The 144,179-nt window shown below is 30.1% G+C and overlaps 7 protein-coding genes across 7 annotated transcripts in view; 5 read left to right on the top strand and 2 right to left on the bottom strand.

Annotated features, from left to right (window-relative positions):
• Window positions 1-23,187: 23,187 nt before the first annotated feature.
• LOC131842838 (stearoyl-CoA desaturase 5-like) lies at window positions 23,188-42,926 on the bottom strand. Its single transcript, XM_059191406.1, has 7 exons — window positions 42,702-42,926; window positions 41,942-42,261; window positions 37,890-38,020; window positions 28,833-29,044; window positions 27,562-27,747; window positions 26,174-26,343; window positions 23,188-23,505 (listed from the first exon to the last, which is right to left on the bottom strand). The coding sequence occupies exons 2-7, from the start codon at window positions 42,258-42,260 to the stop codon at window positions 23,396-23,398; spliced, it is 1,128 nt and encodes a 375-aa protein (XP_059047389.1). The 5' UTR covers window position 42,261; window positions 42,702-42,926; the 3' UTR covers window positions 23,188-23,395.
• A 17,715-nt stretch (window positions 42,927-60,641) lies between these two features.
• On the top strand, window positions 60,642-68,666 carry LOC131842844 (uncharacterized). Its single transcript, XM_059191412.1, has 2 exons — window positions 60,642-61,403; window positions 68,637-68,666. Exons 1-2 carry the CDS (start codon window positions 60,642-60,644, stop codon window positions 68,664-68,666), a joined length of 792 nt encoding a protein of 263 aa, XP_059047395.1.
• On the top strand, window positions 66,571-96,519 carry LOC131842840 (acyl-CoA Delta-9 desaturase-like). Its single transcript, XM_059191408.1, has 8 exons — window positions 66,571-66,690; window positions 87,429-87,557; window positions 88,169-88,281; window positions 89,115-89,277; window positions 91,221-91,394; window positions 93,423-93,608; window positions 94,911-95,071; window positions 95,551-96,519. Exons 2-8 carry the CDS (start codon window positions 87,439-87,441, stop codon window positions 95,760-95,762), a joined length of 1,128 nt encoding a protein of 375 aa, XP_059047391.1. The 5' UTR covers window positions 66,571-66,690; window positions 87,429-87,438; the 3' UTR covers window positions 95,763-96,519.
• Window positions 96,520-98,878: 2,359 nt separating this feature from the next.
• LOC131842839 (uncharacterized) lies at window positions 98,879-102,847 on the bottom strand. The gene is made up of 2 exons (XM_059191407.1): window positions 102,403-102,847; window positions 98,879-99,479 (listed from the first exon to the last, which is right to left on the bottom strand). The coding sequence occupies exons 1-2, from the start codon at window positions 102,845-102,847 to the stop codon at window positions 98,992-98,994; spliced, it is 933 nt and encodes a 310-aa protein (XP_059047390.1). The 3' UTR covers window positions 98,879-98,991.
• Window positions 102,848-108,008: 5,161 nt separating this feature from the next.
• On the top strand, window positions 108,009-111,542 carry LOC131842842 (protein apnoia). Its single transcript, XM_059191410.1, has 3 exons — window positions 108,009-108,123; window positions 110,444-110,616; window positions 111,378-111,542. The coding sequence occupies exons 1-3, from the start codon at window positions 108,009-108,011 to the stop codon at window positions 111,540-111,542; spliced, it is 453 nt and encodes a 150-aa protein (XP_059047393.1).
• Window positions 111,543-116,101: 4,559 nt separating this feature from the next.
• Window positions 116,102-126,619, top strand: LOC131842841 (uncharacterized). The gene is made up of 2 exons (XM_059191409.1): window positions 116,102-116,312; window positions 126,323-126,619. The coding sequence occupies exons 1-2, from the start codon at window positions 116,102-116,104 to the stop codon at window positions 126,589-126,591; spliced, it is 480 nt and encodes a 159-aa protein (XP_059047392.1). The 3' UTR covers window positions 126,592-126,619.
• A 13,592-nt stretch (window positions 126,620-140,211) lies between these two features.
• The window catches only part of LOC131842832 (glutamyl aminopeptidase-like), an 11,119-nt gene continuing 7,151 nt past the window's right edge, over window positions 140,212-144,179 (top strand). The window contains exons 1-8 of the mRNA XM_059191399.1: window positions 140,212-140,638; window positions 141,017-141,152; window positions 141,341-141,617; window positions 141,879-142,049; window positions 142,572-142,669; window positions 142,777-142,911; window positions 143,470-143,636; window positions 144,131-144,179. The exon at window positions 144,131-144,179 is cut by the window's right edge and continues 95 nt beyond it. Coding sequence (XP_059047382.1) covers window positions 140,262-140,638; window positions 141,017-141,152; window positions 141,341-141,617; window positions 141,879-142,049; window positions 142,572-142,669; window positions 142,777-142,911; window positions 143,470-143,636; window positions 144,131-144,179 — 1,410 coding nt within the window. The 5' untranslated portion in view covers window positions 140,212-140,261. The remainder of the gene's footprint in view (window positions 140,639-141,016; window positions 141,153-141,340; window positions 141,618-141,878; window positions 142,050-142,571; window positions 142,670-142,776; window positions 142,912-143,469; window positions 143,637-144,130) is intronic.

Genomic DNA, 144,179 nt, shown 5'->3' with positions numbered 1-144,179 from the left:
ATTTAGTCTATTTTAAAAATAGAGCACTACTGTTCAATAAGTACAATATGTCATGTATTGTACGGTAATTTTTAGGCAATACAGCAGTAAACAATGGATGGACAAGCTTTAATGATCCATTATTCTGTATCTGATTCTTAAAATACATGCATGCAATGTATAGTATGGAGTTTAGGTGACTTCAATCTAGTTTTCTATATAAATTATTCAATGTTACATAAATATTTTTCTACATTCTAGATAATAAGAATGTTAATTTACTTTATAATTAAAATAGAGATAATTATGACATTAATTTCGTTAAATTCTAGTTTTATGTATCTATAAATACATTGGAACTGTAATTAGTAATTATGTAGATGTTATTTACGTCGTAATGCTTAAATAAATAGATTAAAATTTTTACACTTTATTAAACACTTCTAGAAAGAAAAGTGTGTAGAAAAAACGACTTCTCTATTTAACAACAACGTCACACATCTTTGAAATAAGGTTTGTAATAAAAAATATTGTCTGGTGGAGTAGATACTAAGCAGTTACTTAGCTAATCCAACCGAGCAAAAAAGCACATTAATTCATGACATAACTTTTCGAGGATAAAAATTATTTTCGTGTACCGCTCTTTAGCAATCTCGCGCGTATTTCGCTTGTATATTTTAGGTATTTGAAAGCTGTTTGATAGACATTCCTTCCTCGGTATTTGATACTGATAATTGGACGTCAAAAATGTCTGTGGTTATATTATTTAGGGGGCCAAAACTGGGATACTCGAGCACTAGGTGAGCAATATAGCTGCTAAATTGTTCGCGGCATATTTACGATTTATAAGTTATATGAGTGTTAATACATATTAAAAGCACTAGAATATAATGTATCATAAGTAATAATTGCTCTAATGATTAATAATAGATAGTATAACAATAATATTTCTGTACAATTCACACAGCGCCATCTAGTCCCAAGTTAAAAATATGCAGAACTTGTGTTACGGCAACTGGTGTAAATATATACATAATATAAATAGAGAATACCCAGACTGATACAAATAATTATACTCATGAATACAAATGTTAGGACCATAGGAAGTAAAGCGGTGTGCAAAACCGCTAGATCACAGAAGCGTGAGATTTGTTTATTTATGATCGGTGATTAATACTAGTATCAATATGTATTTGACAGATTTGTTTATCCTTTTATCGAGCATATGGTTACTGTTGACTTCAATTGAGTTATGATAACCATTTGTTGGTGTAAATTTATTTACATATAATTACATAATGAACAATATTATTATAGGAACTGTGTTATTTATACGATAGCTACGAATTACAATATAAATTGCGTACTAGAATTACGTAACTGCATGCATTAAGTAGGAAAAATCGACTTAAAAAGGATGTTCTCGTTTCGACTGTATTTTGTTTTACGAGTGTTCCGTCAACCAATTTTGACGATTTGTCTTTTATTGGTAAGCTGGTACTATAGATGTGGTACCATATTAATTAAATTAAGTGTTATTCAGTAGTTCTTGAGTTATCTTTAATAATGCCCTTGAAGTCTGTTCTTTCGTCCCAACATATAGATATAGATAGATATAATACAATTCGAATGTATTTTGTATCAACTTTAGAGATAGAGAATTTCTTGCATCTTGCATTTATTGTATTTTAGACTGCATTTCAGACTATATGTTTGTCAATATACTATATACCTGATTTTTTAATAAAAGATTTTATTCCCACTTCATGATTAGATCTTTGTTATAAAATGATGCATTTTAAGTTCCCATACGTATTTAAAAAAATATTATATCCACGTATATACCTATATTTCTCGTTACACATTAGCCTATTTTATTTATTTAATATACATATTACGAGCTAAGAGTAACGATTAAATTTTTATAACGTGTTTCTGCTAAGTCATTTGCATTAAAAAAATAATTTGACTTTGATAAATGTTAACAACTGTTTGTCACAATGAAGATGGTTCTTGGTGCAGATGTGTGAAAGAGATGATAATTTTATTTTTTTAATATAGTTTCAACTCACTTTACACTTATTATATGTATGTAGGCTACTCCGGTGAAAAATTTTTCTTTTATTGTTGCTTTGTTTATTTAGTCTATTCACGCAATATCAAGGATTGCAACTGCAAAGAACTGCAAACCTATTTTGGGATTACTTTTAAAATGAAATTATTACTAATACGAGTAGTTTAGGTTTCCAATATATATATATACTAATTTTGTTGTATTCAATTTATTTTATATACAAACATATGATAAAAGTTTTACGTTCCGAATTTAATTATTTATTAGTATGTATGTGCGTCAGTCGTCTTGCAGTTTAACACCCCGCCTTACGTCTGACGGTCGCGGGTTCGATTCCTCGCATGGTACCGATATTTGTAGATATTATTATGAGTATTAATATAGTAGGTCTAAGTGCTTTCTATATATATATATATCATGTTATATACATTAAAAAAAAAACATGTTATCAAGCAACATAAGCTCTGCTTAGCTTGGGACTAGATAGCACTGCGCTGTGTGAATGGTACAGGATTATTAAAATTAATTTCATATAATATACACTTGAATTAATTACTTTATAGAATAGCTTATAACATTTAACAATCACTTTATTTAGAAGTGGTATATTTCCCTGACATAAAGAGGTTCTTTACATGACCGTCACGTGACAGAATTCGCGGGCATTCGTAATTGAAAATAGTCGCGCCGCACACATAAATCGCGTCAGTCTCATTATTATTAATTCCCTTCTCCCTTATTTGTTTATCCATAAACAAACATATATGATCACATGAGCAAATAAAGTAGTTCATCCTAACAAACATTATTATTGTTAGATTTTCTATGGGTATCATATATATATATATAATTTTTCGTACCTACTTTAGGTACGAAAAATTATATATGTGTATAGTTCATTTCAAAACTAGTAAAGACAATTGAGAATATCAATTATCTACAAATATTGTTGCGAAAACACTTGTACGCTCAATGTAATGAACCTTTGTTGGTATAAAGATTTTATTCATTATATTTAAATTCATATTTGCATTTCATAATATATGTATTCGAATAATAAGTACAATGTTTCATGTACTTTATGCATAAAACTCATGGTGACTATTAAAGTAATATCGCGTTATCGTTGGTAATATAATACCTATAATTTAAATTATAATTCAAAAATATTTTTTCTAAGTGAGAATTAAATTATTAAGTTAATTAAAATTAGAAATTAAATTAAATTAATATAGAATTTAATTATTTATATAAAACTCACTTGGATATTTATTATTTTAGAAATATATAATCCTTCTTGTCACTGAATGACTGATGCACTCACGATTATTAGTCACTAGTTATAATTATCATTTCATTCGCCTTAGAAGTTTTAGTGCAATGTCACACCATATAATTTTAGATGCACATGATAATTCACGTAATTCACAATAACATCAAATTACATCAGTTCACATTATTTACATTTAAAGTTAATTCAAGTTTTGATAGACGTTAAAAACGTAAGTGCGGATGGTCGGTGGACGACGCGACCTCGCGGCAAAGCTGTCGCGCAGACGTCCGGCACTCGCGATTTCATCTCGCCGACTATTGAGTTCGGTCCAATACTGATTTAATGATCATGAAAATATTCCATTAAATCACCATTGTATCATCCCTTATATTTTCATGTACTTATAATACATATTTTTAAGCTTTATGTACATTGTATTTTTTATTCGTGTAAGTATTTATACGTGTCGATTGTGGTCGGTAAAGGTTAATGGTCCGATTCCGTGAAATTGCAATAGACAATAATAGTTTTTTATAACCACTTGATATCATATGAAATATGCTGTATACACAACATGCAATTATGACTAATTTTGTTAAATTATTTTATGTCGTGTAATACAATACCTGTTTTTTATTTATTATTAACCGCATATTTCGATACATCGGTTCAAAGTTTTTTTTTGAGACTCGATTGAAATAAAACAGACAGAGAAGTTTAAATGTACCTTACCACAATACATTAGTGAAACTATACCCAAATCGTTTAAGCTGTTTTGTGATTAACACGTATAATTCTATCAAATATAAATTTGGGTCGTATAACTTTGGTAAAGTAAATAGTAGTTTTTCTTGTATAAGTTTTTGATCCGACAGCGACCATTTCATTATATATCTATTTGTAATTATTACGGCTGTATTTATAGAGAGGATAGACTGAAAAAAATGTAGTGCTCATGACATTAGGATATGGTCAAAATAATAAAAATCTTATTTGATTTTTCATTTAATTAATTATCGAGGCCAATTTATTATTTTCTATAATGTATATAGAAAATAATAAATTGGCATGTACATATGTACATATTAGTCTTATTTGACCAAGATCATAGATATTATTGAGAATAGGCGGGGGAAAATGTTAGGGCACTTGATACGACAAGACGAACTAAATAATACCATTATTGAAGGAAAAATAGATGGAAAGAGAGGAAGGGGAAGACCAAGACACAGCTATATCAAAGGACTGATGGAAGATCGTGGAAGGTGGCGGGAGCTCCACCGACAAGAGCACAGCTCTTAAATTATGAATGAATGAACCAAGATATAAAATTGCAGATTACATATACCTATCTAACTATCTATTACCGCACGATTAGGTACATGTAATTTGCTTTGGTGTTTTATGCAACAGGAATGTTAACTGACGGTGAGGAATGGTTGATTTGGTACAAAGTAATCTTTGTCATCATTAGCACGGACATCACAAATTAAACTATCGCAGGGGCAGGGGGAAGGGGATAGTAATGTGGACTAATCACGGCTTTTCTACCGTTGTACCATGTCAGGTTGACCACCCCGCTGTAAACCATAACCATGCTAATAAATTTCGAGAAAGTTTAGGATGGGCTCACTGACTTGACCTGATTCATTATATCGTCCTCTGTTGGTGCTTCGCCAGCATAAACATGTCAACATGTCCTCCGTTAGCGCAGGCGGATATACTAGGTATTAAAAACACTATACTAGTGTCTATGTCAAAGTCGGGTGATAACGTAATTGATTATAATATAATAGCTTTACATACTATCACAGATAACATACTATTGAGAAGGTACTTTCTATTGTTTTTCCAACGAGAGAGGCAAAGACAAATTCTGCCACATATAAGTATCGCCCTCTGTTTCTGTAATTTAGAGGGCGATCGCCCTCTGTATCTGTACAGAGGGCTGTTAATTATCACCTATCATGATCATGTATATCGTGTGCTTTATGCAGGAAAATGTTTTATATAATTAATCTTGAGGTCTAGACTCACATTATCAGTTTAAGGCTGAACGGCCCGTACTGATGACGCCTTTCGAATAGTGCATTTCTAATGAAGGCGTGGCGGGACCAATGAGCTAATCAAACAGCGCCGATACGAGTCGTTTCCCGCGGTTTCATCCGCATCCTAACACATCACCCGCCCGCGCTGTTTTTTCTCTTAGCCTTTTCGTACTATTTTCTTTTTGCTCATTTTCTTTTAGACCATTGTGTGATGTTTTTATCTTCCTTAAGAATTGGGTCAACAAATGCAAAAAAATACAGTCATAACAGTTCCAGGGATTATCGTGCAAAAAACAGACAAAAACTTTTTATGGTTTATTTGTACAGATTAACTTTTTAACCACATTCATACATAATACACATGTAACTTTATTATTTTTATTGTATTCTAAGGTAGAAGAAGAGGCAGCAGGTTTACCTCATTTGTCTAAGTATTGTTAAATTGTATAATTTGTATCCACAGGTTAAAATCTATTAGTACTTTCGCTGTTTCTGACTTGTTGATATCCATACTAATATTACAAATGCGAAAGTAACTCAGTCTGTCTCGCTTTCACGGCAAAACTACTGAACCGACTTAAATGAAATTTGGTACACAGATAGTCCAGACCCTGACAAAGGACATAGGCTACTTTTGAATGGGAAAAAGGGTTGTAAGGGGTTGACAGGGGGGATGAAAGATTATATGGAAGAATCGTCATTTTTAAAGCTAGAAGCTTGAAACTTATTTTTGAGCCTGCTGATTAAATGTAAATAAATATGACATACAAAAATTAAAAAATAGTTAGTAAATTTTTACGTGAATTCGTGATTTTTGAAGCTAGAAACTTGAAACTTATTTTTGAGGCTGATGATTAAATATAAATAAATATGACATACAAAAATTTTACTCTTAAATAAATTAGGTGATAAATTTTTTTATGTTAATTCGTGATTTTTGAAGCTAGAAGCCAGAAACTTATTTTTAGGTAGATGATTGAATATGAATAAATATGACATTCAAAGTTTGTAAAAATTTTACCCTTTAAGGGGTAAAATAAAGTATCAGAGTTTATCTAAATTCATGATTTTTTAAGCTTCATTATGAAACTTTTTTCATTGGCTTTTTTGAGTTAGTTTATTAAATACCCCACTAATATTATAACTGTCTATCTCGCTTACACGTCAAATACATCCATGGGCTGTATAAGCTTGTTTGAGATACTTACGTGGTATAAAAACTACTGAACCGATTTAATGAAATTTGAAACAGATACGTTGATAAATATAAATAAAGAAATATAGGTTGGAAGGAATTTAAAGGAGAGTTAAATGTTTATATGGAAATATTATCATTTTTAAAGCTAGAAGCTTGAAGTTTAATTTTGACCTATTTATTAAATATCAAGAAAAATAGTTATAAGGGGTTAAAAGAGTTATAAAAGATTGTATGGAAGTGCCGTCATTTTTTGAAGGTAAAACAATGAATCCTTTTCATTGGCTTTCTATTGGGTTAGGTTATTAAATATTTTTTTCATTATTTGGTCAAGGTCACTATTTTATGCGGAAAAAGTCGCGGGTATAGCTAGCTTTTTATATGTCTATAACCTTGGGTTTACAACTATTTAAATAAATAAATAAATTATGAAATATAAATAAATAATTTATGAACCATCCAGATTTTATAAACTTAGCAAAATCTACGTAAACTTATGATATTGTAATATTATATAATTTTCATAGCTATAACGTTTATTGATTTTAAAGCAATAATTATTATTTAGTCATGTCTGCTTAATGTTTCAGATTTTAATGAGTACCTACCGTAAAGCAAACGTATAAAATGATAAGTAAATATTATTTATCTGTTATTTTATTTTATTAACATCTGCATAGGCGGGGGTAAGGGTTAGCAGTGTACCAAGTCAGATTGACCTCCATGCGGTTTCTTTCGGAAACCGTCATGTTAAATTCCTGGTGAATTTGCCACGATGTGCTAACAGATTGACCTCATCTTATCACCTTACACTGGTGAACCGCTAGCGCAGGCGAGTGCACCTTTCCTTTAAAATATATATATGTATACCGGTTAGTATGAACAGTTCGTCATTCTGTATAAATTCTTTCACGAATCTCTCCTTCCGTCATCAACACGCCAACCAACCACACAGTAAAGTAAATACATTTATATCGCCTATTTATAATTCTACAGACAATGCTAATATTAGCACTTCATATAAAAAATAGAGCGCCGTTGTTGCGAAGTGCAGCATCCTTTTAATCTATACTTGATTGACAATATCTTTATAGTATGGTTTCCCTAGGTCAGGTTTCCACACAATATACATTGTCTTTAAATTGCAGTATACTGCAATGTATTAATCTACTTTACTGACTGATTATTTATTGAAAGAATAATAAATAACTTTTTGTTGTTAAAAACATTTAATTAGTTAATATTTTTACCAGTGAATATATCAACAATCAAAGTAATGATGAAAAGTGTGATTTTGGGTGGAAATTATGGGATTTATAAAGTTATTTTGTCGCTCCAATAACTTGTTTGTAAACAGGCTTGTTGGTTCCTATTTGAATAGAAACTTCATGTGTAATTTAGGACTTATAGCTACTTTCTTTGTTAGACTTGTCAACGTATCAAATGAACGAAAGTTTCTAAGCGTCCTGGACAATTTAAAATAAGTAAGTATCTACATATTTATTTCAAATTGTGTACGAATGCCCATTATAATAAAATTGTGTTCGGGTTTCGCCTCGGCTCAAATCAACTGCGTATCGCCTAATAGGTAGGTAATTTCGAACCCCACTCCATCATAAAGAGGTTCTCGCAGTAATGGCAATGAAGAGGCTTGATCTGCCTAACCTTGATCTGAACCTATTGTTGGAAAAATCAACACCCTTGACAGAGTCACAATTGATCTATAATTACTATAGACTTGTAAGTGCTTATTCAAAATACAACATTAGAGCACAACAAAAAACTATATACAACATTCTTTGCTGGACTCTAATCAAAATTTTTTGTATAATGATTTGAAATAATATTTATAGAATTTACTGCGGAGTCTTCTCGGTAAAAAACAATATTTATAAACCATTATAAAAAAAGTGACAGCATAAAGTATATTATTTTGTTGTACTATTCATATCTATGACGACGGGTACTCCTTCGAATAAGGTAGACTATCGGCTAAAGCTTACATTCCATTTGCCATTCAATCAATCAAAGGAATAATTTATTTTAATAGATTTGATTGGAGAACAATTCTATTTTGTGGGTTTTCCATTTTTTACTATTTATAAGCATATCTTCACATACAGACATAGACAATAGGTCGACTTTATCGTTGTAAACAAAGAAAGGAAGGTACTAACAGCCTTTTGAAAGTACAATGTGTGTTGAACTGTGGTTCGGAGAGTGTCTTCATCCACTTATAAGGGTATCGTGGAAAATTCAGATGCATTTCTGTTAATGCCAAGTTTTTAAATCTTTTAATGAACATATATTGGTGGTGGTATCAAATGTAAACATTAACACAATTATCTTTATAAGCAGTAATATACATACATATCATTTAATTCTATTTAGTTATTTTCTAAAAAAATAGTCATATAAATATATATCTGGTTCGACGCCCGAGTTGGTCTAACGGTTTAATATGCTCGCACGGTACAAGTCTTTATCCTTGGGAGTATGATTGTTTGTATGGGTCTGGGTGTTATATATGTAGATTGCGTATGTGTTTAAAAATGTATATATGTGATTGTATTAGTTTTCTAATACAATGGGTATTAGACGTCATACAGATACACTTGTGACTAGATGGCGTTGTGTAAATTATTTTGAGATATTATTATTATATTTTTCGAGGATAAATCAAACTGCTTCTGCATTGATTATTCTAGAAAACAAGTCTTTTTATTTTTATTATATTATAAAAGAAAATTAACTCGATACTACAAATATTCTCACACACAAAATGTAATCGCCTAAAGATCACACTTAAATAAAGACTTAAAATGTAAAATATAATTTATTAGTAAAGTAGGTTTATTTAATAAAGTGACTTTGTATTTATTAATAAAGATGGGAGTGACAGCAGTCAAGATTCATCATGAGAGCCTCACAAGCTACTTCTCAGTGAAGTGCACCCTTTATAAGATGAGTGTCTCTAGAAACAGATAATGTAAAATATACGGAATGGAAGTGAATCTAATAAGATCACGTACACAAATTAGTCCCTTCGGGGTAGATTATTCGAAACAGGAACATCTCGTAATATCTCAAAGCCCGCGAAATGTGATAAAGGACCATAAAAAAAATCTTACGAATTTTTTACATAAACGTGTATCCGTTCATGGAAATTGTATAAGGACAAAATTAAAATGACTGCCAATCAGGGAAAATTGACTGCCGGACACAACGATCCGTTTATAAAAGCTATGGCTTTTATAAACGGATCGTTGTGTAACTAACTAATAATTTTTGACAGATTTCTTCGAATAATAAACAGTTTGAACGGGAAAATAATTGAATTCATATCTAAAGAGTCTCGTCGATGAGAAATTAAAAATGTCCGTCGAACGATTATGTGATTAATTAATGCAGATAGTATATATTTATTAAATATGAGTATTATGAAATTAACGCCTTACTTACTTAAATAATTGAAATAGTTTTGCTTTACTGTTATACTTGATAGTTCAATTCACACGGTGATCACGATTTGATTTTGATATTTAAAAGGTTTTGATTTTCATTACTTTTAGGATATTTCATTGTAGAAGTGCAGGTAGTGGATTTACCATTTTATTATGTTACGATGCGATTACTGTGTTAATGCAGTAGTGTAATCTACATATGTGGCTTAATTGAATACTCTGGAAGCATTAATAATAATATCGTGATAATAAGGGACAGATTAAAAAGATCTTTTTCCTAAAAAGTCTTTTTTATTACTTTTTGTTATGACAACTGGCAAATATGACAAATATAACAAGATCAACATTGTTTTTTGAAATTTCCATGCCATGCTGTTGTGTTCCAACTTACAGTTAATATAAAACAGCGCGACAATTGAGTTAGCAATTTATATTATACTATGTACTACTTCTGTATAGTTCAATTGGTTAGAATATATAATAGTAAGATACTAATATAATATATTAGGTATGTGATGAATAATGTATTGACCTTAGTAATTACAATAATTGTTCTCTATTGTGAAAACATAATAACAATACCGTAAAGATTTATACATATGCAGTGTTACCAACAGCCATTTCTTTACACGTAGTCTTTATAATGCGGATAATTCCACTAACACGTAGAAATAGGCATAGCCAGTTTTTTTTAAATAAACAAGTAATTTTGTATGGTTCATGTTTGTCGGATTTAGATACCTAGAACTAAGGTTATGAGAAAGTTCAATGCCAAGCATTATGCTACATTTATTTGGCTAATGGGTTGTAAACCAAGTATGTAGTAATGTTCTTCATATCTAATCGACTTCAAAAAAGGCGTTCGATCCATATTTTTTTATGTAAATGTGACAACGATTCTTCTCATGACTTCTAATCAAAATTTATAATCTTCCCTTTTGTAACAAAAATAGACACGCATTTTTATTAGATAGGGGATGATTATAAATTGCTTCCCTATATACATTATTCTATGTATATTTTTGAAATTTTGTAAAATGGTTTATATATATAAATAAATTGTATTGCGTTTTTCATAATAACACTTAGTAATAGCACAGATAACATAATATTACATAGTAACAGTATGTAATATTATGTTATTTGTGGTAATAGGCTAAGGAAAGTAAAGCTATAGGTACTAATTAAATGTATATCGTTACTACCTGCTAATAGTAACTAAGATAAACCATTAATCATACCATCACGATGTGAGTTATGTATTATGCACTAGATATCTTTTTTTTTATTTTTAACCGTTTTAACCGTTATTTTATATCCGATTTAACCGTTATTTTATATTTTTGAATACCAGCATTAGTCTAAGTTCTACTATGTATGAAGGATGAAAATAAGACGAGGAGTTAGATACAGTGTCTGAATAATTATTAAGATGAGGATTTTAAAATATTGTAGTAGTCTTTTAGCAGAACTCAAAGCTGTTATTACTCTACAGCCATTGGTCTGAGGTATATTTTGAAGAGAACATATAAAAAGCAGCCTTATTGCGCTAGGATTCATATTTTAAACGTAACCATATCAGTCTTGTATGTACGTGTGTACATAAAAGAATTATATTATTACTTTTCGACTACCGGCTTGGCATAGAAACTACTTTGTACAAAGTCTAAATACTTATAGAATTAAGTAACAATATTTTGCGTTTATTTATTTATGGAACAACAAAATACATAGACGTGAAAGTATATCATAAAAAAAAGATGGAATAATGTATTAAATTAAAAAAGATTTTATTGTAGTAAAATGACAACGGGTATGCATCAGTTAGGGATATAATCGAAAATAAAGTCAGAATGCGAATCAACACACGATTATTGCTTTTTTTTATTCCAAAATAAATTCTACGCGCGCTGTACATTAGCGATGATGGGGAATATGGTGTTTTATACTTACCTATTAGTTTACATTTTTTTGGTAGCTGACGATGGAATGGTGATTGTGCACAATCTGTGTCAGGGCTGCCAGCTTTAAAACTAGGTGTTTTCGAAAGAACAAATAAAAAATTAAATAAAATCCTTCTTACATTATATTAGCTCAATTTTTACTTCTAATTTCAACGTATTTCGACCAGTAGGTCAAAATCTCGTACAAATATAAAAGGATGAAAATGTCCTTATATCTAAGACCTAAACTTTTGTATTTCTAAGAGGATCCTCCAGTTAATTTATCTGTTAATTATTGAACTATAGAAATCAACTACGACGACTACTTTTTGCTCTGCGATTTTGTCCGCGTGTACATTTGTAGATTAAATATATTATTTTATTATTAAATTAAGCAACAACAGTGGACGGTATATTTTAAATTATTGACAAAAGAGTATTAATTTATCCCTATAATTTCTTAGATTTTCTTTTTAATATTTCTTTAGATTATATGTTGATGTGATAAATGATACTGACAAAGATATTTGACTCTAATGATAAGTGTGCTTGATTATGCAATGTATGTGTGGTCGTTTTATCGTGTGGTAGTTGAGAATACTATTATCATTTTTATATACAATTGTCATTGCATATTCTTGAACGTATAGTTTGCCTTAGTATGTCCTGAGACTTGTTAATTTGCTGTGAAGTTTAGAAACCTTGTTAGCATTGTACATCTAATTATGAAAAATTATAAATTCAAATTTTACTGCCGCGACATTGTTATATAACTCTTATAGTTTTATACAATACCAGTACTAGTATTTTGCGACATGACCCTCGCAAATTCGGTAAAAAAGTTTTCTATATGTTAATCTGTACCTACATACCATAATAAAAATGTAATTGATCACTGTCAGTATATGCGAGATTTATGAAAAAAACTATTATTATTACTTTATCAACGGAACAGAACTAAAAAATATTTTTTGTCTGTCTCTGCGTCTGTACGCTCATTGTTTCTGAGCCAAACCAAATAGATTTGCTTGCAGTTTTCGCAAATGCTAAGTGGTAAAATGGTATGCTTCACTTAACATATTGTGTTTGTTTTAATCTAATCAGTTTATAACTAAAAAGTTTTGAACAGTTTTTATTCCGAATAGCATAGGAAGGATGAGGCCCAGCTATTGCAGAATATGATTCATCTTTGTTTCAAAGATTTGAGAGCATGAATTTTCATTTGAATCAGTAAAATTGTTTCATTGTGAAAGAGTAACAAATATCCATGACATAACATACAATGGATGGATATTACGATATACATACAATGTAATTTTCCTAATACATATATGTATATTTTGAGTGAATATAGTTATATGACAACCGCATATTTTCTTATATAACTTATTTTCTGTTTCATACTTCAGTGAGTGACAACATTGCATAAAATGAAGAATATGTTTTATCTAGAGGAAATCTAACAAATGAGCCAAGACAAAACGAAACTTTCATAATTCAATTTTTGTTTTCTGATTTCTGCATACATATATTTTTTTATTTTACCCTAAGTAGTTGGCATTGAGATTGTGAAAATATTTGTACTGCATTTGTAATTAATCGGATTTATTTTAGTGACTAACTGATATTATCGTGAAGGAAGGTATGCAGTAGTTGTAGGTATAGAAGTAAATTCAATTTCTTGTTTTTCTTCTATTGCACTGGGGAAATATACTTCGTAGCTCTATTTTCTCATACAACACGTTGGGTTAAAAATAGAGTGATAATGTATACTTATATTACTTATTCCGTCTGTGAATTTATGGCTTTTACATGTTTGTTCTTCTTATTAGCGAGGTATTTATTGGTTGCAAGGATGTATTAATACGACGAGTATAAATGTAGAGTATATTTTAATTTTAATGTCATTTATCGTACAAATTAATATTAGAACTATTTTTAAACTGGCTTCAAAAAAGACAGCTTCTGTGAATATTATATTATTTTCTGTATACAATAAACACTTGCAAAGATATTGGTGGTAATGTAATGTAAATATTAATCCTAGCGTATTGTTTAAAAACCAATTTTTAACCAATTTATTGGCGGTAATGTAATGTAAATTTTAAACCAAGTTTATAAATTACATTAGATTACCGCCCACTAAACATCAGTCGACTCCTAACTTCGCTTTTAAAAGATAACAGATGATACCAATTCGGCGATCTCACCAGGTGATAGACTCATTTATCATTAGAAAATAGAATAATTCTTTTATAATTTTGACATTCAATCCGATACGATTTTTCTCTGTTAAAGTACGGCAAAAAGAGGTGTGATTGATTGCAGCTTAAAGTATTTCCTAGCCGACACGATACTGAAATCTTTTAGAAAAGACTAAATTCCTCCTTAAACGGATGGACGCTCACCTGCAATTCCTTTGATGTTGTGGGTGCTCATGAGCGGTGATAATCACTTATCATGACGAAAAAATGTAAAATTGTATTTACAATATAGATACAAAATAAAAGATTTTGTATCTATATTGTAAATACAATTGTAGTGTTTTGTAGACTCCCGCGATACAGGCTCGCCCAGTTCAGGGTCCAATGTATAATCAACTTAATAGTATTTGTATGTATTAATATAAATAAATAAGCTAACGATCTCCTTTTATACAACTTTGTATACACAACAACAAGTCTTACAAGTAGGCAAAAGGCAGTAACACGTGTTTGATTTAAACCACTTGACCGTTGACGGACTTCATAATAGTTCCTTGCGGGACCTATAATGGATGCAGCGGAAATGCTGTGAATTGACTATAGTGCATACTACGATAAAATATATAGATATTGTGTACCGGCAGTCAGTGTATAATTTAAGTTTACAACCGCGACACGAGGCGTGACATAATCTCTTCTCACTTCAAGTCCACTTGTAGTAATTTTTTAACAGAGTATGTTTTTTTACCTCAACCGAAGTTTTTGTAAGTTTGTGTGATTTGAAGAATTTTTATGTCAAGTTTTAATAGATAATAACTAATTAAATTGAGATGCTACCTGCGATAATAGTATACCATAGGATATCACTACTGAAGATTCAACGTGTGTATTGGAAATCATATCACTTCGAGGTGATGACTATCGTTATTTTCTTGGTAAATGAGGACTGTTAATAATATTTATGGGTGACCTGATCACGATGGTTTCCAGGGTGAACCGCGTGGAGGTCAACCTAACCAATATACCATATATTGGTAGTAATGGGGTCATGAGTCCACATTACTAATAGCACATTTAGGTTTACTGTGCCATTATCATCTACTAAAAACGCAATCTTCTCTCCCTCTCAACATTATTAGTTAGAAATCCTTTATACTAGTAGTCATATTAGCTATATATACCTAACACGGAAACGTACATAAGAATATATTATGTTTCAAATTCTAAATTTATTATCTGATGATGTAGGTACTTGTACATTACAAATAACAGAAAAATCCACGAAATGAATATTTAAATTAGCATATTTATAAACGAAAACATAAATTAAACATTGTAATGTTTTGGTTGGTGAGTTGTTCAGGCAAATAATGTATTTCAACCTAACCTCATTATAATTGTAAGGCATATATTATCTGATGGTATAATAGTATTATAGGCACGAGTATTTAGTTCTGTAATTATTCTATACTACGATGAATAAATAATTAGATAAATAATAATAACACAACAAATACAACATTCAGATTTTCGTTTGTTTTAATTTATCTGCCGACAATAGTAGTAAAAAATATGATAATAATCAGTTTTTTTTATTATGTTCCAATAATACTGCGCTAACGTTATACGGCCACGAGCCTTTGTAGAAATGTAGAATGATAGGTTGAGCAAGAAGGTCCATTAGCCCATCGTGTCCTGATCACCAGGACTTAACAACAATGATTTCCATGATGACCGCGTGGAGGTCGATCTCACAGGGTAAACGGCAACTAGTCGCCATTACGAACATCCACATATCAATTTATATTATTAATTGATCAATGAAGCCTAATTAACAATGAGCTACTTCAGATTTTAATAGAATTGATATTTCTTAGCTTCATTGTTTTTTCCGAATCAAAATTTTAGATGAAAACTCTTATGAAATGTGACAAATATCTCTTACATAAAAAGTGTAATCTCGTATAAAAGGAAGATAATAATGATAATTAAGTCATTACTGAATAAATGATTTGACTTGCCACATAACTAATGTGCTAACATAAACTTTATTTAGATATATCATATACTAACGGTATATGATATATCTAAATAAAGTTAACTACTGTTAGTGTTGTTGGTAAGTGGTCGGAAGGCGCACATTTTGCGGAGGTTCGGTTTGTCATACTCCGAGTCATCATTTTATGAATTTGGTCTAGTACTTACGTAGAGTAAATATAATAATACACAACACAGTTTAACACTGATGTATTATATATATTTGAAAATCCATATTAAATTATTTTATGTAGGCGAAGATTTTTTTATAATTATCAACATCTGGCACTCAGATATTATTGTCTGTCACAATTATTTACTAGACACTACTAATGTTTACTACAATATATAATAAAATTCTTAATAGAAAATACAGTGAAAATATGAAATATAAAACAATGTACCTAGTACGTCAGCAACAGTTATATTATATCCAAACCTTTAAATTTTTAAGTAAGGCTTATACGAGTACATTTGGCAACAATTTGCTGCACTTCGCTGTTTTCTTTGAAAATCGAGCAGGCGCTTAGAGCACTTTAGTGAAAAGTCCTTGACGTTAAATAAATTATGCTTTATTATTTATTTTTTTTGTAAGAATATATTACGTAAAATAACAACAATATATGTATATAAAAAATATAAAAGTTATGAAAATATGAACGTAATCATTAACAACAGTTAGTATGTAATGTAATATTAATTTATAGTATTATTAATAACAAGATTAAAATTTATCATAATTAATTTTTTTTTTTAACATCTTCACGAAAAATTTAGATAAGCCTGTATTACTAAGATTCAGAAATATGTCTGATTATTGCCCAACAACAACTTGTAGAGCAAAGTATAGGGGTAGGTTTAAAAAGGAAAATTGTATAAATAAAACAAAGTACCTATTTTATAATTTTATTACTTTTTATAAATTTGTGTAAGTTCGATTTAATGTTGGACCACCGTGTTTTGTTATCGAATTAATTTACATATGGACGTAATGATTATATTATTACCTTTTTATCATCAGAAATAATAGGTTACATGGTAAGTACAGAATTACATAGTGTCATTTAAAAGATTTATTTTTTAACCTATTCTCATGGAATCTATACAATTATATAAATAAATATTATACGAATGTAACAATGAAACAAAAAAGTTGAAAAGTAAAATTATTAGATAGGACGTTACAAGGATAGAAAAAACACTGCCAATAATATGAAGGACCTACTTGTACATCAAATTATTGGTAGGTTTTCCCTTTTTGTTATTTGTACTTTGTTATAAATTATAACTAAACTAAATCTACAGAAATCTTACATAACTAAGAAGTAATTATATAACATATGAGTACACTCAATATATGTAGACATTGAGATACATACATATGTTAGAGACGTCTGCTCTCTACTATACTGTTTTGTTGTTTCTCATGTAAGTGGTGAAATATTTTTACTTTACATTAATAACTATAACAAAGATGTCAAAGAATAGTTTCTGATTTGAATTTGGCATTATTATGACAATAAAATATGAATGATAACGGTTTCTCAGGTTAGGTAAAAAAAGGTAATAAAGGTATTTCCCAGTTTCGATGTTTTGTCTAGGTTGCAGTAATCGTGGTTATGCAGGTCAGAAACTTTGTCAGCATTTATGATTTATTGTATTCGTAAATGAGCCATCATATCTCACCTCGATTAGGGTTAGAGGTGACCTTTATTTACCATAAGACTCTTCGTGTTAAAATCGCATTAATTACATTAATAATATGTATTATACACCAAAGTTTAAAAATAACTAACAGAATATAAACTTAAGGGAATGGCATATGGCACAAGAAAAAAAAAATTGTACATTTAACTAACGTATTTTTTAATCGTTGCCTGTCATTTCATTATACAATAGTTTTTTTTATTCTAGTACGTTATGCGGATATTTTTCGAGGATGTTAGTTTTTTCTCTTAAGTGGCGTCGAAAATTTAGTTTTTGTGTATAAAAACGTATTTAGGTCGATGACACGATAACTGTATGTATAAGTATAAAAGGTCTGTAATTGTTCTACATTCTTAATATATTTTTAAATTTATGACGTTGATGCATACAAAAAAAAAAGTATGCCCGTATGAGAAATTAAAAGTATCGTACTATCATTATATTGGAACAAGTACGAGTATTTTAAGTAGATTTAAAACAATTGTATTTAAAACATAGTCTTACGTTATATCATAATGCACTTCGTTCTTTATATAAAAAGTTTACTCTTCTATATATATTAAATTTATATAAAAAGTTTACTAGTCTATATATATATATATATATATATATATATATATATATATATATATATATATATATTATATATATATACTCTGTATATATATATTTATCAAAATGGCAATCCACTACAAGTCATTTCATAATATAACTTTTTCCTTGAATGAGTGTAGTGAAATGATGTATTATTACTATTAATTACATGTATACATTAAGATAAATAGTTTTAAAAGTTTTAAAATCGAGTATATATTTAATAAATAGCAAGAATAAAGAATTTCATACAAACATTTATCTAAAATCGACGACTTATCTATATAGTTGTCTCCATTATTATTTAGGGTTATTATTTTAAAGCATATTCAGCTCAGCTCTATAAAATTTACAAATTATGACGTACTATTGAACTTTTTAAACTCCATTAGGGAGATGGAGAAAATCTGAAACAGGGGTGTTTTGCGAAAATCCGAAAACCATGTAGTGAGGAAGTGGCTTCCTATCACTTAAATAAAAAGAGGGAGATAAAACAAGCCACTAACTAGGTACTTAGCGGACAAATGTCCCTAGAGACATGAAGGAGTTGGGTCTGTCTAGAGACAATGCTTACCACCGAAGTTTATGAACTAGCGTTATGGCCTTTATATTTAGAAGACGATAAGGAAGTTTTATCTTTATATAATTTGGTTTTCACAACTAGTAAACCAATATATCATGAACATAAACATGTTCAATTATTCATCTTGTTATACAATAAAAGCAGTAGTTATATCAAGCCACACTATATCCGTTGCGCATTTCATTAAGAACTATACCGACAAATAACTCGTATTATGTGAGTTGCATAGTAACAATTTTATATATAATACGAATTTGGTTTACTCGTAACAACTTCATTGCTTAAGGTTTTGTTCAGCTTGTGTACTTACAAATTTCACAAAGTACTAATAAGGCCGCGTATTGGAAGTTTTCAGAGCAAGACAAATATTCATTTACAATTACAATTACAAATGAGGGATATACATATACGTACATACACATACATTTGTATTACAGGGAAGCCGCTACACTTTTATTTATCATATTTCAATTGTTGGACTTATTAATCAAAACTTTTATATATCGACAAAACAATTGTACCTACCACAGTTTTTCAAAACCCATACGAAGATGACGAAGTGTTTGCTAAGAGGAAACCTTTTAGTAAGTACATAAAATAAAGCTCTTTTAGCGTAGAACTCTAAGCACATCGTAATCTGCATTACAGGTGTAGGCGTATTTGTGATTTCACTGTGATGAATGATTAATTTACAAAGCACCTATTACATATTATAATTGTAAGTATTTCTACAACTTTCCAGATTTCTGAATTCAATATAAAGATTCTTAAGAACATCAAAAAAATAACCAGAGTAGTCACAATTAGAGAGAGTTTAGATTATGAGTAATGCATATTATCCGATTTTGTGGAAAGAAAATTTACATGGAGCAGTTTAAATGTCAATGGGATTTGCGTTCCAAGGCTTAATAGCCGTCGGTGGAAGAATCTGAGATAAAGCCAGAGAGATGGGTTGGAATACAAATCAGGAAATTCCTAGTTGGGCGAAGGCATCGACTGTTGTTGTTCCTATGAAAATAAAATTTGGGTAATGAGATCGTCACGAGAATTTGGAACAATAAAAACAGAATAAAACTAACATAGGTAAGATAGGTGTCATTGACTGCTTTTTAGGATTGGAATACATTTATGTAAAGACTGAAAATAAAGAAAATGAAAACTACCTTTGTATTAGAATTCTTCATTACTTGTACCTACCGATAAAATCTATATTGGACTGACCTATATTATGGCGTATTAGATTCAAGAAATTAAAATTCGGTAATTTTTTAAATATGATAATAGAAAATAATCTGTTAAAATCTGTAGACAGCTTACAAATATATTTAATTATTATGCATGGTTATAGTATAAAATCAGAATTACTTCCAAACAATCTTGAAAATACCGAAATATTTTTAAATAGGTTATTTTAAAAATTCGATATTTTCAAGGTTGTCTGGAAGAAATTGTTTACAATTTGTCGTTGTGGCAGGTGTAGGCTGCTCGATGTCTTATCTACATAATAACTTTTAATTTACTTTTCTGTGTATTTACTGAATAAATTAAAGTAAACAAAAGAAACTAAAGAGGCTGATATTTATCTGTAGAAATTTGCGTAATTGGTAAACGAAAATGCTATAAATGTAATACTAGGAAAGTCGGAGAAAATTCAAATAGATTTATTTGTCGTTTAGAGATGCTAAGCCTGCTACCAGAATAGCGATCTAGTATTATTAGATATACCTACTGAATATACATCTGTATAAATACAAAGCAATAGAAATGTAATATAAATATAACATTTATTTCCACAAATCTTATGCTCTGCATATTTGTGCATTCTTCTTATCATCACACTTTAATTTTGTACTCAATATAATATAAATAATCTTTAAACAATAAAACTTAATATAAAGCAGCTTCCAATAGTCTTATTTTTTGTTTTTCTACCACCACATTGCAAATCACATTTACCGAAGAAGAATGGGCAAGAAACTTAACTAGTGCTTTTTTTTATTTTATTATTAGTATGAACAAACAATAACAAAAAACAAGATATTTAAATACAATTACAATTATTTAACAAAATAAACCCAACTTACTAAAATCAATCTATGATTATGAACATATTCAGGAATAACTTTCATCAAAGAAACGTAAATTCTAGTAGATCCTTGCAACAAAAATGTAGTTATATAGGTAAGCTATAAAAACATCAGCACATTATTTATTACATCATGAATTCTTATAGGAACGTGCACATAAGAATTTATGATATAATGAGGGCATGGCATAATGCACAGGAAATAGGTTCAGTAAAGACGCAGGGCAGACGAGGGAGAATCTCTCTGTATTTTTTTGCTCCAAAATACAACATATCTGTGGTATATACAGATAACATTGCTAACAAAGAATTTTAAAAAAGAACTCCAAATTAGTACTCATTTACAGAGCCTAAATCTCAAAGCGCATATAAAAATATAGTATCAAGTTGTGTATAAGTACATTATATGTAGAATATAGTCGATATTATGTAATCTTCTCTAATCTGTGGTCGATACTAATGAGTGAATATATAAATACTTCCTTGCATAATAGAAAGCTATATATTTTTAATGTACATACTTGCTCGATACATAAATCTAATAAAAATTTGTTATTTTGTACGTTTTCTTAAAGTAATATATTATTTTTCAAATGTGTGTGTAATGTCAAATATAAATACTAAAAGGAATGTAATATTTGTAAGTACTTGACAACAAATTGCAATATCGTTTAGTTTTTGAACATTTCTGTACTGAATGTTTGACCTAATCGAACTTTGTACCGTTAAGTCAAGTAGACTAGTCGACTCTTCTTGACAACAAATGACGTAAAAAGTAATAGCAGGAGGTCTGGCTTATGAAATGTATCTATTATTTAATTATATTAATGTTTATATGTTACATACTATGTTAGGCTAAATACTAATGCTGGGCTAAATGTTAGGCTAAATCACAGAATTAATGAAAGTAATAAAAAACCAAATTAAAGTAAATATCATTTAGCACGATAAAGCCCGGATTTAACCACCAAACCAATGTGAAATTTATAAATATACATATCATTTACCATATAATCATTGTCATTATCTAATATAGGAGGGTATTATATGTACTTGTTATGTTGTATCTTAGACTATGAAAATTCACCTTTTTTGATATGCGATTTTAATACCAAACCAATTTGCTGGCATAACTACATATTTATAAACGTCAATAATCACTGGGTTTTTGTTAACATTTTTTTTATGGAATTACAAGTGTATGTTTAGTTATTATTAATTTAATAATATTTATTTTTAATAAATATATTAATTAATTTAAACCGCGAAGATAGCAAACAGCTTGATGGAAAGACTCTAGTCCCGAAGAAATATAGAAAATGATTGGTATAGAATACCACCTGTTTTGATACATTGGCACGAAGTTCCAGCCATCCAGATATATTCAGCATTGTCCTGTCGTCCTGGTATGGTAGAAATGCAGGCGGTAATTTTAAAGAAGAGCAAGTTCTGGCATCTGATGGAGTCGTATTGGTTTTACCATTTACTGTGGAGACGTTGGGCATACAGAGCCCAGAAGCCAAAAGTTTTTTAACGGATATTGCAGCACGGCTCAGCGAGGTTATGGCGATTCAAATAAGAGAATGCTGCTAGTATCTTGGGAAACACTGGCTCGATGTGCCGCATTGGTTAACAATGAGTGTTTATCTTAATGTAAATTCTTTTTGCAATAAATGAAAAAAAATTCTAAGGGTAAATAATACTATTTTTGAACATGGAAATTATTATTAAATTTCGATGGAATTTATTAAAATACATTTTATGGCTAGTTTAATAATGTACTACTATATGTTAATAAAGACTGTTTTATTACTATAAGTATATTACTGTTCTCAAAGAAATTATTTAAATTAATAAGATGTAACAATATACTTATAGTAATACTATATAATACATATATATAGTCATTATATTATGAATGAATAAAGCTTACTATGCATATGTACCTACATATGCATAAGTACCTACTTATCAACTAAATATATTTGAAAGAACCTTCAATTAGCATATTGATTACAACTACAAATTGGAAATTAAGTCCAAAAACACTCTGAGGTAAGCATTAAATTAAGCTACTCATACTTAATCTTGTATTTAATTAATTAATATCGTATATCGAGAGTTACATTATTAAAGCAACGTTGTAGATTTATGTCGGTTGAAATTATGATACAAATAAATTAGTCTAGTGTTGGGTTATTTGTTTAATTAATGTTTGTACTCAGTTAATTCTGGATGTGGCTCTTCGGTTTCTTCAAAGGTACCATCACCACATCGATTAGCCCTGTTTGATACCATCGAAGGGGAGGCTGCCTTAACTGTAACAAGACATAGGTTTTAGTTAATTTTTAGTTAATTGGTATGGCTATCAGTCCGTTTAATGGAAAGTACGATCGTCGCTGATATACATGAATATCACCATAAACAAATCAACTAATTTTATTGTCTACTAGCTACCCACCTCGGCTTCGCACGGGTATACATGTATTATACATATTATACATTGCTCTTGAATCACTCTACCTATTAAAAACCTCATCAAATTCCGTTGCGTAGTTTTAAAGATTTAAGTATACATAGGGACAGACAGCGACAGCGACTTTGTTTTATACTATATAATATAAAGAAATAATAATGATGAAACAAGTTTTTACATAGACCTTTAACGGCTCTATACTTAGGTATATCTTTTTTATTGGGACGGTTTGGACTATTGTCAAGTGCTAAGACCTGTAATATTGCGATCTGTATAGATTTATTGTGCTCGCTTATTCATAATTCGTTACCTAGACTCGTGAGGGACCGGCATTGAAAGATATTCATAGGAGCAATGATTTTTATATCCTCAGGATAGAGTGTGTACTTTCCAAAAGAGATATTTCGTTTATGCGTGAGTGGGTTAGGTACAGCGTAGGGTAGTGGCGTTTTCTATTCTGCTTGCAAAATCTGCAGATTGATGTTAAGCTAAGGCCTAATTTTGCCATGTTTATTCAGTTTGTGTTGTCCAGTGCGGGCCCTAGTCATGAAATATGAATTTTGTTTTTACCAATGGACAAGTCAACTGTTTTTAATGACTATACAGTTTTTATATAGGTCTTTAACAGCTATATACTTGGAGATATACATTATTATACATGTTAATATAATTGAAAAGCACTACAGACATCTTGAAATGTTATTGCAATATTTGTGATAACCCTTATCCTGAGAAAGTTATGCCTCCGCCAGTAATAATTTCACTGTTATATGTTATTCTTCAAACACAAAATAGAAGTAAGATATGTATATGAATAATTTACTTGAATATGTACTTCAAAACGTAAAAGTAAATGAAAATAGTATTGAGTACTTGTATGAATATACAGAACTAAAATTTGCATCCTGAACAAACTAAAATTCAGAGCGTTATGAAGAAGCTTTTGTTTAAAATCTAGTTACGTTCGAGAATTTGAAATGAGGACATGCGCAGAACAACCGTTCTTGTATAAAACCTCCCAAATACCCCATATTACCTATTTAAACTGAGTGTGACACTTACACTGAGAGTGTTACATATTTTTTTTTTCAAATTAAGAAATTAGGGACAGTATTTAACACTTTACTAAAATATTTTTTTAGACGACTGGTGTGTTATGTATATGGAGGTTAATTAACACAAACACTCAATAGACGCTGTAAAGTAGAAACGAAACATTTACAGTGATTTATTTGAGCTTATACCTACTATATATATATATACATATATAAAGGGAAAGTGTGAATTTTGTGGGTTTATGCGAATGTAAGTAAATATATCCTGAATATATAACCGGGTGAAGTTGGGTTTAAGCCCTATTTTTTATATAAAATACCGTAAATGAATAATGGATAAAGTCGTGATAAATAATCGGTTCTTATTGAGACTTAATATTTCATCAATTCATAATTTGTATACGAATTTATTATGTTATAAAGTATTCGATTCAATCACTCCATTTATATAATTGAATGAAACTCAATTAGTGTTATTACTTTAGTAACGATATCTACTGTTTATATTATGATTACATAACATAATTGTGTTCAGTTATAATTGTGACTTCCTACCAGAAATTTCTCTTTGAAACAAAGTGTTTTATTTATATTGAGATAACGTAGTATTAACAGTCTCTGTTTCTAAGGGAGGAGGCAAATAAATATCTATATGATTGTTTTGCTACGGAATATATACTGATGACAGGTAATTCAATAAAGATAAAAAAGTACGTTTCAGTAATGAATTGTTATGTAAATAGCACCAGTACTCATGTCAATAAAGCAATTTGTAATGCTTAGTTGGTTTTGAGACAAAATTATGTGTCTAAATAATATATGTATGTCAGATGCTATATTATATAGAGATATTACTAGTTGTGTCCGCGGTTTCACCACCGCGTGAAGTTTATAATCTATATGTTATTCGAATGTTTACTGTTTTTGCTTGAAAGAAAATATCCATCATATTAATTATATTAATAATAATTATATACATTTATAGTTTTTAATATACATAATTATAATATATACTATTAAATTCTAAATTTAAATGTTTATATTATAAATCAACAGCCTGGGTGGTCTAGTGGTTTAGCATAGCGCTTTACTATCTGATGGTCGCGGGTTAGCTTGGGACTAGATGGCGTTGTGTGAATTGTCCTGAGATATTATATATTATATTATATTTATAAATATTTAAAACTTTTTTGTTCTATATTAAAAAAAAACTCAAAGTAGAAACATCCAAAATCAAATATTGATTACAATATTATTATCATCCTGTTTATTTATATTTCAATGCTATAAAAAGTAATATATTCGAGGTTCGCTTTTTTGACTAGAATTTATTCGATTCAGTAAACCCACTGTATTTTACATATTACTCCTACGTTTGTCCCAGGGGCCCGACAATGAATGTTTTATTTATTAATCTTGTGTAATAAACGCATTGAATAAATTTTGAAAACTTACGGTCATAGGCCCAGCCAATTTTAGAGAAAATATCTATAAATCTAGTAGACACATTGAATCTGCCAAGCTCTGAAGTGCGATAGTCCCATGGGAATACGTGATGGTAATTGTGCCAACCTTCGCCCAGTGCCGCTAGGCTCACCATTTGATTTTCAACGGACAGTATAAACCTGTAAATAAGTAGGCTATATTAGTAGACACCTAAATTAATAAATATTAGATACCTAATAGCTGTTTCTGTGGTTTCAGCTGCGTGAAATTTATAGCCTACTAACTGGCCCGCGCAATTTTATCATTTATTTGATATTTCTTTTGTGTTATATCTAAACTATATTGCAGTAAAGTTTCGTCAAAATCCGTTTAGTAGTTTTTGCGTGAAAATGTAACAAACATTTATCCATACTTACGAACTTTCGCGCATATAATATTAGTAAGATGTATTGTGTTATTCTATTGTGAAAGCTATTGTAGACTTTCATTAAAATACATTCTGTAATTTTACCATGATAGAATAACAAATATCTGACCATCCACCCACACTCACAAACTTCTTTTTTTATAATATTACTAAGACTATTGCAGATAAGAAAGCGAGTGAATGAGCGACACTTTGATGTTCGAGTCGAAAGCGAGTTGTCTCAAAACACACGTGTTGGAACGCGTATTTTCTATTGAGTGACATAAATATTATTAAAAAACCTGTTATTTTGTATATTAATGTATAATATCGAATAACTTAAAACAATCAAAACATGCCAAATTATAAAAAAATCATATGAAAGATATTATTTTTAATGAAATTTGAATTTTAATAGCCATGGATATTCTGCGTTCCACCTCTAATTCAATTTTGTACTTTTAGAATCGGATTGAACATATTTCATAAAAAGAAATCAATGTCAGATGTCGATAAATAAGTAGTTAGTCGTATGTTGGTTAAATGGTCGGCATTTTTTAACAAGATTGCTGCAAACTATTGAACAGGTTATTTTATTGAAAAATGATAACGATTATTTTATCACGGTAATCCTATTACATGTATACATACATACACATACAACTACGAGAAAGTCACTTCCATTGGAATAAGAAAAAGTTTGATTATTTTTATCGAAGCGTTTGAAGATAGAGACGTTATGTGGATATTACTAATCTATTAAGAACTTAGAAACAAGTTAAACAAGCTTATCTGGAACGTCTAGTGTAGACTTTATAATCTATTTAAAGATATATATCCATTACATAATAGATTACATTTAAATTTAGCGTAATTTGTACAAATAATTTGTATATACTCTAGTTTTGAAAATCGTTATTATTAAAATAGCTTACTGTAGAAGATTATCAAAATAAATAATAATTAAGACGAAACAAATATTGACCCTTACCTATCATAAGGTTTGTTGCCCCACAGGTGGGCGAAGCTATTAACACAGTAAGCGACGTTGAGTGTGATAGTAAATCTGGTTACGAAGCTGATGACGAAACTGATGAGTAGGCTCTCATTCCAGTAGTACCACGGTATCCACACTGGGAGTATTATGTTCAGTAATCCGAATGAAGGAATGAAGATCCTGAAGCGAAGAAATGAAATAATTTAATTAAATAAAATTATTACAGTAATTGCTAATACGGGTCAGTTCCTTCCGCCACCCTCCACTGTTACGTGTTATCAACAATTATATATTTATATGTATATTAAATCTATACACGAGCTCTAATAATGGATTATAATAGAATTTGCTTTTTATAATAAGTACAGTGTTTTATGCCTTTCTTACCGTTTCGAGTATCTATTTCGCTACTAGTATCGTTTATTTCACCGGGTTATACAAATAAATAAATAATTCATGAAAGCCGACGTTTTAGATTTCGTTTTCTTCACAATTAATTCACATTAATTAATTTCCCTTATTTAGTACTATTACATAACTGGATACATTTCTTTATGTAATACACTTTTTATACTGTGTTTTATAACAATAATATATATAAAACGATATTTATCTTTATAACTAATCTGTTTTCGTACTATTTCCTACAGTATACACGGCGTGGTGTTTACATAGTATAGTACTTAGTATCTATCTAATAATACACGGTTTCTTAGCTTAACAGATTCACAGAAAATAAACATTTATTAATTACATACGGACATACTGAATCACTATCAATTTGATCAATTTCGCGATTATTAGTGTGTTGTTGCGATTCGTTTTCGCCTACATCATGCATGAGGCATCTCGATTGGGCCTTGAACGTAATCATGGTAACACTCGACTTTCATATTACTAATTGAAATTCAACGAATAAAATAATTTAGAATACGTGGAAAATGATACATAGGACTGAAGTCAAGTAATACTTTTTAAGAAAATTTACCTTATATATTCCTAATATTAATAAATTAAAGCCATTTTAAATATAATAACATGTTAATCTCTATTGAAGGCTGTAATAATGATAGAGAAAAGATATTCTAGGTTTTAAGATAAAACAAAAGGTTGTGTTTTATATACGAGATTAGATTTTTTCAAACTACGTTAAAATAATTTTTATTGTATTTATATAGCGATATTGCATTATATATTCGTAGCGGTTGTGCCTCATATAGAAACATCATCGTGATATCTAGATAGAATAAAAAAAATATGCTTACATCTTTTGTATTCTCACGACGGGATCAGCCATGAGATCCAGTGATGTCTTTTGTAGCGCTATCCGGCGGTTCTCTACCGCAGGGTGAGGGGTGAGGACTAGCCAACCCACGTGAGCGAACCAAAACCCTCGCCGTACATCGTGAGGATCAGCAACGGTCTCGGAGTATTTGTGATGCACACGGTGATCTAACGCCCATGTGTAGATGTCCCTCTAGAACAAAATGTCATCACATATTATATTGTCAACCATATGCAATTTTTTTATTTCAGCTGTTTTTATATGTGTATGTTTTATATGTGTTACCATCTCACAGGAGTAAAATGTGGAGGACTCAGAGGGCTTAGGGCTCTGTGCCATGTAATTTCACCCCCATATTTCATCATTTAAAAGAAAGTACAGCGCATGTTCCTTGTAAAGCAAGCTGCTTTGAGGCTGAAATATATGAGATAGAGGGGCGATTTTTACCGAGTTTACATGTAAAAAGTAAAGGTAAAGTAAAAATAATTTTAGTCTTATGTAAGAGTCTCGTTTTTATTTATGTATTTTGATGATTTCCTTTAAATTTGAAGGATTGTACTAAATGCAATTTTATTAAGTTTGATATAAAAATAGTTTAATTTGTACTGATATCTCTTATAAATATACACTATGGTCAATCTGTAGAGTATATTATTTTTTTTACAAGTTATGTTTATTCAAGTTATTTTTCTCCAACAAAATATCTTCCGTAAGTTCGTTTTCCTTCCGTCTCGGTGTCACGCTTATTTCTACGTACTCTATCAACTAGCGATATTGACATCTGTCAATATCTATCTAGATATAGCACGAAAAATCGAGTCGATCACAAAAGCAGCCGAATAAGAAACCGTTCATGCAAAAGTAGAAGGTATAGGGCGACCCTCTATACATACTAGATGGACCGATAACTTCAAAAATGTTACTGGGAATAGATTCACGCAAGTGGTCCCAAAAGTTGTACGGAAGGGGTCCATGGGCGAGATTTATGTTTAACACAGTTAAAGTTAAATAGATGTCAGCGAGGGTAAATTATAATAATGTTAAAATAATGTATGTAGAGAAGAAAATAATAAAAATGTTGTGAACCATAATAGTACTACACGTTTTAGTTTATTGCTTAAAGTAGTATTGAATTCTTTTATTAAAGAAATAATAATCATATACTATTACGACTATTATCTCCAATAGGTTAGTCGAAGGTATTGTCAACTGTCGATGTCGTAGTGATCGAAACACTTGACATAACCCTATCATGTTGAATTCGCTTTATTGGAAGCGAGCCTACTCTCGTCCCTCATAATTTGTTTGTTACTGAAGTTTTTACCATCGTATAGTCAGTTGGAATTATAAATTGATATACAAAGTTTATTGGTGTCAGAAGAATTCAAATTAACGGTCTAAAACTGATTGTAAAACACTAGGACTGATTACTATGGTTCAAATTTAATGATTATTGTCTAATATACATATAGTGTAACACTATATATAGAGTTTATGCTATCAATCTGTGTAAAAACTCACTTCCTTCATATGAAGGATATATATCCATACGTGTAGAAATTTTATAATTTAGTTTTGTTAGGTTTTTGTTACGTTTAATTTTTAGATTAAGATATTGGATATTTGGAATGAATTAAATTTTAACTAGAAAAAATGTCTTCAAGTAACATAAAAACAAAGAACTAAGAAGAAAACTCTATAGTAAACTCCATTTTAAGTACAAGTGCTTTTAATTTTTAATTATAATATAATTAAAGTCTTTTACAGTAAGTGCCATTATAAATTTAACTCATAAATCGGAAACTTATCACATTTAAGTTATAAGACCTAAATGAATGGCTAATTAACATCCACTGAATTAATTATTATAAATCCTAAACAGCAAAATGTATAATTAATGTGATCAAAAGCATTAATATGGTATCAAATTTCATACTTATCCAAAATATAATAATTATATTGTGGTAATTAACCTATAGTTAACTTTTAGGAGTATCGGCTTTCAACCTTCATCTAATTTAAATATTTGAGTAACTATCTCCAAAGTCCGAGGTGTAAATCTTATCAAGGCGGCACGCACTTCACTAAATTATAAAGTTTGTTTACAAAGCTTATCATCAAGTGTTTATCATAATATTAAAATATAATAAAATTATAAAGTAGGTCTGGGTTGTGTCTTTATGATTATAAAGATAAATATTTGTAATATTAATGCAGATATAATTTAAATTTTAATCTGGCTGAGCTTTAGACTGTGCTTATTAACGTACCTGTCTCGTTTGTCAGTTAATTCATATGATCAGCTGAAAAGATAAGCATGGATGTGGGAAGGTTGTATTTTCTACAGGTTTCTTGTATATTAGCTTCATTTATGACATCGCTAAGTTTTATATGTTTCAGGTTTTGAAGAGTTTACGACTATAAAGAACAAAATTCTGACCAAGATTCAGACAAAGAAACAAAGTGAAAATATGAAAAATAATGTTGAACTTTCATACTACTTGATCACGTGATCGTTAATTTTATATGTAGACTAGCTGACTCGTTGTTTTGCCATATAAATTAATATCTCTATTAAAAATAGGTGTTGGTGATAGAAGGGTGAAAATTTTTAATCACACACAATAAAAAAATTTATAAAAAATTTTTTGCCCAAAAAATTAAAAAAATAATGTTAGGGGTGGATAACCCTTATACCTTAGGAGTATTAAAAATAGATAGTATCCGTTTCTCAGACCTACTGAATATGCATGTAAAATTTCATAAAAATCTGTCAAGCCTTGGAGGAGTTTCGGAGAAGTATGGTAACTAACATTGTGACACGATAATTTTATATATAAGATTTTTAAAAATAATATTAATTTTCATTGACTTACGACTTACATACCTTTTAGTACTAAAACTCTTCCATCGTCTGAAATAAAATTATTTTACGAACTACTAGTAGAAAATAATTCGTACAATTTTATTACCAATTTTGTCATAGTATTGTTATATGGGTGCTACACCCATAACGGATGGAAAGTTTTATAGAACAGACTACATAAATGTAATAGAGAGATCCAAAGGTCATTGACATTTAATTTCATTTCTGAGTTTTGTGTGTATACTTTTTTGTTTTATGGACAATAAATATTTTCTAATACATTTTATTCTATACTTAAAAAGATTTACAACAAATTATTACAGACATTACTGTAGCATGATTTTTGTTAAAGGAAAATACATGTTATATATATTATGTTATATGAAGTTTCATAAATGGACCTACATTTATGGAACTTCATATAACATAATATATCCCAAAATATACCTGTATAAGATAACCTGAGGGAAAGGGATTGTTAGTCATGTGGACTGTTGAACCCATTGCTAGCTCCACGCGATTTCCCCATCATGAAACCATACTGGAAAATTTGTCATGATGGGCTAACTGATCTCACCACATGTTCATATTATCAGTCATATCAATACTGGTGCCCCGTCAGCGTAAACGAGTTAGGGAGGGGAACCCAGAAACATTCCATTATCATTAATTATAAAAAATGCTAAGCTGATCACTTTCAATTCATTTTAAATAATATTTATAATTGTTATCAATATTTAGAGTATTTTATAATAATTTCAATATTTCCTTTTACTAAACTTATGTTTACTGTTCACTAGATATAATAAAAGTGACCTCGTCAGCAAATGAAGCCAATTGTTCCAGTTAACCCTATGTCGTTTCTTGTGGTGACCTTTTGCAAGATACATTATATCATTTTGTATTGATACGAATTTATGTAAGAATAATATAATATTATTATCCTTCAAGACTATGAGATAGGATAGTCAGAGGCATCTGTTTTAGGCATTAGTATCTGTTATGTACAAAAGTGTAGTGACATGTCCCTCTTTTCCCTGAGAATATTTGATTTAATACAAAAAATATAATAAAACTAATAGATACATACTGCTGAAATAACAATTAACTTTTTATAGGAGCAGATAAAAATGAATGATAACAAAATTATACAGTACATCAACCCATGGCAACAGACAAATTCTTCCTTATTTAGTTACATTATTTATACGCCTGAATAAGTCAGACGTAAATCGATTGAAAACGACATTGAAATTGATCAAAGAGACTGGAATAATATTGTTATAAACTCAATTAATATTGTCATTAATGAATTTCCCATCTAAATTTTAAATAAAGTAGGTGTTATTGAATAAACACGGGGAAGGGAGTAGAAGTTTATAAAATAAACAATACGTCTACAAAGTAAGCAGATATAACAAAACTTGCGACAGTTTTGCAATCACGTCAACATAATAATAATTAAGCATTGACAAATGAAGACAGTGTAGGTAATGTTTTCCATCTCTGATTTCACTACGAATACAAAGTGACATCATGACGGTGTCATCCATACTTATATGTATGTACATGTGTACACAGCAACAGTACAATACCAGAGTATAGAACAGATCCTACGTAGGATGGCTAATGGTATACTATACATTACTTTGATGTAATTATAACACACAATTAGCCATGCTACGGACATATTATATTCCGCAACTTGTTTTATGAGTTGCTGTAAACCACAGTGCCGAATTTGTGAATTAGTAAATAAAGGTAGTCTATATTGTTGTCTAGACAATGCTTTATCTGTATACTACATTTTATTGAGATGGTGATTAACACACATGATTACAATGAATTATAACACAAGTAAAAGAGATTCCCAGCGGTATGAGCGTGTCAATTGCAAATATAAATATGACTTAAGTTATCTGATATTGCAGTTTTGTAGATATTATTACCGATGCCAGGATTAACCACTAGTCTACAAACAACAATGTTTTGCATAAAGATCGATTGCTTTCAATATGGCATAGGGTGTGGTGATATATAGGTGCTTAGTTGAGGTGGTCTGAGGTGGCAACTAGGCTGCGATGGCGTGATACTGCTTGTAAACACGCCAGGCAGCAATCAATAAACCTGAGACCAGTACATCAATATTGCAACCACTAGGTTTAATGTACTGGCGAATTATACATAGTAAAGATTACGTAAACACACATACCTATCTGTAGGTTTAAATATCTTAATATATATATCATAATTTGATGATTATTAAGTACCTTTTAGATGTGCTATCATTCTCATCATCATTCATCGTAGTAATTAATAGCAGTTCCAGTTTTTAGGCTACTATTAAAAGGATTATTTTTCTTTCCTTCATATCGTTTTCTCGATTAATACCACGAGTTTCGGGTCCAAGACAGATATGGTGGCAGGCAGAGGTCATGAACATTATGTTACGAAGAATCTGGCATATATTACGAAAATAATCTTACCTAGACCTGTTTATTGTGAAGTTTTATCGATATAGAAAAGGTCTTTAACGGCTAAATTTGATATGCATTTCTGTTAGTAAAGGTATATTTTATTCTAATACGAATCAAATCAAATGAGAGAAGAAACAACAATAAAATCTTAGAAACTGTAGCAATCATAGATCGTTACTACCCCAGTTCTCTTACAAACAGATTAATGCTGTATACATGATTTCTGTAGGCTAGGAGGAATACTTTGATGGTACTATAGGTAGAGCATAAATTTTAAATAATAATAATAATATTTTTTTTATTTCATCTCCACAAATTACATAATTTTAGTTTTATTATATAAACGCTATCAAATAAAAATCACAAATATAATTTGTGGGAAATCTAGCCCAAACTAAGCCATAGCCTGTAACTTAGACACCAGGTCTCCCCTTCATATAAATTAGTTATACATCTAGTTTTAAGTTTAAACGTGGAGTGCATTGAGCATGTGTGTGTCTGTGTATGTGTGTGTGTGTGTGTGTGTGTGTATGTGTGCGTATGTGCGTATGTGTGTATGTGTGTGAGTGAGTGATCTATGATAAATGAGTACAAAGTTAACTTTTATTTCCTACAGCTACTAATAGATGGCGTTCAAGGTATATTTAATAATTTATTGCGCGCAGACCACACTTAGACTTGAATTTATGATACGAAGATTTATAATACGTCACCTGTGCTCGGCTTTTTTGGTTAATTTAGTACTGATGTAAAGATTATGTTGTTGATAACTGAAGCAAAATCTAATTCGGTTAAATGTAACTTTGCCGAATTAATTACGTCATTATTGGCGTCATAATGGCGAAATCTAACAAATTAACATCGATCCAGTAATTGGATTTTAACAAATTGATTAACGTTCTTCTATATAACTGGCTATTACACCATCGGCTTCATTTCATTATACTAATCACTCTGCGAATTTCGATTATTTCTAGACTTAGAATATATATAGAAAATATTTTGAAAATAAAAGTATCGAGTAATATACGAGTAACATCCTGTTCTTGCTACGTATGAATATCCTTCAATTCTTGTCCCTGACGGGTCTAGGTAGCAAACTCTGAAAAAGGGCAAGCACAATGGATCTATGTAGGTCGCAGGGCTACAGGTGACACCAACTGCTGACAATAGCTTAAACAACCATTAAAGAAAAAAATAATGCTATGAGTTAGAAGATACGAAATGGGACATGATTACCAGCTTGCAAGGTCATTTATTAAAAAATTAAGGAAGAAGAAAGAAACCATGATGGATTGCAATATGGACCTTGTGGAGGTTGATTTGATATGGGGCGCTAGTCTAATAGGGACTATACACCTATATCAGGTTACTGTCTAATAAACATATATATTTTTTATAGGAGCTCAAGAAATGGTGCTATGCATTGCGCTGACAGGTTTCTCCTCCAGTATCAACCAATATTGTCCCGTTGCTGATATTTTTTTTCCGTATTTTCTCTATTCAGTAATACTATCAGTACGCCTTTATTTTTCAGATCTTAGGTATATTTTATAATACTTACACCTAAATGGATATAGTATATAATGAAACTTAATTCAATATCTGCAGCCATTTCACGCCCTAATGTACTCGGTGTCGCGCGACTATACCTACTTTCACCTTTATACTTCGTCTTCTATTTAGGTTAAACATTTTAGCGGCCGCTTGGCAGCCATACTGACATTTGACATTTTTCAATTTGGGTCCTCTTAACGTACATATTATATCTACTGACGACCTCGGTGGTCTAGCGGTCTAGCACACCGCTTTACGACCGATGCCGCGATGGTCGGTTCGATTCCTCGCACGGTACAAACATTTGTATTCATGAGTATGACTGTTTGTATCGATCTGGGTATTTTCTATGTATAATATGTATATATTTACAAAAAACAATCTATATGTATGTATCAGTTATCTAGTACCCTTTAGCTAGCTTAACTTGGGACTCGATGGCGCTGTTTTAATTGACCTCAGATGATTATGATTATTATTATTATTACTGTAATACCTACAGTAATCTTTAGGTGCGTTGAGAGGGTTACAAGTACAAAAAATTTGTCACGTATTTTGAAGAATGATTGTTTTCGATGACAGTAATTGTCCAAAATGAATAATAATTTGTGGATCACAAATATAAAAAAAAATTAAAGTCAATGCGTTAATTTGATTTAGATAACGTTCCACTCTTAATTATATAAAATGTCCTACTTGAAATTAAAGGTTTAGAGAGTACTGGAATTTCAAGTTCTATTCTTGAATATCAAGTATGTATTTATAGAGCTTTAGACAACAATTTAACCATTCCTTTCTGATTGTGTTTACACTGTAGAATTAGACATTGTCGTCTGTTTCACAGACGACAATGTCTTGCCTTTATAATGTTTATTAATTATCTGTAGGTTTAAATATCTCAATGTTATTAAAATGATTACAATAACAACTCATTAATAACTCAGTATTGAAAATATATATGTCTCATTCATAATTTGACAATTGACAAAGATATGGCAGGAGCTGAATTGTTATCTGAAACCTTTACTAGGTGATCGCCTTTTTCGTCTGAATCATTTATTTACGAGTATTAGCTGGAACTTCGTCTGCGTCACATTTTCCCCGTTCTTGCAACATTTTTCAGTACAGTTCCCTTCCTCATAGCATATCTTACTCCATAATTTAAGAGATATATATATATATATCTCTAAAAGAATTTTCAGGATCGGATTAGTGCTAGAGATTAACTTGAACTACTAGCACACAAACGATACCTCTGAACTAATATTATAAAGCTAAAGAGTTTGTTTATTTGTACGCGTTAATCTCAGGAACTACTGGTCCGAATTGAAAACATATTTTTGTGTTGGATAGTCCATTTGTCGAGTAAGGCTTCAGCTATATAACAGTACACTACGACCAATAGGAGCTGTAATGAAAAATATTGCAAAAGGTGGGGAAAGAAAATGTAGACGAGGTTGCGCGGGTCAGCTAGTATTAGTGTAAGATTCATTTCAGGAAGATTAGCGGTGTAATTTTATATATTACTAATTCTATAGCAAGTATTCTATGCCAATAAATAATTACTCGCCAATGGAGAGATTACGAATGTAGTTATATGTCTTTTCGAGTGTAAGTACTTAGGTATTTCTATATCAAATAACAACCCCATCTTAAGACGACTATGGTAGGAAATGTCAAATTCTATGTCGTTAATCGGCCTAAGGTTTTGTGCGTACAGCCCACAGGAGGATGATATTAGCGTAAAATTGCGATGTCAGCGATATAGCTTAGTATTCGATTTTACTATGATTTATTATATTTTCTTTGTTTCTACAGATTACATTACGGATTATATTAAGCATTACTTCCGTCATAAAAATTAAAAGCTTAATTTTTGATGACGGATAATTCGTATGATACTCAATTAAAAGTTGAATATCATATGAATGTTTAATATTAATAATGCTTAATAGTGCGACTGACTGTAAAAGTAATCAATTTTCACTTGTACTTACATTAAGTAAATTGTTTTCCAAGTAGATAAAACAATATTTTTAATACGATATGTAATAAAGCGTATGATATGTATTCAAACTTCGTCACCTCACTTATATATGGATAGAGACATAAAAATGATTACTAATTGGCTTATCACCTGGCCAGTGATGGTGAACAGCACTGCTAGTAATATCCTGAGCGGTGTCCTCGCTCTATATGCCCGATGTGACCACAGCCTGTGTACTCCTGCTGTGATACCAAAGCCCGACGTGTAGATCGTCGCCAGAGCTGATAAAAAAAAACATTTTTATTTTATTATTTTTGTTTGTCAAGGTCAAGGTTGTAAAAGAAACTGATTATATTAAATTATGTCACTACGACAACATTTAATTATCTGTGATAATTGAGTGTATATAAAACAAAGCAAATACAAATACAGATTACATCATGAAAAATATAATACTTAATATGTAGCTGTACAATATAGTTATATATTTTTTATGATAATCATTATGTATTAGAGAACAAATTGAATAGAAACAAACAGTATTTAGATTTACATAGTAAAACAATTACTTGTATTTCGTATATATATATGTAGATATAATAATATATATTACATACTTTATATGTGTATAATGAACCTGACATCATTACAAAAAAAACCTTTCAAAAGTGATTAATAAAGAGTTGATTAATATATACATCATACGTAACTCTAAAAAATGGTTCTAACAAAAATTAATACACTTAGAAAATTCTGCTTCTCTTGTCCGTTCAAATATATCTTATCTATTTTACAATAAAAATAAAAAAGATATTTAAAGCAAATTTTTTATTTTTTTAATTAATAAGACCTCAATCAATGTAGTGATTAGTTCTGCAACTAGGTACACACATATTATTCACGTTGAAAAAGATTTAAACAGAGAATGTGATACTTTCGTTTCATAAACTACTCAATATTTAATCAGTCTTAAAAAAAAGTTAATATAAATAACGTGATACAGCTCAAAGTGCTAAGCATAAATCAAAATATCTGAACAAATATAAAAAAACAAACTTACACTAAAAATAACGTTCACAAAATTTACAGTAACAACCACAGATCGTAATTATTTAAACTAACGTATACAGTTCCAGTATATAGTACAAGACAGCCCATCGAAATAGCTGCCTTAAAAAAAAGAAAGAAATATACTAAACCATGTGAGTTTGTTGGTTTTACTATTCCCATTTAGGTAAATGGGAATAGTATCATCATAGTATCATTATTTTAATCTTTCTGTCATAAAAATAAAATGTAAAACAATGGTGATATGTAAATATTGACATGCCTGAGATATGTAGATGATGAACATTTATTTCTTTTGGATAGATGAAAAGGTGCGAGCGTCTCGTATTTATGTAACGCAGTATTATAATAAAGTGTATATTTGAATGACATTGTCACAAGTATGTACGAGAATGATAGTACATTCCATTCACATGATTAGGAATAAATGAAGTTCTTGTACTAATTGAATTAAAACGAATTTACATATAAGTATATATACATAATAATATATATATATACATTTTCAATTTTACTTTCCACTCATTCGGAATGCAGACTGACAAGAAGAAAAACAAGAAACTTGCTTACTCTTTTGAATATATGTTGTTCTCTGTAAATATATATTAACAAGGATTAGGGATGTGATAATCAACATAGATAATATTGTCAGTGTTATGAATTTTAAGTAAGATTTTTTCTACAAAATCTTTATTATCCTTTATAAACTTTCAATTTTATAACAATCACAATTTTGATATAAAGAGAAGAAGATATAGCGATAGTTAAGAAGTATGGAATAAAAACAAGAGTTTATCAAAATGTTTGTTTATTTATTTTGTTTTAATATATTGAAAATTATTGTTGCACAATATACAGAAAATAATATCTGAAAAACAAAGTAAATTTTGCACATATATAATATCTGTCTGTACAAGCAAAAATATAGGATAACACTATTTTTGAGGGACTTATTAACGTATTAGAACTCAAAACAATAATAGTTCAAGTATTTTGTTTGTCTGTGCCTTTATCTGCGTTAATTTCAGAAAGAACTTGATGAATATGAGGGCGGGTTGTATTACTACCAGAATACTGGTAAGCGTCGCATCGCAATATTTCCTATAATCGGTTTACAAACAAAAAAATATGGGTATTAAGTCGCGCCTCAGCCAGTAATATAATATATATACCAGTAGACCTATCTTCAATTTGTAGTTTAAATATTTTCGGGAAACGATAATACAGAATAATGAATTTTTAAAGCACTTTATAAAATAAACAACAATTTATCCCTTTCGATGAAACAAGTTGATCCCATTTGTTTTAGCAATTTTATTTTCCACTGTAATAATGAAATATTTTTTCGATGCAGGATTTGTACCAATACTTCAACATAATCCAAACAAATCTGTAGAATACTGAAGCGTTTGATGTTTCAGTCAGACTACATACTCGAACATATTTGTAAATATAGTAGTAGAAGATTTCATAAATAAATTATAGTAACAAGATTTTATACGGCGTTGTAAACATGACCTTCAGGTTTATGACTATCGGATCAGTATCTTCTGAAGACCATCTGCCAGCCAGTTGTTCATCTAGACAAAACGATCACAAGCTCGAGGGGATCGCATTATTTTAAAACAAAGATTATGTAAAAAAGGTTCATATATTATCTTAGTAGTTATATTGGCACCATTATTAAATTTTATAACATAATTATTTGCACTAGATGCGGGCAAGTACGTGCGAGCAAAATGAAAAATATACAACTTAAGTTATAATAACAGAGTTTTCTAAAAATCTTGTTAGTCAATTGTAGATGAAATAAAATGATATAATATATGATATATTTTTGAATTTTATCAATAAAAGTTTTTGATGTCTATATTTTAGTTAGTGTAAATGGGCCTTGAACCTTTTTATAATTTCAGATTTAAGAATATTGTTGCAGCTCTTAGATATTACACATCACATAATTATTTTAATATCTTTCTGAATCAGTTAGGACTCTATAGGTACTGACAAAGTTAAATTGAATACTATCTACATTATGGATTCTCATTCTATAATTCATATTAATTTTTGTTATAAAATAAGCAACTTATATTACTCATATTACAGAAAGCAAAATCCTAATAACAATATACCTACTCACAGATGGCCTAACATTTTTTTATCCAAATTTATTCTATGGAGATAGCAGATATTAGCTTTTATTTTATAGGTATTTGATGTTTAATTTTAAATATGTAAATTGACTATAGGTAATATCTACACATCTCACGAAGCTCCCAACAGTAATTTAAATTGATGAATACAGTCGTTTCTCGTAATAGAGTCCAATGAGTCGGCAACCATCGGAATAAAATTGCGTCTTTGTAATTTCAAATGATTAGAAATGTTTGTAATAATTTTAACAATATGAAATAGGTACATTTCGTATTTCCTTTAATCGAATGATTATAAAAATGATGTAATATAACATCATTTTTATAATCACCTGTACGATACAATACGAAAAGAATGTTTTCAGAATATATAAAACATGTGTATTTTAATCTAAGGCCCTGCCAAACGATTTGTTGTCACTTACTACCTAATATTGCTATATGTGATATGAAAAGATAATATAGTAATTCACAGATTCAGTAAATTTTCTTCCTCATAAGTCAACAGAAATAAATTATTATACGAGAAAGTCGGACGTAAGACTACATAATGCTTTTACCCCTTTTCTTTTTTAGGACGTTCTAATATGGTTACAAATAGTTGTCTTAATAAATTTATAGCGGACAATAAGGGTACGGGTACGAGTGAGTTCGGAAAATGCATGAAAATATCCTTAAAGCTTCAAAATAAATTTATAAGACTTTGATATAGCTATTTAGAGACGGTTGAAAAGTTAGTAAATCAAAATGGTAATCATTGAAGCTGTATGAAAGTCGAAGTAATTTCTTTTGGCTGATAATAAATTTAGGTAGCTTGCATAGAACGCCAAATTCAATGGAATTACATAGATTTTAAAAGGTTTGTTTCTACTGATTAAATATAGCAATTTATCAATCGTAGTATCTATGATAACAATTATTAATTTTAAAGTGACTGAAAAGTGTTTCTTAGTATAAATAAATGTAAAATATAGTACTTACCAAATAACACAGTGTAAAGTTTCACCTCATTTGTCACTATAAGGAATAGTCCATATATTGAAACCAAATGTAGCGATATTTGTACTGTAAGATCTGGCCATTTAATTTGTGGCCTAAATTCCATAGCTTCGTATTTGCTTATGTCGAAGTCTGTTTCATTGTTTATTTTGTCACTAACATTGTCTCGCAACACTGAATTGTTATTATCATAGTTGTTTACACAATTATCACTTTTGTAATCACTAGATAGAAGTCTCATTTTTATTTGTGCATGTGTCGGGTCGTCGCACGCGTCCACGTTTTGTTGTGTTGGAGCCATTCTGAATAGTAAATAGAATATTATGTTAGAGTTTAAAACATACATAAATGAACCGTATCGTTTTCCAGTGTTATCTCCACTAAGATAATTTGAGTTTTCAGTAACGAATTTATTTGTATTTCTAATCCCGAACAGTGATTACTTTCGTAAAAAGTATTAGAAGAAATTGATGATCCAAGACGTTAGAATGTCTACTCTTATAATCGAGTCAAATAATTATGCATAACTTGACTTGAATGCACAATTCAAGTAAACTTTAATTTATCTCAATAAAATTAATTTCCATTTTACATTTGACCGATCCAATATTCAATTTAATAACAGTTGTAATTGATTAATTGTGAAATAATATAAAGGTATAGTATAGTAATATACAAAGGTATAGTAGTATTATAGGTCAAATTCTTTTTCTATTATTTAAAATTATTTTATAAGTCTCACTTGTCAATATCGATCTTTTATTCCAATACTCTCATGAAACAATTTTTAATTGATTACGTTTCGCACAGACAATCGCAGTGATAATTAGGTCATAACTTTTTAAATTGGGCAATAAAATATTTAATGGAGGCCTGATTATAATTTGATTATATTTGAAATCACCTATGTTAAAATTAATAAACATAAAATATATAAGATTTGAGCCGACTATGTTGAACAGTACGGCTAGACTATAAACAGGGCACTAAGTATTTTCCATAAGTGGTATCGCCACGAGTTTGTTTGTTTGTTTGTTTGGTTTAGTCATTGTATGCAGGTGTTAATAATCCAAGTAATCTTAACTGAATCATTAGGTACATGATTTGGTTTGGTTACAAATGGTTATCTAATGGGAAGGTGGCGTTAGTCAATAGACGAACTATATACATAAGTTATCATATCGTTATGTCTGTCAATATATTAGAGATATCCAAAGTGTTGTTCATGTGTGTAGGCAACGTGTGACGACGAATATTTGCACCGTGCGAGGAATCGAACCGGTGTGCTAAACCGCTAAACTACCTAGGCCGTCACATTATGTATATGACACATTGGTGGCAACTTATTTCTAAATGATGAAATAATTTTTCTTTTATATAGGTGCAGTGGTTTAAAGTATTCGGACATATTTTAAAACTATGATGTATCTACTGAATGACTCCTGATGGTAAGTGGTAACCGTCACCTATATAAAAGAATAAGTGTTCATGGTGTAAAAGTTAGGTATATATTTCCAAACTTAACACTACTATATAGTCGAGAAATACTTTCACGAGTACATGATGGAAAAACAAGATATCATATTTCGCGTCTGCAAATGTGCGGAATTCGTTTCGAGTATCGACATAGGTATTGGAATTAAAGACTACATATTGTTTTTTTACTGTTATCGTAAATCCATACTAAATTATAAATACTATAGTGTTTGTGCGTGAATCTATCTATTTATTGCCTTGTTATTACTAAACGATTAAAAGAATATTAAATTCCCGAGAGGCATGAGGTAGAAATAGTGAACAGTCGATGATGTAGTGAACGCAATACTTGACATGCCCACGTTTCGCTCGTTATATTTGAATACAACGGAGCAAGAGGTTAGCCTATCTAATTTATATAATGGGCTATTTACGCATAAGGTACTAATTCTTAACATACGTTGTTTTTTGTTGAAAGATGGAAATGTTAAATGTACGTTTAAAAATGTCAAGTATGTTAAAAATGTCAGTAATAACTAAATAGATCTTACTTACGCGTAAGTTTATGAGTATAAACGAATGGATGTTTGTTACTCTTTCACGCAAAAACTACTGAACGGATTTTGATGACATTTTACAGTAATATAGCTTACAGATCAGAATGTAAATAAGGCTATAAATTTCATGCGAATAAAACCGCGCGCAAAGCTAATATTATAACAATAATAAAGAAATCATTCTGATATATCCATCTGTTTCTATTTTATGACAAATCTATGATTTATGTTAGTCATGTATTACAGGTATTTCCTATATAGTTAATCTTATCAGAACTATTTTTCCAACTTATCATCTGTACAACAAGCAGGCCTATTTATTACATCATATTCATACGGTTTCATTTGAAATACTCATATGATTCAGCAGAACGATCCTTATATCTATACTAATATTATAAAGCTGAAGAGTTTGTTTGTTTGAACGTGCTAATCTCTTAAAATACTAATAACAATAGTAGCATTAAATTAATAACCTTTCTTCCATAATATATACGATAATTTTATTTAATTATTTGACACCGGTACGAGAAAGTTGTCATGCTGTCCAGTATAGGCCTCTCCTAGAGCTCGCCATAGAATGCGACTCTGCGCTTGTCTTTTCCAGGTATGTCCCACTATTTTTTTAATATCATCCTCCTATCTACGACGCTATCTCCCTTTCCTTCTTTTATATTGTCTCATGCAACAATCTTTAGCTGTACATCCGTATTCCTCCTATTTATATGTTCTGCCCACCTCCATTTTATTTTTTTAGTACTACAGTAAAAAATATGTGTGACTCTAGTTTTCTTAAAATAGTAATGAAGTTTTAAATATTCTTTTTAAATTTAACAACTCAATATTAGAAGATGTTTATAGGCATTTAATATCATGCTATAACTTTTAAGTTAGAGAGTAAAATAAATATTCAGGAGCAGTGCTAAGCGCAAGAAATATTAGCTCGGGACAGACAATGTAATGCTATCGAAGACATGGGATTCTTTTAAATTATACTGTGTACGGTAAAACATAGTAGAAACAGATTAGACCAATATTGATAATGTGAAAGCGTGTCTTTCGGTCTGTCTGTTTGTTACGATAAAATAGATGTTAGTACAACTTAACATGAAGATAGTTTGTACACGAGTAGTAATATATCAAAATATTGTTTAAAAAAAGAAGTCGCGTACTTGTTCGATTGATTCAACAGCTTACTAGAACATCTATTTATTTTCTGGTGAAGTCAGACGTAATATTTTAAGTATGTAGTAGGTATATGCTCGGTATAATCAGGTAAGGTACGCGGAGGAAAGAAATACCGATACAAACACGATTGGTATGTCAATATGTTTCATAAATATAAGAAATAACTAGAACATTGTATTATTTATTTATCAATTCGCCTATCTACTTAATTTCATTTTTAGGACAAAATAGACGAACGGTAAAAAAACACATTCACTATCAATATATTTTTTTTAATAATTGGTAGCTTATGCGATATATGTATATTAATGTATAATCTATATATATGTTATATTTCATTAAAATCCGTTGGGCTGTTATGTCCTGGCTGGCAGGCTGTATGTATGTGTAAAATGTAATAAATACATGCGTTTTTCCTATTAAGTTGTAGTAGGCGTTTGTTAATCATTGATTTTTATTGGAATTGTTACTTTTGATTGTTTATAATAAGTGGTTTGTGTCCATTTTTGTTAATAACGCAGCATTATTGCTACAAATAATGTCTTACAGACAATTCTGAAAAAAAAATGTTTTTTGGTCACAGCTACATGAAATTGACATAAATAAATACTAAAATTACCTAAATGAAGCAGTATACATTTCTGGGAGTAGGTATAAAAAATCTAGAGGTGACCATTGTTTTGAATTTACCAACAATAATTGTTCTATACAATTTCGTCTGCTCGGGAACAATTTTACACAGTTGGCAATACATAAGACACTAACAACAGCCTCTGACCTTGCATATCTACGTCACTCTCGTACTCCATACTAGTGAGAAAATGAATACGTGACGCCGACTACATGAATTTGAAATTAAACAGTGACTTTGTTTTATTTTCCACAGATTAAGAAATTATTATAATCTTTAATAGCTTTTGCACGGAAATTGTTGTACTTATAAAAATTTAAATAACTAGTAATACTTACGTCAATCGTGTATTTTTCGAACGTACCGCCAATTATAGTTTAGATTTGTTTTATTTATTTTGTAAACAAAATATATCAAACTGAATTGGAATGTTCGTGTGAATTGAGTGAGATTTTTAATAATATACCTAATATAAATTAGTTATTTCCAGTCTAAGATTCAAGGCCTTTTTAGAGTTGGTACCGCTCTAGTGAAAAATTTTTATTAGGGCGGTATCACCATTACAACGGATTTTTGTTAATTCACACAGCGCCATAATCCTAAGCTAATCAGAGCTTGTGTTATGGGTCTTAGATAACCGATACAAATACATTGCCACATTTTTTGTAAATACATACTTATATATAGAAACTTATTATTCACCCCGAGTGATACAAACAATCATACAAAAATGTATATATCCTGCGATCGAAAGTTTATTTTATTATTACCGTTAATTTGAATCAATATAACAATCTTACAAACACAAGCTTGCAGAGTATTAAACATTAATTGGTTTGTTCAAAATGAATTAATAGTAAATGGTTTCGTCTAATATATCATGTTAAAGATAGTTTAATTTAAAAAAATATTTTGTTTTATGTGACGAAAGCCTGACTGAATAAACACATGTGCGTTACGTTGTTTAAAAATAGAACTAAAATATTTCAAGTAAAATTCATTCATCATTTCCTACATGAGCAGTTAATAGTAAGTCGATACGTATGTTTTGTCACAGTTTTAGATTAAATATCTAGAATTTCAGAAGCTAACACGCACTATTTATAATTTTATCTATTCAAGTCAAGTTCTAAAGGTTTCGGTGATAATAATTTAAAAATAATATTGTTTATGTTTCCGCGGTTTATCCTCTATAAAAAAATTGTGAATCATTTATTACTAGTGTACTATTATTTAGTTATACCACAGATAACATAATATTACATACTAATACAGGAAAACGTAATGTAGCTACAATTTATTACTTTTGACGTGTTTAATTGAATTATAGGTAAATAGAAGGCTAAAGCAAAATATACAATACGCTTCTTACTTACGTACTCTAGATAGACAGATGATTAGTCATTAAGCTAAAGATTCTAAATAACTGTTTTTAGCAATGGTTAGGGCCGCTGACATATTGACAGCATAGGTGAACTATAAAATAATAAGAATAAAATACATAATAAAAATTGCAACTGTTGTGTTTCTTCGCAATTCTTCTCAATTGAAATAGATTGGTAGGAATAATGGAATCATAGAACTGACTTTTTTAATCTATGGTACGGCACTGTGCCCAAAAATTTTAATGGGATCAGTAAAAAACATGTCCTAAATTTTTATTGTGATTTTGACCTACTTCTTTTTAGATTTTTTAACATATGATCCTAGAAAATTGTACTGTTTTAATAAATTAATGAATAAAGAGCTAGTTGGAATAGGTATTTGCTGAACAATATCACAGGTTATGGCGTAGACATATTTTTCTATATTATTTTATTGCAAAAACTATTAATACTTAGCAAGGCAAAGAGAGAATCGAGAAGATTTTCTGTTAGTATGAAGACTGTCGCGAGAAGCTGCTTATAAGAAATGGATCCTATTCTATTCCATTATAATTAATGCTAGTTTACAACTGGGTCTTGAAATATTTCTACTATAAAAAGAACTTATTATCGAGATTTTCCTAAAAGTCGATGGAGTGCTGGTCAGTAATTTGTTGAAAATAGAAAATATAAATTAACGTTGTTTAATTACTGCTTTCAAGGTCATTAGGTAACATTTAACAAACTATTGAAGCGAAACTTTCAATTTATAATGAAGCGATAACTTGAGAGCAATAAAATCAACCAGTTACTTATATTTAACTATTCAATGGAATAATAAGATTTAGATTTGAAATTTGTAAACCGAGAGAGGATCTCAGGAGACTTTTTCTATTTCTAATTCCTTTCTATTTTGAATTTTATGTAATTGAAATTGTCTATAAATACTATTACTGTGTTTTCAAAATACTGTGTATTTAAAATTAGGTACACTTTAACAATCAATGAATTCCTTTCTATTGGGGACTATTCTAGGGGGATAGAGAGTATGCTTATTGTTACTACAACAGCCAGTGCTTTGGTTATAAGGTTTTAATTGAAGGTTTCCGTTTCTTATGCCAAGGTATCGTTTTTTTATGAAACGGAATGGCAAAACATCCCACCCCTATCGCCTATACATCTACGTGAAAAGCATCACAGATATTACGTCACCATGTCACGCTTGTAGTACTCTTTATGTGTTACTATTCCAGATGACTAAGCTTAAGTAATCTGTATATTTTCCTAGCAAAATTTTTGACACAAACATTGTAAATAGTGTGTGTTCCCACTGAACTTTTAAATGCATTATATAAATCTTTATTCATTTAGGTCTAATACAGAAACTATTGTTAAGTCAAATCTACTTTCAGTTCGGAAAGTAGTTCGAGTAAGAACAACTGAAAAGAAACACTGGCCTCACTTTTGTCACTAAATCACAACAGTCAATTAGAGCTAAAATATAAGTTTGCATGTATGTACCTATATATAATAGGCACCAAAGTTTTTACGTTTGTGTTTCCTCTACAAACTTATTGCTTCTTAATGTGTAGTGACTAGTATTAGGTAGAATACCGTAATACTTGTAAATATTTAACTATGTAAATACGTAATACCGGAACTGGTGGAGTGCGACTTCGATTAGTCCAACAAAAAATAATTATGAAAAAGGTAGATAAAAATGTTTACTAAATAATTTTGATTCTCGCTACATAGTACATTTACACATAATTTTGCGTCAATTACATTTTTGAATGAATAAAGTGTCATGAAATAATTAATGATTAAATGAAATTAATTAAAAAAGATGTTATGTATTAGTCATTACATAGCAAAGAATGATTTGAATAAAATTGAATATCTTACTTTCCTGCTTTGCATTTCTTTTTCCGCAGTATTAGCACAATCTGTGCATTCATTGTGTATTCATGTATCTACAGTTTAATCTGAACACTAAGTAACCACAGAGTAAGTAAACAATTAGAAAAGTAGTAAAACATACTGGTATCGTTATGTTAGAACTAAACAGAGTACCTACTACTATATATTTACATTTTCCGTCTTTTTGCAACATTTTTCACTACAGCTCCAATCCGATCGGACATAGTCTTTATAAATATAGGATTTTCCCACATTAAAACAAATTTTAAATTCGGTTCCGTAGTACCGTTAACTACCCCGAACATAAAACTCACAAACTTTACTTCTTTATAATATTAGTTTAGATTAGTATTGCTACTAAGTAATTATAAACTAAAATTAGTACTAATAAAAGTAATAAGTTTTTTATTACATACATAAATATATATTATTTATCCATATGATTTTAAGTATATAGTATATACCTAAGTAGATTATATAGGACAATTCACACAGTGCCGTCTAATTTCAAATTAAGCACAGGAGTAATAGGCACTAGACAACTGATACAAATTCATATGTACATTTTTTTTTGTAAATACATGCGTATAATAATACAATGTACATATATATATAGAAATCACCCAGACTGATACAAACAGTCACTTAATGAATAAAAATGTGTAACGTGCGAGGAAACGATCCCGCGACCATTGGAAGTAAGCAAATTAAGCTTAGTAGAGTTTAAATCGCCCATAAAATTGAGATTACTAAGAATTTTTCATCAAAGAAGTTTATATTTCGATAAACATTATTAGAAATGGTGTTTTCGATAGAAGTCGGTATGGATAAATAATAGATAAAGTACACACAAGTAATTAGATCGGTGTGTAACGAGTAAGTACTTAATATTATAGATTTTCGCGATAGACGCTCCGAATAAATATTGTAACTATATAGGAATAGTCCATTGTATCCACTCCCTCCCTAACGTTTATCAAATTTATTTTAAAACAAAATTACATGCTTCGCAATTTTGATACAAAAATGCCCTATAACAGTCTTCGTGATACAATTTATTTTCACATATCCATTCAGCGGCATAGTCGTGAAAAGATAATAAACTTCAGTCAGTCTGTCTGTATAGACTGACACCCTATCGCATTTATAATATTAGTATAGATACTAAATAGCCTTCGAGTATCTCTGCACTTCAAAGATTGTCTGATAGAGAATAACTAACAGTATTAAGTTTTAACAAAATTGAAGCTTGTATAAATAAATATTTCTTCCGAGCAACTCCACAGTTACCAGTAGTGTATTTGTTTTATACTAAATTCAAAATGAGAAGGTAAACAAACAGAAAACCCACAACAGTACCTGTAACAGTACCTGACCATGAAAAAAAAATGGTGAAAATCTATATACTTCTAAGGACAATACCTACATATGTCAAGCAACGAATATTATGGGTGAGATCATGATGACATACAATTTTCTAATGATCATTGACGGCCTCGGTAGCCCAGTTAGCACACCGCCTTAATTCCGATGGTGGCAGGTTCGATTCCTCGCACGGCACAAACATTTATATTTATGAGTATGATTTTTTTGTTTCGATGGGGTGTTTTCCATGTAAAATATGAATGTATTTACGAAAAAAAAAATATTTATGTATTTGTATCAGTTGTCTAGTACCCATAACCAAAGCTTTAGCTAGCTGAATTTGAGTCTAGATGGCGCTGTGTAAATAGTCCTGAGATTATTATTATAGTATTATGTTGTCAATATGGTCGCCTATTATCTATCTATATTTTCAGATAGCACAGATGTCAAACAGTAGCTAGTAAAATTCTACATGACTTCAAGGACTTCTATTATACTTGAGTTCTATATACCTACACTACTTGTATAAAGTCCACTAATAAAATTTAGGAGGACTATATAATTTTTCTAGGCGCATAATTACTGCCCATCAATATTGGTATGATTTATAAGTAACGTACTCAAGGAGATGACATCATTTTCTATATTATGTCATGCGCACTGAGTCGATTGGCTGTATGGAATTTTTATATTTCATCAGTTATTTTAATTAAACTACTCATTACTGAAGTTGAACTAAAATAATTGACGTTAACGAACTAATTAAAAGCTCCCTGCACGTAAAGAAAGATAATTATAACTATGTAAATACTTTCGAGCTTAATAGAATATTGTTCATTTATATTATATTAAATATTATTTTTGATCTTGTGAAATGTCAAATTTAATTTTGACAAAGTTCTGATATAAAATGAGATTAATCTAATAGCATTAGAAAGGAATCATTATTTTTTAAAAGATTGTTTTAAAATTATCATTGCAATCCCAAGAGACAATACTGCTAATTATAATGAATACTCCTATTATTATTAAAAATTACAGGTAAATAAATTTTAAAGTTTAATTGAGCAGCTGCTGCTGTTTTTTTATAAAAAGGACGTAATGTAAATAAATTTGTATAAAGATTGTTTATATAATATACTCGTATATATAACTTTCCGTTGAATTAAATTAAATTAAGGAACTGTTTAGTCTAGCTTTAAATGCTATTTAGACGTTACAGAATAATTTTTATGTTTTAATAATTTAACAGTAACAACGCTTTCATAAAATGGACGTAATGTATGAATTTGTATGAAGGCGTCCATAACTTTCCGTTGATGATAAAGATCATGCCGTGCATGACTCTTGTTGGGAACGTGGACGCCAATATCGTGCGGTAAGTTGTAAAAGTGCCGTATGACAACATTAGTTACTGTTTCTTACCACGTTTGCTGTACTAGTTTTCCTTATGCTGAATAGGCGGTTTTCCCTAAAACCTAATTCAATAATGACTGGTTTAACATTAGTGACCAGGATAATAAATTGTCTATGACTTCCATCCCAAACAATACAAACTCACTTGTATATCGAGTAGGTCTATATCCTCAATTAGGATTATGTTTTGAAAATAATTGACACATGTTGAATATTTCTTGACTTACTAACATAACGGAAATTAATTAATATTTAATATATTCAATATTTCATTGTTTACTTATCTGTATTTATGTCAGGATATGAATGAATGACCTATCATTGTTCAATAGAATTTCCAATATAGAAGTATACCATAAGCAGTGTATGTGTATAATATCATAAAAATATTTGTTAATTTTAATAATTAGTTATTTAAGAGTTTCACTGAATATTCTAAATAAAAGCTGTAGTTAGACCTCTGTTTAAATATACTATTTCAATCCCCAGCTATCAAATACTTGAATTTCACGATTAACATTAAACTCTGGGCGCCATAATATACTTAACCTGGGATTAAGAAAGGACTAAGTTTTTAATGTAAGGTCTTAACCCTAAATTGTTTTATGAACAGATGACAGTCAAACTGACACGGCACCTATGACCTTGACACGCTAGTGGAAAGCCGGCAACACGACGCTGTGATCATCGATTATTCTCACTTCCATGTAAACACATTTTATCAAAGTAGAAAAACACTGGCTCCGAACGGTGACACGGTTTTGGTCAAAAGAGTTTCTAAAGACCTTGTCGTTCTGGTTGCATGAATTTGTGCGCGGAAAATGAACGAACTAGTCACGTTTCCAATTCGGTGCCGATGACCGTTGATGGGACAGTGTAGTGGGACTAGTGGCGCGCGCGGCGTTCTATGGTGTACTGGTGGACTAACTCTATGTCCCAACTGATGGGATGGGGTCGAGGCCGACCAAACAGTGCATAAACCTACCTATTCTAACAAATAAGAGCCCGTGACAAGCGCACAAGAGTCGATCCCCACGGTGATAAGTCTTAAGATATTTATCACAACTGTTAACTATTTATGTAATATCCGTACTCTGTCTAAGTCATATGTGTGTAAGTAAATGTATATAAGTGTATTATGTACATTTATGGATAATACTATAGTTATGTGAGCAACCTGCTATTTTTAGTTAATTTTAGAGATGACTAATTAAAAAATAAAATTGCTTGGAAAAACAAGCATACTAATTTCAATATTGAAATTATAATAAAATATTTTCCTGTGGTACCTACAATTTTTTTTAAGTGAAGCGACATTCTAAAACACTTTCTTATTGAAACGACTTAGATAATAATTACTATACGTAATAGAGATTTAGTTGCCTCATATTTTCAAGTCAAATAGTCGCAGGAAATAGTTTAGCGGTAGCCATTTTGTGGCGGCATTATTCAAAGCAGCTGTGTTTGTTTTGCGACTTATCGTCAGACATTGGTATCATGATGTCAATGCTGATGCGTCACTCGACGGCAGCGGGGCGCGGCGGCCGCCCACGCACTCTCCACACAATCTCCATTATACCAGTAACGCATAACACTTTTACTACCTAATTGTCATCAGCACGTGTTTGACACACTTACTGCATCTTAGATTGCTAGATTTAGCAATAGAACTATGGAGTAACTGGATGTACAGTTCCTTTATGATGGTCGCGATGGTGTAGTGGTTTAGCACACCGCTTTGCTTCTGATGGCCACGGGTTCAATTACTCACACGGTAGTGCCATGTGAGGAATTGAATCCGCGTACATAGGTAATAACATTCATAGATATGATTGTTAGTACCGGTCTGAGTGTTTTCTATATATATTAGATATCGTTGCCTGATACCATTACACAAGTTCTACTTAATTTGGAATTAGATGACGTTGTGTGAATTGTCCATAGTCATTATTATTTATTATATCAACAGAGACAGTCGTAGACGGACGTAATTCAACCGAAGATGAGTGGTGACGTGCAGAAAAAAGGCCAAGTTAAAAGTACCTACACGTATCCGACGAGGTTGCCTGAATGGATTGATGAATGTACAGGAAGTGATAGAGGGCTGTTTCATTCGGGGTATTTGCGTTACATTAGTTCGATATCATGTTATTATTGATGCTATCATATACATGATAACATTCATTGATGTACATGCATGCATGTTGATATATGTGTGCCACTGTGTACCATATGTGTATGTGTATAAGTTTGTATTTACTATATTAGTCAGATAGCAAATCAAATATACACCTCCTTTACATAGTATAAAATGAAGTTCCTTCCGCTCTCTGTTCCCTTAGAACTTTTAAATTACGCAACGTATTTTAGTGCAGTTTTTAGAAATACGAGTAGATGGAGTGATTCAAGCGGAAATGTATAAGTATAAATATAAGTACACCCCTGCGAAGCCGTAGCGAATATTTGAATTCGTAATTGTAAAAAATCGTATTCCAAAGACCAAATCATTAAATATTTTATTTTATATGTTTGTTATTGTTTACTTTTTAATTTTTGCGTATTAGCTACCTGTTCTATAATTAAATCAGTTTCTCTAAACATGCTTTGAAAATGTCGCTTATAACATATATAAAGTAGTACTATCTAAAATAAGGATAAATTATTAGGTGAAATATCTAATTGACTCCAATGATGGAAATATCGGTAACAAAAAAAATATATATAATATAATTCGGGAGACCGATGCGATAGACCACCATATTACATTTCAATGTGGGCATGTCATATCAAATGTTATCTTCACCATTATGTCGATTAATGACAATGTCACGGAATATCACATCTGGTATAAGACGCAAGACTTTTTTCGCTATACGAATTAGCTCATTTCACTTGTTCGCGGTAAAATAGCGTGGAAAAATTTACTGAGATCGTTGGCTCTTATATCTATTTAAATCACTGAAATCATTAATTATTTAAAGAATATCCTCCCATATCAACAAAGTCGCAGCACCGCCGTTGTGCGTACGCTTAAATCTTTTAAATTACGCAATGGATTTTAATGTAGTTTTTAGCAATCGACAAAGTGATTAAAGATCAAGCTTTTTAATAATATAATACAGTAGAGAAAATCTGAGAAATGCAGAGATTTGTAAGTAACTCTGACTGGCACTTTCACGCCACTACTGAACCGAAATAATATATTTTGGTACACAGATAGTCTAGATCCTGAGAAACTATCAGAAGTAAAGCGGTGTGCTAAACCGCTAAATCACAGAGGCCGTCAAAGAATCTATGCAGGCGTAACATCTTTTAGAATGCATTGCGGGTGCACATGTTAACGTGATGTATGTGGTGCTGTACATGTACTCAGAATATAAAAATTGGTTACAGATTACCAAATAAAGACAGCTCGTTTGCCATTCCAATCACATGGACGAAATATAAGCAATTAAAGTAAATTCTAGCATTTAAAATTACACAATCCTTAGGTTTCACATCTTATTCCTATATCTATATTTCTGTTATGCCAATTTATACAGCGATATTTAAGGAAAAAATATTTCAATCCTTGGAATATTCCTTGGTGTCTTAAAATAGTTCCTTTACGTAAACCATGCACCTCGCTATGACGTGCATTAATTACTTATTTATGAAACACGTCAGTGACCAAAAATATACATAAACATAGTGCCAAAGACAAACTTGGCGCATACTCTACCAGTCATACTCTTTGTTAAGTCTTCTTGAATAAATTTTACTTTAAATTTTTGTCACTTGATTTGTAAATTATAAGGGATTTACCTCTGTATGAGCAGACGAAGTAACGGCTAAGTTCTATAGCCTATGCAGATAACAATGATATATATAATCTATTTGACAATATTCGTTGTGATCCGTTTACCCGTTGCCTTGAAAAAGTAACAAACAGACCGGCAGACAGACAACATTCGCATTTAGAATATTAGCATGGTTAAAAAAAATGATGACTACTTATTACCCTTTTAAGATATTGTGGATTATTAGTGTTAGACACTATAATATATATAATAGAGTTTCATCATGTTTCATGTTTATAGTCGGGTTATACCATTTAGATTATTGATAACGTTCCATATTTAGGCTTGCGATGACGATGATAATGCGATGATGATCCTTGTTCCATATTTAGACTTCCTCCTTGATCATCACACATATTCAAATCATTCAAAACCATTTTCAATATTAAGTATTTACTGAATTATCATAAATCAACTAGGGAAAAATCAATCCAAGTACAATTTCATAACGTTTTAAATAATAATAATAAAAATAGATTATTCATTGGCGAAAATGTAACAAACATAGAGATGTAATGGAGTTGTAATCATTTTTTCATGTAGGATAAAAATATGATGATATGACTTATTTATTTATACATTTTGTTACTATCACGACTTTCATTGCGCCTGACAATATTGTCCTGGCAAGAGCACTTCCGATAATAATGCGGCTAAGTGAAATAAATGGATAACTGCTTTGTACTATTTTACCACACAACAAATTATATTAAGTAATTCTTTGTGCAGGCGCAATCTTTAATCTCTTTTTTTATATCAGATAAAATTATCATTATCTATATATGTTACCAGCTTTTAGTGACTCTTAAATAGGTTACACTCAAATATTATGTTTTTACTTAAAACGTATTAACACAAAATGCGATGTTGAATTCAAAGACAGTAATGGAAACACCAGTTTGTGGATTTGAATTTTAAAAATATTTTGTGTAAAGTTCATATAAACATTTAAATCAAATCATCTTCAATAAAAAAGTTACCGATAGTTGGGAAATGAATTCGGTAGGTATTTAGGTAGTACATTACAAAGCTTTTTGTTTATATATGTGCGTAAAGGTTATCTGGTAGACAATATGCCTACGGCATTAAGTTGGCCTTTAGTACGAGTTTATGTACAATAAAAATAAAACAGGCGTATTTTTTAAGAAAGGCTTTCACTGTAATTGACGATTGTTCTTTCCGATTGTTTATTTTATCGTTTCGTCTCGACGGCAGTCTTCAAATTCGTCGGCAAATTTTAATGATTATTTGTTTATACATTACTTACTATATTAGTTTTATACTCCTTCATTTTATCGAGACAGACTCGTCTGGGTCATATCTCTGTCTTTCCTATGTTATGGCTTTTGTCTTTCGTATCCTTGGGGAAATCCATAATGGAGATCCTCCGTTACCCAGGTGGTAACGAACGGGTACTGCCATACTCCTACCTTACAACCCCATGGTGTACCTCTGTCGCTTATTGCCGGAGTCACAAGTGTATGTAATCGGAATTGCATCCTTCTGCAGTTCCGACGACGGACCATTTGAAACGGACCACTACGGTTATGTACCCATGGAACTTCTCCTGAAGAAGCCAGGAGAAGTTCCATGGGTACATATCGGCATCTTACCTCTGTCTTACCTATTGTAACCGCCAAGAGGGTTGCATTGTAAGATGAATTTCGGTTGAAGCTTGAGATATTCGAAAAGTTGTGAAATTTATGGATATGATATCTTAATCCTCTAGTATAGCAACACAAGTGTTTTGATTGACCTGATCTCATACTCATCTTATTATCTTCCAATGGTATGTCGCCAGCGTAAACCGTTAATGCAGGAGTTTTCCTTTTAAATCCTTTAAATAAATGTGCGCGGTGCCGCTCATTCAGTCGTATATAGAAGACTGTTACCATTTACTATCAGGTGGACCATTAACTCCTTTATCCTTCCAGTTATATATAAGAGATTGTTAAAATTAAAGTAATTTTATTATGAAGAAGCTACACTTACAAACCGCCTATATGACAAAGCAGAGCAAATTAATCTTATGAGTGAGTGTTTGATCTGTATCCTAGGCGCCTGGTAGATATGAATTGTAATCAATTAGATAATATTATTATGTTGTATATATATGTATTTAGTTTTCATATAATATTTAACTCTCTTTTTATAGTGCGCCACCTACCTTTCTTATAAAAGATCGCCTTGAGCGATAAGGCCGCGTTTTGTTCGCATATTTTTCTTTCTTTCTTTCTTTTTTGTAATTATTTGTTCTTTTTTTTTTATGCACAGTAAAGAGTTTTTATTATTATATTATAATATACGCGATTATTCACGAAACATTGACGATTCTATAGTACATATAGTATCTAATACTAATAGGGCGATAAACGTTATTTTTCTTTCTAAAGTCAAGTTCTTGATGGGTAGATTATATGCAGTTCATTGAATAAATTACCAGGACCTATAATGAAAAGTTTAAGATATCTAATTTAAAAAAGTAATTCTTTCTTATATAAAGTGAATATAATAAGATAGAGTTTTTATTATAATATGTCTGCAATGGCAAAGAGGGCAATGCAAAGGCATCTCTATACAAGAATAGCACAACATCACGTCACCACAGAGTTGACGGAGAGAGAGTTATCATTGTGTAACTGAAATGGCAAACAAGTATCCATCTCCGTACATGAACAGCACAAATGACGGACGGACGCACGGACGACATATGAGTCCGTGATATTTATGCTTAGCGTTACTGAGAACTATAGCGTTACGCCTGTACTACGCCTTACACTATCATATACTCATTCTTATAATTGACACAGTTTACAAAGCAAGCTGCTTGGTAGTACAAATAGGCAAGACAAAAGTAGATACACACGCTGGCGACTCTGTAATAATCTATATACTAAAAGATGTAGTACATGCAATCTTACACTATATTGAGTGATTAACAGGCGTAATATGTTGTCATGAGAGACATATTCAATGTTGAACAAGTGCTAGATGCAATGACCATGAATATCATCAAGGAACAAACGCCAAGTGTCTTCTGTGCATCTAGTAGGTAGTATAAAATAAACAATTGTAAGTTTATAATTAAATATTTACAAGTTTATCGGTAGTTATTCACTTTAAGTTTAACATATGTATGTTAAAAGCTATTGTCATTTCTTCACAGACTTTGTAAAATTTCGACTAAAAGATTTTGAGGTAGAAATCAAGTATTGTATTGAAATATTCTATTCAAAACTTAAAATTAAAGACTTACCCGATTATTTATCAAAAGTTTATTAAACATCCTTAAAATTTCCGGTTTTTTGTGTTTAATATATGGTTTTAATATTTCTCTTTATACGAAATAAATTAGCAGAGCAACTTAAAAAATGAAGGGCACACAATATATATGAGAGATCCATATTTTCTTACAATGAATGTAAAAGGTATTCGCTAGTCTAGTCTAAAAACTAGAGATATCCTGATATCCTAGTATAAAACGTAGATATCATAATAATTCATATAAATAGGAATATGCTATCAACGTAAGTTGACACTACATTGTCAACGAAATAAAGTTGTGTGATCTAGGTAGATACACAGTAAGTTCCCATAATTTTAATTTGCTAACCTATTGTAGCTACTCGCCCCGGCTTCGCACGGATGTACATGTAATAAATATATATATATGCCTTCCTCTTGAATCACTCTACCTATTAAAATAAAACCGCTTCAAAATCCGTTGAGTAGTTTTAAAGATTTAAGCATACATAAGGACAGACGGCTACAGCGACTTTGTTTTATACTCTGTAATGATAATTATAATATATACTTGGAAAGTGTTAACTGAAACTGAAAATTCACTGAAACTTCATTCCGGTATACATTATTCATAATACCTAAGTATTTTTAAGACATTATAGTTTAGTGGTTTAAAACTTGATTCATATATTGCTCGTGAGTTCAAATAAATATGTAAATTTACATTTATGAAACTATGAGCACCCGCAACACCAGGAGACTTGCAAGTACGTTGTCGGCCTTTTAAGAAGGAATAAGCTCTTTTCTTGAATGTTTAAATATTGTATCGGTTTGGAAATACCATTGCTGGGAGATGATTCTATTTTGTTGTAACTGAGTAATACAAATATTTAGAATTTACAACAATTTTATTCATTTACTCTTTCGCAACTTTTGTAAAGCTCTGCTATCCAAAGTTTCTTATTTAGAATAGAATATAAATTCAAATAAATGTACATTGAAACACTTTTTTTCAAACTACTTATTTGGACAGCTGTCTTATTACAAGAAGAATAAGCAAGAAACTAGTGATTAGCTCTTTAAATAATTGTGTTGTTACTTTACATTTTTATGTAGAAGTGTGTGAATACAAAGTATCAACTAGCTCAAAATCAATTGAATACTCAAATAGAGAAAATATTAAATAAATATTAGTAAAATGTATTTGTATCATTTTTACATAGTATAAAATGAAGTCGCTTTCGCTTTTATATTTTAAAAGTATTTATTATTAAATTGAAAATTATTAAATTAATTAAATTACTAAATCAAGTATATAACCAACTGTTTAAAACTAAATAAGAGTAAATCAGTCGTAGTGATTAGAGTAAATCAGTTGCTACAAGCAGCTCTCGTTCACGAGTATGAATAATTTCCTTTCTTTTCTTACTCATACGACGTACTCGTATTTATATTATTTACTTTAACTCCTAAACCTTTTAGCACTACAATGTCTCATAAGCAGCACGTATCTACTTCTACCAACATTCAAGTAGGTATTATTTAAATTATTAACCGGGTCTTAACACGAATAATTTTATGGCAAATAAAGGTATTTACCTCTCTCGACGTTTCGACTAGGTTGCACTAGCCGTGGTCTTTCTGTACCAAGGTGAATACTACCTTCAAATAGATGGCGTTGCAATGGGGAGCCCAGTGGCACCATTAGTAGCTAATATTTGGATGGAGCACATTGAGACAAAGATTCTTGCTCTCAGACCATTAGAAATTAGCCTGTGGAAAAGATATGTAGATGATGTTTTTTGCATATTTAATGGTACACAACAACAAGCAGACGAATACCTAAAATACCTAAATTCCATACATTCTAAAACCAAATTTACAATGGAATTGGAGAAAGATAGGTCCTTAGCTTTCTTGGACATCCTAGTTATGGTGAGATCCGATGGCTCGGTTACACACACAGTATACCGGAAACCAACACACACAGATAGATACCTACATGCCTCCTCACATCATCACCCACGACATTTACAATCAGTCGTCACCACTCTCACAAACAGAGCGCAAGATCTCTGTGCCCCTGAATTTGTGGAACAAGAACTATCCCACGTTCAAGAAGTACTCAAGAAAAATGGTTACATAAAGAGTAGAAGGCAAAATAAGCGCGTAACAAAAGCTAAAAAACCGGAAGTGAACAGACAGCCAGCGTACATGACTTACTTAAGAGGAATAACGGACAAAATTGGAACAGCACTAAATAAATACTCCATTAAGACTGTATATTATCCGCCCTCAAAAGTAACGAACAATTTACGTTCACCAAAGGATAAGCTACCTTATGAAGCTCCAGTTGTCTACAAAATTGACTGTAGTTGTGGTAGCTCTTATATTGGCCAAACAAAGCGATCAATAGCCGAGAGAGTCAAAGAGCACATCGCAGCGGTTAAAAATCGACAACCACACAAATCAGCGATTGCCGATCATCTACTGAACGCAGGAACAAATCACTGGATTGAACTACATGCGCCTAAGGTTATTACCCACGAATGGTCCGGGATTGAAATTAAAAAACAAATTTCAACAGAGAGGATGGTTTAAAATTATCATCTGCGTGGAATCCAGTCATAAATAAATTCAAGCAAAGTTCAGTAGCATCAATAGTCAATAAGTGTACGGATACCGTGAGTGCTATGTGTCGCGAACTTTCGTTAAACAATCTAGTGACGGTAGATGAAGAAAAAACTGCTGTCACCTATCTACATTGACATCGCTGTTACTCCAGTCAGCTCGTGACCACGGCTAGTGCAACCTAGTCGAAACGTCGAGAGAGGTAAATACCTTTATTTGCCATAAAATTATTCGTGTTAAGACCCGGTTAATAATTTAAATAATGTATATTAAACACGAAAGTTTAAAATTAACTATTCAAGTAGGTACTCTCTGTATCTAAAATGAGGACATAAGCATATAATAATAACAAACCTGCCTGTCAATCATTCCTCTCAATTATTTTCTTTGTACAAACATTCAAAATGGTGAAAAATATACAACATATTTCTATTGATATGTTATGTGGAATATTCACCTGCTACGTTGGTAATATAGAATACTAGTTATATCCCGCGATTTTATGTACTTTATTTGAGATAAAAGATAGCCTATGTCCGTACTCGCCATAAACACCATACCTATCCTCGATTCAAATTTCATTAAGATTGGTTCAGCCGGTGCAAATGTGACAAATAGATACACTTTCAATTACGATAATATTAGTATGAATAAGTATTTACATTAGTAAATTATTAATTGTTATTAATATGGATATTGACTTACTTACTAATGCTTACCTAACCTAATACATTTATGTCTCTAAGTCCATAAAAGTGTATGTAGTGTGGATGTATTTGTACAAGTCAAAACAAAAAAAGAAGCTCTTTTATCAAGACAGTAAAAAACATTTAAAGCAGTTTTTGCAAAAGTCGTCTGTGTGGGTACCCTGTGCTCTGTACCATCTATTTAAGTCGCTAATCTTGCTTTTACAGCTTCACCGGACGATAGGAAGCAAGTGACTCCAAATCCGCGGAAGGACTTGTGGAATAGAATAGAATAGAAAATCATTTATTCAAATAAACTTAAATAAACACTTATGAATAGTAGTCATAGTTATCATTCTTTTAATCTACCACTCATTCGGAAAGCAGTCTCATCACAAAAGGAAAATCATACTAAATTGATATGATTAACAGGTCTTATAAATGAGTTGTTTCATTATATTGAATGTAAGAATTATAAAATTTATTGACATTAAATTTTTTTTTATAACAGGGGACAAACAAGAATGCGGCTCACCTGATGGTAAGTGATTACTACCGCCCATGAGCACCCGCAACTCCAGAGGAATTGCAAGTACGTTGTCGGCCTTTTAAAAAGGAATAAGCCATTTTCTTGAAGGTTTCAATATCGTATCGGTTCGGAAATACCATTGCTAGAAGGTGATTCCACAATGTGGTTATGCGTGGCAAAAAGCTGTATATTGTATGTATATATGTATGTTTAACAAGAATTATCTATATATTATAACTAAAAAAATAATCAGCTTGAACGTCACACAATTCCTAAAATAATATGTACACTATCGATCAATCTCGGCTTCGCAGTGTGTTTCAATTTCTTCTAAATTTTATTCATCTAATACTTAATGTAAACCGTCGTATAAAATCAGTCTGTTGATGAATGAAAACCTTATGAAAATCAATTCTGTAGTTTTTGAACATACCACTATATGTTACTTACTAATTTTGTTTTATATATAGGTATAATGTTTAAAATATAAGTTTAATAAATATGTAAATTATTTATTATACTTATATTTTGGATTAGTTATGCCAACAACATTCTGCTTCTATTACATTATTATATTAATAAAATAGTAGCGTATTGAAAATGTTAAAAAAATTATTAATTTCACCCTTTTGAGGGGTATTTTTCTCAGTATTTTCTTTATTGTATATGTAGATGCATACTTAATAATACTTTCCGTGAAAAAAATATCCTCATTCTTACAGCCTTTTTTACGCGAAATTGTAACATATACATAGACAATTTTCGCTTCGTCACGATTTTAGGATTTTATTGAATCGTCATATATTTAAGGGTATTTTGTCACGAATGGAGTAATCTGCTATTAGATTTGAAAGGGTCTATGCGAAAATCACTCACATTGTGGAATGAATTACCTGCCGAGATTTCCTCAAGAGACTACAGTATAGGGTATTAAAAGGTTTCCTAAAAGAGTTTATTAAGGTTTCTTATGATAGTGTTTTAGGCATCTAGTATACGATACCGTTTACTATCAGACGAGTCGTATTCCTGTTTTCCACCATTAGGTCTTTGCGACCACTTTTTTTTTAATATATAAAAAAAGACAAAGTTAATTCAGTAGTACCATAATTACAAGTCTGTCGATAAGCTGGAACATAGCAATATATACATGTTATAAATAAATATATCCATTTTCCTGTTCAAATAGACCACTTAACTTTGTCATCCTATTTGTTCCTCTCATACACAGAATGTATACAAGCACCAAGGTTTTACACCGTAGGTATATACCTACATCCTTTGTTGATTAAAGAAGAATCTGTGTATGTAGTTTTAGTCCTGTGAAAATACTTATTTCTTGTTGGTATTCCTTTTGTCTATGTTGCCAAGTCGTTAAATTATATATATGTAATTTTCAATGAAAAAACACACGTCCTTTGTACTAAAAATCTTTAGTTGGGAGCTTTTACCTCTATTCTTACAAATATGTTGTAAAGCGACATACGACAATAAATTCATTAATATTTAACAGTTTTTGTGGGGGTAAAATCCACTCGGCGGACTTTATGAAAATTCAGACCTGATTTCACTACACACGAAGTTATATAAGAAGCGTTCCTCACTACTGGTCCTATATTGATCTCATTTTGGGGGCGTGTCATACTTTATTAAGGAACATATGATTACAAACAGGAATCTGCAATCAATAGGAATTCCATTTGTGAAAGTGAACAAGTTCTTAAATTTATATTTTTTACTCTTACAGAGAAAATATCATACAACTAATAGAAATACTAAACCAGATTTTTATTAGAATATATCTATAATATACATATAAAAACCTAGATCAAAACAAACAAACATACTCCTGAATATAAACGTTTGCATTCCTCGCACAGGAAGAGAACGCATGACCATCTCAAGGAAGGCTGTGTGTTAAACAACTGAACTACTGAGGGCCTTACTATTTATTAGGTATTGGTAGCGAAATGAATGCGCTTGATGGATACTACATCTAAAGTCTAAAAATGTTGTTTGTGACAATCTCCATTCTCACTATAATAACAATGCTTTTAATTCAATAAAAGTACTGTGTAAATCTTTACACAGTATAATACAAAATATGAATATCTCTATAGCATAAAACAAATTAATCGCGGTCACTGTCTGATCGCTTGCTTGCTTGTCATTAAAATCCGTTCCATTTTCATTGATATGTATAATACAAGCATGTTATAGTATGGAACAAGCTGATAAATTCAAAGATTTGTAATGCCTACGTGCGAGTTCGGGACGAGTCGCTAGTTAACTATAAATAAGAAAATCTATTAACTTTTGATATAGTATATATCAATAAATATATTCAATATCTAACAACTTCATCGTCTTTATAATATCAGTAGTAAGTAAGTAAGTAAAAAAAAGCCTATTTCGTGGAAATGTTTCATGAAATCTAGATACAAATATAAAGCAACCATTTTAGAGATTCTGCTTCTCTGTTTCTAACCTGTTCATATACTATTTATGTATAGAATATTGATGTCTAGATGCTAAGCTCGTCACATAATAATTTACTTTGTTATTATTTGTACTTTTTTTTAACTCCGGTAAAAATAATTTACGTTTACATATTGGGCTCACTTTTTCTGTTTTACATACACATTACTATATTCAAAATTAAGTGAGACCGTTTGTTACTTACACCAAAGGTATTACTTTAATTTTGAATATTTCTTTTGTTCTGAATTAAATTTTTGTTCTAAATTGAATGTTTGTTCTTGTGATTAATTTGTAAAATAAAAAAATAAACATAAAAGTTTTAATTTGGTTTGAGTCCAAATTGAGCTTAAATATATTATAGCTCAATTTGAACTAATCAACTCAGATTTTGATTTCTACATGCGAGGGTTTAATTTTAATAATATGTAAACAAAATATATAAATAAAGGTTATAAGATCGTATTAACCCTGATACAGGTTTCTACTCTACTTATAATTACTACTTCTTGTATTCTGCTTTATAAGTTAGACTTTATACAAAGTCATTTTAAAACTTATATGGGTACCTCTGTCTCACTCATTTTGCTAACGGAATAGCAGTTTCTTCATAAGAAATTTACATAGGTTTAGAGGGCGATTTATGGCATAGAAATTACAGGATGGCAAATGCCAACGTATGAGGGAATTACGCATATTACGAGTATTACATTTTCAAGTGACATCACTGCATCACTACATCGCCTATATATTTGAGACACCACGGACATCACTACATCGCCTATATATTTGAGTTCATATATATAGGCGACAATCATCTTGTTTTTCTTCCCACTTACATAAAAGAAGAAAAATCTACTGTTAACAGTAAGCTTCGTCCTATAGCCTATTTTGCAGGGGCCTTTATTTCGAGATATTCTCGTCAATAAACACCGTAGAGAGACAGAGTTTTAATATTTATTATTGAAAGATTTGCATACATTCTGAAAATAGGGAATATTTAGTATAGCTACATAACAAAAAGTCCAATTATGAAACAACTTTATTTCTATAGAAATTTTTGTTCTATCGACGGGAATTGTTTTAAAGAAACCAAAACTGCGACAACGAACTAATGAATTAAAAAATTAAACAATTCATTGAATTGGGAACGGTATTAATTTTCAAAAACTAAAGTGAAATTGTAGACATCTCATATACCGACTTGGTAGGGGAAAGTGTTACACAGTGTCTGAAACTATAAGTAAATGGAGAGAACGCACGCGCATCTCAAAGCTTCATTCATCGTACGTGCATTGTCACGGACGGACACTGCGACCGGTGTTACATTGATCGATTGTAATCGTAAAGTGAAATTGCAACTGTGCGTGTTACAGTAGTGGATACTACAACTCTACTAATTGTTCTTAAGGTAAGTTATAGTTTTATATTATATTATAATCTGATTTTTAATGTTTGATCTGCGTTCAGGGATATTAAATATTAATCTTATTTAAATATTTAATTACTAATTAATAATTTTACGTCGGCCATGTAATTGGTAAATCTGTTCGAAATGAATGCATGGATTTGAATTTATAGACGGGTTTTATTCATTGCAATATTTATTTACTGATGACTGGCTTTTATCTATTATTGTTTAGTATACATTGTAGGAATAAAAAATCTTATGTAATAAAAATAAAATTACTTATGGCAAAATAATTAATTACAATAAGCATTTAAATTTTAATATTAGTTTTTTAAAATAACAATAATTAAGTACTTACCTAACTTGAACAAATCAAAATTATAAGCACAATATTCCCCTTTTTACATCAAGAAAAAATACGGCTAGGCCAGGCCAAGTTGATTCCACGGAAAACAGTTCATTACCTATTTAAAATACGTACTTACCTTTAAATAAATAAATCATTGGTTGTGTACTGAAGGTAAAGTCTTCGGTACATAATCAATTTATATATTTAAATAGCATTTAAGTAAATAATTCTGTGCACGCATAATATCTATGCAACACAGTCATGTCTAGTCCTAATGTTTCACTAAATATCTTAGTTTAATTATGTAATATTCTGTTATCTGTATTCTATTATATATGAATACCATTAATTAATGGCTGGGTATGAGTTTGGTTCGGGTGAAATATTTAATGGTATGTCCTATATCAACATTAAGTTATTACTTATTGTACAATTACATCTAAATCAATTATTCTAATTAGATTCGCCGATTTAACCTGCGTAGAAGATATGAAAATAGCTATTTACTAAGTATTGTTAATTCTTACTACGAATTAATTATTAATGAATAAAGATAAAAATAGAAAACAGACTTTTGAACAAGGAAGACAGAGTTAAATTCCATAAGCGCTTCAGTAGTCCTCATGGAGGTAGGCAGATAAGTTTTACATACTTACACTACACCTATACACGTATGAAATGAAAGCAGCAGCGATTTCGTGCGTGAACATTTATTTATGACACCCCATTGACATGTTTATGATTTTTTATACATATGTGAAGAAAAGAAAAAGAATAATATTCATACTTAATGTAATAAGGACGTATAATTTTAATATATTTCTACAATATCCCAAAGATAATTTTTTTATTAAAGTAAGAAAATGAACACGCTTCTTTGTGTTTTGTTCTTTCTTATTAGGATCGTTTTAGATTTTCCTTAGAAACATTCTGAAAATGGTACCTATTATTATCATTTGTTTTCTAAGACGAGCCTTTCAATAACTTACGTTTCCTTGTGAGTCATATATGATATGAGATAAAAATTATATTATATTCTTTATTACATTTTTATATACAATAATAATACTAATATGAGTAAATATTATCTACTTATTATAATAATTTTGAAATTTATTTAAAAAAATACCTCAAAAAAGAGCACTATTCAACTGTTTTGTTGCAAGTTGACATTTTTTCCCGTATTTCAACAATTTTAATGATTGTTCGCGTTTGCTTAGCCATTTAGCTCAGATTTTTAAAGGTATAGCAGTAAAATAACTCTCCCATTATAATGAAACTGTTTAATTTGTCTCTTACATAAAGCCTCTGCAATAAATATTTTGTAGTATATTTTCTTTCTTTTTAAAGGAAATGTCATACTTTGAATGATTTCATATTCAATTTGTAATGCACTAAACATATTCAAACTTAATAGTTACCATTATAAGCTAATTTCTAGTATTCCATTATAAGCTAGATTTCATATAATAAAGATTGCTTTAATCATGATTGTTAATTATAATTAATGGAATTGTTTAAGTTCAAGTTCTTGTTGAAAAACAGGTAAAGAAAGTCTTAAAATAAGACGTATTATAAATGTACTGTACGTGTACAGGTAAAGGTCTTAAAAGAAGTTCTATTATAAATGTAATCTATGCATGTAATCTGTGCAATTTAGATATTATGAGGGAGCAAATTGCTCACTATTGAGATCCTAAGCTCCTAAATATAGACAAAAAAGAACTTAAATAACATATATAACATATACAATTACACATATTTTTGTTATTGTTTTTATACACATAGTCAAGACACATACTAGAAACGGTTAACAATATATTTTTTAATGAATGTTCTGGAGTACCTATATATATTCCTTACAGAAAATCAATTCTTGAATGTGTTTTCGTTTACTATATAATAAAAGGCCACGACCAAGACTTGTTTGTCGTAGTGTACAAACCATTCGTGCTGAGTTTAAGCATTGCATTTCTGCGGTTACGTTTCATTGATGGCACTGCGCTTTAGCCTTCAAAATGTAGGTACAATACTCCATTTTGAGACCAAGTGGATTTTGTGTCATTTATCTATTATTAGTGTTACTTGCTACTCTGTCAACTTTTTTAAGATAAAGGACCGTCTTTGTATTACAATGTATCTTAAGATTAAATTTCATTAAGACACTTTCAGCACTATAATGGTAATAATCAGATATACTGACGCTATAGAATTTATAATATTGAATTTAGATTATTATTATAATGTTCATGTTACGAGTATTTAGATTTTTTTAAGTACCTTCTAAATAATTAAAGTGGAAACATAAACAAGAGAGGTGGATAAGCATAAACATTACAAAAAATATAAATGATATTTTGTGATCTCTAACTCGAAGAAATTACTATGTACAGAAGTAGGTGACGACAGCAAAGTTTAGCATGTTAATGACTAAATTATCATCAACTGCTTTCTCAGTTATCATGAAGGTCAAAGATGTTATTAAAGGTATGTATTTTGTTACAAACTGCAAATAATTAAAATGAAATCGATTAAGACAATAAACTTTCTGCCCAACAGTAAGAAGCAAGTTCACTATCAAATATGTATGTGATATTTTTTATTATATTTGGATAATAGTTAATTCTGGATTTCAGTGTATGCCTACATCGAGTTTCATTTAAATCGACCCAGTAGTTTAGTCACAAAAACATATACAGTCCATTATTGATAGCTTTGTGGTTACAATTCTCATTTTTTAAGAGACAATAATTTTAGTTTTCCAGACAATTTCTATATTTTACCATTGAATCATTTCTATATTTCACCCATAGGTGCCTAGTAGAACACATCACAGAAATTATGTTTAATAACTTAATAAGTCACAACCTTGGCTGGTCGTAGTTTACACAAGCAAATGAGCAAACATCACCCGCGGTCATGTTTGTGTGAACTAGCTTTAGTTTTCAACCATATCGCCTTCCGCGTCACATCACGCAGCTCCACATTCGCAAAAGATGAAACAGCATATTTTTTTAATCTAAGGAAATATGTACAAAGTATGTTGTCCGAGTTTTTATTATAAAAATATATTTTTGCTTTGAAACCACTATACCGGTTTAGTACCCTGAATAAAATTCAAGACTCAAAAGTCATAACTTCAAATCTGACTGAAATAAAAAAAAAGTCGTGTGTCAATTCATATTACTGATTCTTTCTAAAAATTAATCCGAGAGACGGCGGTAGGCTCACCTCCTGAAAGTCTGTCACCGTCCACGCTCCCAAAAAAATATCGAGCGAAATCCGGTCATGCCAAGTGTTGCCTTTACGACTATATCGACAGTTGATAATTCCTCTGCCTACCCTATTTGGAATGACAGTGGTTGTGATATGTATACACATAAAGAGTTATTTCACATTTTATCATAAGTCTATTTTCAGTTTCAAATCTTGAATACCTATATATGTACTATATTGTATAGATCGGTTATTTATTTACCATTACTGTGGTACCTAACCCTGTTGAAGTTATATACATATAATGCATTAAAATAGGGTTTGGAATTGGCGGAACTAAAACTATGTGGTTATTTTTACATATAAATATTTAAATAATGATTTGATGCAGTTAGAATATTAGTACAATACTACATTAATAATACAGTAGTTATGCATGTATTATTTGTAATAAAAAAAACATTATGTGCATTAAAGGTAACACCTGTAGTAGGTCCAAATTGGATTTGTAGTCTCGGGAATATTGAGAGAAGTTATTAATGTGAATGAAGCAATACTGAAAATAATAAGACTATTTTCTCTTGAATTCTAGCTTGAAGCGAGTACCTACCACTTAGTTTTCTCTAAGTAAGTTCCGCAAGAAACCTGGGGTGAACAAATATAGCTATCTATATACAATATGCAATGAATGCAAAGGAAATTATGATGAAAGCACGTCGGAAATGTTCGGTATCACTTTCCGTCGTTAAGTCATGTTAATTGATATATTTACGCCATTTTACAACTCTATGTCTTACCACGCCAGTATAAATTGATTATAGTATTTTATTATTAAGTTCTCATGATATTTTAAATAGTAATAAATAATTATTTCTTAAACAATTATATCATTAGAATATTCTGCTCTTCGCTATATCTTAAAATATTGAATGTTATATTTATAACGTACAAACTTCCCCGCGATATAGTATGATAATATTACTATAGATATAATATTTATTTTCCATTATGTATGTATATAAGCCATAAGTCAGTAAGCATATTACATATTATATATCAAAATCAAACTTAGAAAATAATGCAATAAATAAAAATTTACTTAAGAATAACTGTCAATGTCAGTTTATCTAGTAATTTACGTTATATATAAACAACAGTAATATGTATAGAAAAGTAGAATGATATCTCTGCAATATAGATACTATAAAATTTTGAAACTTGTAATATGTACCTACACTGCTTTCACTCAACCGCATATCCAAATGCCCAAAGCTGTGGAGCCGAATAGAGGTGCCACCTTAATCGGAAGTTTGAATTGACACACATAGTTTCGTTAGCGGTCAGATTCAAATTCATGACCGATATAATTTGTTTTTCAACCTGACCAAACGTGTTTTTAATTTTCTAAAACAAATGCCAATCATCATGGTCCAGAAACATAGTTGGCTATAAAATTGTTGTAGCACGTCGTAAATGTACTATATCTATTTTATCTAACCGCATAGGTCATGTATTTGGGGTTTCGGTCTACCAAATCTCATGTTTCTAGTAGCAATCTGCTATTATGGAATTTATGTTTTATAATGATACTTTCATATGAACGTGAAACTTGTAGAAATATAAGAAATGTGTATATTTAACACCTACTTCATGATTTAATATACACGTGTGAACTAAAGTTTTTATGTGACTGAGATATTATAGTTTTTGTTGACTTTCATGGACATTCATACTCATGCGATGCTATTCATCGTAATTCTTATCGTATAATTGCACTGCCTTATATCACTCTTCAAGTGAAAAAGCGAGCTACTTGATGGCTGAAATAGCCCGAAGACGTTTATATAGGCAGGTACACGTAGACACTTTAAAAGTCTGAAGTAGTTCTTAATGAAGTAATAATTTATATAATGTTTAATGCAAAGTGCAGTAATTAGTAAGTAGTAAAAATATTCAGAGAAATTTCTTTCAGCGGGCCTAACTCCACCTTTATATGATGGCGTTTACTATATTCCGTAGCATAATAACATTGCTAAAGCGTACCTATACTTACTGGAACCGACCTCATTGTGTAGCTTGAATAAATTTTATGACTAAACCGTTTCTAGGCCGTGCAAGTTGTAAAACATTCGAAAACATAGTTGGATCTTAAATGCTTTAGGTACATGAATACAATTGTCTGTCGTTAAGTAATATCGTCAAGTTGCTTAGACAATATGACAATCTAAGTCTGATGTTTTGTTGGTAAATCCTAGTTTAGTTTAAAACATAGATAAAATACAGAAGTAGAGTTTGTACAAAGTCCCGTGAACGGATACTCTGTGCCACCCAATCCTGTAGCTAATAAGGTTGCTTAAAAAGTAGTATTCAGGTGTGAATAGTAAATGACTGAAACAGCACTATACGGAGAAATACAACTCAGTTCTTATGAATGGCAATGTATAAAAGATAACCTTGGGTGTCTCAGTGTACCGATTCCGTAGTTCTGTCTTCTCATGCAAAAGAATACTACATATTCTGTAATGCCCATATTACAGCTCATGTATACAGCTGACGTTTACCACGTTCCAAAAGATAGTCAGTTCATGTACCAAAACCATAAGATAAGCGTTTTAACCAATGCATTTTACAAATATAATTATAATAAATTAATACAAAAGTCGGTCATTCAAAAAGAAAGTGGGTGATTTTGTTCAAAATTGTGTCAGTCTAATGGAGATCGTATAATCGTATTAATTAGAATGTAACATTTAGACCGTACTACGAAGGTAAAGAAAAAATACCGTTTTATTGTAATCAAATTCATACAGTAACTAATTTATTATTATAATTAATATATTCACTTGTATATTAACATCATTTTTAGGGCAAAAAAATATATTACTCGAAGGGTTATGTGTATGGAGATACAACAAAGTTATTACTTTTCTTTTGTATTCGACAATATTTGCTATTTGTTTGGGTTCTTTACAATTTTCAATTTATTTCAATTTCAATTTATTTATTCATGAACAATGTACATTGTATTTGAATGTTGATATGATGGGTGATAAAATTAATAAATTTACATGTTGTCATTTACAGAATGTCATTAATAACAAAAAAAAAAAAAAAACATCAAAAATCGTCAACTGAGTACAAGCATTTGTCTATTAGTAGTGACTTCAATTTTTTTGTAAAGCAACTCAAACTATTCAATAATTTAAGATCCTTCGGTAACTTATTATAGAGTATCACCGCTTGATTTCTTGGGCAACTACGTTTAGTGTAGGAATTATTACCTTCTGTATATTCATTCTCCTTATTAAACGTTGTTTCATGTTCTCTTCAGATTCATACAGATGTTTGTTTTTGATTAATCTGTCAACAAAACCTGTATATAAAGACTGGGTACTGTAAGAATTTTTAGTCTTTTAAAATGCTCTTTACATGATTCCCAGGGTGCAATGCAAACTATGGCTCTAATCGCTTTTTTGTGCGACAATCTTTGTTTGTATTGTATTTGTTTTTATTTAATGCTATATCGTAACCGAGATTCTACAAAGCATAATATACTGTAAGAATTGATCTTCCGAGTTCTTCTTCAGACAACGAAGGGCATAACATGCAGAGCTTATGGCATTATCTAATGCACCTGTTTCCGTTTTCCAGCTAAATAGTGAGTCTAAATGTATTCCCAAGAACTTTACTGTTTCAACTACTTTTATGGCTATTCCATTTAGGTGTGTGCTGAGAGTTTGTTTATTTTTAGCAGTTGTTTTGAACAACATAATATTAGTTTTATTTGTGTTTAGTACCAGTTTATTTGCTACAAACCAGGTATTGAAGGCTGCCATTACTGCATTTACTTTGATATTCAGATCATTGATATCTGCACTAGCAATTACTGCATTTGTATCGTCCGCAAATACAACCATTCCAATGTCAGAAAATAATTTCAGCATGAAGTTAATTAAATCATTTAAAAAAATAATAAAAAATATAGGGCCCAGTACTGAACCTTGAGGCACAAATTGTTACAGTTACTAATGATGATTTATATACCTTCCTCGTGCCGTCTTCATCCATATCGACAATTTCTACGAACTGTTTTCTGTTTTAAATAGGATTTTAGTAGAGAAAGGGCTTTATCTTTAACACCGTAGTGGGTAAGTTTACTTATCAGAATCTGGTGCTCGATTGTATCGAAGGCTGAGCTCAAGTCCAAAAATACTCCAGCAACTTTTAATTTATTATTTAATTGCCTTGTTACATCATTAACCATGGCATCAATTGCATCTGGTGTTCCTACTCCTTTTTGATACCCAAACTGTCGTGCGTTTAAAATTGAATTTGTATTAAAATAGGACATCAGTTGTATCTTAATCGCTTTTTCCAATATTTTAGATAACACTGGAGAAACAGCAATTGGTCTATAATTATTAATATTTGTTTTTGACATTTTCTTATGTATGGGAATTATTTTTGAAATTTTTAATTGTTCTGGGAAAACTCCCTGATCAATACATATATTAAAGAAATACGACAATGGGTTCGCTAATATATCTATATTTTCTTTAATTATATTTAAAGGCATATCATCATAACCAGTTGACTTTTTGTTCTCCATTCTCTTTACTATCGAAATTATTTCTGATGCAGTTGTTAATCGAAATATCATTTTAATATCATGCTTTGTAACATTATTATATAATAGTTTCATTGCATCTTCAGTATTTGCAGTGTCTTTTGTACTATAATCAAATTTTTTTGAAAACATTTCCGCAATTTCCTTTGTATCTGAGATGGTCGTATTGTTTGATATTATTATAAGTTTCTCATGTCTACTAAGTGCTTTATTACTTTTATATCTATTTACAACTTTCCAGATTTCTTTATTTGAGTTAATACATTTCTTTATCTCGTTCTGTACTGTTAATGTAAATAATACATGTGTTATTATAAAATAACTTATTTAGTTTTTCTAAGTATAAAGTTTAATTTAATATTACTTTTGTCAAAATTAAGTATGGATTTTAGTTGAATAAAAATTAAAAAAAATTTAATGCACTAATAATGTTTCTGTTACAAAATTTCATGTTTAAATGTGAGTGCTAATTATAGACAATCCGCGTATTTCAGTACAATACACAATACGTTTTATTTATAATCCGATTAGCAAAGGATTTCAGAACAATTAGAAGATATTGTTTCCATTATTATACAGGCTTCAGTGATCATTGATGTTTATTTCAGTACAATTCCAGTTGGTAGAGCAAAAAAGTGTAAAATTCCAGAGTTTCTTCAAGCGATTTCTAGAAATTACCGACTGCGGTCACTTTCTGGTTTAATATTTTAACAACAATCTTTGTTGGAACTGGTAGTGTTTTTATTTAATCTTCAACGATTGCACAACCATGAAAAAGATTGAAATGAGTTTACTTATAATGAATGAAATAGATAATCTATGAATGTAATAATAAGTCTGTAGTAGGTACATAGTCAGTACAGTAGTTCTGGTTGTGATAGTAAAAGTTAATGTCGATAATTTTTGGTATTAAATACATACAGCTATAATATTATTTATTTTAACACAGGAATATTTAGCTTCTTAAAAGGCATTGAAATAATAGAGAATATCTTATATATAAGACAGTACTTTAAAAGTAAAAGCTTAGCTTTATAATATTGTTAAGTTATTAAACATCTCTGTATTTTATAAGGGTACTTACCTGTTTGCAAGGAAATAGATAATAAAGAGTTTCATATTATTACCACAAATGCTACGTTATTTCTAAACTTTGAGCCGGGTTCTGATGTAATGGTTTGCCATGCTTTGATATGTCAGTTTCGCTAAATCTTAGATTAGACGCCTTATTCATTTAATATTTGGGCAGTTTCAGATGAAATATTTTTGCCTGGTTCTATTTTGGTATTTTATTAAAAATTATCTCTTTTATTGTATGTGTTTTCCATTCCTGTTGTATAGACAAAACTCTAGTTCTATATTTTTTTAAGCGGTTCCTGATAGTTATATTTATACCAGCGTGATAAGAAACATATAGTAGAGACAAGTGATGATAAAAAATATAACTAATGTTTAGCAAATACTATAATAGTTTTTTGATCAATAGTTGTACAAATTGTATAGGATTTTTACGTAATCTACTTTGTTAATCACTATTCTAAACAAGATTAATTGAATTTATAATTTTTATATTTGATCGAATAAGATCAACATTTACAATTATCATCAGCGAAATACTCCGAAATCTGCCAATAATATGCATGATTGATAGCATAGATCTTATAACACATAATTTTAATAATTTCTTAATGTATCGAATTTATTTTAATAAAATTAGAATACATCTAGTAATTGAAGCTCATTTTTATATAGTAGCATCTCTAAGTTACTAACGGAAATCCGTAAGATCTAAATGAATTATTTATATAAGACAACTTTGCAGCATCTTGCCACTACCATGACTTCTGTATAATAGAGTTACTATTTACAAAGTTGCATGTCTATCTATAGTTAGTTATCTTTGTAAATCCCATACATCTATACAGGTAGGTATAGTAAATGCTTATGCATCTCGCGAACGGAGAAAGTGGCGATCCACGAAACGCGACCACATCTCGACACAATCTTATTGACTTCGGTTCAGAGTCGAGGTCAGCTGCAGAACAGGTTTCGTTCACATTATTTACTTTTCATCGAGAGGAAGTAAAAGTTTTACGTTACAGTGTGTAAACGTTTAGTATTTATACTATTGCATACTTTGTCAAAGAACCTCTTGGAAGGTCTTTGCGAATAAGTACTTCGTTGTTTACGTTACTTTCTTCTTTCTCGAATGCATTCATGTTCTTTTAAGATAATATTTTTATTTTATTTTTTTCATTAATTGACTAGTACTTGTCTACAATTTCTGTTTTCCCCTTCCAAGTGATACCATACATCTTCGTATTAAATGTAGGTAATTAAAACTGTTTGAGCCGTTTAGTTGTGAAATAATACCAAGCAGAGAGACAGACAAAATTTCTCGTTTATAATATTAGTTGGAATTTTATTTGTATACGTATAGTAGAGTATAATGTACTATAGAACACAAAATGGATACAATAGTATCCATTTTGTGTACTAATATAGTAGAAGTTATGCATAATATGTCTTATTTGATAATGACAAATAAGGGTCTCTATAAATTTCTTATCGATCGCGAAACTGACTATCGGAAAAAGAGGCGGCGTGTTAAATCACCACACCAAGGAGGTCGTCAATAATAAGTGTCACACAATGAACAAAACAAAATTGGTGTAATTTCCGGGATACCAAATTAGGTTACCCTACTACGGCAAATCAAAAAACAAACATCCGGGGGTACTTCTGTCCGTTCTCTATAGGCCAATTTACAGAATGAACTTTTCTAAATTGGCTTTGTTTCGGGTGATCCGAGTTATGACGAGTTTCCTTACTTTCATATCATAACAGTGAATAGTAAATCCTAGTGTAGATATTTATGTATTTATTTATATATAGAAATATATAAGACAGAATACAATATTTATATAATATATTACCTATTGATTTTCTATTATACCAAAATAAAGTTAAAATATAGTTAACTTATTCTTATTACAAATAAAATATAATGTTTGCTATTTTATTGAAATCAATTTCAACATGAAAATATTGCCCAATAGAAATTAGGTAGATTTATTTTTAGTAATAACTATACTTAGTATTATTACCTAAAATAAATTATTGGAATGAAGATTAAATTAACCTCTCATCATTCAAACAGAAATTGAATGAAAAATCTATTCATAGTAGTAGGTTCTGCTAGTAATGCTACAATATAATATAGAAAAATAATTTATAATCTTGTACATCGCTGATTTCTATTGAAATAAACTTATTATTAATAAGGGTTTATTTAGAAAATAAAAGAAATACTTGAAAATGTGGCCTCCTTTCCCTCACTCTATATTTAGCACTATAAACTCTAGAGTCAAGAGTATTATTACTCGAGACTGTATTGAGGCGTGATAGTAAAAAAGTAATCGAATATACAGTTAGATGTTAAGGCGCACCACGATTAAAAAGTTGTTAGAAACGAATACAGCAATCAAAAAATGTTACAATGTTCATGTGTGCGGCGGTAGCTTTTATTTTGGCACACTTAAGTAGCCAGTCAGAGTAACCATTCTCATTGTAGACTCTCAACGGTCTCGACAATCGTCCTGAATATTCAAATAAAATGTATTCGAATGCCATTATTTAAGATCAAGGTCAGGTTATTGTGTTGCCAAAAAAATATTGTTATTGTCAAGTATATAAATCATACACAATACATATTTTTGTGAGATTAGAATAGCGAACAAGTTGACGGATGGTAAGCGATAACCGTCGTATATATACGAGTATATAAGCTGCAATATGGATTATGGACATAACGTTATCATGTAATACATTTCCGTACCATAGGACTATGATGTCATGCAACTTGTTTTGTAATTTCACTGCCAAATCTAACCTTAAAACCAAAAGAACAGCAAGTTGGGTACTTAGGTACTCATATTTACGACTTTTTAGTCTTCGTCTAGTATACATATATGTGTTTTTAAGTTAGTTTTGTATCTAATCTAGCTGTTTAACTATACCTATTTTATTTATTTTTTTACACAACAAATAGAATAAAAATGATGTTAAAGGTTTTCGAAATCGATTAATAATACTTGGCCTCTAAAGTTTTCTCTATCGAAACCGTTTACAAGCTTCCCATTAAGGTTAATGTATCAAAAGTTTCGCTGCCCCAACTCTTTCCTCAAGCGGAAGTTTAAAACAGACATTACAAGCATGAAAGTATTTTATGTTTTGAACAATATTTGTATGCTTAACACTTTTATTGTGTTTTAAACTTAGAAATATATGTGAATTATGCAATACTGAACATAATTATAACAAACAACGTGTTATTTTTTTTATATATAACTGCAATGGAAATGGCGGTATTTTATAAATTTATCGAATCATTCCTAAGTAGTGTCATGCACCTGTTACTTGTAATTTTACTAACAATGTAACAGTGCTATAATTACGAGTTGTTTGCTTCGAGAAAGTGTTTCTTATAAAGCCTACTATCGTATATTATAAAGCCTGACATCAATTTATTAGGTAGATTTTAAAGATGTAAGTGCTTAATAATCAGTTGTAGGACTTACATATGTTCATTTCATTTGTTATGGGTAGGTATAGTGTCAAATACCCATGAAGTGGCATTACCATGTGAAAGTACGTTCATATGAACACATTCGCATTTAATATGACTTTCATATACATTCTAAGCAATAGCTAACGGCAATCTTTATGGGATAGAAGATGCATATAACTTATTGTCATTTTATAGTCTGTTGAAAATATTAAAAATGTCATAGTACGTGCGATATATGCATATAACATAAATTAAAACTAACGTTATTATAACGTATTTAAATTGTAAGTACAAATTGATTTAAGGTTTTAATCTTTAATCCCTAACTAATCTTTAATCCTAACGGGAAATGTGAGTATTAATTACTTTGGGTAGCTTTGTCCTGTGTAAAACAAAGTAAATAAAAATTAAAAACAAAAAACAGCCTTGTTAAATTCACTTCCTTATCTCATCCTTCAACCGAAAGCGAAAGCAAACAGCTTTGCAGTTGAAGTCTAGATAGACGTACATTTGCGTAGATGTATCACGCAGAAAACTTTGTACAAAGTAAACTTAATTTTTTATTTCTTCTTCTTCTTTTAATTTAAATGGCTTTCACCAAATGAGGTCGGTGATTTTGCCAACGTCGTCGTTTGGGAGACACAGTGGTGTTTACGGTTTTCTTGACTGTGTTCGTAGAAAGGACTGTTTCAGTTGGCTGAGAATGCTAAAAATAAGGACAACACAACATAATATGTAAGCTTACAATTAAAATAGTAGTTAAGTAAAATACATGTATAATAAAATATATTCGAGTCGACGACCTCGGTGGTCTAGCGGTCTACCACACCGCTTTACGACAGATGGTCGCGGGTTCGATTCCTCGCACGGCACAAACATTTGTATTCATGAGTATGATTGTTTGTATCGGTCTGGGTGTTTTTTATCAGTTATCTAGTACCCATAACACAAGCTTTAGCTAGCTTAACTTGGGTCTAGATGGCGCTGTGTGAATTGTCCTGAGATTTTTATTATATATATATATATATAACAGGTTGACAGACATGACATAGACAGGGATTTTAAAGTATGGGGTTTTTTTATTTGATACCACCTCTTCATACTTTAAACTAATCTAAGAGGGTAGTCAGATTAATATGTAGTTGTTATTAGACAAGTTGAGCATATGTTTACATAACCTGTATTATTATTGGGTACATGACTGTGACCGTCATTCATTCAGAATACTATAAGTAAGGCATGACACTACAATCACAAGGTCCTAAATCAGAGTTTGTACGGTAAACGCACTTCAATTTACATTGCACATGACCATCAATCTTTAGATCGGTACAAGTTCATATTGAGTGAATCACACCGTTTTAATTTATAGAATAATATTTTTCACCTATCATGATGATGGATTTTATAATATAGATTGAAACGAACATGTATTTAGTAAGGCATTTCAACATAAGTATCATAAAAAAATGTCACCTATTAACAAAAGGTTTGTTATTTAGTTGCTAAATGAATGCTTTCTTTATTAATTTAAAAATATGTTAATTAACTAAATCAGTTATTAGTTATTAGTTAATTGTTGGTAAATTAAAATTAACTTTTTAATTTGCCATCCTGTAAAATTTTATTAGGTCCAACTACTAACAAAATTTTACTTACTGTAGCTACTATGTAATTAGTTGTATAACACTAATAATTATAATATGGTAGAAATAAAATAGCATTCCATTTGTAATGATAAAAAACATAACACTCGAGAAACCGCGCCCGTATAATTCACAGATAATCATATACATAAAAAGATATACAAAATACACAATGCTTTCTCCGTAGTATTATTAGAATGCAAGTGTAAAATGCAATGTTTTCCATCTACTTTATACTAGCTGTATACCGCGGTATGGTCTAAGTAAATTCATATAAAGTAACATACTCGTATATGTTAATATAGGATATAATCTGTCTAAGCACTTTTTACAACAATCGAGCCAGTACTTTCTACATGAAGGAATAACAAACGTCCTCTCGTTTATTGTAAAAAATGTTCGCATATTTTAATAATATTAGTTCTATACCGGGTTTTTAGAACCAATTTGAATCTGAATTTGTAGCGGCAAAGTTTCACTTTATTTGATTTGACGTACATCACAACGGCAAAGAAGTCGTGTGTGTTTTGTATATTTCTGAGAATGCCAAACAAGCTGATGGGTCACCAGATGGAAAGCGACAACTGTAGATGTAGAATTGAAGAACATAGACATCATATTATGATAGCATAAGTAAGCTAACTTATACTATTATAATATTTGTTAGTTACCATGCGTTGTCACTAATGCCTATTGTGTTAGTTTATACGAATATTATAAAAGTGAAAGTGTTAGTTTATTGCCTATTGGAAATTTTAAAGGCTTGACTAATCATCATGGTTTTGGCATACGTAGTAAATTTCTTATACCGACTACTAATATCCTCTTCTTATTGACTTCATTCATATTAAATAAACAATATATTAAAAACAAACTGTAAAATACGAGACAATACTTTTTTTCACACAAGATGCTCTTGAATCCTAATTATACGTTTATCAAATTTAGATTTTATATTATTAATAAGTTTCACGTAAGTACTACTTCAGTGTCATTTTTAATATATAATTCTTATCACTATTAAGTGATTGATATAGAAAGTTGTTAACATAACTTGCATTTCCGGTTTCTTTCATTGAATTCGGCTAATTAATTGATCTAGTTTTGAGACTTTCGTTACTCTTAAAAAAAAATCATTGAATATATGAACGGGTATTAATTTAATCTAATATAATTGATCTAGTTTTGAGACTTTCGTTATTTTCATTTAAAAAAAATGTGAGTACAGAATGTAAAATAGTTAAATATATGAACTGTTAAGGTTTCTAGTCAAAAACATTAACGCAGTAAAGACGTCATGGTTAATTACTAAAACTATAAGTATATACGCGTACGCCTGTTGTAAAAACTCGTCAGATTGTATTAGACATTCTTTTCAATATTAGGTACAGGTATTATTTGAGTTGGCATCAAGGTGTGGGAAAACAATACCATCATTACCGTTAAACAATGCCGTCGAAATATGCATAATCTATGCTAATAATTTCTACGGAGTTAGCCATGTGTTGTAGCATATTTCTCTTATTAAAAAATACACCATTGTTTGAATATACACATTAGTTTAGAAGACTTAATTGCCTTCAATTTGAATAAACAAGTAACAAAACGATTACAACAAATAACGAATCTTCAGACTTTCGCTGCAGCAAATAAAACTAGGTACAATTAAAAACTCGGACAGACAATCAAACTTTTCAAAATTGACCTATTCTAGAATATAATGCATAGCCTCATTTAAGTTTAAAGTACCGTATTATTAATGTGAGGTGTATTTTTATAGGAATATCCAAATCTTTTTATCAGGTTCTTTCACATAAGATCTCAATTTATTTTAATAAATTTGCCTTGTAAAATAATAAAATAATTTCCTTGTAGGCAAGCATTTCATTAAAAAACTGGCAGTTTATGAGCATCATTTATTTTTCTAATATATAGTTTTAATTTTCTTGCAGTTTACAGACGAAAATGCCATAAACATTAAGTAAAACTGTAGACAATAAATTGCTTATTACGTAAAAAAATTAAGGTGTATATATTTAAAATAATATATGATTATACACCGCAGAGTCTTACTAAAGGATAAAAGGATGAGAAAAATAAAAAAATAAACAGAAATTTACAATGGTTTATAGGCACCACTGCACATACTGTTTAATGTTGGATATATATAAACTTTTACTAATACAGATGATTTACGAGTAATATTCGTATATAAAAAATAATTAAGTCACATCGCCTATACATTACAGTTTTACATTGTGCATAAACTATCCATCTAAACAATTAAAATTTAAAAATGTAACTCCTTCCGTTAGTGTTCGTCAATCAATCCACATAATATGTAAAAAAAAATTATAAAATCTATTTTAAACTTATTTAAATGTATAAAGATATGTTTGCAATTAATAAATAAGCAATGTTTATTGTAATGTAGAATACAATATGACGTGAAGTTTACACGACCCCGATTTGTAGATAATGTGCCAAGCAAGAGTACCTATTACATTGTGTACCTATAATGTACAGATGAATATCTTTGTATGTATTCTAGTACTAGGCAACATTGCTAGCTATACTAACAATGCTTACTCAACAGTTATTAAAAAATCTGTAAATAAAGAAAACTAATAAAATACTATTTATTTAGCACAAAAGTATTAATTGTTTTTTTTTTTAACTAAAAACTAGAAGCAAATTATATTTCATTTAAACAAAATACAAAGGGATTTTAAATTAAAATAAATAATTGATAAGTACTTTTTTAAATATTACTTAAGCTAAAAATGACTTCGAAAGAAAATGTAAAATACTTCTAATTTTTATTGAACGCAAATGAACTGTCAATGGCAAAAAATTGGTATTAAATTGAACATAACTATTATTGTCTTACTTTAGGGAAAGTCATGAGTATTTTATAGGAACTAAAATAACACATTCTGCTTTTTATGTTCATACTTACATTCTTTTTTATGGAGTTTTGACTATTTACTCATTTACCTTCACCTTTCTCCTGTGCATTGAATAATTTGTCTTGTTGATGAACTATGTTAGTAGGTACATACGATACACTGGTATTAATGGATCTCATTAATCTATCTTGTTGGACACACACTTGACCAATTTTTCTGACACACTTCTCTTAGACGTAGGAAAGTGGAGCCAGTTTTTTGATTTATTACCACTTCGGCGCTAGTTGACATTTTTATACGAACTTATGATTAATTATATGCAAGTATTTACTTTTAATATACCAAGATTAAAAACTATGTAGTACGAGGAGCTACTATGCTGAGATGGATTTTTTCAGTTAGTGAATTAGAATAAATAGTAATATCTACTATGAGAAATACTATCTAGGGGGACAGAACAGACCAAGACATTGAGTCAAATGAAATAAAGAAAGCCAAAATCGTATCGTATAAAAAAGTAAGAAGTAATTAAAAACTACAAAAATTTGGAAATGGATAGTAGTACTAGTAAAGAATTTAAATTTATGAAACAAATCATATCAAAATGCATTCAGACATTTTTAAACAATTATGAAACAATGCTTAAACATTTTTACAAATCTTTCATATTCGAAATAATTATCGTATACACTTATTTTTTTATTTACTACCCGTTTCTTGTTAATAGAATTTATTAAGTTTGACATTTCGTGTCCAATTAGTGACTGAGAAAATTATAGTTTATTATTCTCTGATTTCGCTTTTCTAATGTAGCATTGTCTTGCATTCATTATCATCATATATTTGTGTAAACAGGTGAATAGTAAATATAAACCATTTTTGAAAGAATATAATATTTGTGTCATAACTGTAGAAAAGGAATACAGTTAATGGATAAAAATGAAGTTTTTCGACCGTATCAGATACAAGCTTAGATAACGAATCATTAGCGAGTATCTCTGTCTACGAGTAAATTGTGCCTACTAATATATAATACGGGTCTGTATGTATTGATGCCCGTGTAGTATTAAAAGTATCAAATAGTTAATGAAGTAGTTGCAAAAATATAACACATATTTATTATACAAAAAGGAGTATAATTAAATACGAGTCATTACCATAAGAAACAGTCCTGAACCTCCTTGCAACTGAAACTTCCTGCAACATACTTGAGGTTACAAATACCTGTCGAGAACATTCCTTTCCAATATACTGTGAGTGGCTCGTACTGTGTGCACAGTCATTATTTACACTACTATTTCCGTCTTCCAATCCTTTGGCAAAATAATAATTCAATAGTATGCATTTTCACCAATGTAGGTAAATTATTAAGGATAATTGATGCAAGAGATCTTTATAATAAGAAAATATTTTAAACTGTGTGAAGGAAGGACGATCGGTAGTTATATAGTAGTTCTATAAAAAAAATATTTACACACATCGGATGCAGATAATCAGTACTAAATATATAAAACTAAATACTTTTATATTTAATTTTATATGTTTATCGTATCAATTTAAAACTTTCTTGATTTAGACATTCCAGACAATATTATTAATTTTGCAATATAAGTTATTATTACTGGTATTATAATGGATATAAATATATATTTGGCATGGTAACAAAACGGACCATTTAATTTAAATCTTTCTTGATTTAGACATTCCAGACAATATTTTTAATTTTGAACTATAAGTTACATTTCTGTTGAACCATATTGGAAATCATATTTACGGAGCACTATAATATTATATTATCTGTATATAAATATATATTGACAATAGTTGTTCATAATACTTTCTTAAGCGAAATTCAGCATGTAAATGTCTAATATTAATATATATGATTTTTGATTTGATTTGAACTAATTTCAATAAGTTAAAGTAAAAAATTACGATCTTTTTAAACATTATTACTGTATCTAAAGCAATAACAAATATATCAAATTCTCAGACATAAAAATATGTAAGTCACCGAATTGAGGTGAAAAATTACGATTGTTAAAGTTTAGCCACACACCATACTGCCTTAGCGAGACAGTCGGAGTCATCACACTTTTCACTTATTGACTATGTAACTTTCTATTGAATTTTGTGCTATATATATATGTACATACTCAAAGAATAAAATTTATGAATAATTAGACAACCACTTTACAACTTTACCAATATTTCTATTTACTATTACTGTTAACTCAATAAGTAATTTATTCTCCTAGAAAACATATCTAAAATATGTAGGTAGTTTTTGAATAAATATTTACCAAAAAATGTAGGTCTGTACAAAATATACTTGTATACGTACAACACTGTTTTTGTAGGTACGCAAAGTATAAAAATAATGATGTTTTACTTAGATACATAAAGACATAATTTGAGAGTTTAAAATTTACAAAATAGATCTATCATTTTTATTTATACTACTGGAATAATAATAATATCGCTAGACAATGTCATCTCACAACGTCATCTAGACCCTAGGTAAGCAGAGCTTGTGTTATGGGTACTAGACATCCGATATAAATTCTTAGACTTTTTTTAAACACATACATAATATACATAGAAAACATCTAGTTCGACACAATCATACTTATGAATACAAAAGTTTCTACCGTGCGAGGATTCGAACCCGCGACCATTGGTAGTAAGGCGGTGTGCTAACCACTAGGCTATCGAGGTCGTTTGGAATAACAAACAACTTGATAGCTTAACTTTATGTAAAGTTAAAACCGCGCCTGAACAGTATCAAGGACGTTAAATAATGCACTCTGACGCTCCTGGGTCCCCTCATGTGTCATTTTTCTTAAAAATAAGAATTCGGTATTTTGTAATTTATTTTAATATTAATGCCCCAATTTACACAACGGCATCTAGTCCTAAGGCAAGCAGAGCTTGTGTTATAGGTACTAGACTCAATACTTAATATTTAGTGCATCCATAATATTACAATTAAAGATGTTCATAATTGGTTTTAAATCATTACGGACCCTGTACGTCAGGAACGCAAACATAACATTATTATTATTATTATTATTATTAGGCAATTACTGTAAAATTCATTTTTTTAAATACATACATAATATACTTATAAATTAACTTAACCGATACAAATAATCATACTTATGAATACAAATGTTAGTACCGTGTGAGAATGTAATATTACGTTATCTGTGGTATGAATAATCGAAGCCGCGACCATTATAAGAAAATTTTTAAAAACACTTCGAATTTTTATTGTCGTGTCAATATAAATATTATAACTCTTCGATCTCTTTAATATGATGCCAGAACGCAAAGTACACATTTTAAAATACTTTAATTGATGAATATCTTATGACTATGTTACATTTAGTAGTATAATTAATTGTGTATTTTGTTTCAGACTATACAAAATGCCGGGTGCTCCGATGCCTTCGATGAACACGTATTTAACGAAGCAAGCGAAGTCTTTAGACGAAGACGATGTGCCTAAAATATATAATGTATCAGAACAAAAGAGCCGAAGTCACGAGTAAGTTGTTAAAATAATCACACATCAATCTACACACTACTTATTGTTTGACTGATACTAAATTGTTAGTTATTGTAAAAAAGGCGTTTAGTACATATTTTCAACTAGCTGTGCCCGCGGTTTCACCCGCGTTAAATTTCAATATAAAATATAGCCAATATGTTATTCTGATGCATAAGCTATATCACTATGAAATTTCATTAAAATCCATTCAGTAGTTTTTGCGTGAAAGAGTAACAAACATAAACATAAATATTAAAATTGATTTGAACAAAAATAATTATGTGGTAACGTACATATTTTGACATTTCGAATAGACTCTAGCCCTAATTACGAGCAGTACATGGCTAGTGCAACAAGAAACGTTTCGAATTTGAATTACGAATTCTATCAAAATAAATAAAATTTCTATATCTCTATATAATACTATAGCTTTTCACTAAATTAATATGAAAACCGATAAGATAAGATTCATTGATATTTTCGTGTCGGCCATATTGGAACTCACGACCTCTTGTGTTTAAGTCTGGCCATAATGTAACAAAACATAATGCATAATGACGAATTATTACTTTGTTATAAATTCTCAAAAAAAAAAATCTATATTTCAGATGGCAGATTGTATGGAGGAATGTATTTGCCTTCGTTTACATGCACATAGCTGCACTGTATGGACTTTATTTAATATTCACAGGGAGAGCTAAAGCACTTACTTACACATTTGGTAAGTACTTACATATTTATTAAAATATGATTGAAGTTTGTCGTTGGTACTTGTACTTTGTTTAAGCTGTATATGATAAAAATATAAATATATTATGTTTTAAACTTGAATCAAATATGGTGGAAAAAGCAGAAATTTAGATAAAAAATAAAAATTTATTTAATTATTGATGTATTTGATATTTTTGAACTCTCGTATACCCTAAAAATATTTGAGTCGGGTCGGATAACGTCGGCTAGCCGCCGTCTTTTGATATTTTCAACCAGAACATGACATGATGAAAATGCTTACTGAAATTACTAACACCTAAAGGAATATCTATAAATACTCCAAATTAATATAAAACTAAGTAGATATTAAATTTCTAACTTTTGTGTTTTTCATTATAATGAACATTATAATAATATAAATTGTCAAATTTTATTGTTTTATTTGGTATTATAAGTTTGAATATATTTTACACATCAATAAATACATATTGCCAATAACCTATCCTGGCCTTATAAGACTGCAACTAGTATAGGCATCTAAAATTTTCTAGAAAATAAAATATACTAGCTGGTCTTTCCAAATGATCGCTCTATAGGTTTTAAAAGGATTTTTTTTAGATTTTATCAATTACTGACAGAAAATCAAATCATTCCTCTTTATTTATTATTTATTATGTATTAGGTGTCTGGTAAATACATTATTTGACTTCTGAGACCCCACAAGATAGAGCAAAGTCAATTTTATTGATTCGCAGAAAGTCTCAGGTGTTTGTACCCGCGAATTTCTGCGAATCAGTAAATTACAATATGGTTATGTAAATTGAAATATATCTTTATTTTCAGGTATAATTTTCGCGATTGGCTCGGCAGTAGGCGTGACGGCGGGTGCCCATCGACTCTGGGCACACCGAGCGTACAAAGCAAGATGGCCATTGCGGCTGTTTCTTGCACTGATGCAGACAATGGCTTTCCAAAACCACATCTATGAATGGGTTCGTGATCACAGGTATGTTTCATTTTTTACTCTACTTCAAAAGAGGTGATACTAAATCTACCTACTGTGCTTATAAATGTGTGCGTGTCGATAAAAAATTAGGTGAGATATATGACTATTGTCACTAGATTCAATCCGTTGTCATTTAAGTATGTTAAGCGCATAGAATAACATACGAAAATTGCTTTACAGAAATCATAGTCTCTTTTTAGCAGTCCCTGGAATGTCTGAATACTTTGTTACTTTATATAAGTATGGAACAATGTTCACCATATATCGTAATGAAATTATGTTTTTTTCATGTTGTATATTTATATATATTGTTTCAACTGAATTATTGATTTATTAATATTTGGAATAACTGTGTCAAACTTTGACATATTTATTTATTTTATCAAGAGTATCATTTAATCTTTTTATATTAAAATTAATATAATTTTTACAGATGATACTTAAAAGATATGTATATTTAAAATAAGTTACTAAATAGTAATCTGACATTTATGTTTACACACACATAGACACGAAGTTACGATAAAAATGAACATCACAATATAACAAATCAATAAAATAAAGTAATTAATACTACATTTATAGGATCCGATATTTTATTATCAACTTTATATTTACAATAAAGTTTATTCAATTAAATTATTTAATATCAACTTACTTAATATGAAAGATTATATCTATTCTATTCTAAGTAATGTTTTGTTAACATTGTAATTTTAGTAGGCTTATCTAATCGTAGGCGGGACACAAATGTTTTAACTTACATATACCTCCTTCGGTTGTTTTTATAATTTATATGACAACCAAATTAATATTTATCTAACTTTTTTAATTTTATTTCGTATTGTATGTCTACATGCGATGATGATATGAAGTCTACTTTATATTTTTATATTTTTTTCGTTCAATGTCTTACGTTATGTTTTTTAATACTGTTTATTTATAATTATATTCTAATTCATTTTACATCAACCCTTACTTATGAAATTTGAATTTCTAAATATGTTTGAATTTTTCTGAATGAAATGATGTATGTTTTGATTGAAATGATGTAGGTAATTAAGTTGTTGTGGTTGCTCAAAATATTTTATAAGTATGTATCGATCAAACGTAATGGTTCTTATTTGACATCACACAATGAAATGGTGATGTAATGAATTGTAACATGAGTATGATTTCTTGTTAAAGCGCGTTTCAGGCTTTATGTTGTCACGTAAAAAGTAAATTGCCGGCTATGAAACGTTCAGGAACACACAATAAAGTTTTCAAACAAAATCCGTGTTGCTTTTATACCAAAATATATATTTCTAACAGGCAAACGCAAACAAAACCAAATCAAAGAAATTTTAATATCAGTGGTTTAGGTATTTTTAGTAACCCATCCTTATTTTTTTACAGTACATTTATTCGCAAAAGGCATTTCACATATAGAAATAAATTCTATATGTGAAATAAACATACACCATAATGTAGATTTGTGCATTTTATTTCTGAATGCATAAAATGCTAATGACGTTAAAAAGAAATTAATAATTAGTAAATTTATCACTTTATCTAAATAACAGAAAATTAATTCAGTATATAGGATAGAGTCTTCAATCAGAATCAATCAAAATAAAAATAACTTTTTTTTATGTACCACTTCTAATCAAATTTTAAATATAAGGAGAAGCCAGTTACAATAGTGAAGTGTTCTTGAATAAATTACACTACACTAATAAATTGGGTTAAGATTAATATGGGGCTATACAGACTAGTGAAGAATGATATGAAACAATTTTGTAGCTGAAGTATGGAATGTCGCTTACAAACGAGTCATATATTAGTCATATACTCAGTCACATACTCGTTTGTTTGCGACCAGTCTTCATAAAATGAGGTATATTGCTATGTATAGTTTGATATAAGACTCCATAATATTTTAGTCTATTATTGGTTCTCAGGGTACATCATAAGTTCACTGAAACTGATGCTGACCCCCACAATGCGCGACGAGGGTTCTTCTTCTCCCACATGGGTTGGCTGATGGTTCGCAAGCATAAGGAGGTTTTAGAAAAGGGAGCTATGGTCGACATGTCTGATTTAGAAAAAGACCCGATAGTGATGTTCCAGAAAAAGTGAGTACATATTATATTCGACAATAGTTCAAGTAGGCACTATAGGTTTTCGTACAACTGAATAATTAACAATTTTGTGTTTTAAAGTTTAGTTACGCTACTATCTCTATGATCACAAAGGCTGAGCAGTGAGTTATGAGTATACTACTAATATGATGGTTATTATTATTCAATAGGAATTGAATACCCGCAAAATAAAATATATATATCTATTAGGCAACTGGAATTATGCAACTACTACATACAGTTGTATTTAAAAAAATTAATGTTTTCAATAAATAAACAATTAAATTCGTATATTTTACACAAGATATACAGCTATATATATTACAATTAAGGACACTTATTCTTTTTATGGTTAACCAAGAGATGTTTTTATAAATGATAGTGAAAATGTTATCGAAATATGTTACGTGATTTAAAAAAGATCAGAAACATAAATCTGGTTTACTTTATACTATATATATATATATATATATATCTGAATTGGACTGCCAATTTAAATAAAAGGTTTATATGAAATTATGTTATATAAATGGCAATTCATAACAAAAAAAGTATTATATCTATCTACTTAAAATAAAGCTTGTTAGGTAGACAAGCTTTATTTTAAGTAGATACGAATTAATTAGTGTTGTAATGAGAACTTTATAAATAACACAGTCAGAATTCTAACAATTTAACAGTCCGTTTAATTAATGTAGAGTCATTAATTCATTAAATATCTATTATGGATGAGACTCGTCATAGTTGCTGAAGCTATTGAAATTAATCTTTACAAAGAAACAAGTTACATGGGTATGAAGTTTGTAGGCTCTGTTACTCGGACTTTTAAAATTAATCATATAAATATAACTGTATGTAATTAAAAAATCGAGTAATTTAAATTTTAAGTACAATACTATGGACAGGCATAATTCCATAGATAATTATAGAAACGTTTACTTTTTAATTGTTGTTATACTATAGTTAATGCGAGAACATATTAGTTTGAAAGAAAGTGTCGATACAGATTGTAATTGCCAATGTGGAGATGAGAAAGGTACGTGACTTTGTTCGGGCATTTGGAAAGGATTATAATGTCAATAGTGGTCCTATCAAGATCTGGTAAATCGCGTACTGTCCAAAGGAGAGAAATTAATAGCCTCCCGGACTATTGTGTACGCTAGTGATCCAACCTTGCTTTCCACGGCTATATAGCATAAGACCATTTCATTAGGTATTTGAAGGAGTTAAATTATTTTTATATACATGCAAGTATCACATAATTAAACCTTTCTGGAAGAAATTATGTAAATTATTAAGAAAATCATATTGTAAATGTCTATTAATATAGATGGATAGAAATAGACGGAAAATAGATAGATATAAAGAGCAACTATTAGTAGTATTTTTAGACGTCATATTATGAACATGGATGAAAAGATGTACATATACACATTTATATGTCAGTATTCTTAGGCACTGTTTGAAAATTATTATTCTATAGATATAATTTAGGAGTTAAAACCCTATTTAATAGGATTAATTTCGCATAAGTGGCTAATCAATCTCTAGTATATAATCTAATAAGTTTACAATTTCAGTCAAAAAGTACTGTTGAACTCAGTGGACTATATGTAGACATGAACGGTTAATAAGATTATTTTGAACAGATATTAAGATTCTTAAATCCACTCAAGCAGTAAAAGAATTTCGCAAAACGTGTGTAGGTGTATTACAGACACCTATGCTATCTACCGTCATTTAGTAATGATTTCGAGCTGAGAAGAAATGATAAGAAACTCAGCTCGTATTCTTTTGAAATAAATGTTTTTTACATATTAACAACACAAATTATTTTTTAAATTCAAATTTGGAAGAATAGAGTGACCACCAGCGTATGCTATTGCAATAGCAAATAGTCTAATCAGTGTTCGTAACCCGAATAGACCAGTCCCCACAAGTAACCACAAGCACCACTTATTATATTATCATTGTATATCAGTATAAATATAAGTGTAACATCAGCAATTATTTTCGTTTCAGAACATATCTTGTAGTCATGCCAATCCTATGTTTCGTCATCCCCGCTTTGATACCAGTTTATTTGTGGGGAGAGGATCCCTGGACATCCTGGTATGTGGCGTCCGTTACGAGGTACACCGTATCTCTTCACTTCACTTGGCTGGTCAACTCTGCTGCTCACATCTGGGGCAACAAACCTTATGACAAGTAAGTTTTTTTATAATTGGTAATGACAAAATATATTTGTTTACGATATTCATGAAATATTGCACCAGTCAGCGCTAACGGTTTACTCTGGCCGGGGACCAGTGGACAATGATAAGATGAGCAGGTCAGGTTAGTTAGCGCATCATGGCAAATTTACCAGGAATTTAACATAACGGTTTCCAGTGGAAACCGCGTGGAGGTCAGGTTGACCTACATTGATAGTAATGTAGTTTTAATCCACATTACTAAAAATGCCCTTTCCCGTAATGACAGAATATTACTTTATTACTTCTGCCTGCACTAACGTCTTGCTGGCGGTAGGTAGATGGAATTGACAGTATAAGGATGAAGTTAGTTAGGTTAGTTAGTCCATTCTCAGAAAGAGTACCAGTAATCCACACTTCTGGTTGGGATTGCGTGGAAGTTAACTTTGCCAATAATTTCCTCCTTTACTTACCCTGTCCCCCCACAATAAATAGGTTTAAATGAACCACCACCTATTTATTATTTTTTATCGTACCATCAGTGAAAGTTTAGTGATTAGCAACTAGTACTGCGGTATAGCGATCGGTTTAATGCGGTTTTGCTCGTAAAGGAGAGTTTGTAACATTATTTAACTTTCTCTGTTACAACAATGTAAAAGATACCTATATAAGCTGCACCTTAAGTACCAATGAATTCTACTATTTACACATTTAGTCATAAAATTTACAGAATAAACTTAAACATTATTTAGGCCTAGAACTACGTATATAACAAACCTATTACGGATTAAAGAACTGGAACCTGGAACCACACAGGTTTTTGATGATGAGAAAGAAACACAAAAAAAAACACCAGCATTATTAAAACAGTAAAAATAAAACTAAGCTATAAATAAAACGATTTATCTCACAAACCTGGCGTTTTAGTGATCAGGGTCGCGCTGACCTTCGACAGCGCCTGTTTAAATGGTTTTTCGGTTTGAAACGAAATAATTTTTTTTTATTAATTGTTACTGACATTTTATCCGCTGGAAAAAGGTCTATATCAAAAAAAGTACCATATACTGCACCTTCTTCTTTAAGAAAGTCGCCTATAGATTCATAAAGAGACATTACACTACTAGTAGAATGTGCTATTCGTAAATCAGTTTCCTTCGAAAAGTATGAACTAAATGCTAGAAAAGCAAAATCAGATGAAATAATAATAAAAAATCTGTGATTAGTTCAAACATATAAAAACAATTGTAATAATTTCATTTAGTTGTATTGCTAAACAGATTACGTACCTGTTTTCATTGTTGTTTAATTGCTATTTTAGGCATATAGGCGCTACTGACAACAAGACAGTCGCTTTCTTCGCTTTGGGAGAAGGTTGGCACAACTACCATCACGTTTTCCCATGGGACTACAAAGCGGCTGAACTTGGCAATTATAGTACAAACTTGTCTACTGCACTAATTGACTACGCTGCTAAATATGGTAAGTAATAGTAATTTAGAACATCACGTCACGACGTATTATTCTAGATGGGGTTGTCAAAGGTCTATTGTCGACGTTCTCATAAACTTATGTTTAAGCGTTATCGCTTAATTTAGTTCGGTATAAAAAAATAGTATCTAAAATAAATACTAGATTGTAATGATATTTCCAAATATCAATGATATTACCGTCGTGATGGTGGTCTAGCGGTTTACTACACTACACACAAATTGGTCTGGGTGTTATCTAAGTGTATTACGTATGTATTTATAAAAAAACGTATTTAAGTATTTCTACTAGTCGCTTATACCTATATAAGTAATAAAGTAAAATAGTACATCAACCATTTTCTTTTCGTTTGCGACTATGTAAATCAACTAGTCTTACTATTGATTATATGCTAAATCAACATTTTATAGCAAGTATGACGTCTTTTTAGGATTAGAATCTGTGGTTTTAAATAGCCAAATTAATTTCAGGGTTGGCTTATGACTTGAAGACGGTTTCAACTGAAATGATTGTCAAAAGAGCATCAAGGACAGGCGATGGTACCCATCCATCATCTAATTCGACAAAGTCCTTTGATCATGACCATCATCACCCAGAGAATCCAGTTTGGGGATGGGACGACCAAGATATGAAAGAGGAAGATCGGAAACTAGCTGAAATTGCTCATAAAAGGAGAGCTTAAATATAAACACCTTAAGAAAATTTACGTAATATGTAGTAAGTACTAGTTTAATCCTATTTAATGAGACTACTAAAATTTAAGGGAGGTTCATTTTAATTAATATGACAGTGTGACATAGTTATACACATATAATAATAAATTCATTAATGGTAGAATATATTATGACAATATATTCTATGATTTACCCTGTTTAAAGAAAAAAGACTTTACCTCCTCGTAAAAACCTGTACTTAGTTGCTGTATGCTTTTAATAAAATTTGTATGAAACAATATCAATTAGTTTATCCATACCCATCGTTATGAGAAAATAAATAATTAATTGCCTAATGGAGTTGGAAATATAATAGTCTATATAAATATAAAGTTAAGTTATATAAGCCTGGGATTCTATTATATTTTGATTCTAATAATGGATGTTATGACTTCAATATTTACTTATAAGTCCTTATTGTTTCGAATATGAAAATACCTCAAATTTTATTATTAGGCAGTAAATGCAAGCCATACAAGCTACGGAATTACTACGAGCGTATCGTTTATTTAAACTGATTCAGTATATCGTAACATGTAGTACTGAAAACAATGTCACAACACATAGTAATATGACAATTGTTTCGGCTACTTATGCATGTCAGTATTTGACGTTACCGTTCTGGGCAGGCGACTGTTTCAATTGTTGTTAATTTATATTTGAGTGATTTTCAATTATTGAAAATCCCGTACATTAACGTATGTTTTTTATGTATTCGTTTCCTATATAATAGTCGTATATCATCTTCTTGAAAATTTAATACCAATTACCCAATTATTGGTTCCAGCTCTGAAGTTCAATTCAAGTGATTTATTGTGCTGTTATGGCTTGTACAATGTTCGGAAATAGGTATTCAGAATTTCCCTTTTGAAACAGTAAGTTAGTAATTTCAGTCATTATTTTGTTAATTTTTATAATTATCTTTTCTAAAGAGTAGAAAGCATTTAGATGTTTTGGTGTTAAATAAACATATATATTTAGTACCTATGCTACGGTATAGGTTATTATTAGTTTTTAGGACATGAATTATCTACTACTGGGTATTTTTTTTTAACATAAAGCACAGTAGTTATTGGAAATAATTATTATAGTAAAACATAATTAATTGTGATAAATTTTACTATGTTATTTCTTAGATCCATAATAAGTCGGATCCTTTAAAGAAATTCGGTGACTGTTAGTACGTATGCAAGTTATTAATTACTAGATTGTTATCTTTATTTTTATTAAGGGCCTATTAAGATTACTGAAATACTAAATTGTGGTTATTATGAATAATAGTTTTTAATTGTAAAGTAAAAATTAATAAATTTAAAATCAATGTCATTTTTCTGTATGCAAGAATGTAATAGGCTCTTAGTGAATACTTAGTAATGTAATAATTCTAATATATACCATTAAACTATCAGTTTATTGTAAAGTTTGTGGTTACTAAGAATTTATAACAGGGACAAATTATTTTAATATGATTGAATAAATATGTTAATTTTTTAATATGCTTTTATTATTATATAAACGTAATAATTACCTTCTCTTTCCCAATTATTAGGACAAAATGATATGCCAAATTTCATAATGATAACGAATTAACTTCCAGTGTACTGTTGTACGTACAATAGATGACTTATTTAATGTGTACTAGTACTTGGTTCTTCTGGTTCGTCTGTCACTGTTGACAGAAGAACAGCTATAGATATATTTAAAGTTCTAACAGTTTCTAAGACTTGTCATCTTAGTATTGTTGCTATGGAAAAAATAAAATCGTTGAAGAGTGTGGAAAAAAATTTAATTATCAGACCAGCACATAAAATTAATTGTTAACTTATTATTTTTGTTTTCTGCTGGATACATTGGTAGTTAGACCAATGTTCAAACAAATGAGGAAGGATTTTATAAGGAATGTTTGACCACAGGAAGCAGTGCAAGACCTAAGTTTATTCCTAATTATATTACCTTATGCCTACATAAAATACAAACGGCCATGACTAAAGTAAAATTTTAACCAATATTTAAGTGCTTTGAATCCGGAATTTCAATTTCCGAAATATCAATCAGTTCAATCGGTTTCAATAAATAAGTATTTTTTGTTTGATTAGCTGTCAGTTCCAAGCGTAGATGAATGATCGAAATGTTCCAAAAAGGTAAATAACTATTATATTTTTCTGTAATAGTTATGCCAAACACTAAGTAAATTCTTAAATGATGTTTATTGTTGTGATGTTCACACCAGAAATACAAATTTCCTTTTTGTTCTGTGCTGACTCCGTAGATATTTTATTAATATCAGAAACTTCTTTCTGCATATTTCTAACAGTGAAACTCGCCAGATTCAATTTTAATTGCCTTTCAGTATCAGTCTTTAATCATGATGGAGAAACGGGATTATTTCAGGACGAGAGGAATGTTTTAATGAGTATGAATTAATCCTTGTTTTTATCCTTTTATATTTTAATAGTCACTGTTCTCGCTTATTTTATATCATTTTAAATTAAAGATTATGTTGTGACGGCAAACAAAGTTTATTTATGTTTGAAAAGGGTCCAAAATTTTCAAGTTCAAGCGGAAGTTTCTAAGTAAACTCAGATAGTCACAGATCGTTTGATTGTAGCAGTTTTTGACTTAAATTCAACTAAATCCAAAATCAACAGTATCTGTATTATAATTTTTTGCGTGTGTGTTATTTGGATTATATGACTATGTATTTGTTACTCACTATATCTTCTTTTATTTAGCATAGTATATACTAATTATGTTAAGTTTGAAGTAGGTTTTAAAATATTCTGCTAATTATTTATGTTTATTGTATGTTTATGCTTTAATTGTATGTTACGCTATGTATCTGAAGAAAGACTTATTCAATATTTAATGCTATTTTAATTTTTTATATGAAACCGTAGCATTAAATACATGTAATTAATAGCTTTTCTTTATTCCTTAATACTTTTTTTTATATATAGATTGAATATATTGAACAACTCCAGCAACATTTATGTCAAACGGAATACTTAAAAGAATTTTAAACTGATTTAAATTAAAGGACAAAACAGCATTTTTATTTTTTAATATTATAAAAAATTATGCTAAACCTTATAAATTATAAAATAAATAAAAAAATTACAAGTAAAATAAATTAGACAGGCAAAGACTAGCAGCAAATATTATATACAGGTACCTATAGTAATTAAACTAAAATTTTCATTAAAGTTTTCTGTTTTGAATATGTACAGACTCTTGCGGTGCAAGTACATATTCATGTTCATTATAATATTGCTTCAACCAATCTGAATTGGCAGGAATTTCTTCTACGGCCTCAGCATTTTCATATTCTCCATGATCATCTACAACCTCATGCACATGATCTACGCTGTGTTTAATATCATAATTATTATAATGATGGGAGTATGCATCGTCATGATCATAAGTAAGGTGTTCGTTCTTGTATCCAGCATTTACATATTTGACTTTATGTTCGTATCTGTCGTTAAATGCGTTATTCCTTAGAAGAGTGAAGACGGCTCCAGTGAATGCCATATTATTCAACATGACAACACCCATTGTCATTAACTTTAAGGCTGGCAATACAAAAGGCAAGATGGCGGACATTATCAGTCCTGGCAATAATAAATATGGTACTATATTGTAGAACTTCTTCTTCATACTGCCCCGAGCGGTTTCAACCTCATTGCCTGTAAATAAATACAAGGACATAAGTATTATATAACACAAAAAGTAATGCTGCTCATATTTCACAACACTTTTAGTGAAATTATAGGATAAAGGAATTGATATCTTAATTGTTAGGAATTACATTATGGACAACACATGAGTCTCCTCACAGGAGTCGCTAGACAATACCCTTCTCTTGCATATTAATGCAGGCGGAGGTAAAAACATATAATATACCTATAATACGAGTAAGTACATCTAACAAGCTCTGCTTGGACATAAAAAAATAAAGCCCAGAGTAATACATCGGACATACTACTAAATGTGAATTTGTATTAAGTAGCTTTCGTAATAATTAGAAGATAAAGGAATTATATTCATTTCTTTACTAATATCATAAACGCGTAATATTTTCGAGTTTTAGTCTTTGTTACCAATTGGCGACATAACAGATGTCGTTGTCAGGTTTTGTATATAGTTATTATTTAGGTTAAAGACTTGACTACTACTAGCAACTATTCGTTCTGACGCTTAGTTGTGAAAAGGTAACAACATACAGACAGTCAAGCACGCCTTTATTCATTCCGTCATATTATTATAGATAATGAAATCTTATAAACAGATAACATACTTAAAATTTTGATTAATGGATTTTGCGAAGTAGATTTGGAAGTAGTAGGAAGAAAGGCTATAGTAGTCTCGAGTAAATTAGGTTAGTAAACGGTATTTACCGCCAACGGAGACTCCAATAGAAATTTAAATAGATAGGAAAATTGTTGGAGTAAGCGATATTTGGAATCACGACGACTTTCTTTTGATTGAGTTGGCATCGTGTCTTTAAAATAGTGGAAATAAACAATTAGACCACGACGTTTCCTGTAGTGTCTTTGTACAATGGTAACGTGAGTCCAACATTTCATTGACTAAGACCGGATAAGATGGTAGCTATATGTTATGATAATATCCGGAATATTTTAATGCTATCAACGTTAATTATAAACTTGCATTGCAAACTAAAAGTGCATGAATTGGGCAATACTATAATTATTTCTATAGGTACTATCAATGTGCTTAATATAATTACAAATTCCTGTCTTTTGTTTCGAGTGAACTGATCTTTATTAAATTTTATGTGAACATAGATTATATTAGAAGGATGAACAGGAACTTTTATCTCTTAAAAACAGATGAAGTCGTCGATAACTGTTAGTGTTATATAATTGATGTATAATATTTTTTTGTGCAAGTAAATGCTACCTAATACAAATTAATATGCAAGGTATAAAAAAGACTAGTAAAATTTTAAGTATAACTGTTTAAATTATTATTTTGGCATTATAATTCTTGATAGTAGCGATATTATACATAGATTTAACAATACATATCAAAGCATTTGCAATAATCAAAAAACGAATGTGACGGTAACTTTCCATGATGTAGTCCATTATATTTGGTGCTCAAACATTAATATCCATTTTTATCTTTAATGACTACAGTATAGTACAGAAACATGACGTTTTAATGCAAATGAAGTAATGTATTACTAGTTAAGAAAGTTTTTATATGTACCGTTCGATAACACATGGTTACCCGAGCGCATCGATTATACCGTTTTAATGTTGAAAGGTAAGTAGATTTTAACCATTTCACGCAATGAAGACTGTACCATTGAGTATGACGTATATTTTAACAACAACACAAGTATTACCAGCTAGAGTAGCAGCACTATACAATATAGTACTACTAATAAAAGAATTTCCACATGAAAGAAAAAATTATAATATCTTTTTTCTAAAATTTTTTATATTTGAGTTCTGTTGGAGCAGTTCATCAATCAGTTTCACTCAATTAATTTATATTATTTTATATAACAACACTACCATTAGAGTGTATGAGTCCACAAATATTCAGTACGGTAACTTAATCACTGCTACTGGAAGCTTTATTACCTGCCATATTAGTAATCAAATTTCGACCGATATTGGATCTACATCCATATTGCGACACGTGTTTTGCATCTAAATGAGGCGACTATGCCTCCAAACAGTCTATACTAGGATTTCAAAATAATATAAAACCGTTAAGTAATGAAATTTCCTCAAAATTTAATGTGCGTCCTTATTTTAATAATAAATCTACTTTATTTGTGACTATTGAGTTTTTTGTATGCACAATATGAGTAGTTCCACAGTAACACTGTAACTGAGTAACTTGACCGTTCAGATTAAATGCAGAAAACCCCCCATAATACGCAAACATTTTTAGGATATTGCAGACAATGATGTTCACTTTGCTTCAAAGTTAAACAGAAATTTGTTTAAATATCTCAGTATCCAACTAGCGAAAGAAAAAAATAGCGTATGTGCATTTGACTCCACGTAGTTCAATGAATGTAGAAATTTTTCTCTAGATTAAATAGAGTAAAAGTACTCTCGTACAAGCTATACTACACTTAAATATAGTATGAGTATACTTAATTAATAACTTAAACAATTACAGATTCTATCATCAACACTGCGTAGTTATTTATTAAGTAATGAGACTAATGTAACGCATTACGAGCATTAATTGTTTATCGCGTGTGATATACGAGTATTATTATATTTGATATTGATTCTTTGATTAATGATAAAAACGAACGTCATTAAAATTATAGTATAAATAAACATAATAAATTTAATTAATTATACTGGTATAACTATATGTAATTTGTAGCAAAATTTTTGTGGAAAGTAAATTGACGGTTTGTTCTACGAAAAGTTGATGTTAAACCTAAGTTTAAATTAATTTAAGACTAATGTTGATTTTAGCTTTATATAAATTATAGGCTATGTATACAGAAGTTAGCGTTTATGAGATGTTAAAATGCTATATTGAACCCAATGCTTACGTTTAACCCAAAACTAAAGTTAAGCATATAAACATAAAAAGTAGATGACTTACTTCTTAAAACATCAACACCTAAGGTCCCATTTCCGTTAGAATCCAGCTTTAATGTATAACCAGGCACCAATGTAAACTTCAACGTCCTATATTGTAGTAACTTCTCTGTGCCACTGCACAGTTCAGAGTACAATTGATCTTCTGTAGTATTGGAATACAGCTCCCACGGGAATTGTTCGATGTCAGATGTCAAGTTGAATCGCGTCTGTGGATCTCTCTGGAAGGCGTCTATGGCATTTTTGGCACGCCATGCACTTAAAGCGCTTAAACATTTTGTGGGTCCGAGTGTTTTGCCACATGCGAACAGCCGGTGTACTGGAATTTGAGATTTAAGGCCTAGTATATTGAGTAGAAATGGCGAGGTAGCCTCCCGAGATCGCGTCTCAGTTAGTGCCAGCGCAAAGCACCACGCGCTTACCGTGGTTAAAGCGGCAAGCGCACGCATCGCTGTAGCTCTACTGAGGCTGCCCACTCGCCCCACACCACTCGCAGGTGGTAGGTACTCACGCCTATCGCATTTCTTATAGAATGAAAGTGAATAAACGATGAAATATTTCAATCGTACGAATGATTTTTTGTCTTATTCGGTATTAGAATTTTATGTGTCTGGCCTGGATAGACGACATATAAGATACTGTGTAGTTGGCAGTACGTAGTACCCTGTTTTTATTTCTGGCCATTTATTGAAGCCTGACTAATATATAAACCGGTTTGAATAGTAAAATTAGTAATTTTACTAAATTTGTACTATATGAGAATTGACCTGACAATTTTGCATGACCTTAGCTTCCGTCCTTGGTAACATTATAAAAATGAAAGTCAATTTGTTTAGATTTTTTTATAGCTGAACTAAACATGACAATATTTGGCAAAAATTTAGTACTAACACATTGCAGAAATGACTATGTATTCCTGTTAATGTTTATTTTATGGATAATGGACAATTATGGATATGAGACAACTGGGCTAGCTGACCTGTCTCATCCTAATATTATCCACTGGTGCTCCGACACCATCTAGTTAGCACAAACGAGTGCATCATTCAGGACTAAGAGGTCACATCTCTTATTCTGTAAACTTACATGTCTTTCGAAACACATCTTACACAGAAAATTGCTTGGTTAAGTTAAATAAGCAGATAATATTTACGATATTTGCCGTTTACATTTTCAAAGTCATAAAGCATGCAGCAGATAGTTTTTAAAATAACTTCATTTACGTTTTAGTGTAGTTGTTTTATATTAAATCAGTATGTACAGTTATGTGGTCTGTTAGTTATTACCGGTTGTCGAAAAAAGGGGAAAAAAGTAATTGGGTCTACGATACAAAAACGAGTTCGCTGTATGGGTCCAATTCGACCGCATAGCTGTAATTTTTCATGCTCCAGATTTAACTAAATTTTAATGACAAATATTAACTTTAATGATATCTGAAAGTTTTACATGAATAAAATAATAATATAAAGAATTAGACGACTGTATAAAAGTAAAATGTCCACTTTATTGTCACTGCGACCACTAAGAGATGCGATTATATTCAATTACTCTTCATGAAATTAGCACAAGTGCTCCTTATAAAACTAAATTAGAAGACCTATGATAAAGAAAAAAAAAATATTTTAGTGATAAGTACCTACGTAATCATAACATAAATTCTGGTAACAAAATAAAAGTATGATTGATTCTTTTTAAAGTCGGTTTAAAACAGATATTTTCGTCTCACCTGCTGTACCTACATTGCATTTTCAATAAGATGTGGGCTCCATTGCAACATTGCAATTCATTCAACCTTAAAAAGTGCGTTTTAAACGGATTCTCAAAAGAAAGTAAATCAAAATTCTGGGTGATACGGTTTTGGAAACTACTGCATGCGTTTTTTTCTGCATTTGTTATTGGCAGGAAATGACCCATTTTGCCGAATACAGTCTGCAATTAGCATAAGCACGGTCATGGACGGACGCAGCGGCGCGCGGCGTGCGCGGGCGCAATGTCGCGCTTCTACACCAGATTTCTTTCTTTACGTGCCATGACTAGTAATGTTCTGTTTGGTAGATAGTCTTTGGTCGTAAATATAAAAATTAAACGCTCTAGTCTTTCGGTAATTAGTTAAATTTATATTGATATGTTTATATATGCAACCATAAGAATTAAATATTGACCCAAAAATTTTGTTTTTATATCTTCTATATGCATATAAGGGCCACGATTCGAATTTATAAATTTATAATAATGAAACAAAATACAATATAGCTCTATCACTTATCTATGACAGATGTATTAGAAAATTATTGTAATGTTTCGGTATATGTCTACATAATTAAAAAAATGAATAATTTGTGTATTATTTTTCAATATTATGTACATTAAATCAGATATTGACTTATCCAAATGGTAAGTTCCAATCCAATTATGCCACCAATAGTACGCGCGCTTTAGTAGTTAAGAATTCGAGCGTTAACAATCATAAAGGATATCGTATTGTATCGTATCATATGTTGAATTCTATTTCCGCTTTTATCTCTCATTTGGACTAATGTAGAGCCGAGAGTACTATAAGATGCTGCGCAAAAGCCTCCTGGCTTCACGGAGTGACTTCGCTGTTCCGTGGATTTGTGTACGTTGTGTAGCCACTGCTAAGCATTCCAAGATCAATACTTTGTTAAAAGGACGGTGGCCCCTTATTGTCCCTATAATTATTTTGAGGTTTCCCTGTTTAGTTTCAGTAGTCGTTGATTTACTTCTGGAATATATACTTTCGATTGTTTATAAACAGTGGTGAATGTCCATAGTCAGTTATATATTTTAGTGGATCTCTGATGAATTCAAGTCCGAAGCTGCGGGAAGGATTAGAAAAGAAGCGGAAGGGGCCAATCATAAAGGATATTAAAATGATGTAATATTTTATGCAAATGGCATTTATATTAATAATTAAATTACATAAAATTATGTCAGAATTAACATTATATCTTATATAACTTAAAAGATTACAGTAACGTAACATAACGCAATATGTAAAAATGTTGTTAAAAATGGCAAATAAATTTGCAAATTGATTGCTTTCCGGTCGACTTTATTAGAAGTTATAAAAACTAATTATATACAACTAGCTGTTAAGGCTGTACGTACTTTCTAATACCATATCATTAAAAATTAAAATATAGATAGAAATTTTAATTACTGGGTGTTATTATTGACGAATTATGATTAAGCAAAGTATTTAGAAGAAATAATCATTATGAACAGACACCAAAAGCTAAAGCGTACTAAGTCAAGGATCTTTTCATATTCGTAAAGCATCTAATTTTACTTCTAACAAAACCATTACCATAGCGTGATAGATTTGTTAAATAGAATAAAATAGTAATTTATTGTAATACCTTCACGTCACGTCATTTCGCGCTTTTACGAATGTTATTTAATGATTACATAAACTAGCGTGTATTACATAAATATTGTTATAAAAATTGTTAGATAAATTAATGATATAATTAATATTTTGAGTATAGAGATGTTAGACTTTGTTTTTTTTACAAAAGCTCTGGCCTTAGCCTGGGTATAGCTTACAACAGGTAAATTACGACAGGTAAACTCATTACATTTATTAATATTAATTTATTTATATATATAATAACAAGTTTGTAACCATAATATAATCAGAACAACCCATTTATTGCAATTTGAGTGTTTTGGAATATTTATATAATTAATAAAAAGGAGGAAAATATTAGCTTAACAGAGATTTTCTGAAGTGTCCAGGTAAAGAACTAATTCGTACAAGAACAGGCCTAAAATAACTTTAATATAAATTTAGTATATTTTTATTTGCCTGTTACAACACCAATAACGCTATTTTCAGGACTTGACATTTTAAGTACTTGCTTGAGAGATCTCATTATTATTTTTTATCATCAGCGTTTATGATATCTTTGGTACACGTAGGTAATGTACATTTGCTATTCATTATTGTATCTAATTGGCATTTTTAGTACTTAGGTTTCTTTTCATTTAATTATCGAAAAATAATATTCTTCATATTTTAGTAATCCATACTAATATCATAAATCAACCGGATATCACAGATACACTTTCGGTATCTATTTGGTTCTTTAACACTTTTTCAAGACTAACGACTCAATGGATCTTAATTAAATGGGAAGATAAGTTATATCGTGAGGTTGGATATACGAGTAGATTATCATAATAACAAGTTGATGTCTATTTATAGTATTACAGTTATAAGTAGTCGTATAGTTGCAGAAAATTGTTTGATTTAGATTTAAATATTCAGTAATCTACAAACAGCTACGTTACTACGCTACGTTTGTTATTATTACAGTACCTAAATATGTAATAATCATATTCCTCGTACTTTTCATTTATTACCGAATGCATAACTAACTTTCCTTATCACTATAAGTAGGTATATTCACTAATATAAATTTATTAAATGCTAGCTGTGCTGTGCTATGTGGGTGAAACTTCACCCGCATGCTTGTGGCCCATGTGTTATTCTTCTGCATAATCTATATCACTGTAAAGTTTCATCAAGTAGTTTTTGCGTAACAAACATCTTGCGTCTACATTTTACGTTTATAATATTAGTAAGATAATACGACTTTAAAAATATTTAATACAATAATCTATCACAAAAGATTCCATCTACAGATATGTAATAATTTACATCACTACTAGTATGGTGCTGTAGTGGTTCATAGTAACTCCATTTAAATCATTACTTTCACCCACTCCTTTACTTCGATAAGCATCACTTGTCGTTCTCAATGTCCAATGGGAGTACAGGCTGTTAATGATTCAATATTAGTCCTTAAGTAGTCTACTATGGGGGTTCTCAAACTGTACACATATTTTGAAATCATACAAAACTATCAATCAAATAGTTTATAGAATTGCAATTACATTGTATTTTAAAGATTATTTCGTTGTTTTTACTGTAGTAGACTGTTTACATGGCCGTCTACTTGAGTACCGCCTTGGGCATCTATTTTAGTTGCCAAACAGCTTGGAAGCTGTACATCAGTTTAAGATTAAAATGTGGTAGATAAATTCAAGGATAATAAATTTCTCAATTGGTCCTTATTCTAGGGGAAAATTTCACATAATATACAAAAACATATTCAATGAAGAAACTGTATAAAACAAATATCATGTATCATATTAATCACAATGTATTCCCCTGATTTTGAATGTATTTTATTTAGAGTTTTAGAATTGTCATATTTGTTATTTTCACTTTTTCCTTGTTGTACCTTCTTATATTGTACCTTGTTGTTTGTGTTTGTACCTTCATTATTAGTAATTATCATTTTCTATCCATTGTTTGATTAATATTTTGCATACAGTCCATTCATTCTATGAAGGATATTTTCTATACACAGAGGGTTTGAGGACCACTGTCTTTGATAATCGAGGGCGACATTTCTACCGCACGGTCACGTTGTCCTGCGCTTTCTTTTGTCGCGTTTGTTTGGTCTTACCGACCATTGTCTTCCGGAGGACACTTTATATCCTGGCATCGATAAAAAAACCCATCAGTAATAATCGAACCGTCGTTAGCCGATCACCTTGTCTTAGGTCCCAGGAGCTAAAATGTGCAACAAAATGTCAGTGTTAACTCTAATGTATCTCGTAACATTTTTGGCAGTGGTTCAATGTGATGTCGATGATAATAAGTCTCCAAGTGTTGTGGATTTCCTAAGCAAAGGTAAACATATAAATAATTAACTACCCTCAGACCTATCTCATATTTCCATCTAGACTCCTAAGAAGACAGATAACTTGTTTCAATAACTTCTATTAACTGGCTACACTACACTATACTCTGTGGATACCTACTATATAATCTATGGATGTATGTGTGGCACAAGAAAAGAAATAATTCTGGTCATTTGACAAGAATATCCAGACACAAACAAGACAAAGCCTGTACTGTGTAAGACTAATTGATTTCTCAACAGGTAGCAACATAGCACTTGATTACATTTTTCTTTTCAAACACAGAAAATATCGGGTACTTAGTATATCATAGTACTTACTTTTGTTTGTATGTATTAAATAAATTGAAATATAAGGTTTTACAATTATGTACGACTTATATCACCTGTACTGCAACTTTTAAACTACATTCACATATATTCCAATAACATTTACACCATATGTATATTTAAAAATTAATTCTTATTGCCTTTGATCCCATATATTAAAAACTATTTAAAAGACATTATTCATCTAGTTTTATTTTCTAATACTTCGTAGAAGCTTGTTATGAAGATTGGAAAGGAACGGAAATTTTAATGACTGAGACAGAACAAAGTCAGACTGGCTAGTCAAATATTTTTATATATAGCTTAGAACTGGATATTAGTCGATGTATTTCTTTTCCTGTATTGATTTGATCGGACACAATAGACTAGACTTTATTTATGCATAGACACGTACCGTCTACAACTGCGCTACGGAAGATATCAATGAGTTGCGAGCTCGTCCTTTGCTCAGGTAGTTCTATGGTACCTCAGAAACACTTTGGAAACTTATAATCTTAAGCCAGTTAAGTTTGTTATCGGTATCATAATCGTCAGAGAGTTAGTAGATTATTATCATAATTACTTGAGCAGAATGTCAATGAAGAACCTAGCTCTATTCTAATGTACATAATTATGCTGTGTTAAGCTACACTCAAACAACATTATTTGGACAACTGGGTAGTATATTATCTATTGTCGCGATTATCTATTGGCGAGATCACACCGCAAAGTCCCTTAATTTCCCGCTTACATCCCTTGAAAACGAGTTCATGTTGGACATACGTCGTGCTAACTTTGTATGATGAACATCGAATAGTTACACTATTTGACATAGGAACATATTTAAATGAAATTTTAGCACACTAATAGATCATGTTTTAGACTACACATAGAATATTTTTTTACACGAATTATCTCTGGACATAATTAATGATGAAAATAAACTTTGTCACTAACAAAAATATCACTTTATTGATATCATTTTCCCGTTTTCTCGAAAATAGGATGCTATTTTTATAAAAGCCTAACTCCTTTGAATTCGTTGTAATGAATTATGGTCTAAAATTGTGGTTCTTCTGATAAGTATCGTATTTATATTTAATATTACTAGACATTATACTAATCTTAAAATACAATCTTATAATGATATAATAGTCTAAGGTTATCTTAATCTTAAATCTAATAATACTCAAATATCTCAATTAATATAATTTATTACGTCAGCATTAGAAAATAGTTGATTGGATTTCGTTAAGGTTAAGTATTCACATGACTGAAATGCTGACGTATGTCTCATTAGAAATGGTTTAATTGGTATACACATTTAGAATCATGATAGAATGTTATTGCAGGAACGTTGAAGCTTTTATTAATTGAATACTAATATTTCTATTATTAACTCTAATGTGTTAATTAATTACATGTATTATGTAACGCCAACACTTCCGAATATAACCAAATTTTGTACTTTTACCTCCTGCGTAATCACTAACAAAAGATTACATCAATTTACTCATAAAATTAAACGCTTCCTTCGATCAAATTTGTAACATTTTTAATATTGTAACTAAATTTTTATTTCTGCTAATTAGTATTTTATTACGCTTGGGTTCTCTTACTCCTTTACCATTCCTATGACAGAGTTTAAATGAGAATTTAGCTCTTTGTAATATCAACGTAGATGGGTTTTTATAAGGAAGCGAATTATAAAAATTAATACTCAAATAATATATATCATTTTAATATAGACTACACACAATAGATATAATAAAGAAAGAAGGGTGAGTCCTAAAATTAATTAAACTTTATTACTTTAAAATATATGCAAGTTTCCTTGATAAACAGCTTACCTTAAAACGTCTGCTGGATCAATTAGATAGTGTAGAATAAAAGCATATCATAAGCTTTTTAACGGATGTAGAATATTCTAGATGCTTCCAGTCTATGTTTTACCAGTCAGTCATTACAATATGTCAACATGTTGATTGATAAATATTTCAGATGTGAACGTCGGCCGCACGTTTGGTCACAATGCTCTCAAACGGCTCTCATTCATATTCCTGCCAGTTATGTTTACCCTGGGCGTCATATCAACGCTGCTTATGGCTCTTGCCGTAATTTCCGTCAAGAATCTCGCCATTGGAGTAATGTTGCTCATTGTTGCCGTTAGTCAGGTAATTTTTTGTTTTTATTGAGTAATGGAATTCTCAGTGAGATGCAAATGATTTTTATTTGCTATCTTATTAAAATAATCTTTACAAGAACCTATTTTATTAAGATTAATTGATGTATTTTTATGTAATTTCATGACGTACAATTTTTATGTTACTTACCAGTAACGGCATATAACGATTTACGGTATACCTGATGGAAAGTGTTAAACGTTCCCTATACTGATTAGCAGGGACATCACATCATCATGTAATAATATTCCTCATGCGTTGCCATTTCAAGGGTCCGAGGTAGTCCAACCAACGCACCCTATGATGGTTAACTTTCAAATTGAATCACATCTTGCACAGCAAGCTGCTAAGTGACTGAAATGATGGCACAGCTAAAAACTCAGATGATATAGTACAAAGTCTACCTCACTAGACAACAGAAAAAACAGTAATAATAATCTCAGGACAATTCACATAGCGTCATGCCATCTAGACCCAAGTTAAGCTAGCTAAAGCTTGTGTTATGGGTACTAGATAACTGATACATATACATATTTTTTTTTTTTGTAAATACATACATATTATACGTAGAAAACCCCCAGACCGATACAAACAATCATACTCATGAATACAAATGTTTGTGCCGTGCAAAGAATCGAACCCGCGACCATCGGTCGTAAAGCGGTGTGCTAGACCGCTAGACCACGAGGTCGTCAATTATATAAGTAATATAGATAAATAATAGATAAGTATCATTTTTTTTTACTTATTAGGCTGTATCGCGTCTCTTCTTCGCGGCTTCGGCTCCCTCTCCGCTGGTACATCTTCATCCTCGAGCTGAACTACTTCCTGCTCCTGTAACGGGCCCCTGGCCAGCATCAGGCCCACTCCTTTCTCCGTGGGCAAGATCTGACAACGAAGCCCCGATTTCCGATTAGAAAGAATCGATATTTTAGTGATGTAACGCCATTCAATCGTTCTATGTGCTACCTCAGCGATAAGGAACAATGAAACCACGAATTAATGCATTTATTAATATTTAAAAGTCTAATTACATATTTTTTTAACGAATATACTGTAATGATGACTGAAATAAATTCAGAGAAAAATATATTAAGTACGTAAGTTAATTTGTAATGTAAACAATTTGAACGGAATAACTTTGTGATAGGAACTTACAATTACTTAAGAGTGCTTTCGAAATACGTAAAGTTTCTTTCGCAAAAATCTTCGTCTGTTTTTCACAAACTTCTGAAATTATTGTGATTAATAGACGACGAATATTGTTATTATAAATTTTTATTTATTTATTTATTAAACATCTATTAAATATGAACAGTGATTTTACTTGTCAATATTGAGAATAGCGTAGTTACCAAGACCAGTTTACAAACCCTATTCAATAAATCAGACTAATGGAAAAATTCGAAAATATCTGTGTCTATCGACAGATATGTATGGATCTCATATTATTACATACATGCCTTTTACGATTAAACGGTTGAACGGATCTTAATGAAATTTGAAGTGAAGATAGATTATCCCTATTAGAAGGACAGACATAGGTTATCTTTTATTTAAAAATATGCAGACGATGCGAGTAAAAGCTAGTTCGACATAATTATTTTAATTAATTAATAATCATGGCACTGAATAAACTGAGACGCAACCAATGAGACAATTGTTATTTAAAAAATTGTTATAGAGCATATAAATGAAATCAAAATTAATAAAATTAAATATATCTTTACATAACTTTATGAGAAGTCAAATCTATCGTCAGTTCTCGCGATGTAGCCCGAACCAAGAAGAACCGACAAGAAACTTAGCAATCACTTTTGCCAATTTTTCTAATGCCATTGTATATCATCATAATACTATACAATTTTTTTTTATTTCGGTTGGATACAGCGACTATTAGTATATGCTATTAAATTATATTAATTCTTATTAAATAGAGATTATTCAATCAACAGACATAATTTTAATGACCATTTCCCCACAAGTAGCACACGTTCACGAGTATATATGATTTAACACGTGGCAAGCATAAAGGAATAGGAATTATATTCACTATGTAAGTGTAGCATATGAGAATACTGGTAGCTCGTAGCTTATAAAAATGTAATACCAGGAAATATATAATACCAGGAAATTAGTTGTCGTGATGAATGTCGAAATAAAATCTACGAGTATAATAATAATCGTAGTCGGCACTACATATACCCACATCCTAATTATCTTGTAGATCGCATGACAAGGGTAAATAATATTATTTATTTAATTAACACGCCCACGAAATCTATCATGCCATATTTTCCAACACCGTCTTTGGTCTCTATTAATCCAACATACTTATTTCAGCTTTAGGGTAAAAACGGTCAGCAGTCAGGCGCAGTATTCCATATTCGTTCATAAACATAACAGGTAACTCACTAAAATGACTACCATTAAAACATAGAAAATGAGAAAAATAAAATGCGAGAATATATTAAGTCAAACGAACTGAAATTGTCTAAATTAGAAGATAAAATACTTAACTAAAGTCAATTGTATGACGTTGCTTAAAAAGTAATAATAAAGCTTCCCTACTGTTATCCCAGATGGGATAATTAAACATGACATGGCCACATTTCTCAGGGTTGGTATATGATAGCCCGGCCAGAGCTAGCCTAACGCAATCTGTCGAATTAATTTATTATGTTTCAGACGTTTTCGTCACGGGAGAGTTATTCAGAAATATAAATTGATACAAACTTTTTTGTTTCGCCCAAACTAGAACGCACAATTTTAGGGTGGTAATATGGTATTAAGGTAGTAAATAATTAAAAAATACATTTAGTTTTAAGGCGCTGTCCTATAAAACTAAATGTATTTTTTAAATTATTTTAACTAATGTAAAAGTTTAATAATTTTCTTAAATAACTTTTGTATTTGTAATACTATGTCTTGCGAGTTTACATCATTATACTTAACAGTATTCTAAGAAAAATTCCTTAGCTTATATTTAAAATGATAACAAAGTGGTATGATTTATCTGTCATCACGGCTTCAGTATTACTAGAATTATTTCATTATTGACATTATTGTACAATAGAACATTCACAAGCATGCAAGTGATATCTTTTTATGCAATAATACTGTTTTGAGGGATTTCATGTGAACAATATATAAAGTACTTTGCCATTATAATGGTTGGCACGTTTTTATGTAACATTATGGAGAATTTCTCTGGGGCACGGTATAAGAATGAAAGTTGGTTGTGGCCATTGAAATGGTAGCTTGAAGTAGGTATAATTTTGTAAACCAGTTTGTAGGCTGAGGACTACTTGATTTCTTTAAATTCTTATAAGTTTATCAACCAATTTGTATTCCAAGCTGTGGTAAAGTTGCATAACAAGATTTATCTCTAAAACAAGGGACATCTGAATAATTTAAATTACGTGTATTTTCTCGTCTATAGGAAATACCTATAGTAATATTTATTATAATATAATTTGGGAAAAAAATACAATAATTAGCTAAGCTGTAGGTATTATTATTTCGTTTGTATTTATTCCGGATTAGAATAGGACGAATATTATTTTTAATTGAAGCTTATCTACTACAATATATTTAAATAAAACCCACCGAAATCGGTTAAACCGTTTTAAACATTATCATGCAAAGTACAGATCATCAGGCCAAGATTCTGACACATTATTTTAGGTTTTATTTTACATTGATAAGTAAAAGTTATATTCATATATTTTTCATTTAGGATAGCATAAGTAATATTTTTATTATATGTACACAAATTGTGTTGTTATTTTAATTCTCTTATTTAAACTTATTTTGCCATTTCAATACAAAATAATAAACAATAATATGGTTAATTTTGTAAACACGAGTATGTCTAAATGTTACGTGAAGTTGATAATATATTAACATTTAATATGTTTGTTGTGTACTTTATTTAATAGACTAAAATCTGAAGAAAATGTAAAAATATATTCTTAATTATGTTTATGATCTTACTTTCAAAGATACATAGTCGACGGAGTGAGTAGTTAATTACTTTCATAGTCCAATGTCAAAGAACTGAAAGTGAGCAACGAGCAGTAAATGTGATATAAACGTCAAATAAAACATGGCATCACACACTTGGCAACTGAGACTCTATGAAATAAAGCTAGCCTGCAATATCTGAAAATGACGTTCAATTTTTTCTTCTATGAAACAAAGAGAGTCCTATTATTATAAAATTAATAGATACAGATTTTATACCTGTATGTAAGTGTCTATTTATTTTATTGATGCATGTAACAGAATAGTGCTTCTGCGTGTGTTAACGGCAATCTGGCAGGTCTCCAGTGCATGATAATAGAATGAGTATCCCCTACCTGGAAAAGACCCTAGGGAGGTATAGAAAATATATAATAGGTACTAATGAAACAAACACTATATAGTAGAGGCTACAGTTGCAATCTTATACTCCAGGATTAAACAAGTGGTTCTTACAGCGAATTAAAACTTTATTTTATATTTATATTATATATATGTCATTTTTGTATAAGATACACGGATCGTATTCTTATTTTGATATTAAGTAATAAGACAAATATATTAATAGATATCTCTCTTGTTCCTAAAAATTAGTCACTAAAAACCTACTTAACAGTTTGTAGGCATTGAATTATTATGTCATCTGTCTTTCCAATTAGGAAGATAACATAGAAAAAAGACATTTCCGTAGCTATAGTTACTTATAAATACGGTGACATGTTTATATAATCCCATATTAACTAATTATTTCAGTTCTCACATATTTTTAAAACTATATATGTACTTACGTAATGATGATATTCAAGATTAGTACCATATATATATATATGTATATAAATACGTACACAATGCAATACCTATCTAACTTCATATTGAATCAAACTAGGTTATCTAGCAGGTAGTACTCGACAGGTTTACTTTCTACTTTCATGATGTATATGTATATATTAATATAAAACTAATTTAAAAAGAAATATATATAAACACAGAAAATTGTTCTATATCCATATACAGGAGTGAAAACGTGTATAATTTAATCTTACTCAACAAAAACCAGATTACTAATTCCGGGTAAATTCATGCAGGATGAACTCGTTTAGTTCGAAATCGATTCAGTTTAGAAAAAATCGATATGAGCTATCGATCACCGACACTAATCACCACGGAAGCATTGATCTAGATATGTAAATACTTAGTTACTTAATATTAGATATATAAACTAAAAAAGTAAATATATGCTCTATACGCATGGGATTAAAGATATATTTAGAAATATAACTTGCATCTTTTTAAGTACCCACCAACGATAGTGATGTAATTTTTGCGTTTACATTTTTCAATATATTGGGGAGCACTACGCCTCGATACAGTTACAAGTTTATAATGTGGAACTATTGATGGTGGGGGCTCATGAAGAGTTGGTTAATCAGAGTATCCATTGCCACTCGACAGAATGGCGCGCGCGTTATGTTGTCTCTGCGCTTGCGTCGTTTTATCTTTAAACGTTGCGTTGGTGACCGCTCAAAATGGACATTCAATCTTACCTGAAGATGCTGTTATGAAAAAAGTGGAACTGATTCAAGGTGTATCCATGAAGATACCTCACAATGACACGGAGAAATTGTTTTCGTTTGAAATCAATACGAAACAAAGTGCTGGCGAAGGTAAGAATGTTTTGTTTACTTTCTATGTAAGTACTTACCTTTCTTATAAAAATTGTGACTTTTACTTAATAATAATACTTCTTTTATGAGCTTTTCAAATAAGTTTTTTTTATTATATTAAATGATGATTTAAAGGCAAGTATTCACTTGAGTATACTTTTTTATTATTATATTCCGGGACTATAATAATAAAATTTGTTAACTTAATAACAATACAAATTTCTGTTAAAAAATATCCATACAAGATACTTGTATGTAGATGTAATTCTTTAATTTATTAAAAGATAATTAATAATTAATTATTGCTCTAATTTATGGCTCTTTAATGATTAGATCTAACTGTTTGATAGTTTTTAACAGAAAATAAAACAATTTTCTAAAAAGTAATTTTATTACTATTTATCGTTGAAATGAAGACTTGAATATTATTATATTTGGGTTGTATTTACTTTTTAATGTCACATTATACAAAAATAAAAAAGGATCTTATCAAGAGAAGAAACTCTTATCACTTAGGGGTATGAAAAATAGATAGTAGCCGATTCTCAGACCTACTGAATATGCATATATAATTTCATAAAAATCGTTTAGGAGGAGTACGGTAACTAACGTTGTAACACAAGAATTTTATACTCGTATATAAGATTAGAAGTATAATTACACTAGTATAGCAACTAAATTAATCTCAAATTCATATTATTAGTCTGTTAAAAATAGATATTTAGCCTACCTGTTATTAATTTGATCCACAGAAGCCTTTTCTCACTATGATTGCTTAGTAATTAGGCAATTTTGGTGCACAAATTAAACAACACCTCCTACATTTATTGCTATTTGTTGGACAAAATCGAAACTTACATGAATAGTAATAATTATTTAATATACTCCACTATCTACTCTACTCTAGAATAGCGAAATTAATTGGATGAAACAACATTGATTGTCACGGGATACACTCTACAACGCAATTAAAATCGCGTTCAAATCAGTAAAGTAAGCTCAAATACACAGACAACATACAAAATTAAAAAAAACCTTAATTTTTAGCTAGAAACATATATAGGACTACGCGTGTAAATTGTTTTTTTATTTAATTATAATGGGCGCGGCTCTTGTTTAACTTTATCTTAATAATATTATAAACGCGACAGTTTGTAAGTATGAATGTTTGTTACTTTTTCACGCAAAAACTACTGAACGGATTTTGATGAAATTTTACAGTAATATATAGTTTATGCATCAAAATAACAAATAGGCTATATTTTTTATTGAAAGTAACGCGAGTGAAACCGCGTGTACAGCTAGTATTTATATATACAAATTAAACATGTATAAAATGTGGCTTTAGCGCCATATACATGTCCACCAACTAACATTTAGTTTGATAAGAAAATGAATGAATTTATTGATACTAAAATATCACGACTTTAGGACTATAGCCCAATTAGAAGTTAAGCACGTTGTTTCGCATAAATGATGACGCACGTTCGATCTTCGGTAGGATCAATTAAAGAAAATGGGCTTTGCTAATCTGTTTCGGGCGCTCTGAATTCCTGTTTATTGTCTTCTATATCAGAGAAAGCATCTTTAATTTGTTTTCTTTCTGTTGTTTCTCTTACAAGATATTTTAATTATATTAGGGTATTGTAGTAATTTATGTACATTTTGTACCCCTTCTTTTTACCGTCAAGCAGTCACAAGACAACAAGAAGGCCATATGGCTATTCCTATATGTAGGCAAGGATTGCCATCAGGTGGAGCATTTAAAATATTCTACATAAAATGTTAAATAAATTGGAGAAAAAATTGCACACGGGAAACGTCACTCATTAATAAGGCTTTGAAATGTTGCTTGAGTGTTCAGATTTTATTAAGTAATGACTTGCTCTTAAGACCATCTTAGTCATCACTTGAATATTTTTGTCTAAATATTTTTTAATATTTTTGTAATGTACTAATGTAATACCTACATACTGGTGAAACTAGTTAAGCTAACAATGTCTTTATGTATCTTTAAATAGGTGCCCTGGCGTCGCATTGATAATGTAAATAACTTAATTTTCCAGAAATAAGAAACTGAACAGTTGCACTCTAATCTGTAAATTCTATTAATATTTATGTACCCGTATATAAATATATTAATCTATATTTACCTTTCTTATAAGCAAATGTTGAGAGTTCAAAAACAACAAAAAAGTCATGCAAATAGATGCAGTGGTTCTAAAGCAGCAGTTCATCATCAAGTGTATGATAATGTGCTCACATTATCATACACTTGATAATGAACTGCATTAATTCAGAAATTATATTTTTTAAATTTATCCCTTATCGTGCATTTTACAAAATTGAACTATGATCATACGGCAATTATAACTTAGTACATGAAATTCTGTTGGAGTAACAATTCGCGGTCACACTGTGAACTAAAATTGTGAAAAGTAGATCGCAAGTAAAAGGAGAATCGATCGATCGATTTTAAATCACGTACCGACGCAACGTACCGCTAGCACCAGTTGTAATCATGGATAGTAATTTTTTATAGTATGTTTCTTAGTTTTACCTATTTTCTTAGTATTCTCTCTAATCGATATTTATACATAAAAAATTACAACTGAATTATGTGGTAATTTGTACGACTAATTAAACAAATGGCTTTATGTTTCCTTGCTTTTTTGTTTTGCAAATGTTAACTTATGTAATATAAAACACCTTGGTAGAATGCTATACTCGTTCAGATTGCACAAGAGTAATTATACGTATTAATGTATTTTCTGAATTAATAAATTAACAAAAATATAATAATAATATAATATTATTATATTATATTTATAAATATATATTAATTATATTTACATTTTTTTATATATATATATATATATAATAATATAAAAAATGTCTCGTCTTATAAACAGTCAATCTATCGTCTCGTTTGGACTATAACCAATAAATCTTATTGAATTTAAAACCAAAGCAGAGGCCCATAGCGTGTTATGTATCTCCAAAACTATGTACAAATTCGATTATTCGGATTAGTACGAAACCGGACTGACCTTTATACTCATGCATTTTTAATGAATGCACATGGAAAGGCGCTCACTTCTACGCTAACGGTATACTCTGGCCTCGCATCATTGGAGAATTATAGGAAGTGAATGAAATTGGGTGAGTTAGTCAGTAGTGAGTAATTCACTCTATGGATGTCTAATTGAAGTTTATAACTTCCAATAAAAAATATTTCGAATAATTTTAAGTTTAAAATGAGATTTTTGTGTATTTGGAATTGCAAAAAACGTGACATTAGTAGTAGTCTCATTTACAACAATGGCGTCACGGACAATATGCTATCATTTTGATGCCCATGGGTTGCCATTTTAGAGGACTAGATTATAATGCCTCACGTCATTTTACTGCCTTACCCATCAATTGTAAACTATATTTAACTTACAAAGCAAATTGCTTGGTATCTAAAATAGGTTAGACTGGACGTTGCTGGCATCTTGTATATCTTTTTAATTAGGAGCTCTTTTCTTATATGTATTTTACAATTGTATTGTGAGCTCTTCGAGATGAATGTATTTTTACAATTATTTTTATATAGTAAAGGCTAATAATACTTCCAATATAAATAACAGTCAGAGGTCAGATCAAATAAAAAAGAATTCGTAATTGTACACAATATATTTCATAATTACAACTTATGTGAATGACCTATGTTTATCGCGAAATAAATTTGATGAACACTTTCTAACTTTCATCCTAAATTACCATATCCCTGGATAATTATACTTTCGCCTATATAAGGCTCACAAAATCGTCAATGTCCAGAAATAGAATTTGTTAATTTCATCGTATAAATGGAATATTGCTTATTTTCAATTATGTATTTGGCAACATGTCAATATACCTAAGCACTAAAGTTTGTTGTAACTATTTTATCTACATTGAAATTGATATTTTATTTAGGTATGGATATTATATGTACATATACATTTCTACTTATCGTTTCCCAAATGATAAAGTTTTAAGGATAGGAATAATTTCAAAGTTTGGGTATAGGATAGGTGAGGTAGGTTAGATATTACAGTTAAATTTATTTTCATATTAATTACTTAGTTCCTAATATTCGTCTTCTTAATTTAAGAATTTGATTAAAGATTTTATCTTGTCACTATACCCTAATATTTCCTTACTGTAATATCACAGATAAGACAGCCTCCTTATACATTCTATGATAACTATGATAATATTCGCAGCCTTGGTAGTATTGAGGTTTTGTTTTGCACATCGTATAACTTCCTATGGTCGCAGGTTCAATTACTAGTTCTATTAAAATATTTGTATACATGAATATGGTTCTTTCTATTGTTCTAGATAGTGATATTTATATATAAGTAATGTATTTAAGTATTTCTACCTATTGTATTGATTGTAGTATGGCTAGTACATGCCCATAACAAGCTGTGTTTAGCTTGGGACTAGATGATGCTGTGTAAAAAAATATGATTGTACTAACACATTTGTAGTTGACTAAATAGAATAAGTGACTATAACACAAGTGTTATAATCGAAAATTTATAAACGAAATAGCATATATTTTAATATAGGTTATCATTTCTATAGTTATTGTAGTAGTACTTAATATTAATATGTTATAAGTGACGTTTTACACTTTCTATCACGTAGAACATTAGCTTCTGCAAACCGAATACCAATACAGACAAATAAAATCTACTACTAAAAAAATGTAATCTTTTCATGCAAGATATACTTTAAAAATGCCATTATTATGCCAGAGGTAGAAACTATGTTTTTTAATTTATTTAATTATTATACTGTATTGCACAATAAAAGAAGTTACAGAGAAAAACAATAAAAAAAATTATGAAAGAAGCAGGTACAAAAGGAACTTTTATAGCTAACATATTCTCCTTCATATATGTATTATCTATTTTTTAAATACGATATATGTATTAAATATTCTTTAAATAAATATTAGTATTATATTTAATTTTCAATTTCGATTGCGCAATATTAAACTGTATACAATTATTATATGGATTATGTAAAAACTTGCAACATTTATATTAATCGATATAAGAAGACGTAGCTGCCTTTTACCGTGTATGATATAATTTGAAATTTGAAATATAAAGATGGCAAATTACATTGGCGAATGTTTTTAGTGAGCCGCGTGAAAGCGGTGAAATTGCGTGCATTCTGGTAATCAGAGCAGACACAGGTGCTGTCCATCGATGGGGAAGTGTCTATTACATTTGCCATTCATTCGAGTTTTTATGGGAAAGTAAATGCCCAGAACTATAATGAGGTACTTGGTATATTAATTGGTTCTAACAGTTTATTTCAGTCCATTGTGGATAACAATACAATACAACTTTAATGACAATATTGTGATTGTTTAACTTTCCCTATAAAACATGAAACAAATAGTAGGTTATAAGATCTATTTAATAGATTTTTTAAAATAAAATATAGCTTTTGTCTGTTCTCATGATAAAACTTCACATCTAAATTCAACAAAATATGTTAATGTACCTACTTATGACAAAAATTAACAAACAGACATAAACACCTTCAAATTTTTAGCAATACATAAAAAATGTTGCCATATTTATTTTTTAATTCTAATTATCACATTATTTTTCGAGTACACTTGATAAATTTAAATAAATCCCTCCTCACTCGTGTCAGAGAAATATGATTGTTTCAGAATATTTAAATGATAATGGAGTTCTATTATTGCGCAGGAAAAAAATACAAAAGAACACTTGAATATGAAGAATATGCTTAACAAAAGGCGGTCTTATTGCTAAAAGTAATCAAGAAGTTTTATTATATCTATACTTAAAAGCGTGTAAATAAAACTGTCTAATTTTTTCATGCTTAATTTTGTAATTTATAAAACATACATAGATATTATATAATAACTTACGTTTTCCTTACTTTTCATCGATAATATATTTTCACTATATTAATGGAGCTACCTTATCTATAAATATTGTGACCCAATTTTGGAATTAATATCCTAGCTCACATTGCATTCGCGTTCTTCAGAACGCCGCTTTACTTTTGATTGTCGCGGGTTTAATTTCTTGCAAAATGCAAAAATTTGTTTTTATGAGTATACATATACATATGCATGTATGTATTTACCAAAAAAATTAATTGTTTATATCGGTTTTACGTACCTTCACCACAAACTCTGCTTAATAATGGCATTGTATGAATTCTCCTAGGTGATTATTATTATTCAGACCTTCAGATTTTAGGGTGCTTTTTAAGGTAAATAGAAAATTAAACAAGCTGTAATTCCATCTGTTGGGAAATGACTACCATGTGTGATGGTCTTTGTACCCCTCATGTAGCCCTTGACTAAAAGTCAATCAATTTTATAGATTCGGTGTCATACCTTTGTACGCAGTTATATCGCTGCCATAACATTCAAAGTACATTTCAAACAATCTAAATATTTAGCAAGCATGGCAATTAAATTACATTGTTTTTGTAGCTACCTAGATGTAATTAGTAATATCTCGATAATGAAGACAGTTGAGATATTTACCTGATATGGATCTTTTATACTTATGAGTACCATAAAATGTTACGACAGGCTCTGTTAAACAATCAGATGCTATTTGTACTGTCATTAGGTTTATAGTTATCATTAGGTATACAATTATCCTACTTATTCATAATTTTTTTTTTCAAGGCAATTCACACAGCGCCATCTAAGCCCAAGTTAAGCTAGCTAAAGCATGTGTTATGGGTACTAGACAACTGATACAAATACATAGATATATTTTTTTTCGTAAATATATACATATTATACAAAGAGAACACCCAGACCGACACAAACAATAATACTCATGAATACAAATGTTTGTGCTGTGCGAGGAATCGAACCCGCCACCATCGGACGTAAAGCGGTCTGCTAAACTAGTGGTTTAGCAGACCGCTTTACGTCCACCACCGAGGTCGTCAGTCATAATTACTAGTTGCATATTATAATTATAATAAAACCTACACATATATATTACAGCAGACGTATCTACATATTTAACTTTTATATAGCTTATTCACTGCCTGCCCCGTAAGAGATTTAGCGTGAGGATAGCTGAACTGATTTTTTATATATTATTTCTTTTCACCAAAATTGTTAAATTCTTGGTAAAGGTTGGAATCGAATTTTTGAAAGTGCACATGATTTTAAATATATTTATACAGTGATATAGATGAATTTCTATTTCCCTATATCGCGCTATAACATGAGAATGAGTAAACTGGTTTTTTAATAAAATCAGTTTACTATTTCTTACAGAATCTGGCGATACTACCCCGGGCTTCGCAACGGTGCATTATAAATTTTTAAACCTTTACGCTTTTCTGTACTAAAATATGCATGCATCATATACATGAACTTCGCTATCAATTATTAAAAACTGCATTAAAATACATTGCGTAATTTAAAAGATATAAGCATACAGATAGAGACGAGGCCTTTGTTTTAGACTATATAAAGTACATTTAATAATTACAATATTTTCATCCTCCTTACAAAAGTAGTTTTAATTCTTTGCTACTGTTGGAGCTAACATTAAGTTTTTATATTAGAATAGAAATGATTCCGTTCCAGTTTCTTCTTTTTTGTACCTTTACTTTATTTGGACTAGATTAAGGTTCCACAAAAACTCTACAGCGAGTTCTTGTGTACCTATCCGTAATCTGGTGCCAACGAGAGCACCGAAGGGCCATTGAGGTACTTACATAACGGAATAAAATACATTTAACCCGTCCCCAATTAAAAATATCCAATCATTGGAATTGTGTATAATGTAATGGATCTATTTCTTACATTAAGTTCTCAATACCATTAGATATGATATGCATGCTTATAGGGACTGGTCTGCTTTGATAACTATGACTGATTTATTATGTTTCTCAAGTAGCTATTATATTTATTTAGTCTTGATATTTGGAAGTTTTTATTCAAGTTCTATATATCTTCAACAAAAAAATCTTAAATATGTTAGCTGAATAACTGTATTTATTTATTGTTGTATTTATGCATTTATTTAAGCAACATGTGAGTTTCGTGATCGTTTTTCTTGTGATGAATCTGCTTTCCGAATGAAAGGTGGAATAAAAAAAATACGACTATTCAAAAATGTTTTATGATGACTGCCAAGACTTAGTTTTCAGTAAAATATATTAGGTATAAAGACAGATCTATTATATATACTTTCATACTAAATCATATTAATAATAACTCAGGCCATTTCACACAGAACCATGTAGTAAGTTAAGCAGAACTTGTGGTTATGGTATTAAACATGTATACAAAATAAATATTTAACCTAATATTATAAATGCGAATGTGTCTATCTGTTTCTTACCTTTACACAACTAAACATCGTATCGGAACTAAACAACTAAACGGCGTATTGGATTTTATTGGTCCTAATATCAATCGAATTTATGATTACTATGATATTATATATATGTATATTATGATATTTATACGACAGACTAAATAACGGGTAAAACCTAGTATATATTTTTCAATTCTAATAAAATCATTAAATTTCAAGGCCTTTCGCAGAAAATATTCCTTTTAGCAAGTATCATTTCACTAACCTTGCGGCTTTCCATACAAGCAACTTTCATTGGTTGACCTCGGTTGTAAGTTCAAGCATAGGTATTTCTGGTTACGATAATAAAAAAATGTTTAGGAATACTACATACACTTTTTTATTATCATATTGTCTATATGATGGTAAAATAACAAAAATATTGAATATTTACAATTAGCAATTAGCAAACAATGGAATGGCCAAACTGATGGTATGTGGTAAGCATCGCCTTTTTACATGAACAGCAAAAAGGAATATCACATTAGCATTTGATTCCCGTGATATCATCCATACGTTGCCATTCCAGAGGATATGTAAGGTGTTCGGTTGTGGGAATCTTGTAATTTCACTGCCTAATCTTATCCCACAACCGAACACCTTACATATCAAGCTGCATGGCAACTAAACTCTATACATATCGTATAAATTATGTATGTAATCATATCCACTCGTATAAATTAATAATGAAGGGCTATAATTAGAACTAAATTCTTGTAGTAAATATTCTTATATTTATGTTATATCATATGATATGATATATTGTGGTAACATTGATTTATACAATTACCGTTGCATTCATAATTAATAATAATAATTATAGCTGTTATGTTTACAGTCACAGTCTATATTATCATTCGTCAAATATATATAACAGTCTATAAAAACTGCATTAATGGGAATAATAAAGAATTTTGTTTTACAAGACTTCGATAGTCGTCGGAGATTCGATGTCTTGTAAATATAAATCGTTATTATATTGTTATTATAAATCTAATACGGCAGTTCTATTTTTAACAATTCGAATCCGTAAAACTTGATGAAAAGATAAAAACCTTTTTTTTCATTTGGTTACTAAGGCTCTAAGATATTTAGTATTATTAGTGCCATTTAGTGTATTCCTTTATATTATACAAAATTTCTTAGACTCATACTTTTTAGTAATATAGCATAATTATATTATTGTATTGAGAGAAAAGATATTCACAAGATTTGTCTTTCTAACAACTAATTATGTCTGTGAATCTGTGTATATATTATGTGTATAATATTTTTCAATTCTTCATCATCCAACCTTTGGAAATCTGTGTTAGGTTTTCATATATAGTTATACTACCAAAACAATGTGTCCTATATTGCACCACCATGATATTAACAACATCCTCGTTTCATATAACGGTGATAGTCTTAAACAGAATTACTAGTATTGAAATGGACTTCCGCAAAACAACGCCTAATTCGAAATATTTAAACTGAATTTGCCTATGTGAGGTGACTATGATTTATCAATATTGTTTGTCAGTTATTCAATTAATCCCATGCTACGTACTTATTAGTTTCAATAATAATATTGTCCTTTTTCAGGTCGAGGAAAACAGAAGAAACTCATGGAGCGTATCCTGCCCTTATTCATCATGCCATTCATCATCCAATCAACAATAGTCCCGTTATTTTTAAGTATGCTAAAATTTATGCTATTTAAAGCTATGATGGTTGGAAAAGTAGCTCTGGGTTTGATTATACTGAATGCTTTCAAAAATCACAATACAGTGAAGGGACGGGACGCCGAAATGGCTGAAGTTCATTATGGGTATCATGGAAGTAATATTGAATATGGAGCCTATATAAACTGATATTCCTGTTTAGAAATTGTGAATAGACATTCACAAATATATTATACGTCTGGTTTCGAAGAAAGAATTGCCGAGATAGGCAATTACGTAATACTGTTACTAAATATATAGCATAAATGCTCCTCTAAGTCATTATTTTAATGTAATTTATAAATAATTAATTGTTATTACAATTAAGCATATTTAATTGAGAATTGATGTTCAAAGTTGTAATTGTCTATTACAAAGTTTACTTCACAATGATCACGGTGAGTTGTTGAATATGTACAGATAAAAAAAAAATTAATTTATATATTTAGATAGGATCTATTCGAATGTATAAAACTATAGTAATATATCTCTGTGTTGTGTATATCTATAGATTACCTCTCATAGATTTTGTAAGAATTATTCAAATATTTTCTACTCATTTCAACGATCACAACAAAAGCAAACAGCATTTAATTTACGTTACTTTATGCATAAAACATGGAACCATTAAACTGTGTAGCATATTTATTTCTTTTCAACGTTTATAATCTATGTTCATTTAACTACATATGAATGTATCTGTATTCATAAAATTTATATAAAGGTTATTTCAAAACATTAAAATTCTAAGAAAAAGTTACATTCTATAAATGGGTATTCGTGTTGTGGAAAAACCCTCATATTTATATAAAAAACTTACTTACAAACAATTTATTTATTATAACAAAGTGACAAAACTTTCCGACAAACTAAATCAAATCTAAATCTCTAAACAGAGAATTTGTTATAAACATAGAAATCGAAAGAATAACTGGAAAGAAAATAATACACTTCAATCTAAGAATAATATGCTTTAGTTATTGTTCTCGGAGTTCATTAGCTAATGTAGGTTTATTAGTCGTTTGGTATTTTTATGCATAACGGACCTATTGTCGTAAGTGAACTTTTATAGTAGGAAATTCCCACGGGATTAGAAGTAACAGTTTCCGTGCGAGCCAAGCTGAAAGAAAGAGCTAATAAACATAATCGCATGCATATTAAACTGCATAAATTGAACAAAAATACATAATCGGAAAATACAATACTATACATGCGATAGTCGCTTTTTTTAATTTTCTTTTCTTTTCACGACTAAATAGCTGAACATATTGTAATAAAACATGAAAATATATTATATGATGAGGATGGTCATATGATATATTTTATTTTTAAAAGTCGCATTGTTCATAATTAATATACATAGGTATATGATACCATAGATTCAAAACTTTAAAGATAATTTCCCAAAGTTGGTATATTCGAATTTATATAAATCATAGTTGAAAATTTGTGAAGATAAATAAAACGCCATGATGGAATTTTCACATCTCCAATAATATTTTTTATTCTTAAAACAAATGAATGCGAACCGCGTTTGAAATTTAAAATAATTACAAAAGAGTTTTTATGTCTCGTACAGAATTAATCTTATTAAAAATTCGAATCAAATTATTTTATTGTTTCATGTAGATATATAAATTTCCGACATGAAATGAAGACATAAATGTATCATGTATTAATGATATAAAACATGAACTAAAAACTGATTTACAGTTGCAAAATATAATACTAGTAAGCTAAAATCGTTATATCGGCTTGATAAAATAACTTCTGCATACAACAGTAATTTTCCATAACCTCCTAAACTTTATATTTGTAACCGTTGATAATTTCCTTAGTTTTAAGAGGTATTTGATCTTCGGTTTGAGATTTAGATACTATAACTAACATCTTGTAACTAGTTTGCTCTCGACTTTCACTTGACTATTATATATCTATTTAAAGTAACGTTTCATACTTTCATTGATTAATTTTCTACAATTATAATAGAAAACCCCGGCACGACATGTTGTTTTTATACGTCTCTGATTCACGCATAATACCTCTATCTTTGTAGATGACGTGTAAGATACCACCGCAATTATAGTTCTTTTGTAAAACATTTATTTTCATTGTTTTATATCTGTCCTATGTTTATGTATGCTAAATAATTATTATTATTATTATTCTCTTTTCAAATATCTAAATAATCTGTAATGATATGTAAATTATGTACAGAATATACATTTTTTTGTCACATAAAATGTTTCTATGTATTACTAACTTACTAGATAGCCTATGACACGAAATATACACCAAAAACTTAATAAAAATCGATTAAGCCATCTCGGAAAAGTTCATTACAAAAACCTGTGACATGAGATTTTCATTATATATATGACAAAATACAACAAAATTTACCTGTGTCTATTATAAACTTGAAAACCTTATAATATTGTGGTCAGACTGGTTTCTTTAGAAACGCGATTTAATAATGCGAAGATGTTTTAAACCAATGCATCTCATCTAATTCTTTATGCTCACTATACTGTGTCCACTCACAATTCTATCACTTCTGAAGTAATTACTACACTACTTAAGTTTATATAATTAACATACACTGAAAAAAAATATTTTCAGTGTACAATAGTGTACATATTTGCAATGTATAAATACTTTTCAATACTAGCTAAGAATAGATATTAGTCCTTTATCTATTATATTAATTTATTTATTAGTTGATAAACCAGAATTAAAAATTATAAATAAAGTACTTTGTTTTATTTATAAATTCATTGATAACTTCGTCTTCTAGCTAATAAGAAATAATATGTGTGCTACCAATCATAATTGGCTTCATTATTCCCATACAGGGTGAATGGGATAAATGAAGCCAATTCAGTCAGCCAACATATATGTGTTGTCCTCCATTTAATCACAGGGGCGGATTAACGGCAATGTAAATTCTCTAGGCCAATTCCTGTTTAAGGAAAATTGAAAAGAGATGATTCAATGCTATTTATATCTATATTTATTTGGAGATATCAGCTCTTTTCATGTACATCACACATACCTAAATGGATGTAATTTAAAGTCAATATCTAAATCCTAATCAATCCATACTATTATTATAGTTTTATTAATTGATACTAAATTATTCTATTCTGTTACGCATGCGTCGAAAAAAAGCAATAATTCCTACAATACTGATTGTGAATAACGATATAATTTTTGTAACAAAATTTTCAAACTAAGGATTTTTTTTGTATGGTCCTTTGTATGGTCCCTCTGCCTAAAGGTTAATTAGAGCCTGTTGATTTGTATAATCTTTCGCGTTGCATAGATACATATATTCTAAAACCGGTTAGGTGGCACTGAAAGTAATTTTAAATACAGACTTTATAATTAAAAGCACTTCTTCTATCGAATTACATAATATGAGAATAGAAAAGAACGGAACATCATCCCAAAAATACGAGTTACTTGAGTACGTGTCATAGATGTTCTTGAGATGAAACAGTTTGAGTTGCATATGTAAGCATCCGGAAAAGTACCTATGTTTTACCTAGTATTCCCACGCATGCTCCAGTGTTTATTAAGATTATATTCGGTACATTTAATCTAATTATTTTTTGTACAACATATATTTAATTACCTTTATGGCTTAATTGATGAAACACTTAATTAATTACAACGTTAGAAAAGACAGGCAGCATTCGTAATGGAATTGAATGAAATTAAATACTGCACAACGCTTGCTCGAACATATAATGTAACAGCGCCATAAATTTAAAAAATAAATGAAAATCATAAATAATTTATTCATGTAGGACATTTCAGTCGTTTATGAACTTTATGAAGTTAATAGTTAAGATAATAGTTATATAAGTTATATAACGAAATTTATGATGTTTGTATTATTATTTTTTCGCTACCGTACAATATTTATATATATCAACTATAAACTATATAATAATAATAATAAATAATAAAAAAAGTTAATAAATAATGACGACCTCGAAGGTCCAGTGATTAAGAACACCGCTTTACTTCCGATGATCGCGAATTCGATTCCTCGCACGGTGCAAACATTTGTATTCATGACTATACTTGGTCTGGGTGTTCTATATGTATTTCTATGCTATAGTTATTATTATTATTATTATGTATGAATTTACAAAATAACTATGTTTTTATATTGTTTAGTATCCATGACAAAAGCTCTGTTTACCCTGTTTGTGGGTATAGATGGGGCTGTGTTAATAGTCCAATGTCATTTATTTTTATTTATTTCAGTAATGATTATAGTTTACTGTGATTATAACGTATCAAGTATATTAATTCTGAACACAGTTACTAGATTCATTAACAAATATTGTACTCAGTTTTAACTGAGTTAAAGGGTATATTTAAGTTAGTCATTAATCAATCTAAGCTTATATGTCTACAAACTTCGTACAGAAAGTAAATAAATAAAGGTAAAGGTCACTACTGAAACTAAACTTCATGAGATACCCACACAGAGTTATGTACCAAAGAGGATACGTATTATTTCCGTGATATAATTTACCATAAAAAACGCCCAGTTCAAGACTTACTGCTGATAGGTCAAAACATATAGTATGTGAAAAAAGAAGCATCGAAATCGGTTCACACAGTCGAAAAATCTGAGTTTACAAAAAAATGCAGTCGAATTGATAACTTCCACTCTTTAATTTGGTTAAATATCATTATTACAATTTATTATTTAAAAAATTCAAATTAGGCAGTATGATTTTATTATAAAGTCATACTGTGTTTGGAAAAGAAGTAAAATTATACACATAGACGAAGATTAGCGTATATATATATATATATACACAACGTCACAACCTAGAGGACTACAATCGGACTGAGACCTCCGTGAGTTCGAATGTGGTCAACACGAAAAAATAGTGTGTCAATTTATATTACCGACGATCATTGGTGAAAGAAATATTGATAACAAACTAAATCCTAAAGATAGCGGTTCATCTCTTGTCAAGTTGTATTCAAATATGTAGTAGTAGGAGAATGTAGGTATATCTGGTAACATATGAGGAAAAATACTATTATCACGTTCACCACGACGTTGCGTCGACAGTTGACAATGCCTCTGGCCACACCATCTGGGACAACAGTCATGAAGGTATGTTATTATTATTATATTACAAAGATTAACTAGTGCTAAGAACCAGAACAGAGAAAGCATAAATCATTGATGTAGTCCCTAACGATTATATACTTTCTCTATACTGTCAGTCTAAGAAAAGGCAGTAAGCACAATTCCTTTATTTATAACAACCCATTAACGTCCCACTGATTGGTACTGGTATCTCCACATAACAGGAGGATTTAACCTTTGTTACCACTCTGGTCAGGAGGCTTGGCTTGGCTCGCTTTTAATTTCCATTTCACCGACGTATTTTTCCTTCCTTTCCTTCCTTTAGTCGGCTCTTACGATATTAATATCCAAATTCATCTTAATTCAGCATCTCATAAATTTGAATCCTATTATATTATAACTAATATAATTTAAGTATATACATTTGTCTTGTCTAACCTATCTACGTAGTTTTTTCTATTTATGTAATTAGTTATATGAATGTCATTAGTATCTTAGTCGAGGATGGACTGTGTAATGCCATACACGCCTACTTGGTTCAAGTGACATATGGTTATTGTGTAATTATTTTATTTAATAGGTAATTTGGTAAATAAATTTAAAAAATATGTTATAGGTGAAAAAGTATATATATTATACGTGAAAAATTGTCTGTCCGTTTGTAATTTTTTTCACAACTGAACTGCCTAGAGAATCTCAATGAAATTTGGAGTGAAGATCGATTCCAATCCACTTTCAATAGGTACAGTTTCGTGATATATTACGACATGGCTATTTTTTCTTTAAAAAATCAGAGATAGACGCGAGTAACAGCTAGTGTGTATACAAAAAATAGTCGTCAAACACATTTCATTTTTAACGAGGATTATATTCGTTAGTTCAAAATTTAATAAATGAAACTGTGAGCGGCATAGATAAAATGTCCGCATTCATATACGCTTGACATAGCATGAAAATCAGATTAAACAATAGGCAATTAATAAGATATCAAACAACGATAAGGTATGATAACAAAATATACTACAATAAGACGATTTGTGATTCTAAGTGTTACAGCTTGATCTGTATTTATTAGGGTTCATCTTTACAAAGGAAAACATCTGAGGATACAATTTATAAATTAATATGTCTGCAATTAACTGAGAGAGTAGGTATAATAATAAAATTCATTACAGCAAAATTTTACTATAGATACAGAAAAACCACAAGATTTTAATGTTCTTTTATCATTTCACGAATCCTATTAGGTATAATCGTCGATTGTTTTTGACAGCCATCCTTTTTATTTGGCAAGACCCTTTATTTTATTTCATTACCTTTCGAATAAAGTCTGAATGAAAACTCGTCAAGTCGTGACTTTTCTAAAATAATCTAAAGCCGACCGAGAAATGTCAAACAATGAGAAGAACTGGTAAAATTTGTATCTTCCCGACAAAGAATTGAAAGATAACGTTCCTTAAGCCTACCTACTTACCTATTATTTAGCGGAAAATGTTTACAAATTAAAAGCTTTCTTCTTTTATCCGTTCACTTTCTAAAATGTTATTCAATTTTATACATTCCGTGTTTTCTTTAATCGAGCTGAGTGTATAATTTACATATCTAAATATATTTACGTATGCTATATATAAATATATAAACACAGTAAATGGTGTCTTGCGCTTAGAATATTGATAGGATTAAACAGTCGTTGAACCTACTTTGAAAATAAAAACTACCGAGGTATTGGATTAAAAAAGACAAATATATTTGTAAGATTGATTTTTAGCTTACCGACATTGATAATTCACTGTATCCACTTAAAATAATTAAAAACCGAGTTTGGATTCCACTTTATATATCAAAATAACAATTTGAAAACGTTTTGACCTAGTGGTTTACCCAATTAACATCCAAAAGTTCTTATGGCATCATTTTTTTTATTTAATATTTTTTTAATAGTACAGTATTACATTCGTAGGTTCGGGCTGACAAAAAAATATTTATAGGTCAATATAAACTGAGATATATGGGCATGTCATGTGTTGTAATTACCATACTTACAAATTTTCGCGTTTATAATATTATTAAGGTTATCAAATTATTGTGGCGCTGCGAGATGTCTTTAAAAATGAGAAATAATCTTTATAATTACTATTCTATATATAATATTAAATCTATTTTGTACTAAAATACATCCTCTCTAGGGTAACTTGATACTCTATCGGCGTCATTGCGACTATTAAATCAACTGCAGAGTGAAATCAATGACGTAACTATCTAATGCAACACAGAATACTTATTTAGTAGCACTTTGTTCGACTACCTGCAGTTACAGGGTTACAGTGTCAAGTGCTAGTTATAAATACTGTGTTATTTGTGGCGGTGCTATAATTTCATTATACGTCATTTGTATCTAATAAAAGTGGTGTCTATATCATTAAAAGTGAAAGGTGATGTACTCGTGAGTGAAACCGTTTCCATTTCCATATTTGTTTTTTTTTTGTTGTTGTCTACTGTATTGGAGTCTCTTGCTAATGAACGAGATCGTTAGAAGTACACGGTTTAAAGGTATGTTTATGTCGTATATAGGTTAAAATTTACTAATTGAATATTTATTTAACTGTTTAGAAATAAATAATTTTAGATAGTAATGGATTCGTATATATTTATGTAGTTAGTAGTGATATTTTTTTAAATTCTCATCAAAAAAGTAATAATGGTTTATTATCTAATAAACCATTATTACCTACTTTTTTGATGAGAATTTAAAAAAATATTTTAATAAGATTATGTTGTAATAATGTTAATATTGTTACCTACGCAACATTTGTTTTCCACATGTATTAAAGTTATACTTAAAATAGCAATAACAATGTAAAACTAATACCCTATCCGTTGACATATATTTATTTATGAGGGTGTCGAGAAAATTTTAGCTATAAATTCAACATTCAATACTTAGTTCTAGCCTGGTTCTAGTTCACAACTATGTACCAGAATTGTCATACATACCTATATATATGGACACAGTGTTTGTTTGCTTATAATTTCCTGACTAGTATTTAGCGAATGTTAATATCAGTGTAGTATTTTTAATAATAAAAATAAAATTATTCTATGTTGCAAACAGTGAATCGATTGCATATTTTAGTGTATAATTAACTTATAAAATATCAAAATAATGCCTTTTATTTCACTGTAAATAAGTGATGTAAATAAAATTCTAATGGATTCTTGGTCGACCTATTACTCAGTATAAAGTGAAACAACAAAACTTACAACGTGACAAAAAGTCTATAAGGTCGACAATATAGTACACGTACTATTAGGTACTTTACATTATATCTATTAAACCAACTTCAGAAGAAATAATAGTTTGACTATGATTGCGGTAGGTAATATTACTAGGTACTACTTGGCATTTATTTTTAGAGTGGAAAAATATACATTTAATAAAACATTAAAATCTCCTAGAACATAGCTTAACCAATAGTCCTTAATAATAATATCATAAATATACAGATTAAAAATATTTACAAAATTTACTTACCTGTCTGTGTCGTGGTTATAATCATTCTGAAAGGTCTCATTACTGAAACGAATTAATTTTATTTAAAGCTACAAACCCGTATTTTGTGCTTAAGTAGACCAAAGACAAAAATAAATGACGGTCTTTAGGTTACAACCTTATTTCAAAATTATTCTAAAATATAAAGGAACAGAGAGTACGACTAAATGTAGAAATATGAAACGTACATTTGCATTTTATTTAAATATTATAGATATCTATGATAACTCGTAAGTGAGTTAAATATAAGACGTCAGCTCCTATTACCCTTAACTTATAAGGCAACTAGACACAATTGTTAATGTTACTGAAATTAAAATTTGACATAATTTTTAGGACTTTCGTCAAAGGTAATATGTACCATTACTATATTTGCCATAGACAAGCTCTTGCAATTATTGCATTAGTATCCACCTGTATTATACCTACAGTATTTACTATATTATATTAATATTTACGTATTGATACTAAATAAGATGCTATTTTATCACGAGGAATAATATGAATATGAAAATTATCTGTATACAAAACATGAAGGTATGCTAATAATGTCAAAGCTTATTTAGGGCGGGCTTATTGAATCATTGAGTGTTTTGACTAATTGCTATCGGAAATATTTTGACAAATTGGCATAAGCTCCTGTTATAATTGTGGTAAAAATGTTTTTTTTTTAAGTAATTGGAATGACAACAATCTAACGCGCACATGATGGTAAGTGGTAACCGTCGCCAATATATAGTGATGTCAATATTTGTTCATGTAGATGACATTCATGTTCACTATATCATACGATATTGACGCATCTGATACAACGATAAGATGTCAGGTCTCTTACCTGTATTTTTTATTAATGATGATAATGGAATGGTGTTCACGTTACTGTTACCTGTGCTAACAGTTAACGCAGGCGGGGCTCCAGTGGAGGATAATAAAATGTGTATGGTCAGGTCAGTTAACCCATCTTCACAAATGGTAATTTACCATGATGGTTTCCAGGGAAAAACGCGTGAACCTACATACCTACCTACAGGTACATTACCAGCAATGTGTTTATTAGTCCACTTCACTATATAGAGAAACTGATATACTCACGTATACAACTCCTGCAAAGTCTATCTCGATAAGTAAATAAAGTAAGTCCTACAGTATGACTTGTAAACCTTATAGGTACATAAAACGTATGAGAACCTATAAATAATAATAATAACCCTGAGAAAGTCATACAGCACTATCTAGTCCCTAACTAAACAGCGCTTGTGTTATAAGTGCTAGACAACTGATAAACATACTTATATACATATTTTAAAAACATACATAACATCCATAGAATACTATCATACCAATACAAAGAATCATACTCGATAATAATATACTTAATGCAGATATACATTACAATGTAAATTACATAAAAAAGTACTTTCTAGATGTCGGATACACTATACCAATGGACGTGTAACAATAAAGTTATAATGTTACTGGGATTGTTATGTGTTTGTTTACTCATATCAACTATAACTGTTTCCGCGAAATTGAAGAATGCCGAAAACGGGTTACTGGCTCTCAACATACCACCTGAGAGGTCACAGAGCACTGCAAATAAAGGACACAGAAACAATGAGGTAATTTTATTACGTATTTAATTTATTTTAAAGTATTTATTTAATATTGTACAGATATTAACTTGAATAATATCTAATTCTATGAAACTCATAACACTGTAACATATAACAGTAGTAGTAATTAGTTGGTATAATACATAATTAGTAATTATTATCTAATGTTACAAAAATCTATGAAAGCGCATTAATTCAGAAAGGCTTCATCTATTTGCTGTACTTTCTCTATTATTTTAATGTTGCATTTGTAATTGCCAGAACAAAGTTACAAACCTGTAATAAAATATTTGACAATCGTATACTTTACTTGTTTTACTGTTGCATATAGATATATGATTTATATTGGACTGCTAGGGACATTCCTGCGCAGTGCCGATTTTTAATAATATTTTCACCGGATGGAAAGAATTTTCCACTACTTGGAACTATGTTGTAAATTCATTCTATATTTATATTCTACCTCAATATACCAGAATGTCGTTTGAACCTTTGATTTCCGTTTATTAATAAAATATATTACTGTTGTTTTTCTGTTAGTATTATGCTCTATCAGGGACAATTGTTGCATTTGGCCAGTCTTGATTCAACTATGGTTCTTTTTCTTTTATGCCCTAGTTTCATTTCCATATACAAATAATGGTAACTAAATAACGTACATATATAAATAAATTAAAATATATTATTCGCAGGATCCAACGTTTTACAGACTACCAAGACATGTCGTGCCAAATAATTATAAACTACTCCTTAAACCAAATATGTTACTTAAAACATTTAATGGAACAGTGGAAATAGGAACACAAGTTTCAGAACAAACTAGTGTGATTGCTTTACATTCTCACAAGTTGAATATCACTTCGGTTAATTTGAAAGCTCAAGACGTCGGTATTGAAAAGGTTGATATTGAATCTTATAATACAACGAAAGATAACAGACAATTATTGAATATTTATCTAAAAACTCATATACCTAAAGGAATCTATAAGCTAATTATAGAATTTTCGGGAAGATTGGATAGAGAAATAGTTGGTCTCTATTCTAGCAGTCTAAAAAATTCTAGGTAAGTAATATTAATATTATATTATCTAATATTAAGAAGATAATAATAGGTACACTAAGTAAGATTCAAATATATTTCAAGTTTTACCCCATCAACCCAAATTCAAATCAAATCAAAAATCATTTCTTCATATTAGAACATTTTAGTTGATCAAGAACATTAAATATGTATGAATGAAAATGTATGAATGTTACGAATATTATTCTCTACCATCCAGTTCAATCTATAAATTCAATTGAGAGGAAGTTTTACGTATATAGGTATTTTCTAGCATTAAATGAAAATCCCATATCTATTTCCACATTAAAAAAGCAAACAAATTTACTCATTATCAAAACAAAATAGTGTACTTTAAATATAATTATTTACCTATCCATAATTTTATATCTTATAGGTCACTAAACAGTTTAGAATTAATCTTATTACGAAAATTTAAATATAGATTTGCCTGAAAAAGGTTTAATGAATTTGATAACTATGTAGGTACTTAATTAAATGGATAACTTTTCGTAAAGAACCTAACATAAAAATAGATTGATATTACTACAATAATATAATAATATTTTAATGTCTATTATCAGTAGTCCTCAAACTACTCGTAGGTCAGACCTATATCTTGGGGGGTGGGAGCGCGGATACCAAAAATATGCAGTATCTACGTGTACACTGCAGTTAACTATTTTCAAGTGGATTATTATTTAAAAATATTTACAAACCAGAACCGATAGGAGTTAGAGAACTACAAGATCGCTTTTTCCTTGCACTTTTATCCCTGTACACTTTTTCAAGTTATAGTCATATACCATGCATGCGCGCTGATTCTGGAGACTATTAATCCTATTAATGATTAAGTAGCACGCAATCTATACGATCGTACTTTATCGAGCTCCTCTGTACTTGCTTCCTTTTCCCTTTGTAATAATGAGCTTTGCAAGGGATATTTCCAGAATCAGTGCAGATTATGTTATAAATAGAAGCGGTTGATATTGTCTTTTTGTATGTTATTTACCTTTATATTTATTCTATCGATATATGGATTTATATTCCTTGTATAGAAAGAAATTTAATGCTGCGATAATGTCATGGCTATTAGGACTTTTTGAGTAGCAAGTGGATTCTTTTAATATTTCCATGTGTCTTAACACTTACTACTTACCATTATCAAAACAGTGATACGTCGCGCGTGATCGCCTTGTATATAATATAATAGTGACAATATAATAATTATTTTCCCTGGCTACTTGCATACAGACGATTAAGCCGATCTAAGGAGCGAGGGGAAGAGTATTATTATTAATGTGTAGTAATGAGCCAATTGTTAGCAATATAGCATCACCAGGTTAACCTCGTCGCGGTTCTTCCTGGAAATTATATTGATAAAGTTCCGTATCAATTTAGCGATGATGAGCTAACTGAACTTTTTTTAACGTGGGGAAAATCCGTCTCAGTGTTTAGATGGACGGGAACTGTGAGATTTCTACTCACTAAAAACCCCACGGCATTCGTCTTCAGCGCCATAGGGCGCCGGGTTCGAGTTTGCAACTAAATGTACCAGGGGGAACTCTTCCCAGTTCCCCTGCCTCTACCCCACCTTGAGGGAGACAAACTAGAATATGGGACGCACCTCCCGCCCTCCCCTATCTTTTGTTAGGACGGAAGACTTAAATCCCTGAGACTGCCGCCGACATAGAGCCGCACCCGATCTGCACGTGTCTCTACAACAGGCAGAGTCACGGCATGAGCGGACTACCAACGCGACGATTGACGGCCGGGACGGGCTCTATCCGAACCCATTATCTCAGCCTGCGCCGCCCCTCCTGTCGGACTATTACTACTACTATGGTAATGATAACCCGAAGGCATGATTACCATACAGCCCGGAGCGCACCATAACCAATCATTACTCAGCCGTCGTTCCCCGCGGACGTATCCACGGCGATGGGGGACCTAACAATGCTGGAACATACTAGGAAGTTGTCCTACCTCCCACCTCACCCCATAAGCTAACTGACATAACTTCAACCAATTAAAAAAAATATCTAGTAGCTCCGCGCCGATTTTAAACTCATCAGTCGCTCTTGTCTGTAGTGCATCCCCGTGGTAGTTGATAGATGTTAACAAATATCAATCAAAGGCAAATTCTACATCCGAATGACAGCTATCAAAGTTTGACAGACTGAATGATGTCAATCGTGCAATATTGACAAACATTTCAATTTTAGCATTTTCATTGTTCATATTTGTTTTCCTTTGGTTATCTTATATATCTTACTTTTAAATTATTAACCAACTCTGTTTAATTTTGAGTGCATATTGGTCAATAGCTCTATATTTAATATTATTTTAGTGGCATAATTGTATTGTAAAGTGCGTAACTGATGAACTTAATTTTGAATAAAAATATAGCAAATATACCTAATAAAGTATTTTAGTTCATATAACTTAAGAAACCGGTATTACACAAATAAAATAATGGAAAATGAGTTAAATATTAAACTTTCTGAAAGATTATCGCCTTTAGTGCGACCGGTACACTACAAGCTGCTTCTTAATCCTGATTTAAAATCAGGGTTATTTAAAGGGAACGTGAAAATAAATGTAGTAAATAAAGACGAGAAAAACTTCATTAATCTTCATACAAATTTCTTGAAAATATCTAGTGTCAAAGTGTACAAAGACGGCACTGAAGTTCTTATTGAAAAGTATATGGAAGTGATAGATTTTGAACAATTACTCATTAAATTTGATAGTAATCTTAGTCCAGGAAACTATGAGTTAGATATTGAATTCAGTGGTTCTTTAACCAGGAATATTGTTGGATTTTATTCATCTCGGTTGAAGGATACCAGGTAAAATAATGTACCCACATGTAATTTTATTATACACAAAAGAAATAAGTAGTTGTCACTGAAATAAAACTTTAAGAATAATAGTTCTATTATCTAAAAATCTCAGTTAAATATGTTGTTTTAAAAATATTGTATCCTACATTCTTTGTTCATATTATGAGTACTTTTGCTTTATTGAAGTTATATTTAATTGTTTTTTCAAAAAACATTAATATATACCTTTTTTGTTAAAAATATTTAATTATTATTTACATGGTTTCATAATGCATTAGAAATAAAAATAATATTGTAATAATATTTTTTTGTTATAGTAGTTCAAAGTGCTGTGTTTTTAATTGTTATTCATATTTAATGAAATAGTTTGACTGTATTTTTCAGGACAATGGTGGCCAGCAAGTTTCAACCCACATATGCTCGACAAGCTTTCCCTTGCTTCGATGAACCTGATTTCAAGGCGACATATGATATAACATTAGTGAAGCCCCAGTCATATGTGGCTTTGTCTAACATGAATGTAAGGATATTAAAAATTAACTATATTTTTCTTTTTTATCAGGTGGAATTATTTGATTTACTATTATTGTTGAAGCTGGCCTTTATGTATAATATATGCACTAAATGCTTGCAAGGTGGATTTTAAAAGTACAAATATTCTAGACTAATTAACTAACTAAAAATCAAATTTATTTAATTTCTCTTCAGGAAATATCTAAGACACAGGATGAAGAAAACAAATTGGAATTAGTAACTTTTGCAACTAGTGTACCGATGTCGACATATTTAGCCTGCTTCGTTGTATGTGATTTTGATTTTAAAGAAACAGAAATAAATGCTAATGGTATTGGCAAGAATTTCACATTGAGGTCCTTTGCGCAGAGAGATCAAATGCATAAAATTGATTTTGCCCAGGATATAGGGAAGAGGGCTACTGAGTTTTATATAAAATATTATGAAGTACCTTTTCCCCTTCCAAAATTAGGCAAGTATATTGATTTCATCTAAACTAGTACAAAAAAGGGCAAATAACGGATTTTTTGTTCGAAATTAATAAATAATATGTAATTAATACCTATGGTTTGTTATTTTATTTATAGCTAGCTACATTATAAACATTTAACATAGGTTGTGTTTTATTTAAAAAGATTTAGCTCTCCATAAAATTGCATCTGAATGTAACTTGCTAATTACAACATTATAATTTAAAAGATTGCTATAAAACTAATCAGTATCTTTGTTATAGATATGATAGCCATCCCAGATTATGTATCTGGTGCAACAGAACATTGGGGTCTTATTACATATAGAGAGACATCTTTCCTTGTTGATGAATCTACAGCATCATCCAATAATAAAATAAGTGTTGCTAACACAATAGCACATGAACTAGCACATATGTGGTTTGGAAATTTAGGTAAGTAATAATGTTACACTTCTTTACAGGCTGTACAGGTGCCAGTTTATTTTAATAATTGAGTTACTCAAGAGGCTTATAAAATAAGAAAAATCCACTACTACTACTTAAAGAAGTATGTATAAATTCCTGAGACGATCTCACTAAATTCATTCCATTGCTCTAGTTTATAGTATTTTACAATTATGCCAGAAGTTTGTGTATCAGCTATATTTTGATTGTTACGAATTTGTGCATCAACATTTTTGTTCTTTAAAGAATATTTTCATCTCCACTCTTCAGGACATTGTCAGAGATGATGGACTCCTAGAAAGTGGTGATATGGAGTGGATATTAAGTTACCTCACAAATAAATATTTTCCATGATAAGATTTATAACTAATAAGAATATATAAGAATTATAACTAATCTTCTCATGGAAATTATTTGTTTGATAAATATTTAATTGTTTTCATTAACTTTATTAAAATTTCATAATAAAATTCACAATATCAAAGATTTGTATTTTGTTTATACTTTTAGTTACAATGAAATGGTGGGATGAGGTTTGGCTGAATGAAGGGTTTGCCTCATATATGCAAGTGAAAGCATTAAATGCTATAGAGCCTTCATGGACTATGGTATGTTTTCTCATTTTATGTATGTCATACAAATTATTTAGTAGTCTACTATGAAACCTCGTTTTCTGATTATTCTACATAAATTTATACAAATATTGATGTTTCAGTTGGACCAATTTCTCATAAAAACTCTCCATTCAGTTCTGGTGACAGATGCTAAACTTTCAAGTCATCCAATAGTGCAGACTGTCAATACACCTGATCAAATAACTGCAATATTTGATGCTATATCTTATCATAAGGTAAGTTAATATGACACTGAATTGTTTTTGTATGAATACAACATTTGTTTCTTTAATAATGTACAGTTCGACATTGTTATGGACACATTATTCAATATACATAATAGTATAATTAACTTCACGTAAAATTAACGATAACTTTCAATTATTATATGTAAACATAACTCTATTTGGGATATGTATATACATATCCCAAATCACTTTATTTATATATATATACACCTTATTTTTGGTATTATTCTATACATAGAAATTGGAATGCAAAACGAAAACTTGTACTATTTACTGCAAAATGCGACTCCATCTGTCTTTGTAATAAAATATCTCCATCTACGTGATACAACATTATCTTCATCATGACTGCCTCATGGCAGATTCTATGAGGCCGTCATTGTATCATGCCGATGGTCGTAAGTTGAATTGCTCAGGATTTGGTATTGAATATGAGGAATTGATCCTCGCATGGTACAAACATTTGTATTATTGAGTATGTAGTATCAGTCAGGGTATTTTCTATGTTTATTATTGTTATAAATTTTATACATTAATTTATTTCAGGGAGCCTCAGTTTTAAGAATGCTGGAAGGTTTTATTGGCGACGAGAAATTCCGTCTTGGAGTGTCGGACTATCTTAAAAAGTATGAATTTGGAAATACGGTGACACAAGATTTACTTTCATGTCTTGAGCCGTACTTTAAAAAAGATAATCCGAATTTAAATATTACGTGAGTATAAATATTGTACTACTTTCTTCACCAAGCGAAAATTGGTATAGTCATGGTAATTCTCTATGACACTGCAAATATATCATAATAGCAACAGATATAAAGTTTTGATATTTATTAAATGAGCAGTAAACAAATATTACAGTCCTACATACCAGAGACAAACCAAGAGAGGTGACAAGTACAAATATGAGCTACACAAAAAAAATTTTTTTATTGTAAATACATACATTATATACATAGAAAACATCTATATCGATAAACAATAATACTCATGAATATAAATGTTTGTACAGTGCAAGGAATCGAACTGCGACCATTGGAAGTAAAGCGGTGTGTTTAACAGCTAGTTTACCCAGGGTACGTGCCGAAGGCAGAAGGAGTAACCCTATTTCCTTCACATTCGTCAATTATTCATGCAAGCCCACCATAATACTTTCAATATCTTAATAACTACCTACTACTGGTGATTTAATTAATTTATATTATTACAGTAACATAATGGACACCTGGACCCGACAAATGGGTTACCCAGTGTTGACT

Source organism: Achroia grisella, unplaced genomic scaffold (genome assembly GCF_030625045.1).
Source record: "Achroia grisella isolate CSIRO2021 unplaced genomic scaffold, CSIRO_AGI_Agris_v1 utg2547, whole genome shotgun sequence".
NCBI classification, from domain to species: Eukaryota; Metazoa; Arthropoda; class Insecta; order Lepidoptera; family Pyralidae; genus Achroia; species Achroia grisella.
This window is presented reverse-complemented; position numbering and strand designations above follow the sequence as displayed.

Coding starts and splice junctions, on each gene's coding strand:
- LOC131842838 (XM_059191406.1), bottom strand. CDS start 42,260: ATGGCTCCAACACAACAAAACGTGGACGCGTGCGACGACCCGACACAT. Junction 38,021..41,941: donor ACTTTACACTGTGTTATTTG/GTAAGTACTATA, acceptor TTTTTTTATCAG/CTCTGGCGACGATCTACACG. Junction 29,045..37,889: donor TGTTCACCATCACTGGCCAG/GTGATAAGCCAA, acceptor ATTTTGTTCTAG/AGGGACATCTACACATGGGC.
- LOC131842844 (XM_059191412.1), top strand. CDS start 60,642: ATGGGGAGCCCAGTGGCACCATTAGTAGCTAATATTTGGATGGAGCAC. Junction 61,404..68,636: donor TCAAAGAGCACATCGCAGCG/GTTAAAAATCGA, acceptor GTACGTGTACAG/GTAAAGGTCTTAAAAGAAGT.
- LOC131842840 (XM_059191408.1), top strand. CDS start 87,439: ATGCCGGGTGCTCCGATGCCTTCGATGAACACGTATTTAACGAAGCAA. Junction 87,558..88,168: donor CAAAAGAGCCGAAGTCACGA/GTAAGTTGTTAA, acceptor TCTATATTTCAG/ATGGCAGATTGTATGGAGGA. Junction 95,072..95,550: donor TGACTACGCTGCTAAATATG/GTAAGTAATAGT, acceptor AATTAATTTCAG/GGTTGGCTTATGACTTGAAG.
- LOC131842839 (XM_059191407.1), bottom strand. CDS start 102,847: ATGCGTGCGCTTGCCGCTTTAACCACGGTAAGCGCGTGGTGCTTTGCG. Junction 99,480..102,402: donor AGGTGTTGATGTTTTAAGAA/GTAAGTCATCTA, acceptor ATTTATTTACAG/GCAATGAGGTTGAAACCGCT.
- LOC131842842 (XM_059191410.1), top strand. CDS start 108,009: ATGTGCAACAAAATGTCAGTGTTAACTCTAATGTATCTCGTAACATTT. Junction 108,124..110,443: donor TGTGGATTTCCTAAGCAAAG/GTAAACATATAA, acceptor TAAATATTTCAG/ATGTGAACGTCGGCCGCACG. Junction 110,617..111,377: donor TCATTGTTGCCGTTAGTCAG/GTAATTTTTTGT, acceptor TTTACTTATTAG/GCTGTATCGCGTCTCTTCTT.
- LOC131842841 (XM_059191409.1), top strand. CDS start 116,102: ATGGCGCGCGCGTTATGTTGTCTCTGCGCTTGCGTCGTTTTATCTTTA. Junction 116,313..126,322: donor GAAACAAAGTGCTGGCGAAG/GTAAGAATGTTT, acceptor GTCCTTTTTCAG/GTCGAGGAAAACAGAAGAAA.